The following is a 121,896-nucleotide window of genomic DNA, read 5'->3' as shown; positions in this document are numbered from 1 at the left end:
GGGCAAGACAAAAGCCTTTGAACGGGCAAGACAAAAGCCTTTGAACGAGGTATGGTAGTAGATGCCAGGCACACCGGTTTGAGTGTGTCAAGAACTGCATCACTGCTGGGTTTTTCACACTCAACAGTTTCCTGTGTGTATCAAGAATGGTCCACCACCCAAAGGACATCCAGCCAACTTGACACAACTGTGGAAAGCATTGAAATCAACATGGACCAACATCCCTGTGGAACGTTTCGACACCTTGAAGTCCAAGCCCCGACTAATTGAGGCTGTTCTGAGGGCAAAAGGGGGTTCAACTCAATATTAGGAAGGTGTTCCTAATGTTTTGTGCACTCAGTGTACAATATTTACCTATTTCATTGGTTGAGTATGAATAATATCATAGATCACACACACACACCTTTTTTCTGTAAAATGACTTATGTGAAAGTCCCCTTCCTCTCTTCACTGCTTCTTCCCCTTTATATATGTCATCAATCATAAACATTTGTCAGTAAGCGTAGGCATTTCTCAATACCGTAGAACTTGTTTTAGAAACTGCTCCCAAGTCCTGATAAAGTATTAACCTAAAAGAAAAATGGTGGTGGAAAGAAAGTACAGTATTGATGACATGTAGTCATTATAGTTACAACTTTCCTGCCACCACGTTAAAACTGGGTCTCGTTCTGTGGACATGGGAATGTTGGCTTTAAGTTTTATGAAGCAGACTGAACAAACAGTGACTGCCCTCACCTAGATTATTACTCAACACAACTCTGACTGCTGTAAGCTTAGTCAAGCAACAGAGTTTCTTTTTCAATAATGAAAATACTCTGTTTTTAACATTTGTGTGACTGTGATCACTCTCTCGCTCTCTCTCTCTCATAAAAAATACTATAGTATACTTTGTTATAAATACTTTAGATGTATTTTCTTTGACATAGCAGTGGGGGGGGGGGGGTTCCTTGAGAAAACCTACAGGACAAAATTTGAATGATGCGACGTATGATACCGGAGCTCTGATGCAGTGTACTGATGCTTGTTTCAACATAACATTATCATGTGATCAATGACGTCCAAAGACTTGTTAGATCAAGTGGTTTTTCACAGATTTTTTCCGTGGTTCCGGGGCTTTCCTCGATTCCAAGTTGCTTTCAAACACCGAGCTCTACTTGACACCGTACTTACAATGTAATTAGGATTTTTCTATGTAGCGTCACCGGAACGGTAGTTCAGCAGGTAGAGTCGAAGCAGAGATAGACAAATGAGCCAGATATTTCACAGTGTACATTTTCTCATCGATGAAACATTTGATCTCAATACAGTTTTCTGTTCCCAAAACAAAAATCCGAGTGGACTTAGTTTTGTAGATTTTACCCTTTGCCAAGGTAAAAAAAAAATTGCCGTTTAGAAGGAGTTCAAGGGCGAATTGGGTTATTTCACATGCACACTTCACAGAGTAGGAGGTCCCTAATGGAAATATGCAAATACATTCTAGAACGCCCCAATCAGATCTTGCTATAGCTCATGCTGGGCTCTGCCCCCCTCCTTGTTTGTTCTGCCCACTATGACTAATTTGTTCCAATTGGAAACGACAGGCTATGGTCGATCGTGGGTTAGTTAAAAAAAATCTTTGGTCAGGGTCTCGGGGACCAGAACACTCACAGATGGTAGGAAATAGGTTTGAATCCCGGTGGAAGCATATTCATTTGAAAATATTTGATGACACCACACTTTCTGCACATTGTTGTTCAAACAATTTGTTTTATTTAGTGAAGTATAAGCTTCTATCCTAAATAATGCCATAGATTCATAGTTCTTGACAGCAAAAAAAGAGAGATTCACAGCAAAAAAGGAAGCACGGTGGAAGGTGCGAACCTATAACAGTAACTGATAAGATGCTAAGACCCGCGATTAACCCCTGCGCCACGGATATTTGATATACAGTGCATTCGGAAAGTATTCAGACCACTAACCTTTTTCCGCATTTTGTTACGTTACAGCCTTATTCTAGAATTGATCAAATATTTTTGTTTGCCTCATCAATCTACACACAATACCCCACAATGACAAAGTGAAAACAGGTATTTAGAATTTTTTGCAAATATATTCAAAATAAAAAACGGAAATACCTTCACTACATACGTATTCAGACCCTTTGCTATGAGACTCAAAGTCGAGCTCAGGTGCATCCTATTTCCATTGATCATCCTTGCGATGTTTCTATAACTTGATTGGAGTCCACCTGTGGTAGATTCAATTGATTGGACATGGTTTGGAAAGGCACACACCTGTCTATATAAGGACCCACAGTTAACAGTGCATGTCAGAGCAAAAACCAAGTCATGAGGTTGAAGGAATTGTCGGTAGAGCTCCGAGACAGGATTGTGTCAAGACACAGATCTGGGGAAGGGCACCAAAACATATCTGCAGCATTGAAGGTCCCCTAAAACACAGTGGCCTCCATCATTCTTAAATGGGAGAAGTTTGGAACCTCCAAGACTCTTCCTAGAGCTGGCTGCCCGGCTAAACTGATCAATTGGGGAAGAAGGGCCTTGGTCAGGGAGTATACCAAGAACCTGATGGTCACTCTGACAGATCTCCAGAGTTCCTTTGTGGAGATGTGAGAACCTTCCAGAAGGACAACCATCTCTGCAGCACTCCACCAATCAGGCCTTAATGGTAGAGTGGCCAGACAGAAGACATTCCTCAGTAAAAGGCAAATGACAGCCAGCTGGGAGTTTGCCAAAAGGCACCTTAAGGACTCTCAGACAATGAGAAACAAGATTCTCTGGTCTGATGAAACCAAGATTGAACTCTTTGGCCTGAATGCAAAGGGTCACGTCTGGAGGAAACCTGGCACCATCCCTGCGGTGAAGTTGGGATCTCTGGAGAGACCTGAAAATAGCTGTGCAGTGACGCTCCCCATCCAACCTGACAGAGCTTGAGAGGATCTGCAGAGAAGAATGGGAGTAACTCCCCAAATACAGGTGTGCCAAGCTTGTAGCATCATACCCAAGAAGACTCAAGGCTGTAATCACTGCCAAAGGTGCTTCAACAAAGTATTGAGTAAATACTTATTTTTTTGCTAAAGAAAACACCTGTTTTTGCTTTCTCAGTATGGGGAATTGTGTGTAGATTGATGAGGAAAAAAATACAATTTGATAAATGTTAGAATAAGGCTGTAACGTAACAAAATGTGGAAAAAGTCAAGGGGTCGGAATACTTTCCGAATGTGGAATACATTTCTACATTTCTACATTTCTATTCATTGCTGACCAACAGTTGGCACTAATGTGCATTGTGTTAAAAGCTCCAAGTAATTAACAGTTTTTCAGCACAATTTGGTGAAAGCCCCAAAGTCTTCAGAAAGCCTCAGTTTCACATCACTACAAAAATGTTACATAATCTGTAGATAGGACTGGGGTGTGAATGGATAGTTGAGAGGTTCTGCTATGTTCTGTAATCTGTAGGGAACACAATATATGGTCTATACTTTGCATGTTTATGTAGGTTTCTTACTTCTGGAATATGGGGGCGCGGAAGAGGCAGGGTATATGCAAATTACTTTTTACTTTGCAAGACAATCTGTAAGCCATTGGGGTCCTAACACCAGTGTTGGGGCAAAACATAGCTGTCAAAGTAAGACTTTGTAATGTACTGTCATAAACATTCTTTTTCTGTCCATAGGACTAAAAATGAACGAATTCAACAACCATACCCATGTCACGAACAAATACAGTCATGGGTGGTAACTCTACAATTCATTCTAAAAGGCAAGGCACACTGGGTGTATTAATAAATAACCTGTTTTTCCTTTTTTTTGTACGATTTTATTAAGGAAATGTAAACAATGCAAAACATACACATACAAACGTCAACAATAATTTATTTTTCCACTTAGCTAAGAAAGCAGACCTGGCCCTGGTCATGAATGAGGGATCCTTCTGTACTAAAACAAGTGCTAATATGAAAAATATCCTCCCTCCTGCTGTTTGGCAATTAGTTCGATTTTTGTCTTGGTCTTTTGCAAGTCATTCTTTGTTTTCACTCAGTCTGCCTCCCCTCCAATTTCATGTGGGGTGTTGCTGTAGTTGGCTGGATGGCCTCACTATACTGTAGCTGTGACACCTCATTTCTGCAACAGTCATCAGAAAATATAGGAGGATAAATACGCAAATCAACAACACATGCATGTGATATACACATGTATGTACATTTATCATAGATCAAGACTCAAAGATAGAGGCAGCTCTCTCACATGCACAGACACACACTACCAGCATAGTATTGCAACACTGCATCTAATCATCCGCCAACAATATTAAAACCCCTCACAAGTATACAGTAAGTAGTAGGAAGTGAAGCATGCTAATTCCAGCAGAACGTTCCATCTCCATCTCTGACCTGGCTGTGTGTCGCCCACGTCCTCTGGCTTATAGCACAGCTAATGTTAGGAAAGACCTCCCTCTCAGATAGAAAATAAATGACACACCATTTACTCAAATCATTCAGAAAACAACAAATTAGCATTGTGTGGGCATGTGGATGGACTAGTGTATTTGGTTTAGATGTATCCTCAGATTGACTAAACTGACACACCAAATGCAACGTGTGTGTGTGTGTGAAATTGTATAGGCTTAGGTAGGGCTGTCGCGGTGACCGTATTACCGCCACACCGGCAGTCATGAGTCATGACCGCAGTAAAATTCCATGTGACCGCTGAGTCACGGTCATCTCTTCTTATGCACCCTGGACATGTGTTGGTAGTATCCAACTCCCGAACGACTGTCGGGTCGCTAATGGGCTGGTACTCGGGGCTCTCTTGTCCCTCTAACCTCTCTGACGTCAATGCAAATGCAATCGAAAATCACATCAAACACTTGTCATCAAAACAGTATCGTGCTTTTAAAACTCACCTCACTGTGATGATCAATTTGAAGAAAGAAGTTCCAATACAGGTTGAAACTGAGTTGAAAACATGATCGTTGGATGTTGCTTCAAAGCCAAACACAATGAGATGGACAGGTGATGATTCATTCAAAACACGCATATGCATATGCAGAGGCCTATATATGAGCCCAAGCCCCCCAAAAACGGAATTAAAATAAGGATTGTATCGTTATACAATACATAGACTAATAGCCTATTACGAACAGCAGACAAATATTAAAGAAAACATACAGTAGATTTAAGATATCTTTGGGACATAATTGGTCTAGCCTATACTCCAAAATTGCAACAAATTCTAGTAATCGTCTTTGAGTGTAGACTGTTATTATGCATACTGGATGGACTGGTTACCTTATGCTACTCTCCAAACTTTATATCCAGAGAACGTACACACACACACACGTACACTACCAGCATAGTATTACAACACTGCATCTGATCATCAGCCAACAATTTTAAAACTCCTCACACAAGTAGACGGTGAGTAGTAGAAAGTGAAGTATGCTAATTCCAGCAGAACATTCTGTCTCCATCTCTGACCTTTGTTGTGTGTCGCCCACATCCTCTGGCTTATAGCACAGCTAATGAGACCATGTTAGAAAATTCCTCCCTCTCAGATAGAAAAATGACATACCATTTACTCATATCATTCAGAAAACAACAATTTAGCATTGTATGGATGTGGATGGAATACTCATAGTGTATTTAGTTTAGATGTATCCTCAGATTGACTAAACTGACACATCCCAAATGCAATGTATGTGTGTGAAATTGTACAGCCTCTTAGGCTACAACATAGAAAAGTGGTTGTACATTAAACCTAAAATATTTCACTGTTTAAAATTCTCTCCATTCTCATCAGATTCTCTCACAATCTTTTGATCTACCTACATTACATTATATGCGCTTAAAAAAATCCACATGGCCACATGGAACCAATGAGACCAAAACTCATGTTTGAGTGATGCTTCACAGCTTTTTTAGTTGTGTGTGTGTAATTTGACCCACCGCTTTCAGTGTTCTCTGACTATGTTAAAACATGTCCTAACCACTGTAAAGGTAATACCAAAACTTCAGAGCGCAGTGTTAGCATGTAAACAAGGGGAACATTTCACAAGGGCCAGTGGATGCTATTTAATCCTCTTTAAAGCCCACAAGAACAGAAATATAAATGTTTTCAACTGAAAGACAACGTCCAGAGTAAATCATTTATAGCTGGGCTTGAAGTGGGAAATCCGAATTGGGGACTTCTGATTTTTTATGCGGCTCTGCTGTGTTTCCCCTACGATATGACATGCTAATACTTTTCAGTCTACTTTTATTTTCAGTGCTGGGTTTAATTTTAATGTTACCTCCCACAAGCATGATAAAGAAAATATTTAAAAAACACCTGCAAAGTTCTTCCTCTTCGCCAGTCACGACTGAGCTAAACAGCTTTTCGGCATAGCCCATACTTGTACGCCTGAGCCATGGAGCTAATTCAAATACGGGGTGCAAAGTTGCACCTCCACTTTTTTATCAGAAAATGTGATAATTTTAGGACATTTTTTAGCTTGTCTGTATTAAAAAAATATATATGACCATTTTATAAATGGTATAATTGCGTGATATGATTGCATTTTGCAACGCTGCTCCCCCCGTTTCCCCAAGATGAATGGTTTTTACCACTAAAGTCTTGCTTCACTACTTCCTTCACTGCTTTGATTGGTGCAGCTAAACCACAAGTGTCTATCCTATAATGAACAGGCACCCGCAAAAGAAAATTCAAGGAACTTGTTGAACTATTTTGTTGTGCTGTTGTTACATTTGTATTGGCATTTTCGATGTCGACCATGAGAAAAGTCATTGTAGCCTATCATTTAACTTACCCTGTGAGAAGTGAACCATGAGCACGGGCTGACTTGGCTTTGCCGCCAAAGCCTACCAGCAGCCAACCTACCAAAGGTCGCACTGTGTACATTATGATGTAGAAAAACACGTCTCTTTATGGAAAGGTGGTGGAAGACTACTATGCAGCCACTGGTGCCCTCATCAACAGGGTTAAGAGTGAACTGTACCTTTCACAGGACTGGCATGAGACTCTCACCACCTCTTTCCCTGTCAAAACAGAGACCAAAAAGCTGCTTGGGGTCAGAGGGAAGGAGATGGCTCCATCAGGTGGGAGGAGATCATCCACCACGTTCAACAGAAGATCTGCAAATTGAGCGCATGGTCCCTCACAATGACGGGTAAGATCCTGGTCCTGAAGGCAACCGTTCTCCCCATTCTACTGTACCTAGGCAGGTTGTTTCTCCCGGGAGAGAGAGACCAGCAAGAAGATCGAACGCATGATGCTCACCTTTGTCTGGGGGAGCCAGATGGAGCAACTCAAGCGCAGCACCCTGCACAAAGCAGGGTCCCAGACATCCTTAACATCATTAAGGCACAGGGACTGTCCAACTTGGTCACCAACATCCACAAGACCGACAGGAAAGCCGGGTACTTTGAACGGTACTTTGAACGGTACTTTGCCACTCCCATCCTCAGAACCCTCGGACTCAGCACCATCGACCCCACTGTACCCTATTGCTGGGACCCCCCACCAGTGTACAAGACGTGGAAAGATTTTGCCTTCAGGTCAGGTCTGCCCACGGTTGAGGCTGGCATCCTGGATGTACAAGGACATCATGGCCCACATCCGCTCCAAGGACACCATTTCCTACCTGAGAGCCAGCTCAGCCATAGAGCCGCAACAGGTATGGTTAAAGTTCAATCACCACGACATCACAAACAAACAGAAAGACATCTCATGGATGGCTGTTCATGGTTGCTTCTCCACTAGGTAATTCATGTAAAGACGGCACATAGCACGTGCAGAGAGCTGAAAACATCTACCACCTGTTTGTTGAGTGCTCCGTGGCCAGGCGGGTCTGGGCCCTGTTTGTTCCGTCTGTCTCCCCCAACAGGTTGCTCACCCTACCTCACTTGACAGCGGAGAACAGTCCTTCCAGCGGATGCACCACCGTCCACCACAAATTGACAGACTGATGATTATTAAATGTTATTTGATCAAATGCCTTTGAAATTTTTTGTTGTAGTTGTTTTGTGTTTGGTTTTCTTTTGATTAACTTAAGTTGATTGATTACTATTTTGAAGTTCAACAAAATGCTGATTAGAAATTTTGGAATAACCAAATAAATTGGCATTTATTAAAGATACCAAAATTTAGGAGACACTATTAAATGGTGAAGACAAAGACGACGTCTAGGGCAAAATGTTCCTTAGATGCGTATGACAAATACAGCTCCAGACTAGCCAGCTGGCTAGTCTTTTGAATACGGTGTAGTAAAAAAGAGATGCTAGTTCTAGGTCCCAAGAAACAAAGAGATCTGATGTTGGATCTGACAATTCATCTTGACGGTCGTATAGTCGTCTCAAATAAAACTGTGAAAAACCTTGGCGTTACTCTGGACCTCTTATCTCTCTTTTGACAAACTTATCAAGGATAAGAGCAGCTTTCTTCCATCTTTGTGATATTACAAAAATCTGAAACCTTTTGTCAAAAAAATTATGCAGAAAAGCTATTCCATGCTCCTGTTACTTCTAGATTAGATTACTGCAATGCTCTATTTTCCTGCTACCCGGATAAAGCACTAAATAAACTTCAGTTAGTGCTAAATACGGCTGCTGGAATGATAATATGTTATCATATTACTAGCTTCTCTACACTGGCTTCTTGTTAAGGCTAGGGCTGATTTCAAGGTTTTACTGCTAACCTACAAAGCATTACATGGACTTGTTCCAACCCATCTCTCTGATTTGGCTTTCTCATATAGAGCTCCATTTTTATGGAATGTTCTGCCTATCTATATGAGAGACGCAGACTCAGTCTCAACCTTTAAGTCTTTAATGAAGACTCATCTCTTCAGTAGGTCCTATGGTAGAGTGTAGTCTGGCTCAGGGGTGCGGTGAACAGCAAGGCACTGGAGTGACGAACCGCCCTTGCTGTTTCTATTACGGCTCCCCTATTACAGGGTCTGAGTCACTGGCTTACTAGTGCTCCTCCATGCCGTCCTTAGGATGGGTGCATCGTGTCTTGACAGGTTCTTTTTTTCACTCTACCCGACTTGAGTGGGTTGAGTCATGGACGTGATCTTGCTGTCAGGTTTTGCGCCCACTTGGGTTTGAGCGGTGGAGCAGATCGTCGTGGGATATACTCAACCTTGTTTCAGGGTAGTAAGCTGGAGGTCTGTTGAGATCCCTCTAGGGGTGTAGGGGCTGTGTAGGGGCTGTGTTTGGCAAAGTGGGTGGGGTTATGTCCTCCTGGTTGGCCCTGTCCAGGGGTATCGTCGGACATGGCCTCAGTGTCCCCTGACCCCCCGTCCCAGCCTCCAGTATCTATGCTGTAATAGTTTATGTGCCGGGGTCTAGGGTCAGTCTGTCCTATCTGGTGGAATTATGCTGCCTTATCTGGTGTCCTGTGTGAATTTGAGTATGATCCCTCTAATTCTCCCATCTATCTCTCACTCTGTCCCTCTCTCTTTCCCCTCCTGGAAAACCAGAACCCTAGGACCATGCCTCAGCTCTATCTGGCCTGATAACTCCTGGCTGTCCCCATCCCCGTCCAGTTTCTGCTGTTGTACCTGTGACTATGGAACCCTGGCCTGTTCACCAGACGTGCTGCCTTATCGTGCTGCTGCTCCAGTTTCAACTGTTCTGCCTGTGGCTATGGAACCGGCTGTTTTCGACCCTCTATCTCACTCTCCCCCCTCTCTCTCTCTCTCTCTCCATCTCTCTCTCTTTCCCCTCCCTCTCTACCAAACCTGCCCTGTTGCACCCTCTACAACCACTGTGATTATTATTTGAACCTGCTTGTCATCTATGAATGTCTGAACATCTTGAAGAACAATCTGACCTTAACGGTTCTCTTATAATCTCCACCTGGCACACCCTCAGAGCCTGGTCCCTCTCTAGGTTTCTTCCTAGGTTCCTGCCTTTCTAGGGAGTTTTTCCTAGCCACCTTGCTTCTACATCTGCATTGCTTGCTGTTTGGGGTTTTAAACTGAGTTTCTGTATAAGCATTTAGTGACATCTGCTGATGTAAAAAGGACTTTATATATTTTTTATGTTGAGATAACAACTTATTTACCTCATGATCACAACATAATAAAAGTGATTTTGTCGAGCTCAAGAGATAATCGAAAGTAGCATGCATTATCCATTCATTTGTTCAGAAGCATGATAACCACCTCATCAAGGAGCCCTGTGGCCACTTTGATCGCAATGTGCTCGTGGGGCATTTAACCCCTTAATGATGCCTGACAGGCAGCCCTGTCTCCCAGGCTACGTGGCGCCCCCAAGACCACAGCCAATCGCATGCAAGGAACAACGCAGCTAACTTGGCTAGTCTTGTGAGCGAGCTAGCTAGCTAGGTAGTCTTGTTAGTTAGGTAGCTAGCTAGATGGTTATCTATGCTGTTTGTAGCTATGGCTGTCACGGTGACCGTATTACCACCACACCGGCAGTCACAAGTAATGACCACAGTCAAATTCCCTGTGACCCTTTTTTCTCCCCAATTTCATCATATCCAATTGGTAGTTACAGTCTTGTCCCATCGCTGCAACTTCCGTACGGACTCGGGAGAGGCGAAGGTCGAGAGCCGTGCGTCCTCTGGAACACAACCCTGCCAAGCCGCACTGCTTCCTGACACAGTGCACGCTTAACCCGGAAGCCAGCCACACCAATGTGTCAGAGGAAACCCCGTACACCTGGCGACCGTGTCAACGTGCATGCGCCCAGCCCGCCACAGGAGTCGCTAGAGCGCGATGGGACAAGGACATCCCGGCCGGCCAAACCCTCCCCTAACCCTGACGACGCTGGGCCAATTGTACGTCACCCCATGGGTCTCCCAGTCGCGGCTGGTTCCGAAAGGACCTAAAGGACAACCGGTCCGATTCGTGTGAGGGAAGCAGCAGAAAAGCCAATAGTTATGCTACTTTATTAAACCGGACCCATGGAGAAAGTTAGCGAGAGAGAGAGAGGCAAAGAGCGAGCAGCTAAAGGCTATTAGGGAGCGGAAGCCGTGCAGTGTGTGTGAATGTGAACGTGTGAGTAAGATATGGGAGGCTCATAGCACCATGAGCCTCAGAGCAGGCATGGAGGGAGAGACTGCAAACACTGTTATCTCGCACTAGACTAACTTCTTGCTAGTTATTTAGCCTCACGTCCAATTACATAGTACGTGTCTTGACTACATCAAACTGAGAGAAGCTAGCTAACTAGGCTAATTGAGGCTAGCCATAACATTACTGCACTTCTTACATTTGCATGGCAATTACCAGCTGACAAAATGTCATGACCGCCACAGCCCTAGTTGTATCTTGCATAAATTATATGTGTATAATCATCAGGGATTCTTCATGTTTACAGTGGGTGAGCTCCATTCCTGACACACTGATCATATTCACTTTCAGCCCCAGTAGCTGATAAGTCAGGATGCTGCCTTGTAGGCTGTTTCAAAGGTAAAGCCCCTGCAGGCAGATTAGCTGTCAAAGTACTTTATAGGCAGATACATATCTGATCCAGGAAGTGAGCTCTATTCCTGGCAGGCTGATCAGATTCAATAGCAGACTCAGATCATATACATAATGCATTGACTGCTAATCTGCCTGCAAGGAGCTTTACGTATGAAGCACCCTGTCAATCTGATCAGCCTGTCAGTAATGGAGCTCTGATCCCACTCTGTAAACGTTTTTCCCACTCTGTAAATATTAATATTATCCATAAAATATGAAGTGTGCCTTACATTTATACACATATCAATTATGGAAGCTAACAACCAGCATAGAAAACTAGCTAGCTAGCTCGTACGCTCAGAAGACTAGCCAAGGCTGTGGTCTTGGAGGTGGCACACAGCCTGGGAGACAGGGCTGCTTGTCAGGCATTGTTCAGGTCTTAAATGCCCCATGAGGGCTTAAATGCCTAATGATAATGAGCTCCAAACACAAATGAAAGCATGATCTTAACATGAAATGTACCATCCCTTAGTGTAGCAATCAATAGAAACGTATATGCTGATCCACCATGAGCTCTGCCGCCTCAGCCATACCGTCACTCTATTATCAATACCGTTCCACCGATTTATAGAGTTTATCTCGTGATCTCAACAAAACAACTTCTGTTATGTCGTGATCATGAAATAAATAACAAGTTATGATCTCAACAGAACGAGGGAATTTACTTATTCATATGTCCTCTCTGGACTTCCATAGCATTGACCTCTAGTGGGCGCCTTTAAATTCTGAAAACCGAGGCACATAATGGCAAACATACTTAAAGATTCATGACATACAAATTAATATAAAGTGCCTTCGGAAAGTATTCAGTCAGACCCCTTGACTTTTTCCACATTTTGTTAAGTTACAGCCTTAATTCTAAAATTGATTACACCCCCACCCATCAATCTACACACAATACAACATAATGACAAAGCAAAAACAAGTTTTTAGAAATGTTTACTAAAAACTGAAATATGACATTTATATAAGTACTCAGACCCTTTACTCAGTACTTTGTTGAAGCACCATTGGCAGCGATTACAGCCTTGAGTCTTCTTGGGTATGATGCTATAAGCTTGGCACATCTGTATTTGGCAAATTTCTCCCATTCTTCTCTGCAGATCTTCTCAAGCTCTGTCAGGTTGGATGGGGAGCATTGCTGTACAGCTATTTTCAGGTCCCTCCAGAGATGTTCAATCAGGTTCTAGCCGGGCTCTGGCTGGGCCACTCAAGGACATTCAGAGAATTGTTCCGAAGCCAAGACGATGCAGGAGTGGCTTCGGAACAACTCTCTGAATGTCCTTGAGTGGCCCAGCCAGAGCCCGGCTAGAACCTGATTGAACATCTCTGGAGGGACCTGAAAATAGCTGTACAGCAATGCTCCCCATCCAACCTGACAGAGCTTGAGAAGATCTGCAGAGAAGAATGGGAGAAATTTGCCAAATACAGATGTGCCAAGCTTATAGCATCATACCCAAGAAGACTCAAGGCTGTAATCGCTGCCAATGGTGCTTCAACAAAGTACTGAGTAAAGGGTCTGAGTACTTATATAAATGTCATATTTCAGTTTTTAGTAAACATTTCTAAAAACTTGTTTTTGCTTTGTCATTATGTTGTATTGTGTGTAGATTGATGGGTGGGGGTGTAATCAATTTTCCTGCGTCGTCTTGGCTGTGTGCTTAGGGTCGTTGTCCTGTTGGAAGGTGAACCAGCGCCACAGTCTGAGGTCCTGAGCACTCTGGAACAGGTTTTCATCAATGGTCTCTCTGTACTTTGCTCTGATCATCTTTCCCTCAACCCTGACTAGGCTTCCAGTCCCTGCCGCTGAAAAACATCCCCACAGCATGATGCTGCCACCACCATGCTTCACCGTAGGGATGGTACTAGGTTTCCTCCAGAAGTGACGCTTGGCATTCATGCCAAAGAGTTCAATCTTGGTTACATTAGACCAGAGAATCTTGTTTCTCATGGTCTGATAGTCTTTAGGTACCTTTTGGCAAACTGCAAGCAGGATGTCATGTGCATTTTACTGAAGAGTGGCTTCGTCTGGCCACTCTATCATAAAGGCCTGATTTGGAACCTTTCTGGAAGGTTCTCCCATCTCCACAGAGGAACTCATGAGCTATCAGAGTGACCATCGGGCTCCCTGACCAAGGCCCTTCTCCCCCAATTGCTCAGTTTGGCCAGGCAGCTATCAGTAGGAAGAGTCTTGGTGGTTACAAACTTCTTCCATTTAAGAATGACAGAGGCCACTGTGCTCTTGGGGACCTTCACCACTGCAGAAATGTTTTGGTATCCTTCCCCAGATTTGTGCCTCGACACAATCCTGTCTCGGCGCTCTACGGACAATTTCTCTGACCTCATGGCTTGGTTTTTGCTCTGACATGCACTGTCAACTGTGGGACCTTATATAGACAAGTGTGTGCCTTTCCAAATCATGTCCAATCAATTGAATTTACCACAGGTGGACTACAATCAAGTTGTAGAAACATCTCAAGGATGATCAATTGAAACAGGATGCACCTGAGCTCAACTTCGAGTCTCATAGCAAAGGGTCTGAATACTTAAGGTATTTATATTTTTAATACATTTGCAAACATTTCTGACAACCTGTTTTTGCTTTGTCATTATGGGGTATTGTGTGTAGATTGCTAAGGATTCTTCCCCCCCCCCCCATCCATTTTAGAATAAGGTTGTAATGTAACAAAATACTTTACGAAGGCACTGTATGGTGAATGTAAAGAGTGTAGTATAGGTGATTTGTAGACTTTAAAAAGGTGGCTGTAATGCAGCAGGATAATTCCCACTGAGAAGGTAAGGCAAGCCATTTACTCTCTACAATACAATAATGCCCTCTTCTGGTAGGTCTATGGATTAAAAAGTGGCATCAACCATAGCTTTTGATCTATATTCTTTCTAAAGACTTAAATAGTTCTGTCTCTTTTATAAATCTTTTTTTTATCAAACAAACATGAAGTAAACCAATCATAGTACGCTATACCAGAAAATAGCCTAATATTCTGGATAGGAGTGGCACATTTATTTGTGATCAAACATTCAGACATATTGGTCCTTTAAACCTTGATAACTGAGTTTACTGTTTTTACATATAGAAAATCAATATTATGCAACCTTGTTGAACTTTCACCATCTCTTAGGTTTATATTGCACTCATCTTCAACTCACCCTTACCTATTCTAATTTCTCCTAGCTGACCAATGGTGTTAACAAGTGTTATATATCTATGCAAGGGAGACATAATTATTATATATATTTTTTAATCTAGTCAGATAAACACTGGCAGGTAGCCTAGTGGTTAGAGTGTTGGGCCAGTAACTGAAAGGTTGCTGGATCGAATCCCCAAGGTAAAAATCTGTTGTTCTACCCCTGTGCAAGGCAGTTCACCAACTGTTCCCTGCACATGGATGTCAATTAAGGCAGCCCCCTGCACCTTTCTGATTCAGAGGGGTTGGGTTAAATGTGCAATACACATTTCAGTTGAATGCATTCAGTTGTAAAACTGACTAGTATACCCCTTCTTTTTTTAATTTTTACTAAATTAGTGACAGGTGCCTTGTGACCGAAAACTGGACGGAAATGTAATTAATTAAAAAACAATTTATTTAAGTCTGCAAAAATAAATAACTGTACATTTTCACAGGAGGGGAACATTGAACATCAGCTCACACCACATGCCACACCTGTGCAAAATGTGGAAAACAACACTGGACACTGGACCATCGTTAGTCTGGTGTCTCAAGCAAGTCTGTGACGAATTACGCCCTCACCCAGGCTGGGGGCATGTCAGCGTAAATGCCTACATACAAAGGGGCATCCAGAGGAACAGTGGACATGCGAAGAAGGCGGTCGGGCAATCCACTGCTGGCCGCCAGTTCACACTGGACCAACGTTGGTCTGGTGTCTCTCAAGCAAGTCAGTGCTGAATTGGGAACTCCCCATGCTGCTCCTGGTCAACAGCGTCCAGCCAATCCACCCCTGCTGATGCTTGTTGAGAGAGGGAGAGAGTGTTAAACTACTAATTGTCGAACCAACATTAGCAAATATTAAATTACAATTTCTAAGCTTCTCGTTTATTATAGAAAAACTCACCCCAGCACTTTCTGAGGCATGTCTTGGAGCCAAGAAGGACATCACCATCTTCTGCTGGTCTTCACCCCACCGGGGGAAAGACAGAAGCCTGGGGTAGATCACACAGGGCAGGCCGACCGCGAGGCAGGAGCGAGCGCTGGTGGTACTTGTACGTCCAAGGGTTCATACATAATACATACAGAGAATATATAAGTGACAGCTACAGTATTAATCATTCTCAACACCATGAGAGCAAATCTACAGCCAAGCAGCAGCATAAATGGTAAGTGACAGCTACTAGATTTAGTTAGCTAGCTATAGGACAAAGAATGCATAGGCCTATATGACAGATACAGGACGGGAGTGTCACCATGGAAGGGTTTTCATCTTTGCAAAGTACACACTGCATTTATGGAAAGCATGTAGTAAAGTTGTTTAGCATTCAATGCATGTGAGATCTAACGGGCAAATAGTAAGACTAACGCAATGCATATCATCCCTTACTGTAAAGTATTCACGCTTGCAGAATGTCAAGGGAATTGAATAGCCTACCAAACAGCATTAAACTAGCTAACATAATACATGTATTAGCTAATACATGACTGATACTGCCACATACATGTTCAATATACCTGTGTCATACACTGGAACCGAAAATAAACTACTGTAGCATGATAACATTACTGTACTGTACTGTAGCCTGCGTCACGTGCACACGATCTCATAACTTCACAGACGTCTTATACCATAAATCAAAGCACGAATTTAAGCGATAGTGTGCATTAAAATAGCTACGATTGTAAAAAATATGATTGAAAATGCAGAAAAGCGGTGGCTGATTCAACCGGTAAAGTTAGCTACCGATGCCGAAACCAATGCTACTGTACGTGCATCATAGGTAGTTGACACCAGAGATCACACTGTATAATAATGTTTACAATTCGCTTTTCCATTCTTACAACTTCACAGATGTAGCAATAACATTACAATCGATTTCATGCAAGCTTATGCAATATACTTACTTTGTAACTATCTCTCCGTGTGATGTAAACAATGATAGGATGCGGGGAAAGTGTCATGGCCGCCGTTTGTTTTCTGAAAATTCGAGTTGGGGCGGTGGCTAAAGTCAAAGGGTGAATACGATTGGACCACACGTCAAACGGGCGATGGTGGTTGGATACAGTCATTTCTGGGGTTCCACTGTCTGTCTACAGATGATATAAATGCAGAGGGTGGCATAGTGGTTGAAGCTTAATTAAAAGTTTTTCAGTAAGAAAGAGGGGAAGAGAAGTTAAAGTCTGTCAGTATTATTAATGTTTGAGAAGGTTGTACCCAAGAAAGTACAGATGGGCTTCCTGGCTTTCACTGATAGAGAGTGTCCCACCTCCATTAAGGCGTTTTAAATGCCAAATGGGACATGTAGCGGATCTGTGCAAAAGAAAGAAAAGATATGCTAAGTGTGGAGGGGAACATGATTATGGTGAACGTGGGAACAATGTCAAAGTTAAATGTAGTAATTGTGGGGGGGGAACACAGTGCAGCATTTGGTGGATGCCAGGTGCAGATAGAGTCCAAAAAATATAAAATCACTCATAATGTCTCTTATGCAGAGGCTGCAAGGCAGAATGGTGGAACTATTAGGCAGAATGATGGAGATAACAGGGCTACTCCTGGAATAAGTGGACCTACTGTAGGAAATGTTGCTCATGTTGGTCCAGACACGGATACAAGACCTGTTCAGAAATCTAACCAACAAAATGGTATAGCCAAAACACCGCCTGAGCGAGCCACAACTCTGTGGTTCGAGCTTCTTCTATGATGTAATGGCGGTCCGTGCATGCCGCCACCTGCTTTTGAGAAAATACAAAAAAGCCCTACACATCTATCAAAATTACTCTGATCTTACATTTGCCCTCAACTCTACCCAGTGGAACATTAATATCAATTATATCTATTTTCAAAGCTTTTTTGGCTAACTGGTCTACAATTACATTCCCTTCCACACCCGGATGTGCTGGGACCTTGCAGAATCTCACTAATACACCCCTTCTCTCAATTCTCCTTAACATTAATATCTCCAATAGTAGGCCACTCCTATTAGATTTACCTGATGATAAACTATTCAACACAGACAGAGAATCTGAGCATACTGTAATGACCTGACTAGATCATAAAGGAACAATTGTCCAGACAGAGGCTTGAGTTTACGAATTGACGGTTTATTAACCCAACTTTACACAGGCTACTGTTTGGCTGTAGCCCACGCCAAATACATTAAAGATAACCCACAAGCCAACCGTGACCTTCTCTTGTGAAGGCCAGACGTAAGAGAGAGAACAAAGGCTAAACCTGGTCTTAACTTCCAATGCTCCATCCCCCCCCCCCCCCCCCCCCCCCCACTCCACCAACCGCCAGGATGCTCGGCATCAGAACATTCCAGGCATTCCCGTGATTGGCAGATAGCAGGTTGATTGGCATGTCGGACCCTGCGAAAACTGGGTACTGGTAAGTACAACACAACCACCTCCTAGCCTAACACATAACACACAGCTGTCTGTGCGGGTCGCTACAATACTATAATTCTAACAGGTTGTATGTCCTCCACCCACTGGAGGGCAACTATTATCGGCAACAGTTCAACTGAGTATACTGAAAGTTAATCTCTTAGTCTTCTACATACCCGTATCTGCACATCAAATTCAGGAATGTAAACGACTGCTCCTGTGCGCCCATTATCTGGGTCCTTGGATCCATCTGTGAAAATAAGTTTTAAAAAAGCCTAAAAACGTCTACCAATGTAATTATCAACCAGTTTCCCTATATCATTGACTTCTGACCAATCTTTCCTTTTCTCTACCAAGGTTAGATCAACAACAGGATCTGTGAGTAACAATGGAGGAACATCCCCTATCACCACAGAAGGGCCAACCTCCAACTCCCTCAAACCACTCTCATGAGCAAGCTTTCCAACTGTCCAACCAAAACCACTACTTTGTCTACTAGTGTATTCACAACAGTCATCTAAAACAGCTAATGACAATTTTGTACCCCGTATATCCAAAGGCATCTCACCTGCCTCCACTAGTAAGGCACATACAGACGTTGATTTAAATGCACCAATACATATCCTTAAAGCTATATACTGGATTCTTTCCAGCTTCTGAATCCAAATCTTCAGTGCTATTCCATAAACTATACACCTGTAATCAATTGTCCTGATCAGAGCTCTATAAATATCCATCAAATCAAAGTTTATTTGTCTCGTGCGTCGAAAACAACAGGTGTAGACCTTACAGTGAAATGCTTACTTACAGGCTCTAACCAAGAGTGCAAAAAAGGTACTAGGTGAAGAATAGGTAGGTAAAGAAATAAAACAACAGTAAAAAGACAGGCTATATACAGTAGCGAGGCTATAAAAGTAGCGAGGCTACATACAGACACCGGTTAGTCAGGCTGATTGAGGTAGATGTAGATATGGTTAAAGTGACTATGTATATATGATGAACAGAGAGTAGCAGTAGCGTAAAAGAGGGGTTGGCGGGTGGTGTGTGGGACACAATGCAGATAGCCCAGTTAGCCAATGTGTGGGAGCACTGGTTGGTCGGCCCAATTGAGGTAGTATGTACATGAATGTACAGTTAAAGTGACGATGCATACATGCTAAATAGAGAATAGTTCAACATGGACTATAGCTTGTAAAAATAAAAAATAAAAATGTTGAACATAATAGGACTGATAGCACTGCCTTGAGGAATACCATTGACAACTCCATAGGCATCAAATAAAATCTATCCTATTTTAACTCGAAAAGAGTGATTAAATAAGAAGGCCGTAACCCAGTTATATAATCTCACACCAATACCAAGTCTTTCCATCTTAATCAGTATGCCTTCTCTCCACATAGTGTCATAAGCCTTTTTAATGTAGAAAAAGACAGCCATTATTTCTTTCATGACCAGTTTTTTCAACTTCATTGTTCACCTTTACTAATGCATCCAAAGTAGACCTACCTTTACAGAATCCACTTTGACATTGACTCAATGTTCCTGGAAATATGACTCATCTTTTCCATCAGTTTACACAGGTTAGAGGTCAGTGCTATTGGTCTATAACTATCAGCACATGAAAGGTCCTTACCAGGCATGTTTCCAACCAGAAGGTATAACCCCCTCACTCCAAATCTTATTAAATAATCCCAGGAGAACATGTATGACCTTATCAGGTATGCTTAAACATTACATAGCACAACTGATCATGACCTGGGGCTGTATATCCACAGCCTTTTAAGGCTGAACCCATCTCATGTATGGTAAAGACAGCATCTAAAGAAGAGTCAAAGGTATCTCTTTTCTTATACACATTAACATGACCTTTTAAAATCTCACACCTGCGTTACTTATATACTTCATCCAAAGTAACCCCACTATGCACCCTAGCAAATGTGTTCCCCAACAAGTCAGCTTTTTCTTTATCAGTTACGGATGTTTGACCCACAAACAAAACTGGAATTCGAGAAGACTTGCTTCTTCCAGTCATCTTATTCAACATAGACCATACATCTGACAGCTCAATACCCCTGCCTATTGTAGAGCAGAACTGTCTCCATGCATTTCTCTTGACAGACTTAATGACCCTACGTACTAAAGCTCTCTTCCTTTGGAAATCAACTAGATTCTCAGGAGTCATATTCCTACGCAACACTCTGTAAGTCCTATTTTTTCTTGAATTGCCACAGTGCACTCTTCAGTCCACCAAGGAACCACCTTCATTTTCTCACCCACTTCACTCATTGGTACATATAGATTCGCAGCACTCAATATCTGTGGTCACAGAGGGAGCACATACATCAACCAGCCTCTCTAAAGACAACTGTCCAATAGACTTTAAGCAATGATCTCAACTTTTCTCAGTCTGCTTCATGAAAGCCCCATCTCCTGAATGGTACCCTATCTGGAATAGTAACAAAGTTTATGGTACACCGAATCTGGAAATGATCACGTCTAACAGTAAAATCATTCATTACATTCACACATAGATGCAATATAGTTAGAAGCTGTTATGAGGTCCAGGCAGGATGTAATCCCTCTAACAACATCAACTCTTGTACCACATCCATTGTTAAGACATACTAATGCTGTGGTTTCTATCATATCTTCCACAATGTACCATTACGCTGCATCGGCAAGATAGAACAGCTGCCTCCGGTAACGCTTCGAACACACCGACTGCGTCATTGCGTTTCGATACACCAGAAGTACATTCATTTCCAATGGAACGCTGCATTTGCCTTGCAGCATTGCGTTGCAGAGGCAGTTGCAGTGCGTTCTGTGTGGTGCATACGTTCGATAAATCGAACGTATGCATCAAATTGTATGAGTGGACTTGACAGAGAGTAGCAAAATATGAATGTAGATTTTTTTGTTGTTGCACACATTCAGTAAAAAATTGGGATTACATAAAAACAGTTTGATTGCATAATTTCTTTACATTTTTTATTTATTTATTTGCCAAGTATATTATTTATTCGACACACGGTAATTTGACCAAATTATCAGGGGTACAGTAGTATCTACCATTTCCATTACTATTTATCTAGCATTCACACTCTTTCAAACATGAACATTTGGTAAAGTTATTAGGGGTAGTAACTAGCATAATTTATTTGACTATTTCTTTCACACACACCTCATTGGCTAGGTTAGCAAGCTAGGTTAGCTAGCTAGCTAACGCTAACTAGCCACATCTAGCACAAGCTCACTACTAAACTGACCTGGCAATCCTACTATCGTGGACACTTGTCTCCAAGCAGCATTTTTTGTGTTTATGTCCCTGTAGCTGTCAGCAGTTGTGTCAAAAAGACACGGTTTTGAGGATACTGCGAAAATGATTCTCTCCTCCATGTGTCCAACCGCATGCGACCATTTGCAAAAGGTACCTGCATCACTATAGTTGCCTAGTTGCGCAAAATGTTATGCAGCAGTGATGCAATGACGCAGCCGGTGTGTTCGAAGCGTAAGACAAGGTGTGGCAGTCTGTGTATATTTGTAAACAACAGCTGGAGCACGAAATCTAATATTAAGAAAGTCTCAAGGTTTTGCTCGCCTGAGGTAGAGTATCTCATGATAAGCTGTATACCACACTATTTATCAAGTTTTAATTTATATTTTTCGTACCTGTCTATTTACCACCACAAACCGATGCTGGCACTAAATTTAACCTTTATTTAACTGGGCAAGCCAGTTAAGAACAAATTCTTATTTACAATGATGACCTACCCCGGTGAAACCCAGCATCATGCTGGTCCAATTATGCGTCACCCTATGGGACTCCCAATCACAGCCGGATGTGTATAAGGCCATAAACAGGAAAACGCTCATCCAGAGGCAGTGCTCATAGTGGTTGGGGACTTTAATGCAGGGAAACTTAAATCCATTTTACATCGTTTCTACCAGCATGTTAAATGTGCAAGCAGAGGGGGAAAAAACTCTAGAACACCTTTACTCCACCCACAGAGATGCATACAAAGCTCTCCCTCACCCTCCATTTGGCAAATCTGATCATAATTCTATTCTCCTGATTCCTGCTTACAAGCAAAAACTAAAGCAGGACGCACCAGTGACTCGTTCAATAAAGAAGTGGTCAGATGACACAGATGCTAAGCTACAGGACTGTTTTGCTAGCACAGACTGGAATATGTTCTGGGATTCTTCCGATGGCATTGAGGAGTACACCACATCAGTCACTGGCTTCATCAATAAGTGCATCGATGACGTCGTCCCCACAGTGACCGTACGTACAGAGGAATGCTAACTTGTGTCACTGTGCTCCGTGTTGGCCTCGGAGCCTCTGGGGACTGTGTGCCATGCTGTACCAGAGGGGCAGATTGGGAAAGAAAGGCAGACAGGTCAGGTCCATGTGGAGGGGTGGTCAGGTCAACTCCCTGTTCGTTCCTCTCCAGGAAGGATGAGACCATTCGTGCCTCCTCAAATTCCCTTCTTGCTTGACGGTGCCGTCGCTGCTGTGCCAGGTCCTTGGCAATAAATTCCCGTTACTGTAGAGCTCTACGGGCCTGCACATCCAATAGGTGATATCGTTCGTCAGCCTGTCGTTCCTCCTCAATCTGAAGCTCAATTTCCTCCAACGCTAGTAGGACAGCGGTATGTGAATTGCTGAGGGCTAGTGAATGGCGGCTTCCATGGCCACTTCGAAAGGAGTATCCACTGGTCGAACTGTCACTCCGTCTAGAGTGCCTCGTCGATTTCCCATTAGTTAAGGGGTGAGCGGAGCCTGCATCAAGAAGCTGGTTGACCTGTGCGGTGGGTGTTACCTCCTCCATAGGTTCTTCCTATAGACCACTTTCCCGTCCCAAAGCAGTTTCCGGTCCCTGGCTCAGAGGGGATGGTTGATGGCTGAAACGTACAGTTGATCCATCACCACTTTGAGCTCTGGTGGGCTTGCCCTTTGATGTGGGAAACTCGACCACATAATCCTTAAGATAACCAGGTGCTTGTCTGGTTCTTCTGGTGGTTGAGGATGAAACCAGGTGCTTGTCTGGTTCTTCTGGTGGTTGAGGATGAAGCCTTCCTTGTTGCTTTAGGCTTTGCTCCTGGATCTTTTATTTGTTCCAAGACTTTTCCCTCAGCTGCTTTCTTCCTCTCTCCTTCCTTCCAGTGGAGACAATTCTTCCTTCTCCATTTCCTTTTCACCTGTCTTTGGTTCACTCATGATCCTGCTCAAAGGACCATTGAAAGATTAGTGGAATCTGTGTGGGGAGGAATGGATGAGACTGAGGCAGGAATTCCTTTAACCATAAAGTGGTATATTTACTGGGTAGTCTGTGCTGCATAACAAAGGAAACAGAATAACATGTATCCAATCAAATTGATAACATGTATACAATCAAATTCATAATCACAAAGATCAAATCATAACAATCATTCATTATTAACATAATTAGGGAATTCAACAAACCAGTTCATTAAGAAGTCAATAGGAATCATCCTTGAGTCATTTATGCACGTAACTATTTATCATAATCATGAGAAGAATAATACAAACAGTGATCGGTTATTCAATCTATAATCCCCATTAGTTTCATATCAGAATCGATCAGTTCAGCAAATGATGACATTTCATATTTCACCCTTTCAAGTGTCTTCAGATGTACATGTCATTTCATTACATATTAACCATATATCGATGGCATAATTAGCCTGTGATGATCCGTAGGGCTGTGATCATTGACCATTCACATTACACAATAGGTTTGAAGTGTGCGCTCCAAGCCGCTCTCCGCAGTAATAACTATAAACAATAACTGATGGCCCACTCTCCCGATCGCAACAGATAGTTCAGATGAAAGGTAACAGATGAAAGGTAACAGATTTGGTGGACTTACGTGGATTCATGGACACACAGAACTTCTGGATTAGATGAAGTTAAGGAAGAGAAAGCAGCGAGATCGGGCGATGGAGACTTCCCCCTTTTATGGAGTTGAGATCTGTCGGACATTTCCACCTGACCTAATTAAAGCGCCCCTGGCCAAGCTGAGTAAGTGGCCATGAATGAAAGGATTCTTCCACCAACTCCATGGGCCTTTTCTACAGTATTTCAGATTGTAACTTTAAACCACATTTCTTTCCACATTTCTTTAAACCACACAACTAATTTTCACCTGCCACAGTTCATGTGCAGCAGAATTCCATGAAAAAGGAAATCATTATTTGGAGATAATCATTTACAGAATAAACAAATCAGGAACAAGCACCTTGATTGGTTAAAAAGAATAGTGTTTACCCTCAGTGTTTTAAATATATTTTTGTATCTCTTCTTAAATCCACCCTTAAATCCACCGGTGGGAAGCCTGAGGGGCGGGTCATCAGTCACGGACTTCCTCACTCCAACTGGCGGAGATGTTCTCATTAAGAAATAGCACACAGTAGAGTAAGAGGTAGATAGATACAGTAGCTGTTCCCTCTGAGATCGTCTACATTACCGTCAGCAACTGCAGACCGACTGATCAGACCTACAAACCACCTTTCATCCTAAATTACCACTCATTATGATTAGATCAGTCAGTCTGCAGCCGCCGGCAGCAACGTAGTTGGCTTCAAACACGCACTATGTGTAGTAATTTAGCCTTCTGTTGATGGTCTTGCAGCCATTGACGGAGAAGATCCTCTCGCTCTTTGGGAAATAGACCAAGTCTCTGGCCATCTGGTCGACCACGTCCTGGTTGGGCTCCAGGCCCTTGGCGGACATCTCTGCCATGCCACACAGCAGCACCTGTCTGTACTCCAGAGGCAGGAAGGGGACAAAGAAGTCAACTAGGTTCTTGTCTATGAGACTGGTGTGCCACAACCCACCTACACAGGGAAAGGGAGGGAGGGACACAGTCATGAGATGGGCAAGAAGAAGCTACCACCATTTGCTTTCCCAATCCTCTCAGATGTACACAAGTGCCTAGGGAGTAAGGATAGTCATAAGATGGGCAGGGGCAAGAAAGGCAGATGGACAGAATATAGATATCACAGGTAATCTTTGTATTGAAGGTCTGAAAAGACTCCAATAACATCCCCAGTCTTCTAACCCCAGGCTTAGTAGCATAAAGGAGAGAATCCTGACCTTAGAGAAACATGTGCATGATTTGTTAAATATAAAAAAAGATTTACCAAAGTGCATAAGTTAGGCTTCAGCCCTAAAGAAGGAAGGCAAAGAGGTGGCTTACTCTTGTTGTTGAACACGGACAGGGAGAGAGCTGGTTCTAAGTCATGCAATTTCATCTCCTCTCTGTCTTGACCTGCTTTCCAGAAGTCCAGGGCCACCTTATTGATTTGCTCTCCTCCAGCGTTGCTATGGAGATGAGAAAAACAAACTAGAAGATATTAAAGTTGCACTATGCATTTCCTGGTTGCTAAAACTAAGTTCGCCTAATTTCAGTTTCTGATAAAATAAGCTAGTATAGAGAATAATTGCACCATCTAAACCGCTGTAAAATATATTTTCTACAACTAATAATATTGTTGTTTCAGCTGTTTGAAGCTGGTGTACAAAACCGAAAGTAAAAGACAAAAACAAAACTTAAGAATGGGAAGCATAGAAATTGAGCACAAAACTGATCTACTGCTTCTTAGACTTGCTTTCAAGTAGAATGAAGAGACTTAAAACTCACATTTCTATGTGAATTTAGTCAGGTCGCCCATAAAAGTTGCATATTGCCACTTTAAGCTGGGTCCAACGTTCTGTTTCTTCCTCACTGGTCCGGACATGGGGTAGTTTCTAAATGCATTAGGTTCATGTGTGGTGATTTTATTAGCAAAATAAAAAATCAGAAGTAACAGAACTTTAGTTTTGGGGGCAGTATCTGATTGACAGCTGACGTTTAGGCAAGTAAAACCATGGTTACTACAACGAGTCATTAAGTTGTGGGAAAGATAGGATGATGTATGTCTAATATATTTGACTATAATTTTTTACAAAAACAACACATGAATTCTTATCACACACTGCTGGTCTGTCTGGCCTACCTGAGGAAGATGAAGATGGCTTGGCGGTACGAGACCCCGTCCAGATTTTCGTAGTAATCCAAGTAGGGCTTTATACAGTCGATCAGGCCAGGGTGCATCTTGTCCATCTCGTCAAAGATGAACATGGAACGTGGGCAGTTGGTGACGTTGCCTTTGATCCACTGCTGCAGCTGAGACTGGGGGATGGTCACAGCAGTAAAAACACAGACTTATCTACAGTCGTGACGATTGCTTACAGCATAGCCGCAAAATATACACTGCTCAAAAAAATAAAGGGAACACTTAAACAACACAATGTAACTCCAAGTCAATCACACTTCTGTGAAATCAAACTGTCCACTTAGGAAGCAACACTGATTGACAATAAATGTCACATACTGTTGTGCAAATGGAATAGACAACAGGTGGAAATTATAGGCAATTAGCAAGACACCCCCAATAAAGGAGTGGTTCTGCAGGTGGTGACCACAGACCACTTCTCAGTTCCTATGTTTCCTGGCTGATGTTTTGGTCACTTTTGAATGCTGGCGGTGCTCTCACTCTAGTGGTAGCATGAGACGGAGTCCACAACCCACGCAAGTGGCTCGGGTAGTGCAGTTCATCCAGGATGGCACATCAATGCGAGCTGTGGCAAAAAGGTTTGCTGTGTCTGTCAGCGTAGTGTCCAGAGCATGGATGCGCTACCAGGAGACAGGCCAGTACATCAGGAGACGTGGAGGAGGCGGTAGGAGGGCAAAGTAGATGTCCTAACCAACTTGCCAAAACTATAGCTTGTTAACAAGAAATGTGTGGAGTGGTTGAAAAACAAGTTTTAATGACTCCAACCTAAGTGTATGTAAACTTCCGACTTCAACTGTACAGCTACAGACTGTGAATGTGTAGTCTCGTCTTCACCTTCGTATACTGGTCTTTTAGTTTTAGTTTTCCCATCATTTTGGCATAATGTCTGTGCTCACGTGGGCGTGGTTACGGACTTGGCAAAGTTTATATGAAAAACGATTTTTGACTTCTCCATACCGCAGTGGAAGAGGGAGAGAGTTTACGACCGGTCGTTAAAGTCATACAACCGGCCCCACTCCCCCTCTTCTTCCACTCTGGTGGGGGGGTCTGCCACCTTTGATCCTCACCCATGAGGGAAAGTCATGACAGTCAGGTGGTTGTGCATGGGTTATTAGCAATTGCGGGCGGGTAAGAGTGAACAAACAGCTAACTCGTGCACCGCTAGCCTACTTAACAGCTGTGCCCTATATGCGTAACTAATCACGTTATCAAGATAACCACCTATAATTAGTATAGAAGTAATGGTGGTGTATTCTTAGCACGTCCTGTTCATTGACACTAATAATCAACTCCTTCCCTGTCATCAGGTTTGGAAGTGGCCCTAGATCAGAAGCTGTTTGGTCAACATGTTGCCTCCAGAGTCATCCAGAAAGCTGTAACGGGTTTCATGAACAATAAAAACCCTATAAAGCCCCTGGTGCTCTCTCTACATGGCTGGACTGGCACAGGGAAGAACTTAGTCAGCCAGTTGATAGCTGAAAACATCTACAAGGAGGGCATGGCCAGCAGTTGCGTCCATCAGTTTGTGTCTACAGTGCACTTTCCTCATTCGAGTCAGATTGAGAACTACAAGGTAAAACATGTATTTTGTTATATTGTAATCCCCAGTAACCGTGGCAGGGAAAATCTCAATGGAGAATTAGGCTGTAAAAAAAAATATCATTCTTATGCATGTTCATTATCAGTGATATTCAAATCTTACCCTACGAGGTCCGGAATACTACTGGTTTTCTGTTCTACTTGATAATTAATTGCACTACCTGGTGTCCCAGGTCTAAATCGATCCCTGGTTGAATGGGAAGAATGAAGAACAAAAAAGCAGTGGAACTGGCTTCCAGGTCAAAGATTTGAATTTGAGGGTTCTATATGATACAGGATGTATATCAGATTTTTATTTTATTTTTTTATGTCTTTTGCACCTATGCTGTAAGCGATCTTTACTGCTGTAGATAAGTCTGTGTTTTTACTGCTGTGACCATCCCTCAGTCTCAGCTGCAGCAGTGGATCAAAGGCAACGTCACCAACTGCCCACGTTCCATGTTCATCTTTGACGGGATGGACAAGATGCACCCTGGCCTAAACGACTGTATAAAGCCCTACCTCAGTTACTACGACAATCTGGATGGGGTCTCGTACCGCCAAGCCATCTTCATCTTCCTCAGGTAGGCCAGACAGACCAGCAGTGTGTGATAAGAATTCCTGTGTTGTTTTTGGATACTATATTTTACAGCGGTTTAGATAGTACAATGATTCTCTACACTATACTAGCTTATTTTGTCACAATCTGAAATTAGGCAAACTATTAGTTTTAGCAACCAGGAAATGGCCATTTCTGCATAGTGCAACTTTAATATCTACTAGTTTGTTTTTCTCATCTCCATAGCAATGCTGGAGGAGGGCAAATCACGCAGGTGGCCCTGGACTTCTGGAAAGCAGGTCGAGACCGAGAGGAGATAAAGTTGCATGACTTAGAACCAGCTCTCTCCCTGTCTGTGTTCAACAACAAGAAGAGTAAGCCACTTTGGTGTCCTTCTTTAGGGCTGAAGCCTAACTTATGCACTTTAGTAAATATTTTTCATATTTAACAAATCATGCACATGTTTCTCTAAGGTCAGGATTCTCTCCTTTATGTTACTAAGCCTGGTGTTAGAAGACTGGGGATGTTATTGGAGACTTTTCAGACCTTCAATACAAAGATTACCTGTGATATCTATATTCTGTCCATCTGCCTTTCTTGTCCCTGCCCATCTTTTGACTATCCTTACCCCCTAGGCACTTGTGTACATCTGAGAGGATTGGGTAAGCAATTGGTGGTAGCTTCTTCTTGACCCATCTTATGTGGTGTCCCTCCCTCCCTTTCTCTGTGTAGGTGGGTTGTGGCCCTCGAGTCTGATGGACAGGAACCTAGTTGACTTCGTTGTCCCCTTCCTGCCTCTGGAGTACAGACACGTGCTGCTGTGTGGCATGGCAGAAATGTCTGCCAAGGGCCTGGAGCCCAACCAGGATGTGGTCGACAAGATGGCCAGAGACATGGTCTATTTCCCCAAGAGCGATAAGATCTTCTCCGTCAATGGCTGCAAGACCATCGGCAGCAAGCTAGATTACTACACATAGTGCGTGTTTGAGATCGACTACGTTGCTGCCGGCGGCTGCAGACTGACTGATCTAATCATAATGAGTGGTAATTTAGGATGAAAGGTGGTTTGTAGGTCTGATCAGTCGGTCTGCAGTTGCTGACGGTAATGTAGACGATCTCAGAGGGAACAGCTACTGTATCTATCTACCTCCTACTCTACTGTGTGCTATTTCTTAATGAGAACATCTCCGCCAGTCGGAGTGAGGAAGTCCGTGACTGATGACCCGCCCCTCAGGCCTCTCACCGTCAACACAACCATGGAGAACATCAACGGTCTTGTTCTTATGGTGTCACTTCTCCCTGAAGATGGATTACTGAGAGGAGGGTGGATTTAAGAAGAGATACAAAAATATATTTAAAACACTGAGGGTAAACGCTATTCTTTTTAACCAATCAAGGTGCTTGTTCCTGATTTGTTTATTCTGTAAATGATTATCTCCAAATAATGATTTCCTTTTTCATGGAATTCTGCTGCACATGAACTGTGGCAGGTGAAAATTAGTTGTGTATTAGAAACAAATGTGGTTTAAAGTTACAATCTATAACACGTTAGAAAAGACCCATGGAGTTGGTGGAAGAATCCTTTAATTCATGGCCACTTACTCAGCTTGGCCAGGGGCGCTTTAATTAGGTCAGGTGGAAATGTCCGACAGATCTCAACTCCATAAAAGGAGGAAGTCTCCATCGCCCGATCTCGCTGCTTTCTCGTCCTTAACTTCATCTAATCCAGAAGTTCTGTGTGTCCATGAATCCACGTAAGTCCACCAAATCTGTTACCTTTCATCTGAAATATCTGTTGCGATCGGGAGAGTGGGCCATCAGTTATTGTTTATAGTTATTACTGCGGAGAGCGGCTTGGAGCGCACACTTCAAACCTAATGTCACGATCGTGTACTGGAGAGAATGAGGACCAAGGCGCAGCTGGATATGAATACATCTTCTCTTTTTTTATTTAAAAGACGAAGATGAACACGACACAAAACACTTTAACAAAACTATACAAAACAACAAAACGACCGTGAAGCTACAAACGTTGTGCACAAACATACAGGCTACTAACGTTCTTACATAGACAATTACCCACAACCAATGAGAGCCTATGGCTACCCTAAATAAGGCTCCCAATCAGAGACAACCGAAATCAGCTGTCTCTAATTGGGAACTCATTCAGGCAACCATAGACTCTCCTAGATAACTAACCAACATAGACAACGCTAGACATATACACTCAACACAAAACCATATACTACACCCATTAACCCCTTTACCAAATAAACACCCAAAACAACAAAACATAAACATTCCCCATGTCACACCCTGACCTAACTAAAATAATAAAGAAAACAAAGAATAATAAGGCCAGGGCGTGACACCTAAGGTCATTGATCACAGCCCTACGGATCATCACAGGCCAGTTATGCCATCGATATATGGTTAATATGTAATGAAATGACATGTACATCTGAAGACACTTGAAAGGGTGAAATATGAAATGTCATAATTTGCTGAACTGATCGATTCTGATATGAAACTAATGGGGATTATAGATTGAATAACCGATCACTGTTTGTATTATTCTTCTCATGATTATGATAAATAGTTACGTGCATAAATGACTCAAGGATGATTCCTATTGACTTCCTAATGAACTGGTTTGTTGAATTCCCTAATTATGTTAATAATGAATGATTGTTATGATTTGATCTTTGATTATGAATTTGATTGCATACATGTTATGAATTTGATTGGGTACATGTTATTCTGTTTCCTTTGTTATGCAGCACAGACTACCCAGTAAATATACCACTTTATGGTTAAAGGAATTCCTGCCTCAGTCTCATTAATTCCTCCCCACACAGATTCCACTGATCTTTCAATGGTCCTTTGAGCAGGATCATGACTGAACCAAAGACAGGTGAAAAGGAAATGGAGAAGGAAGAATTGTCTCCACTGGAAGGAAGGAGAGAGGAAGAAAGCAGCTGAGGGAAAAGTCTTGGAACAAATAAAAGATCCAGGAGCAAAGCCTAAAGCAACAAGGAAGGCTTCATCCTCAACCACCAGAAGAACCAGACAAGCACCTGGTTTCATCTTCAACCACCAGAAGAACCAGACAAGCACCTGGTTTCATTCTCAACCACCAGAAGGACCAGACAAGCACCTGGTTTCATCCTCAACCACCAGAAGAACCAGACAAGCACCTGGTTTCATCCTCAACCACCAGAAGAACCAGACAAGCACCTGGTTATCTTAAGGATTATGTGGTCGAGTTTCCCACATCAAAGGGCAAGCCCACCAGAGCTCAAAGTGGTGATGGATCAACTGTACGTTTCAGCCATCAACCATCCCCTCCGAGCCAGGGACCGGAAACTGCTTTGGGACGGGAAAGTGGTCTACAGGAAGAACCTATGGAGGAGGTAACACCCACCGCACAGGTCGACCAGCTTCCTGAGGCAGGCTCCGCTCACCCCTTAACTAATGGGAAATCGTCGAGGCACTCTAGACGGAGTGAGAGTTCGACCAGTGGATACCCCTTTCGAAGTGGCCATGGCAGCCGCCATTCACTAGCCCTCAGCGATTCACAGACCGCTGTCCTACTAGCGTTGGAGGAAATTGAGCTTCATATTGAGGAGGAATGACAGGCTGACGAACGATGTCACCTATTGGATGTGCAGGCCCGTAGAGCTCTACAGTAACGGGAATTCATTGCCAAGGACCTGGCATAGCAGCGACGGCACCGTCAAGCAAGAAGGGAATTTGAGGAGGCACGGATGGTTTCATCCTTCCTGGAGAGGAACAAACAGGGAGTTGACCTGACCACCCCTCCACATGGACCTGACCTGTCTGCCTTTCTTTCCCAATCTGCCCCTCTGGTACAGCATGGCACACAGTCCCCAGAGGCTCCGAGGCCAACACGGAGCACGGGGGACAGGCTGATCCGCCAACGCCCTCTATGCCAGTGACACAAGTTAGCATTCCTCTGTACGTACGGTCACTGTGGGGACGACATCATCGATGCACTTATTGATGAAGCCAGTGACTGATGTGGTGTACTCCTCAATGCCATCGGAAGAATCCCGGAACACATTCCAGTCGGTGCTAGCAAAACAGTCCTGTAGCTTAGCATCTGCGTCATCTGACCACTTCTTTATTGAACGAGTCACTGGTGCTTCCTGCTTTAGTTTTTGCTTGTAAGCAGGAATCAGGAGGATAGAATTATGATCAGATTTTTCAAATGGAGGTTGAGGGAGAGCTTTGTATGCATCTCTGTGGGTGGAGTAAAGGTGTTCTAGAGTTTTTTTCCCCTCTGCTTGCACATTTAACATGCTGGTAGAAACAATGTAAAATGGATTTAAGTTTCCCTGCATTAAAGTCCCCAACCACTATGAGCACTGCCTCTGGATGAGCGTTTTCCTGTTTATGGCCTTATACACATCCGGCTGTGATTGGGAGTCCCATTGGGTGAAGCATAATTGGACCAGCATGATGCTGGGTTTCACCGGGGTAGGTCATCATTGCAAATAAGAATTTGTTCTTAACTGGCTTGCCCAGTTAAATAAATGTTCAATTTAGTGCCAGCATCGGTTTGTGGTGGTAAATAGACAGGTACGAAAAATATAAATTAAAACTTGATAAATAGTGTGGTCTACAGCTTATCATGAGATACTCTACCTCAGGCGAGCAAAACCTTGAGACTTACTTAATATTAGATTTCGTGCTCCAGCTGGTGTTTACAAATATACACAGACTGCCACACCTTGTCTTACCGGAGGCAGCTGTTCTATCTTGCCGATGCAGCGTAATGGTACATTGTGGAAGATATGATAGAAACCACAGCATTAGTATGTCTTAACAATGGATGTGGTACAAGAGTTGATGTTGTTAGAGGGGTTACATCCTGCCTGGACCTCATAACAGCTTCTAACTATATTGCATCTATGTGTGAATGTAATGAATGATTTTACTGTTAGACGTGATCATTTCCAGATTTGGTGTACCATAAACTTTGATGTTACTATTCCAGATAGGGTACCATTCAGAAGATGGGGCTTTCATGAAGCAGACTGGGAAAAGTTTGGAGATCATTGCTTAAAGTCTATTGGACAGTTGTCTTTAGAGGCTGGTTGATGTATGTGCTGTGAATCTATATGTACCAATGAGTGAAGTGGGTGAGAAAATGAAGGTGGTTCCTTGGTGGACTGAAGAGTGCGCTGTGGCAATTCAATAAAAAAATAGGACTTACAGAGTGTTGCGTAGGAATATGACTCCTGAGAATCTAGTTGATTTCCAAAGGAAGAGAGCTTTAGTACGTAGGGTCATTAAGTCTGTCAAGAGAAATGCATGGAGACAGTTCTGCTCTACAATAGACAGGGGTATTGAGCTGTCAGATGTATGGTCTATGTTGAATAAGATGACTGGAAGAAGCAAGTCTTCTCGAATTCCAGTTTTGGTTGTGGGTCAAAAAATGTCCTTAACTGATAAAGAAAAAGCTGACTTGTTGGGGAACACATTTGCTAGGGTACATAGTGGGATTAATTGGATGAAGTATATAAGTAACGCAGGTGTGAGATTTTAAATGGTCATGTTAATGTGTATAAGAAAAGAGATACTGTTGACTCTTTGGATGCTGTCTTTACCATACATGAGATGCGTTCAGCCTTAAAAGGCTGTGGATATACAGCCCCAGGTCATGATCAGTTGCACTATGTAATGTTTAAGCATCTACCTGATAAGGTCATACATGTTCTCCTGGGATTATTTAAGAAGATTTGGAGTGAGGGGGTTATTTCTGGTTGGAAACATGCCTGGTAAGGACCTTTCATGTGCTGATAGGTATAGACCAATAGCACTGACCTCTAACCTGTGTAAACTGATTGAAAAGATGATAGTCATATTTCCAGTCTTATTTCCTGGAACATAGAGGTTTATTGAGTCAACGTCAAAGTGGATTCCGTAAAGGTAGATCTACTTTGAATGCATTAGTAAAGGTGAACAATGAAGTTGAAAAAACTGGTCATGAAAGAAGTAATGGCTACTGTCTTTTTTTTACATTGAAAATGTTTATGACACTATGTGGAGAGAAGGCCTACTGAATAAGATGGAAAGAATTGGTATTGGTGAGAGATTTATATAACTGGGTTACGGCCTTCTTATTTAAAATCGCTCTTTTCGAGTTAATTGGATCAATTTGATTTAATGCCTATGGAGTTGTCAATGAGCAACTGTTGTTCAATGAGCGATTTAAATGGAAAGATCATGTCATAAACAAAGTGTAAGAAGGTGGTGAATCTTATGCGCTCGGTCTCTGGTTATGGGGGAGCTGACAAACAATTGTTGATGGATATTTATAGAGCTCTGATCAGGACGATAATTGATTACAGGTGTATAGTTTATGGAATAGCGCTGAAGATTTGACTTCAGAAGCTGGACAAAATCCAGTGTATAGCTTTAAGGATATGTATTGGTGCATTTAGATCAACACCTGTATGTGCCTTACTAGTGGAGGCAGGTGAGATGCTTTTGGATGTACGGCGTACAAAATTGTCATTAGCTTATTGGGTTAAGTGAGGTTGAGCATCCCACTGCTACTGTTTTAGATGACTGTTGGGAATATACTAGTAGACAAGGTAGTGGTTTTGGTTGGAAAGCTTGCTCATCAGAGTGGTTTGAGGGAGTTGGAGGTTGGCCCTTCTGTGGTAATAGGGGATGTTCCTCCATGGTTACTCCCAAATCCTGTTGTTGATCTAACCTTGGTAGAGAAAAGGAAAGATTGGTCAGAAGTCAGTGATATAGGGAAACTGGTTGACAATTACATTGGCAGAAGTTCTTGTGCTTTTTTACCGCTTTTCACAGATGGATCCAAGGACCCAGATAGTGGGCAGGCGTTTACATTCCTGAATTTGATGTGCTGATATGTAGAAGACTAACACATCAACTTTCAGTGTACTCATTTGAACTGTAGCCAATAATAGTTGCCCTCCAGTGGGTGGAGAACGTACAACCTGTTAGAATTATAGTATGTTCAGATTCTGTGTTCAGTAGTTCATCATCAGGTAAATCTAATAGGAGTTGGAGGTATTCATGTTATTATGGAAAATTGAGAGAATGGGTGTATTAGTGAGATTCTGCTGGGTCCCAGCACATTCGGGTTTGGAAGGGAATAAAATCGAAGACCAATTAGCCAAAAAAGCTTTGAAACAAGATATAATTGTTATTAATGTTCCACTAGGTAGAGGTGAGGCCAAATGTAAAATCAGAGCCATTTTGATAGATGTGTGGCAGAAGAGATGGAACTCTGAACCCAAGGCCCGCCATTTATATACTGAGTTTGGAAGGGGGATTTAGAAATGTTGTAAACCGTGATTGACCACACACTAAAGCACAGTAGGTGGCAGCATGCACCTTTAATTCTGGTTTGCGGACCGCCATTATGTCATAGAAGAGTTAGAAGCTCAGACCACAGAGTTGAGGCTCGCTCAGGCGGTGTTTTGGCTATACTCTATAATACCATTTTGTATCTCATTTTATTTAACAGTCTGCAATCAAGTTTGTTTAGGTAAATATACACCGCTAGCTAGCTAGTAAACACTGCCAAAAATGCGACCGTTTTTTCTGTTGGGGCTTCTGTTGTCGAACATCACTGCGACGGCGGCGATTGAGCCCATCAGTACCAGCATAGCGGTTGGTATGGCTGCGGCTCTCACCGGCTTTCTCGCAACCTACCAGAACGTGTTTTACTATTTCCACGAATGTTGTAGACCAGAGTGGATCTCCTTCAACAGCTCAGGTACGTTGAACATTTAGTACCGGTGTGTTAACGTTTCTTTTGGGGGGCATTTCCAATTAACGGTGTTGCAACTTTAGGTTTTTTGAACATACCCTAATTTGTATTAAGTAAAGGTATTGTGGTCCTTAGCTACTTGCATATTTTTGGCTCAGTCGGAACACCTCTGGCCCTTAACATTGTAGGCTTTCTGAATATAATTTGCAGTTTTAACTTTAAAATTCTGAAATGCTGAATGACATCCATGTGAAAAACCATGGCCGAACGTAGCCGATTTTGAATGCGATCCCTTTTGTGGCTGTGGTAACGAGTGACAACCAGCAAAGTCAAAATGGGCTATATCGTAAAAATTTATGAACAAATGTAGCTTTTTGGTCTTCATTTCAGGTTGGTGGTGTACTTAGGGTTGTGTTTAAAATCAAATTGTAAGAATATAAATTGTATAAATATGCGGGGTTTAGCCATTTATTAGGCCGCGTTCATCTGCTATTCGGAACTCGGAAATGCCCGATTTTATGTTTCGTTGAACACTGCACGTGTATAACTAATACTAGTTAGCAAATCGGAAATGTCCGAGTTTCATAGTTGCGACTAGTATACCTGGTGACGACCCTTTTGCTACAGATTTGCGTTTCCTGTGTTGTCGCATAATGATTACGTAGGAGGAAATAGCTGACTTGGACTGTTTACGTCTTTGCGTTTCTAAATTATAAACTTGGTAGCTAAATGTTTATTTGAAGTTAAAATGAAAGCAACATACAAAACCTACTTCGTATATTATGTGTTGATATCGAGTGTTTTTGTGAATGCGTTCGAACCAATCTCAACCACATTTATGGTCGGTTTGGGAGTTGCAGCAGTGGGGCGGAAATTATACAATTATGTATATGAAAATTGCGATTCAAAATGGATTGCTTTTAATTCAACAGGTATGTGTACAGCTAAATATTAAATTGTTGATGTGTTAACGTGGTTTACTTAGGCTATTTGATCATGTAGACACAGTCAGTCCTTTTTCGTTTTAATTTTGCCATTGCTTATCGATCTCCACCAATATACCGTTGGCCTACTAAAACGAGGGTTGACTTGGGTCGTTTAAATATTGGGTGGGCGGCTTGAGAAAACGATACCTTAAACCCATAAATGTAGCAGCATTGTGCAGTTTATATCTATAGGCTACATAGAAGTTTGTCATTTATTTTAGGCTATTTGGTGTTGGTGCATAAACCCAAGCTTTAAGGCCTAATTGTACCCGCGCCAAATAGCCTACAACCTAATCGCCAAATGGGAACGCTCAGAAAAATTATTCGATGTAGCCAATAAGAACCAGTAGGCTACGTTTACATGGATGGAAATAATTTGATATTAAACGGATTACGGCAGTAGTCAGATTATGCAATAGTAATGTAAACACCTTACTCTTATCTTAATCGTCGTAAAACCGAAATAAACACTTCGTTTCCTGAACAATCTTTAGAATTATAAGGACAGCTAAACACCTAAATAGGCGTTCCAAATGTGTTTGATCTGCGCATGTATCCTCACCGTTAGCGCAAGCCTGCCAGTTTGGAACGAGTGAAGCAGGTAATTCTATAAATGTAACTTTTATTTAACTCGGCAAGTAATTTAGGAACTTAGTCTTATTTACAATGACGGCCTACACCGGCCAAACCCGGACAATGCTGTGCCAATTGTGCTCTGCCCTATGGGACTAACCGATCACGGCGGGTTGTGTAACAGCCTGGACAGTTATCTATGCCTCTCAGAAGTAGTTCACATCGGGGGACATAACCTGGCAGGGGGTCCTCCCTCAGTTTTTTGTGTGGATCTAAAGCTCATTCTACTAGGGCTGTCCCTGACAATAAAAATCTTGGTCAACCAAGAGTAGTCTTTTCTTTCAACCAATAGATTAATCAACATTTTAAAACTTTTTCCATAATCAACTGTATTTACTGAACTAGTCAGATGCTTTAAGCACACTGTTTGATTAAAAAAAGACACACAAATGACTCAAAGGGAGCTGGAGATCAATGTGCCAATTTCTTACCATTTCTTCCAATTTGCGTGCCAGCTTTGACTTACATATGCACATTTTTGTGGAACAGTTTAATTTAGTTTATAATAGTCTTTGTCTCATTCATTGTCTGTGGTTAATCTACATTCTATCTAATAAAAATTATACAAGTCTAAAAGTTACTTTTATTGCCATTTGCCAACTATATAATAATGACCTACATAAAGCCAATATAACATTGCAGCCTGCAGGTAGAAATTAAACATAAATATCATATAAATTGCATGGCCTGTCTGCAACGATCTTGAAACATTGTATCAACTATCAACTGGGTCGCCTCAACTTGTGCTAGCAAACTTGAGACATTGTATAAAATATTCTGGGCCCTCAGTTTCCAGTGCCAGTGATCTCGGGACAGACACATCTCTAGGCTTCTTGTGCAAGGGATAAGAAGTAATCAGGTATTTTATGATGTTTCCACTGGATCAGAGCATTACATTTTTTGCTTTGGTTATCTAAAGGGAGAGCTGGAAATACTGTTCAAATTCTTTAAGGACCTGTTGTCATTCACAATTGATTGTCAAAATAATTTGTTTACTTGCTGTTTGAAGGTGAAGAGAAATTACTTTGAGAAGCTCCACAGCTCATTAGTGGAGGTAAGCTAAGACAATCAGAAATACTAGCAGACATCCCCAAATGGGCACGTTACAAACAAAAGACGATTAATAAATTGACACAACTCATAAATGTAATGAAATCAACCAAACTTGTTTCTCACAAGTGTAGCATAGGTTGTGAGTTCTGCAAAACACATGTCCACTCCGACAATGAGAATTAATGGTAAATGACTAATAAAAATATATTGGATGCATTAACAGAAATTACCATAACCAAACAAACATTGCAGATTAGACATTTTGGGAATTAATGGTAAATGTGGGCTACTACTGGTGATGTATGTAATGGGGAATTGATAGGCACAGCAAACAATGCACACAATGAAGTTACGAAACAATGAATACCCACGAAATAGCGGAAGAGAGATCTGCATCTGAGCCACAATACCCATATTCTTGGACCGTCGCATCCCGCGGCCTCGTCAATGGATTAGTCCACTGAGACGGGCACAAATCACACGTGTCTCTTGTGCCATGAAAGAAAAATAAATCTATTTGTGACTGCTCGACTAAAATAAAAAATTCAATACAGACCCCTTTTGTCATACAGTAGGCTATACCAAAAACGCACCCGTCCCAAGTGAAAGTTGCGCCCCTGTTTCACATACAAACATATGTCCAAACTCCGTATCCAATATGCTTCCAAAAAAATAACATGGTAGAATATTTTTTTTTATTTTTCTGTATTTATCATGTACCCCAATTTCAGATGTCCATGTAAACAGGATTATTAGGGAAATCCTTGCAAAGCATGTAAACTTTTCAATCAATCTATTATATTAATCTAACTATCCACAATAATCCACAATTATTGCATGTATGTAACTGTACAATTGTCTGAGTTTAAGTCAATACGAGAAAATCTGTGAAATAATAAGGGAGGGCCTGAAAAGTCATGTTTGCTGAAGATTTGAATTGGTAAAAGAGGACGATTGATTTCTATTTTATTATTGTGAGGCAGTATACACATTTGACAGGTACAAGACATGGACTTCAAATAGGCCTATGCACGTCAAGGGAACTGTAGTCTAGGCTATTGTTCAGATGGGTAGAATGGCAACTAAAATCTGGACACTAAGTGTGTAACCTCTCACATAGCTTTAATAGTAACTCCTACAGAATTAAGCATTTTTTGCCTTAAAATGATACACCAAATGTAGGCACAATTTTGACTCAGGAACAGGAGTGGAGAAATATGATTTCTTTCATTCAGCATCTTGAGAGAATGCGCAGTTAGCACCTCTACAGACAGTATCTATCTTTATCAGCATCAGAAAAGCTAAAAGTATTTCAACCAAATAAAATATACATCCAAGCCGAACTGAAATCTTATCAGAAACATGTTGGGTCGTTTTCACAGCTTTCTATTTCCTTACAACGGTCAAACTGAAATTTGAAACATATAGTCTTACATTTTTTATTTTTTTATTATTACATCTTCTTCCCGGTCCCTAAACATATTTGCTCCAAGTAAGAATCAGAGATGATCGAGAACTTTACTGATGTCAACTAAATTTAAAGCATTCATTATGTCAATTTATGACATTATTCTGGTGAGCAAGGGTTTGTTTAGTCTTTCAGGGCAACATATAATGACAGAAGAGAAGAAGCTGCAAGTATCTAGTTATAGGCCCAGAAGTTGACTAACAGATCACCTACCAAAATGTTGGAAATCATAAGTAGAAACCGCCCATCTAAATCAGGCAAAAAAAATATCCTACAACACCTGACAAAAGATCGTTCCGTCATCTGACTGTAGCCTACAACAAGCAGCTGACCCGTGCACCACTAGCCTGCTTAGCAGCTGTGTCCTACATGTGTAACTAATCATGTTATTAAGATAACCACCACTATAATTTGTATAGAATTAATGGTAGTGTATTCGTAGCACGTCCCATTCATTGACACTTAATAATCAACTCCTTCCCTGTCATCAGGTTTGGAAGCGGCCCTAGATCAGAAGCTGTTTGGTCAACATGTTGCCTCAAAAGTCATCCAGAAAGCTGTAACGGGTTTCATGAACAATAAAAACCCTAAAAAGCCCCTGGTGCTCTCTCTACATGGCTGGACTGGCACAGGGAAGAACTTCGTCAGCCAGTTGATAGCTGAAAACGTCTACAAGGAGGGCATGGCCAGCAGTTTCATCCATCAGTTTGTTTCTACAGCTCATTTCCCTCATCTGAGTCAGATTGAGGACTACAAGGTAAGACAAGTATTTTGTTATATTGAAATGTAATCCCCAGTAACCGTGGCAGTGAAGTTATCAATGGAGAATTAGGCTGTAAAAAAAAAAAACGCTCTAATGCATATTCTATATCAGTGGTATTCAAATCTTACCCTACGAGGTCCGGAATACTACTGGTTTTCTGTTCTACCTGATAATTAATTGCACCCACCTGGTGTCCCAGGTCTAAATCGGTCCCTGGTTAGATGGGAAGAATGAAGGAGGGTTCTATATGATACAGGATGTACAGTACCATTCAAAAGTTGGGCTACCTACTCATTCAAGGGTTTTACTTTATTTTTTACTATTTTCTACGTTGTAGAATAATAGTAAAGACATAAAAACTATGAAATTACACATGGAATCATGTAGTAACCAAAAAAGTGTTAAGAAAATCTAAATATATTTTAGATTCTTCAAAGTAGCCACCATTTGCATTTGACAGCTTTGCACACTTGGCATGCTTTGCACACTTGGCATCCTCTCAACCAGCTTCACCTGGAATGATTTTTCAACAGTCTTGAAGGAGTTCCCACATATCCTGAGCACTTGTTGGCTACTTTTTCTTCACTCTGCAGTCTAACTCATCCCAAACCATCTCATTTGGGTTGAGGTCAGATTATTGTGGAGGCCAGGTCATCTAATGCATCATTTCATCACTCTCCTTGGTCAAATAGCCCTCACTGACAGTGTCACCAGAAAAGCACCCCCACACCACCACCTCCATGCTTCACGGTGGGAACCGCACATGCAGAGATCATCCGTTCACCCACTGCGTCTCACAAAGACACGGCGGTTGGAACCAAAAATCTCTAATTTCGATTCAGCAGACCAAAGGACAGATTTCGACCGGCCTAATGTCTATTGCTCGTGTTTCTTGGACCAAGCAAGTCTCTTATTATTATTGGTGTTCTTTAGTAGTGGTTTCTTTGCAGAAAATCGACCATGAAGGCCTGATTCACGCAGTGTCCTCTGAACTGTTGATGTGTCGGTTACTTGAAGTTTGATGCATTTATTTGGGCTGCAATTTCTGAGGCTGGTAACTATAATGAAATTATCCTCTGCAGCAGATAACTCTGGGTCTTCCTTTCCTGTGGCGGTCTTTATGAGAGCCAGTTCCATCATAGCGCTTGATGGTTTTTGCGACCGCACTTGAAGAAACTTTCAAAGTTCTTGACATTTTCCGGATTTACTGACCTTCATGTCTTTAACTAATGATGGACTGTTTCTCTTTTTGTATTTGAGCTGTTCTTGCCATAATATGGACTATTTGATAAAAATTTGATAAAAGACCATCTTCTGTATACCACCCCTACCTTGTCACAACACAACTGATTGGGTCAAACACATTAAGAAGGAAAGACATTTACTTTTAACAAGGCACACCTGTTAATTGAAATGCATTCCAGGTAACTATCTCAAGAAGCTGGTCGAGATAATTCCAAGAGTGTGCAAAGCTGCATCAAAGCGAAGGGTGGCTACTTTGAAGAATCTCAAATATAAACTATATTTTGACTTTTTTTAAAAAACACTTTTTTTTGGTTACTGCATGATTCCCTATCTGTTAATTCATAGTTTTGATGTCTTCACTATTATTCTACAATATAGGAAATAGTCAAAATAAAGAAAAGTCTTGAATGAGTAGGTGTGTCTAAACTTTTGACTGGTACTGCATGTCTGTGTTTAAAAAAAAATGTTTTAGAAATAGCTTACAGCAAAGCCGCAAAATATATCTTCACTGCTGTAGATAAGTCTGTTTAAACTGTTGTGACCATCCCCCAGTCTCAGCTGCAGCAGTGGGTCAAAGGCAATGTCACCAACTGCCCACGTTCCATGTTCATCTTTGACGAGATGGACAAGATGCACCCTGGCCTGATCGACTGTATAAAGCCCTACTTGGATTACTACGAAAATCTCGACGGGGTCTCCTACCGCCAAGCCATCTTCATCTTCCTCAGGTAGGCCAGACAGACCAGCAGTGTGTGATAAGAATTCATGTGTTGTTTTTGGAGACTTTTGTATTTTTTTAAACTGGATTTACAGTCCAAATATATTAGACATCCATCATCCTATCTTTCCCACAACTTAACGACTCGTTGTAGTAACCATGGTTTTACTTACCTAAACGTCAGCTGTCAATCAGATACGGCTCCCAAAACTAAACTTCAGTTACTTCAGATTTTTTTATTTTGCAAATAAAATCACCACACATGAACCTAATGCATTTATAAACTACCCCATGTCCGGACCAGTGAGGAAGAAAAAGAAAGTTGAACCCAGCTTAAAGTGGCAATATGCAACTTTTATGGGCGACCTGACCAAATTCATAGAAATGTGAGTTATAGACTTATAATTCTACTTGAAAGCGAGTCTAAGAAGTAGTAGATCTGTTATGTGATTACTTTCTATGCTTCCAATTCACAAGTTTTGTTTTTGTTTCTTACTTTCGGTTTTGTACACCAGCTTCGAGCAGCTGAAACTACAATATTGTTAGTTGTAGAAAATTTATTTCACAGCTGTTTAGAGGGTACAATGATTGCGACAAAATAAGCTAGTATAGTGTAGACCAACTGAAATTAGGCAAACTATTCGTTTTAGCAACCAGGAAATGGCAACTTTAATATCTACTAGTTTGTTTTGCTCATGTCCATAGCAACGCTGGAGGAGAGCACATCACGCAGGTGGCCCTGGACTTCTGGAAAGCAGGTCGAGACCGAGAGGAGATACAATTGCATGACTTAGAACCAGCTCTCTCCCTGTCCGTGTTCAACAACAAGAAGAGTAAGCCACCTCTTTGCCATCCTTCTTTAGGGCTGAAGTCTAACTTATGCACTTTGGTAACTCTATTCATGGTGTTTTTTACATTGGATAAAAGCAGAGACACAGAGCTACAAAACGGTATATCATACACTGCATTTTAGGAACAATGGGAAAGTAGTTCTGCTTTGAAAGTTGATAAACTTGTAACCTCACTTTTGAGAAAATGGCCTTGGAATGTTTTGGTACATACTGGAGAGTTCTTCTTTGTCTACACCCATTCAGCATTGTTCACACCCTCTTAAGCTTTAGCTCCACCAATCTCTTTAAGGTTTGATCTGAGCATTCTGTCCTAACAGCGGTCAAGCATCCAAGCTAACTGGCTAACAGTTGTGACATTTTATTAAAATGGGCACATGCATAGTGGAGTATTTTGTTAGGACATGTAGCTAGCTAGCTAAACAATGAACCATAATCCCAACTCATGACGTTACTATCCTGAATGAATCTGCAGGCAGCTAACCAACCAGGTTCAATGTTAGCTAGCTAACATTAGGCTATAGCTAACCAAGCAAATGGCTCTGAAATACGAAATAATAAGATCATACATGTTAGCTAGCGAGCCAGCCAGCCAGCTAACGTTGGCTAGCTAGCTAACAGTACACTAACTTGAAATGAAAACGACTTTGTCAAAATTAGAAACGTGCAATGTCTGAAAATGTAGCTAGCTAGACTATCTTACCTTTATACATCATGGTTGGACACTTCTCCCTGTTATGGATGCCATGGTTGCCCTTAGTTAGAAGATGTAATCCGGAGACAGGTGTTTTCTGCATCTCCTTAGCTATCATAATCTAATTCCATTGATTTCAAAACTCTGTCCTCCAGAGTGGAGAGCAACACAATCATGGCTAGTGGGAAGGTTGCCTCTTTTTCTGTGGCTAAACCAACTAGACTCGTAATTTAACAATTTTATTCATATTTACAGATGGCATAAAAAAATGTATTAAGGCACATGAAAGTTCACATGTTCCAGAAGGCATTTCTGCCCAAAAATGAATTTTGATAAATAAAAAAATAAAAATATTACTTTCAAATGGCTCATGTGAAGTAGTGACCTGCGACATACGCCTAGTTTCCTGAAACGGATCACATGTTTCTCTAAGGTCAGGATTTTCTACTTTGTTACTACAGCTGGGGTTTGAAGACTGGGGATGTTATTGGAGTCTTTTCAGACCTTCAATACAAAGATTACCTGTGATGTCTATATTCTGTCCATCTGCCTTTCTTGTCCCTGCCCATCTTATGACTATCCTTACCCCCTAGGCACTTGTGTACATCTGAGAGGATTGGGTAAGCAAATGGTGGTAGCTTCTTCTTGCCCATCTCATGACTGTGTCCCTCCCTCCCTTTCCCTGTGTAGGTGGGTTGTGGCACACCAGTCTCATAGACAAGAACCTAGTTGACTTCTTTGTCCCCTTCCTGCCTCTGGAGTTCAGACACGTGCTGCTGTGTGGCATGGCAGAGATGTCTGCCAAGGGCCTGAAGCCTGACCAGGACGTGGTCGACCAGATGGCCAGAGACTTGGTCTATTTCCCAAAGAGCGAGAAAATCTTCTCCGGCAAGGGCTGCAAGACCATCGGTGGCAAGCTAGATTACTACACGTAGTGCGTGTTTGAGATCGACTACGTTGCTGCCGGCGGCTGCAGACTGACTGATCTAATCATAATGAGTGGTAATTTAGGATGAAAGGTGGTTCGCAGGTCTGATCAGTTGGTTTGCATTGTTGACGGCAATGTAGACTATCTCAGAGGGAACAGCTACTTCGTCTAGCTACCTCCTGCTCTACTAGGTGCACTTTCTTAAGGAGAACATCTCTGCCAGTCGGAGTGAGGAAGTCAGTGACTGAACTCAAAGAGGATGATGACCCGCCCATCAGGTCTCCCAATGTCAACACAACCATGTGGAAGACATCAATGGTCTCTTTCTGTTGTCACTTCTCCCTGAAGATGGACTACTGAGAGAGAGGAGGGCAAATTTTAAAAGGAGAGAGAAAAAAACACTGAGGGGAAATGCAATTTTTAACCAATCAAGGTGCTTGGTCCTGACATGTATTCTGTGAATGAATATCTCCAAATAATGATTTCCTTTTTCATGGAATTCTGCTGCACATGAACTATGGCAAGTGAAAATGAGTTGTGTATTAGAAACAAATGTGGTTTAAAGTTACAATCTCTAAATCATTTTTCAGCCAAACGGCAGCCCTGACACTTGGTTTGCTTTCAATCTGAGGGGTGCTGGGGCCCGACAAATGTAACAACTCTCCAAACGGCAGATGGAGCTATGGATGCAAGGACTCTCATTCCATGATGAGATCAACGTGACGGTTATATTCTTCAAGAAACAATGAGTACATATTGTTAATGGAAATAAAAATTGGACGGCTGTAACTATTTCAGCTTGCCCCTTTAATTGTCATTGAAAATCTAGCACCTGAAATATTGTGTATGTGGTTCACTGGATACCCATTAATTGTTTATTTTGTTTCTGTTGTTAGTATCCAGTTTACCAATACCTAAACATAGAAAAATCTGCCTTAAAACTTGCATCTATTTTGCCTTTGTTTTTAATCCTAACTCATTCACCAGAAGAATTGTATACATTTCAAAATCTGTAAGTTTATCTTTGTGGGTATACAAGTATTTCGTTCAGTTCACCAATTTTATGACACATTTTTCAAGGTTGATCCAGATTTGTCCTAAATCATTTAATTGAGTAGTCCAACATTCCATCTTGATTAAATGCCTGCAACGAAGTAAATCCAATTGTAATTTGTTTTAATTTAACTTGATGTTTTATGTATAAATGTATACCGTGCCTTAGTTGGCATACTGTTCCCGGTCTAAACAATGCACAAAATAATTACAGGAAGGAAGTTTCACAATTTTTCATTAAAAAGTTTTTACATGGGAAAAAGCTGTTTCGTTTGAGTAAATGAAATATCAAACATTTTTGAAGGTAATGTAAGAACTACTACGTTTAAGTCAGGACATCATTGGAGGCATATTTGTACATTTTACACTCAAAGCATTCTAGCTTGCTCATTTAAGCCTTTTTTGGGGTGTTATATTCATGCGAGACCATAATTTAGCCGGGATTTTAGTCAATGGGACAGGTTGTAGGCTTATCTGATCTAGTCCAGAAGTGAAATATCTTTCTCATCTCTTCTCACCTCCCCGGATCCTGGCCTGCAGGGAGGTCAGCTCCACGCTCTTCACCCCTTATCTCTTCTGCCTCCTGGTGATCTTGATCAGATCGAGGGCTGTCATAACGTTGGTCATCACTAACATCAGCAGCACTACGACTAGTCTGATGGTGAAAGCTGTCAGGATTGGCTTCAATAGAAACACAAAATGAGGGGATTGATCATCAGCAAATCTGATCTAGGATCAGTTTTGCTTTTTTGACCGTGTTGAATAAGATTACATGGACAGTGGAGACCTAATCTTAGATTAGCAGTCTCCTACTCTTAGACACTAAGAAAACGGGCCCAAATCTAAGCGTCTGTGGAAAGCTGTCAATATTGACAAAGTCAAAAAGTTAGTTACATGTTCAGTTTACCTGTGTCAATGAGGGAGTGGAACTCACTCAGTGAAGTTGACAGGAAAAAGTACTTATGAACACAGGTGTAGTTCCTTTGGTGGAAGTAATCTATAGCAGGGAAGAGGAAGGCAGCAGAGTGATTGACAGCTGGCTGAGTGCGTTCTGTTGGAGCCGGTGAACGTGAGAAGGAAGGAGCCTCCTGGGTACTGTGATGGTGAAGCTGTAGCCCCATAACACCTCTGTCTCCTGGAGAGACCCCCCCTCCCGCCATTGGGGCAATCTACACAATACCCCACAATGACAAAGCGCAAACAGGTTTTTAGAAATTTTAACAAATCTATTAATATTAAAAAACAAATACCTTATTTACCTAAGTATTCAGACCCGTTGCTGTGAGACATGAAATTGAAGTCGAGTGCATTCTTTTTCCATTGATCATCCTTGAGATGTTTCTATAACTTGATTGGAGTCCACCTGATGTAAATTCAATTGACTGGACATGATTTGGAAAGGCACACATCTGTTTATATAAGGTTCCACAGTTGACAGTGCATGTCAGAGCAAAAACCAAGCCATGAGGTCGAAGGAATTGTCCGTAGATCTCCGAGACAGGATTGTGTCAGGCACAGATCTGGGGAAGGGTACCAGAAAATGTCTGCAGCATTAAAGGATCCCAAGAACACAGTGGCCTTCATCATTCTTAAATGGAAGACATTTGGAACCACCAAGACTCTTCCTAGAGCTGGCAGCCTGGTAAAACTGAGCAATTGGAGAAGGGCCTTGGTCAGGGAAGTGACCAAGAACCCAATGAGCTCCTGAGTTCCTCTGTGGAGATGGGAGAACCTTTCAGAAGGACAACCATCTCTGCAGCACTCCACCAATCAGGCCTTTATGGTAGAGCGGTCAGACAGAAGCCACTCCTCAGTAAAAGGCACAGGACAGCCTGTTTGGAGTTTGCCAAAAGGCACCTCAAGGATTCGTACCATGAGAAACAAAATTCTCTGGTCTGATGAAACTAAGATTTAATTTTCTTTGCAACAAAAAAAAGAACATTGACCAATACATTGTTTTCAAAGTAGCCCAATTTGGCAGGTACAGGTAACTGCATACTTGGAGTGTATCTGAAAGTGAGCATTGCAAAAGAAGTGGGTGGATCAACAGGGATGGGTGTAACATCAGTGCTTCATTACTTGACAGCCATAGCCGGGTGCCCCGCGGTCAGCTTAATGTTTATATAGCAGGTTAAGAGAACTAACATAGAAGAGAATTAACTAGGCAGGTTATGAGAACAAACGTAGCAGGAGATTAGGAGAATGAGTTTAAGGTTAGGAAATGCGTTATGGGTTAGGTTTAGGTTTAGCTAAAATGCTATGGTTGTCGACAATGGACTCATCGTGCAGCCCAATCAGCCACGCAAAATGATCTTGAGTGGATAAACCCCCTTGGCTCAGTTGGTAGAGCATGGCGTTTGCAACGCCAGGGTTGTGGGTTCATTTCCCACGGGGGGACCAGGGTTCAATTCCCACGGGGGGACCAGGATGAATATGTATGAACTTTCCAATTTGTAAGTCGCTCTGGATAAGAGCGTCTGCTAAATGACTTAAATGTAAATGATAAAAATCGGCCCAATTATCTGATTTGCTTTCCATACACCCACTTCTGTTGACACAACCACTTTCCGACACACTCCATGTATGCAGTTACCTCAGAGTTTCTAAACCCAGTGAAGAATTCTTCCTTACTTGTTAAATTTCTCGAAATCAAAAGGCACAACCTAGATTCGAGCCGATGTCTTCAGTAGTTCAACATGTTATTACTCCAACCTTGTGAAAGTGACAAGCTAACATGTTTTCATTTTTGTCAAAAACAACTTTATAATGAAGGGGTGCCTTTGATTTGATGACCTGCAAATGTGCAGTTCGGTGCAAGACAACCGTTAGACCCGATTATGTGTTTCTATACATGAACTTAGCTAGCCAACGTCGCCATAATATCGCCTACAAGTGTGATCTGGGATTTCTATTGGAGAAGCATTCCTTTTATTTTTTCATTTTTACCCCTTTTTCTCCATAATTTCGTGATATCCAATTGGTATACGGACTCAGGAGAGGCGAATGTCGAGAGCCATGCGTCCTCCGAAACACGACACTGCTTGGCAGATGATGAATCACACGTCACGATCTGGCGGTCCAACAGACGAATCTGGGTTTACAGAAATGGTTTGTCGAGATCGGTGTGGAAAAAGTTGACTGGCCTGCACAGAGCCTTGACCTCAACCCCATCGAGCACCTTTGGGATGAATTGGAACGCCGACTTTGAGCCAGGCCTAATCGCTCAACATCAATGCCAGACCTCACTAATGCTATTGTGGCTGAATGGAAGCAAGTCCCCTCAGCAATGTTCCAACGTCTAGTGGAAAGCCTTCCCAGAAGAGTGGGGGCTGTAATAGCAGCAAAGGGGTGACCAACTCCATTTTAATTACATTTAAATCATTTAGCAGACGCTCTTATCCAGAGCGACTTACAAATTGGAAAGTTCATACATATTCATCCTGGTCCCCCCGTGGGAATTGAACCCTGGTCCCCCCCGTGGGAATTGAACCCATAACCCTGGCGTTGCAAGCGCCATGCTCTACCAACTGAGCCACACAGGACCACGATGCCCATGATTTTGGAATTAAATGTTCGACGAGCAGGTGTCCGCATACCTTTGGTCGTGTAGTTTGCCTTTAGATTTCGAGAGAATGAACAACTAAGGAAGAATTTTTCACTTCTTTTATTGACTTCCCAAACCCCGGCCTGGTCTGTTTGGTCTGTTTCGCAAGTGTTCCTTAAAGTCTTGTGATGTTGCGCCTTTGGGTTTAGAAACCCTGTGGTTTTAGCCTAGTCTTGCTAACACCAGCCTCTCTAGCTTGCTGTGTAGTCACATGGGTCACAAGTCAGCCATGCTAGTTTTAGCTCATGTGGTGCTTTCAAGACAACAAGGAACTCTGGGAAAGGAGAAAATGGCAGTGAAGTTTCAATAAGATGGCATGTCAAGTGGAGATGAGAGTGAGAAGAATTGGATTACATTGGAGAATACAAAAGGACATAGAAGTAAAGTGGTAGTGGAATGTAGTAAATTCAAGCCTAGTTCTGATTCTTTTTTGGTCAGAGTAAGTGTTTTGGATAGATGTTAACTGGGAGATCCGATTGAAGTCTCTGTAAAAATTGAGGATGAGGTGGCGCCGATGAAAATAACGACAAATGGGTTTATTTAGTTGTGTATCTATGGCACATCTATGGAACGGAAAGAGCGTGTTATGTGCCAAAAGAATATATCGGAATGGAATGTGTTGTGGGTAGATCTTCGAAGCAGGGCACCTATCAAGGGTGTTATCTTTGGGGTGTCGCTAGAAGTAAAAGCAAAGGATTATTTTGACTATAACAAATACTCAGATGAAACATATTGTGCTATTTATCACAGACTACTTTCTCCTCTAATGCATCTTCACTGTCTGTTTCCTGGCCTCTCTTCCTCACCAGTGTCATGTTTAAAGGTATGATCAAGAGCCTCACAAACGCTATATCGTTTGGTCACTGTGCTGCCACAGAATGAAAAGGCCTCAAAAAAGCTTTATATACCAGCGCTGTGAGAAAAGTTCTATATTTTATTGAAACAACATTGTGATTGTTAATGAGAATGCCAACAGGTGTGGTTCCTGTGGGGGAAAGATTCTATAGGGGAAAAGTTCCCGTGGGGGTTAGCATGGAAGCCAAGAAGGGGAGTGAGGTGTGTGTGTGCACGCTCAAATACACATGCATGTGGGGGTCTGGGAGAGGAAGTGTGTCCTTCTGATGAATGTGCATGTGCCTGAACTCAATTTTATACACTAATTGTAGTCTCGCCCATTCATTTCTAATGACCAGTCATTTTTGACCGGGAACACCACAGGTGTACAAAAGTGAAATAAAACACCCAAAATGTAAAGAAAATCATCAAAATGTATTTTTTGTGTTCAGATGCCCTGTGTGGACAAAGTCATGGAACCTTATGACAATCAGATTAAATGAACTACATTTTTCAGAGAGAGAACTTGTAAATCGGTCCAATTCGACCGGAACAGAGCAGGAGTGTTAAAATGTACTTAAGTAGTGGTGGAAAAAGCCTTCCTGCAGTGTGATAAATGCAAAATATTTGGTCATGTGTCAAGTGTATGACGGGAGGGGTATCTATGCCAGCTGAGCCTAAATTCTGCAATTGTGGTGGTGAACATGCACCCGAACTTCTGAAGTGTCCTGTTTGGGCGAAGGAGACCGAGGCAGTAAGAATAAGGGCTGTCCAGCACGTCTCCTATGCAGAGGCATTGAGAAGAGAGGAATAAAGGAGTGAAGTTGAAGAAATAATGGTAGTAGGAATAGAGACACATAGAGACACCAGATAATATTTTTTGTCAACAGAGGGTTGCATGTTAAGAAGGTGGACTTTGTAGCATTTATTGCATTGGTTATCAACTGCACTGCGCAAACAGAGGGGAAATCAGAGAAAATAGGCATCATTGTGAGTGCGGCTGAGCGTTATTTGGGACTCAAGGATTTTACAGCAGAGACATTACAAGGAATCCTGTCTGTTTAGGGATCGCGCAATGGAATATTTTTTGTTTCAATGACCCATGCAGTAGGTGGCGTCAATACACCAATAGGTGTAGCCATAAAACTTTAAAGAAAAAGGGGAACAAACGACGTCAAATCATGACGTCATTGAGCTTCAGGTCGGGAAGTCGTTGCCTGTTCAAAACAACTGGGAACTAGGGAAAATACGAGGTCAAATCATGACGGCATTGATCTTCAGGTCGGAGCTCAAGAAAGAGGCCCGAATTCCAGAGTTGGATGACCGTCCTCGACTAACCTGTACCCCCTGTATATAGCCTCGTTATTGTTATTTCATTGTGTTACTTTTTTTTTTTTTTTTTTCACTTTAGTTAATTTAGTAAATGTTTTCTTAACTCTATTTCTTCAACTGAATTGTTGGTTAAGTGCTTGTAAGTAAGCATTTCACGGTTAAGTCTACACCTGTTGTATTCGGCGCATGCGACAAATAGAATTTGATTTGATTCAAATATATTTTTTCCAGTCTGAGTTTGTTTTTTCCCACGAGTTCCCAGTTATCTTGAACGTAATGAAGTCTCAAGTCGTAGATGTTCGAGTGTTTCTTGTGTTTTGCATGTTACTGTTTAATAAAAAATAATAAACAAAAAATAAAGTTGTTTGAACGCGACTTTTGCTGTCGCATAATGATTACGTAGGAGGAAGGACCGTAGCTGATTTGCACTCCCGTTTTAACACTCCTAAATGATAAGCTAGGTAGCTACATTTTCATTTTAAGAGAACATGAGAGTAACATACATCTTGTTCGGATATTATGTTTTGATATCGAGTGTTCTTGTGAATGCGTTCGAACCAATCTCAACCACAATTGTCGGTGCGGGAGTAACGTTAGGCCTAGCAGCAGTGGGGCAGAAAATGTACAATCATTTACATGAAAGTTGCGAGCCAAAATGGGTTGCTTTTAATTCAACAGGTATGTGTACACTACAGCTACATATTAAATGGTTGTGTTAACGTGGTTTACTTAGGCTATTTGATCATGTAGACACAGTCAGTCCTTTTTCGTTTTAGTCTTCCAATTGCTTATTGATCTCCACCAATATACCATTGGCCTACTTTAGTGGGTCATGAAATATTGTGTGGATAAAGGGCGGAAAGGTGACGGGCAGCTTAAAAAAAGAAAACAATACCTAAAATCTATAAATGTATAATTCTTGTGAAATGTACAGTACCAGTCAACATTTTGGACACACCTAGTCATTCAAGGGTTTTTCTTTATTTTACTATTTTCTCCATTGTAAAATAATAGTGAAGACATCAAAACTATGAAATAACGCATATGGAATCATTCAGTAACCGAAAAAGTGTTAAACAAATAAAAATGTATTTTATATTTGAGATTCTTCAAAGTAGCCACCCTTTGCCTTGATGACAGCTTTGCACCCTCTTGGCATTTTCTCAACCAGCTTCTTGAGGTAGTCACCTGGAATGCATTTCAATTCACAGGTGTGCCTTGTTAAAAGTTCATTTGTGGAATTTCTTGTGTTGTGTTACGACAAGGTAGTGGTGGTATACAGAAGATAGCCCTATTTGGTAAAAGACCAAGGCCATATTATGGCAAGAACAGCTCAAATAAGCAAAGAGATACGACAGTCCATCATTACTTTGACATTAAGTTCAGTCAATCCTTAAAATTTCAAAAACTTTTAACATTTCTTCAAGTGCAGTCTAAAAAAACCATCACTCACTATGATGAAACTGGCTCTCATAAGGACCGCCACAGGAAAGGAAGACCTAGTGTTACCTCTGCAGAAGATAAGTTCATTAGAGTTACCAGCCTCAGAAATTGCAGGCCATATAAATGCATCAGAGTTCAAGTAACAGAGACATCTGAACAACTGTTCAGAGGGCGGTACTTCAGGTAATATGTACATGTAGGTAGAGTTATTAAAGTGACTATGCATAGATAATAAAAGATTAGCAGCAGTGTAAAAGAGGGCGGGGGGGGGGGGAGCAATGCAAATAGTCTGGGTAGCCATTTGATTAGATTTCAGGAGTCTTATGGCTTGGGGGTAGAAGCTGTTTAGAAGCCTCTTGGACCTAGACTTGGCGTGCAGGTACCACTTGCTGTGCGCTAGCAGAGAGAACAGTCTATGACTAGGGTGGCTGGAGTCTTTGACTATTTTTAGGGCCTTCCTCTGACATCGCCTGGTATACAGGTCCAGGATGGCAGGAAGCTTGGCCTCAGTGATGTACTGGGCCGTACACACTACCCTCTAGTGCCTTGCGGTCAGAGGCCGAGCAGTTGCCATACCAGGCAGTGATGCAACCAGTCAGCTGTAGAACCTTTTGAGGATCTGAGGACCCATGTCAAATCTTTTCAGTGTCCTGAGGGGAAATAGGTTTGGTCCTCATGACTGTCTTGGTGTACTTGGACCATGTTAGTTTGTTGGTGATGTGGACACCAAGGAACTTGAAGCTCTCACTACAGCCCCGTCCATGAGAATGGGGGCGTGCTCGGTCCTCCTCTTCCTGTAGTCGGTAGATAAGTAACCGGTGCACTTGTTCAATACAACTATTTTCCTTAGATCATTAAAACTATCCATAATACATATCAAGACTAGTATAAGTGATTAGGCAAACGTGTCAAAATACACATTTTAAACATTTTCATGCACAGAACACAGCAAATATTAACAAAACCCTACAACTTGATCTACGTGTTAGTCCGATCCGCTACTTTAGAGCATAAAAACGTCATGTCATCATCTTTGTCTTGATCACATTGAGAGAGAGGTTGTTGTCCTGGCACCACACTGCCAAGTCTCTGACCTCCTTCCTATAGGCATTCTTGTCATTGTCGGTGATCAGGCCTACCACTATTGTGTCATCGGTAAACTTAACGATGATGTTTTAGTCGTGCTTGGCCGTGAGTGAACAGGGAGTACAGGAGGGGACTGAGCACGCACCCCTGAGGGGCCCCTTGTTGAGGTTCAGCGTGGCGGATGTGTTGTTACCTGGGGTGGCTCGTTAGGAAGTCCAGAATCCAGTTGCAGAGGGAGGTGTTTAGTCCCAGGGTCCTTAGCTTAGTGATGAGCTTTGAGGGCACTATGGTGTTGAACGCTGAGCTGTAATCAATGAATAGCATTCTCACATAGGTGTTCCTTTTGTCCAGGTGGGAAAGGGCACTGTGGAGTTCAATAGAGATTGCATCATCTGTGGATCTGTTCGGGTGGTTTCTGGGATAATAGTGTTGTGAGCCATGACCAGCCTTTCAAAGCACTTCATGGCTACAGATGTGAGTGCTACGGATCGGTGGTCATTTTGGCAGATTACCTTAGTGTTCTTGGGTACAGGGACTATTGTTGTCTGCTTGAAACATTTTGGTATTACAGACTCAGACAGGGAGAGGTTGATAATGTCAGTGAAGACACATGCCAGATGGTCAGCGCATGTTCGGAGTACACGTTCTGGTAATCCGTCTGGTCCTGCGGCCTTATGAATGTTGCCCTGTTTAAAGGTCTTACATTAGCAAGATCACACGGTCGTCTGGAACAGCTGATGCTCTCATGCAGGTTTCAGTGTTACTTGCCTCGAAGCGAGCATAGAAGTAATTTAGCTCATCTGGTAGGCTTGTGTCACTGGGCAGTTCTCAGGCTGTGCTTCCCTTTGTAGTCTGTAATAGTTTGCAAGCCCTGCTATATCCGACGAGCGTCGGAGCCGGTGTAGTACGATTCGATCTTAGTCCTGTATTGATGCTTTGCCTGTTTGATGGTTTGTCGGAGGACATAGCGGGAATTCTTATAAGCTTCCAGGTTAGAGTCCCGCTCCTTGAAACTGGCAGCTCTACCCTTTAGCTCAGTGCAGATGTTGCCTGTAATCCATGGTTTCTGGTTGGGGTATGTACGTACAGTCACTGTGGGGATGACGTCATCGATGCACTTGTTGATGAAGCCAGTGACTGATGTGGTGTACTCCTCAAAGCCATCGGAATAATCCTGGAACATATTCCAGTCTGTGCTAGCAAAACAGTCCTGTAGCTTCGCATCTGCTTCATCTTACCACTTTTTTATTGAACGAGTCACTGGTGTTTCCTGCTTTAGTTTTTGTTTGTAAGCAGGAATCAGGAGGATAGTATTATGGTCAGATTTGCCAAATGGATGGAGAGCTTTGTACACATCTCTGTGTTTGGAGTAAAGGTGGTGTAGACTTTTTCCCTTCTGGTTGCACAATTAACATGCAGGTAGATATTAGGTCAAATGGATTTAAGTTCCCCTGCATTAAAGTCCCCGGCCACTATGAGCGCTGCCTCTGGATGAGCGTCTTCCTGTTTGCTTATGACCGTATACAGCTCATTGAGTGCGGTCTTAGTGCCAGCATCGGTGTGTGGTGGTAAATAGATAGCTACGAAGAATATAGATATAAATTCTCTAGGTAGATAGTGTGGTCTACAGCTTATCATGAGATACTCTACCTCAGGCGACTTGCTTACTTGGGCCAAGAAACATGAGCAATGGACATTAGACCAGTGGAAATCTGTCCTTTGGTCTGATGAGTCCAAATTTGAGATTTTTGGTTGCAACCGCCGTGTCTTTGAGACGCTGAGTAGGTGAACGGATGATCTCCGCATGTATAGTTCTCACCGTGAAACACGGAGGAGGAGGTGGTGATGGTGTGGGGGTGCTTTGCTGGTGACACTGTCAGCGATTTATTTAGAATTCAAGGCACACTTAACCAGCATGGCTACCACAGCATTCTTTCCATTGATACGCCATCCCATCTGGTTTGCGCTTAGTGGGACACCTCCAGGCTGTATAATGGCTATTTGACCAAGAAGGAGAGTGATGGAGTGCTGCGTCAGATTACCTGGCCTCCACAATCACCCGACCTCAACCCAATTGAGATGGTTTGGGATGAGTTGGACCGCAGAGCGAAGGAAAAGCAGCCAACAAGTGCTCAGCATATGTGGGAACTACTTTAAGACAGTTGGAAAAGCATTCCAGGTGAAGCTGGTTGAGAGAATGCCAAAAGTGTGCAAAGCTGTCATCAAGGCAAAGGGTGGCTACTTTGAAGAATCTCAAATATACAATATATTTAGATTTATTTAACATTGTTTTGGTTACTACATGATTCCATATGTGTTATTTCATAGTTTTGATGTCTTCACTATTGTTCTACAATGTAGAAAATAATAAAAAATAAAGAAAAACCCTTGAATGAGTAGGTTTGCCCAAAGTTTTGACTAGTACTGTATATCTATAGGCTATTTTGATGTTTGTATTTAATTTGTTTAGGCTCTGACGTCAGTGTGTAAGCTTTTGGGTCTAATGCCGCATTCAAAACAACTGGGAACTCGGAAATCTCCAACTTCAGTACGTTTAAAACAACTGGGAACTCAGGGGGAAAAAACTAGCTCAGACTGGGAAAAATCAATTTTAATGGTCATCCAATTCGGAATTCCAACTCGGGCCTATTTCTAGAACTTCGACTTTCCCACCTGAAGTCACCGACGTCATGATTTGACCTCGTACTTTTCAGAGTTCCCAGTTGTTTTGAACGCACCATTACATGATGACCAGACCGTTTGAAGCCACTGCGCATGTTGATTTTGCCATCCACACCAGATGCGATCAGGACACAGGTTGAAATATCAAACCGAACTCTGAACCAACTATATTAATTTGGGGACAGGTCGAAAAGCATTAAACATTTATTGCAATTTAGCTATCTAGCTTGCTGTTGCTATAAACATTGGGTTGTTATTTTGCCTGAAATGCACAAGGTCCTCTACTCGACAATTAATTCCAAAGATAAAATGGTAAACAGAGTTTGTTTCTAGTAATCTCTCCTTCAGGCTTCTTTGGACGTTATATGCCGCTTGGCAACTACAGTGGCAGTGGTAAGGCACCTTAAAGTTGGTTGCCAACTGCCATATAAAGTCCAAAGAAGAGGCCTGAAGGAGGAGAGATTACTAGAAACACATTTTTACCCTTTTATCTGTGGATTAATTGTCGGGATAGAGGACCTTGTGCATTTCCGGTAATATAACAACCCAATGTTTATATCCCAGGACAAATTAGCTAGCAACCGCTAGCTAATTTGCCATTTAATGTTTTAATGCTTGGCAAAATCAACATGCGCACGAGCGGTCTGGTCAGCATGTAACTGTACACGCTCTAAATAAGAGCCCCAAAGTGGAGGTGTCATAATACCCACAAGTCACCTTGTCCTAGAGAGATTTACATGGTTATCAAAACGTCACGCCAGGGTAAGCCTTCACTGAAACACAAGCCCTTATTTTACACACTTATTCTACTATAGCCTACACGCCAATCGCCAAATGGTAACAGGCAGAAAAATCGATCCACTGAGGCAAGAAGGACAACGTCGAAGTTTAATTCACTTAAGAGAAAAACGGTGAAATGGGAAGGGAGGGCCTGAAGTAATATTTGGGAAATATTTGGTGAAGTGGTAAAAAAGGATGATAGTAGTGCCGGCTATGTTATGTGTGATGATTGTGAGGCGCTATACAAATTTGACAGTTACAAGAAAGGGACTTCAAATGGGCCTATGCACGTGAAGGGAACTGTAACCTAGGCTACTGTTCAGATGGGTTGAATGGAAACTGAAATCTGGACACTGACTGTAAGTCTATAACCACTGACATAGCCTTAATAGTAACTCCTGCAGAATTAAGCATTGCTTGCAGTAAAATTATACACCAAATGTAGGCACAGTTTTGACTCGGGAACAGGAGTGGAGAAAAATGATTTCTTTCAGCATCTTGAGAGAATGCGAATGCATAGTTAGCACCTCTACAGACGGTATCTATCTTTATTAGCCATCATAAGCTATTTCAACCACACAAAATATGCATCCAAGCCCAACTGAAATCGTATCAGAAACATTTTGGGTCATTTTCACAGCTAAACGCCTTTCCTTCGCGAAAGAGGCAGAGATGACAGAGAGAACTTAGCTGATGTCAACTAGATTGAAGCATTCATTCTGGTGAGCAAGGGTTTGTTAATTCTTCCAGGGCAACATATGACAGAAGAGAAGCTGCATCTATCTAATTGTAGGAGTTTATCAACAAATCGCCTACCAAAATGTCTGAAATTATAAGCAGAAATTAAGCCTAAATCAGTCAAAAGATCCTTCCACCATCTCTCGGATTTTCAATATTAGCAGGTTAGGATCGGGTGCTGGCCACAGATTTTCACTTTATCACATATAGTCTGGCGGTTTCTGATCGTTTATTAGCAATTGCGGGCGGGTGGGGGTGAACAAACAGCTGACCCGTGCACCACTAGACTACTTAGCAGTTGTACCCTACATGCATAACTAATCACATGTTATGAAGATAACCACCTATAATTAGTATGGAAGTAATGGTGGTGTATTCGTAGCACGTCCCATTCATTGACACTTAATAATCAACTCCTTCCCTGTCATCAGGTTTGGAAGTGGCCCTAAATCAGAAGCTGTTTGGTCAACATGTTGCCTCCAGAGTCATCCAGAAAGCTGTAACGGGTTTCATGAACAATAAAAATCCTAAAAAGCCCCTGGTGCTCTCTCTACATGGCTGGACTGGCACAGGGAAGAACTTAGTCAGCCAGTTGATAGCTGAAAACATCTACAAGGAGGGCATGGCCAGCAGTTTCGTCCATCAGTTTGTGTCTACAGCTCACTTCCTTCATCCGAGTCAGATTGAGAACTACAAGGTAAAACAAGTATTTTGTTATATTGAAATACAATATAATACCTTATAACCGTGGCAGGGAAATTTTCAATGGAGAATTAGGCTGTTAAAAAATAAAATCACTATTATGCATATTCTATATTGGGGTATTCAAATCTTACCCTACGAGTTCCAGAGTACTGATGGTTTTCTGTTCTACCTGATAATGAATTGCACCCACCTGGTGTCCCAGGTCTAAATCAGTCCCTGGTTAGATGGGAAGAATGGAAAAAGACATTTGAACTGGCTTCAAGGTCCAGATTTGAATTATATATGATACAGAATGTATAGCTGAAAATAATTTTTCAATGTATTTTGCGGCTATGCTGTAAACTGTCTTCACTGCTGTAGATAAGTATGTTTTTAAACTGTTGTGACCATCCCCCAGTCTCAGCTGCAGCAGTGGGTCAAAGGCAACGTCACCAACTGCCCACGTTCCATGTTCATCTTTGACGAGATGGACAAGATGCACCCTGGCCTAATCGACTGTATAAAGCCCTACCTGGATTTCTACGAAAATCTGGACGGGGTCTCGTACCGCCAAGCCATCTTCATCTTCCTCAGGTAGGCCAGACAGACCAGCAGTGTGTGATAAGAATTCATGTGTTGTTTTTGGAGACTTTTGTATTTTTTAAAACTGGATTTACATTCAAATACAATATAGTAGTCATCCATCATCTTTCCCACAACTTAACGACTCGTTGTAGTAACCATGGTTTTACTTACCTAAACGTCAGCTGTCAATCAGATACTGCCCCCCAAAACTAAAGTTCAGTTACTTCAGATTTTGCAAATAAAAGCCTATTGGGGTACCCTGACCTAGGCCCGACATGACCCTAATGCATTTATAAACTACCCAATATCCGGACCAGTGAAAATTCTGTTCGGGCTAGTAGATATTTGGCCAACAGGTCCGACCGGGCCAGTGAGAAGAAGAGAAACCCCCACTTTGGACCACGTTTAATATCTATTAGTTTGTTTTGCTCATCTCCATAGCAACGCTGGAGGAGAGCACATCACGCAGGTGGCCCTGGACTTCTGGAAAGCAGGTCGAGACCGAGAGGAGATCAAGCTGCAACACTTAGAACAAGCTCTCTCCCTGTCCGTGTTCAACAGCAAGCAGAGTAAGCCACCTCTTTGCCGTCCTTTAGGGCTGAAGCCGAACTTATGCCTTTTGGTAACCCTTTTCCATATTTAACAAATCATACACTATATGTACAAAAGTATGTAGACACCCCTTTAAATTAGTGGATTTGGACATTTCAGCCACACCCGTTGCTGACCAGAGTATACAATCGAGCACACAGCCATGCAATCTCCATAGACAAACATTGACAGGAAAATGGCCTTACTGAAGAGCTCAGTGACTTTCAACCTGGCATTGTCATAGGATGCCACCTTTTCAACAAGTCAGTTCGTCAAATTTCTCCCCTGCAAGAGATGCCCTGTTCAACTGTAAGTGCTGTTATTGTGAAGTGGAAACGCTTAGGAGCAAGAACGGCTCAGCCGCGAAGTGGTAGGCCACACAGGCTCACAGAACGGGACCGCCGAATGCTGAAGTGCATAGCGCGTAAAAATAGTTTGTCCTCGGTTGCAACACTCACTACCGAGTTCCAAACTACCTCTGGAAGCAACATCAGCACAAGAACACTTCGTCGGAAGCTTCATGAAATGGGTTTCCATGGCCGAGCAGCCGCACACAAGCCTAAGATCACCATGCGCAATGCCAAGTATCGGCTGGAGGGGTGTAAAGCTCACCGCCATTGGACACTGGAGCAGTGTTCTCTGGAGTGATGAATCACGCTTCACCATCTGGCAGTGCGACGGACGAATCTGGTTTTGGCGGATGCCAGGAGAACGCTACCTGGCCGAATGCATAGTGCCAACTGTAAAGTTTTGTGGAGGAGGAATAATTGTCTGGGGCTGTTTTTCATGGTTCGGACTAGGCCCCTTAGTTCCACTATAGGGAAATCTTAACGTTACAGCATACAATGACATTCTAGACGATTGTGTGCTTCCAACTTTGTGGCATCAGTTTGGGGAAGGCCCTTTCCTGTTTCAGCATGACACTGCCCCCGTGCACAAAGTGATGTCCATACAGAAATGGTTTGTCGAGATTGGTGTGGAAGAACTTGACTGGGCTGCACAGAGCCCTGACCTCAACTCCATCGAACACATTTGGGATGAATTGGAACGCCGGCTGCGAGCCAGGCCTAATCTCCCAACATCAGTGCCCGACCTCACTAATGCTCATGGCTGACTGGAAGCAAGTCCCCGCTGCAAGGTTCCAACATCTAATGGAACGCCTTCCCAGAAGAGTGGAGGCTCTTATAGCAGCAAAGGGAGGATCAACTCCATATTAATGCCCATATTTTTGGAATGAGATGTTTGACGAGCAGGTGTCCACATACTCTTGGTCATGTAGTGTATGTTTCTCTTAGGTTCGGATTTTTCTCTTTGTTACTAAGCCTGGGGTTAGAAGACTTGGAATGTTATTGGAGAATTTTCAGTCCTTCAGTACAAAGATGATCTGTGTTGCATCTCTCTATTCTGTCCATCTGCCTTTCTTGCCCCTGCCTATCTTATGACTATCCTTACCCCCGAGGCACTTGTGTACATCTGAGAGGAATTGGTGGTAGCGTCTTCTTGCTCATCTTATGAGTGTGTCCCTCCCTCCCTTTCTGTGCAGGTGGGTTGTGGCACACCAGTCTGATAGACAAGAACCTAGTTGACTTCTTCATCCCTTTCCTGCCTCTGGAGTTCAGACACGTGCTGCTGTGTGGCATGGCAGAGATGTCCGCCAAGGGCCTGGAGCCTGACCAGGACGTGGTCGACCAGATGGCCAGAGAATTGGTCTATTTCCCCAAGAGCGATAAGATCTTCTCCGTCAATGGCTGCAAGACCATCGGCAGCAAGCTAGATTACTACACATAGTGCGTGTTTGAGATCGACTACGTTGCTGCCGGCGGCTGCAGACTGACTGATCTAATCATAATGAGTAGTAATTTAGGAAGAAAGGTGGTTTGTAGGTCTGATCAGTCGGTCTGCAGTTGCTGACGGTAATGTAGACGATCTCAGAGGGAACAGCTACTGTATCTATCTACCTCCTACTCTACTGTGTGCTCTTTCTTAATGAGAACATCTCCTCCAGTCGGAGTGAGGAAGTCAGTGACTGAACCCAGAAAGGGAATGATGACCTGCCCCTCAGGTCCCCCAATGTCAACACAGCCATGTGGAGGACATCAACGGTCTCTCTCTGATGGCACTCCCTGAAGATGAACCAATGGACTACTGAGAGAGAGGAGGTTGAATTGAAGGAGATAAAAAATAAAATAAAAAATAACACAGGGAAGTGTTAAAGTTAACATTTTTATCCAATCAAGGTGTTTGATTCTAATTTATTTATTCTATAAATGAGAATCTCCAAAAACTATATATATTTTTTTCAGGGAATTCTGCTGCACATGAACTTAGTGGCAATTGAAAACTAGTTGTATATTAGAAACAAATGTGGTTTAAGGCTACAATCTGTAATAAATTGTGAAACCAAACGGCAGCCCTGCCACTTGGTTTGCTGTTAATCTTAGGGATGCCAGGGCCAGAGAAGTGTAGCCTCTCTCTCCAAATGAGAGGGTGCTATGGATGCAAGAGCTCACACAGTCCATGAGATCAACGTGATAGTTATATTCTTCAAGAATCAATGTGTAAATATTGTTAATTGAAATAAGAATTGAACAGCTGTAACTTGCAGATTGCACCTTTTTTAATAATTGTCATTAAAAACGTAGCACTGAAATATTGTGCATTTGTGGTGCACGGGATACCCATAAATTGTGTATTTTATATCTGTCGTCAATACAGATATATCTAGACAAAGAAAATCCACCTTAAAACGTACATCTACTTTGCCTTTGTTTTTAATCCTTACTCATTCACCAGAAGCATTATGTACATTTCAACATCTGTTGTCAGTTTAGCTTTGTGGGTATACAAGTATTTAGTGTGCAGTCCACACATTTTTTCATTTTTCACTTATTTTAAGATTGATCCAGATTTGTCCTAAATAGTTTAATTGAGTAGCCCAACTGCCCCGTGTCTGTAAATCTAATGTATTTTTATATATATGTAGCTTAATCACAATGAAACAATTAGGTTTTTTTTGTACAATTGTATACTGTGCCTTACAGTTACTGTTCTCGATCTAAACAATGCACAAAAAATTATTACAGGAAGGAAGGTTCACTATTTGTCAGTCAAATGTTTTTATATAGGAAAAATGTGTGTTTGTTTTACTTTTGTTTGAGTACATGCAGTGTTGTAAAGTACTTAAGTAAAAATACTTTAGAGTACTACCTAAGACGTTTTCTTTGGTATCTGTTCTTTACTATTTGTATTTTTCTCATTTTTTACTTCACTACATTCCTAATGAAAATAATGTACTTTTTACTCCATACATTTTCCCTGACACCCAAAAGTACTCTTAACATTTTGAATGCATAGCAGGACAGGAGAATTGTCAAATTCACACACTTATCAAAAGAGAACATGTCATCCCTGCTGCCTCTGATCTATTTGACTCACTAAACACAAATACATATTTTGTCAATTATGTCTGAGAATTGGAGTCTGCACCTGGTTATCAGTAAATTTATCAGAAAATGATGCCATCTGCTTTGCTTAATATAAGGAATTTTAAAAGATTTTTTACTTTTGATACTTACGTATATTTATTTAGAACTAAATACTTTTAGACTTTTACTCAAGTAGTATTTTACTGGATGACTCTCACTTTTACTTGAGTAACTTTCTATTTAGGTATCTATACTTTTACTCAAGTATGACAAATGGATACTTTTTTAAATTACCACCGAGTACATGAAATATCAAAAAGGTTAAAGGAAATGTAAGAACTCCTACTCTCTTCTTCCACCTGGTGGTCTTGAAGAACGGGACTGTAATGATGTTGGTCATCACTAACATCAGCAGCACTACTACCAGTCTGATGGTAAAAGATGTCAGAGGATTGGTTGCAATAGAAACACAAAATGAGGGGATTGATCATCAGAAAAACTGATCCTAGGTCAGCACTCATTATCAGCAAAACATCCTATTTCATAATTAAAGCGTCTCTTGAGTAGGAGTGCATATTGAATAAGATTACATGGGCCGTGGGGACCTAATCTTAGATAAGTCTCCTACTCTTAGACTCGATGAAAATGGGCCCAGATCTAAGCATCTGTGGAAATCTGGCAATGTTGACAAAGTCAAAAGTTAGTTCCATGTTCAGTTTACCTGTGACAATGAGGGAGTGAAAGTCACTGTGAGAGAAGTTATGACGGAAAAAGTAATTCTTATTAACACAGGTGTAGTTCCTTTGGTGGAAGTAATCTGTAGCAGGGAAGAGGAAGGCAGCAGAGTGATTGACAGCTAGCTGGGTCTGGGTTCTGTTGTAGCCGGGGAATGTGAGGAGGAAGGCGACTCCTGGGTAATGTGGAGCAGGTGATGTTGAAGCTGTGGCCCCATAACGCCGTTGGCCCCTGGAGCCCCCTCCCACTGGGGCAGTCAGGGCGTTATTAGGCTGTAGCAGTAGATCTGAGCAGATCACCTCAGCATAGGATGCTACTGAACCAAAATCAATTACTTGGCGTCCTTTCTACATATGTGGACAATACTCTATTGCCAATTTAGAGGGTGCTGAGGAATATTTTTTGCTCTGCTCAGCCTAGGATTTATTTTCTCCACTCATACAGAAGTAATAAAGGCATAGTTCACATGAGAGAGATTTATCAGGGGGTCCTGCAACACCCTCAGCACCCCGAATTCCAGAGGCTATGTGCTTGTGTAAAGTACAAAACAATTAACTAGTTTTGTCACATACACATTATAGGTGCAGTAAAATGTGTTGTTTTACAGGGTCACCCATAGAAGTACAGTGCCCCTGGATCAAATTAGGGTTAAGTGCCTTGCCCAAAGGCACATTGACAGATTTTTCACCTTGTCAGCTCGGGTATTCGAACCAGCAACCTTTCGGTTACTGTCAGAACACTCACGCTCCTTTAACTGTTAGCTCCGAGGGTATTGTCTGTAATAATCATATGCACATAGAATTGAATTCCATTGTTTGCACTGAAACTGTCTGCCTTAGAAAGAAGCCCACTGTGGGCAGCCCACTCAGTACCACTGACTCAAATGTAAATGTCACTGACATGTCTACCTAGGATTAGCCTCACAGAATAGCACTAAAAACAAATGAGCAACCCAGAAAAGGACTAAAAATAGCCCATGTGAACATATGTAGCCTGAGAAACAAGGTTAATGAAATTGAAAAGTTATTAACATCAGAAAACATTCATATTCTCTCTGAAACACACTTAGATAATTGCTTTGATGATGCAGTAGTAGCTATACATGGTTATAGAATATATACATCATGCGCCGAATACAACCGCGAAATGCTTACTTAGGAAAGATATAAATGCAAATGGGGGAGGTGTTGCCATGTATGTCTAGAGTCATATTGCTGTTAGGCTGAGAGAGGATCTCATGTCAGATGATGTGGAAGTAATATGGATACAGGTTCATCTGCCTCACCTAAAGCCTATTCTCGTATGAAGTTGCTATATAACACCAAGTGCTAAAAGTCAGTATTTGGACTATATGTGTGAAATGTTGGATATTATACAACAGGTGGGTCTAATCCTGAATGCTGATTGGTTAAAAGCGCATTCCAGCCGGTGTCTATTCCACAAGTTACCACCGGCTAAATCTATGACGTTATAATGCCCATTCACTCTGTTCCATCTGACTGCGCAATCCACTGTCAGCCCAGCCAGGTAAATTATAAACTTGACCTCCACTATAAAAAGTGTCTAGACATTCTCACATTTCTTTTAGACTAACATTTAGTTTTCAACAGCAGAGATTTGTATAAACCTCAATCTCCAACTGTCCCATAGTAGTGAACGTGTAGGGGTCGGGACGAGACAGGTAGGAAGCGTTTCTTATCCAGTCGAAATCATGAATCGGCTGGCATAATTTTTATGGATACAGTGCCTTGCAAAAGTATTCATCCCCTTTGTGTTTTTCCTATTTTGTTGCATTACAACCTGTAATTTAAATGGATTTTTATTCTAAGTTCATGTAATTGACATAAACAAAATAGTCCAAATTGGTGAAGTGAAATGAAAAAAATAACTTGTTTCAAAAAAATTCTCAAAAATAAAACACTGAAAAGTGGTGTGTGCATATGTATTCACCCCCTTTGATATGAAGCCCCTAAATAAGATCTGGTGCAACCAATTACCTTCAGAAGTCACATAATTAGTTAAATAAAGTCCACCTGTGTGCAATCTAAGTGTCACATGATCTCAGTATATATACACCTGTTCTGAAAGTTCCCAAAGTCTGCAACACCACCAAGCAAGCGGCACCATGAAGACCAAGGAGCTCTCCAAACAGGTCAGGGACAAAGTTGTGGAGAAGTACAGATCAGGGTTGGGTTATAAAAAAATATCAGAAACTTTGAACATCTCACGGAGAGCCATTAAATCCATTATTAAAACTTTTAAAGAATATGGCACCAGAACAAACCTGCCAAGAAAGGGCTGCCCACCAAAACTCACAGACCAGGCAAGGAGGGCATTAATCAGAGGCAACAAAGAGACCAAAGGTCACCCTGAAGGAGCTGCAAAGCTCCACAGCGGAGATTGGAGTATCTGTCCATAGGACCACTTTAAGCCGTAGAGCTGGGTTTTACGGAAGAGTGGCCTGAAAGAGCCATTGCTTAAAGGGGAAAAAAAAGAACAAGTTTGGTGTTCGCCAAAAGGCACGTGGGAGTCTCCCCAAACATATGGAAGAAAGTACTCTGGTCAGATGAGACTACAATTGAGCTTTTTGGCCATCAAGGAGAACACCCTCCCCACAGTGAAGCATGGTGGTGGCAGCATCATGCTGTGGGGATGTTTTTCCATCGGCAGGGCATGGGAAACGGGTCAGAATTGAAGGAATGATGGATGGTGCGAAATACAGGGAAATTCTTGAGGGAAACCTGTTTCAGTTTTCCAGAGGTTTGAGACTGGGACAGAGGTTCACCTTCCAACAGGACAATGACACTAAGCATACTAGTCAAAGCCCAGACCTCAATCCAATTGAGAATCTGTGGTATGACTTAAAGATTGCTGTACACCAGCAGAACCCATCCAACTTGAAGGAGCTGGAGCAGTTTTGCCTTGAAGAATGGGCAAAAATCCCAGTGGCTAGATGTGCCAAGCTTATAGAGACATACCCCAAGAGACTTGCAGCTGTAATTGCTGCAAAAGGTGTCTCTACAAAGTATTGACTTTGTGGGGGGTGAATAGTTACGCATGTGCAAGTTTTGTTTTTTTTGGTCTTATTTCTTGACAATAAAAAATATTTTGCATCTTCAAAGTGGTAGGCATGCTGTGTAAATCAAATGATACAAACCCCCCAAAAAATGAATTTTAATTCCAGGTTAAGGCAAAAAAATAGGAAAAAATGCCAAGGGGGATGAATACTTTCATAAGCCACTGTAGGCCACTAAGGAACATTCAATGTTGTCTTGGTAAGCAACTCCAGTGTATATGTGGCCTTGTGTATTCAGTTATTGATCTGCTGAAAGGTGAATTTGTCTCCCAGTGTCTGTTGAAAACCAGACTAAACCATGTTTTCCTCTAGGATTTTGCCTGTGCTTAGCTCTATTCTATTTCCCTAGTCCTCGCCGATGACAAGCATACACATAACATGATGTAGCCAGCACCATGCTTGAATATATGAAAAGTGGTACTTGGTGATGTGTTTTGTTGGATCTGCCCCAAACATAACACTTTGTATTCAGGACAAAGTTAATTCACATTTTCAGTTTTACTTTAGTGCCTTGTTGCAAACAGGATGCATGTTTTGTCATATTTTAATTCTGTATGGGATTTCTTCTTTTCACTCTGTTATTTAGGTTAGTATTGTGGAGTAACTACAATGTTGTTGTTCCATCCTCAGTTTTCTCCTATCACAGCCATTACACTCTAACTGTTTTAAACTCACCCCATAGGCCTCATGGTTAAATCCATGAGCTGTTTCCTTCCTCTTCGACAACTGAGTTAGGAAGAAAGCCTGTATCTTTGTAGTGACTGGGTGTATTGATACACCATCTACGTGTCATTTCACCATGGGATATTCAATGTCTGCTTATTTAATTTTTACCTAACTACCAATAGGTTCTTGGCAAGGCATTGGAAAACCTCCCTGGTCTTTGTGGTTGAATCAGTATTTTAAATTCACTGCTTGACTGAGGGACCTTACAGATCATTTTATTTGTGGGGTACAGAGATGAGGTAGTCATTCTAAAAATCATGTCAAAGACTATTATTGCATACATAGAGTGAGTCCATGAAACTTGTGACTTAAGCACATTTTTACTCCTGAACTAATTTAGGCTTGCCGTAACAAAGGGTTCAAAAACTTGACTCGCGACATTTCAGCTTTTCATTTTTATTAATTTGTCAAAAAAATCTAAAAACATAATACCACTTTGACGTTATGGGGTATTGTGTGTAGGCCAGTGACATCTCAATTTAATCAATTTTAAATTCAGGCTGTAACTACAAAATGTGGAAAAAGTGTATCTGGGGAAGGGTACAAAACCATTTCTAGAGTGCAGTTTCCAAGAGCACAGTCGTCTCCTTCATTGGGACATTGAAAATATTGAAAAAGCATGGAACTACCCAGACTCTGCCTACAGCTGGCCGTCCGACCCAACTGAGAAACTGGGCAAGGACCTTGGTCAGGGAGGTGGCAAAAAACCCAACAGTCTCTACAGCACTTCACCAATCTGGGCTTTATGGGAGAGTGGCCAGATGGAAGCCACTCATGAGAAACATGACAGCAAACCTGGAATTTGCAAAAAAGCACGTGAAAGATGGAGAAAAAAAGCTAAAGATTCTGTTGTCCGAAGAGACAAAAATTGAACTCTTTGGACTGAATGCAAATCACTATGTCTGGCGAAAACCAGGCACAGCTCATCACCCGTCTAACACTATCTCTTACATGAAGCATGGTGGTGGCAGCATCATGCTATGGGGGTGCTTTTCAGCCGCAGGGACTGATAGACTGGCAAGGATAGAGGGAACAATGAAGAGAGCCAAATACAGGCAAATCCTGGATGAGACACAGCTTCAGAATGCAAACGACCTTGGACTGGGGGCGAAAATGTACGTTCCAACAGGATAATGACCACAGGCATACAGCCAAAGCAACGCTGGAATGGCTTCAGAACAAGAATGTGAACGTATTGAGTGGCCCAGCCAAAGCCCAGACTTGAATCCCATTGAAAATCTTGAATGTAATGTAAATGTAAAATCTGTGGAAAGACTTGTAGATTGCTGTTGACCACCGCTCCCCATCTAATTTAAAAGAGCGTAAGAAAATATGCAAGGAAGAAAATACTCAAATCCTGAAGTGCAAAGCTGATACAGACATACCAAAAACAACAAAGCTGTAATCGCCACCAAAGGCGCTTCTACAAAGTATTGACAGCACGCCTGTGAATACTTATGTAAATGAGATATTTCTGTATATCATTTTCAATACATTTGCAAAAATAATTTTTTCACTTTGTCATTATGGGGTAGTGTGTGTAGATGGGTCTGGGGAAATAAAGAATTTAGACTGCAACAAAATGTGGAATAAGTCGAGGGGTATGAATACTTTCTGAAGGCACCAACACAGTCCCACATGCAGTAACACAGCTATATATCAGTTTAACACTGTACATTTCAGCACAAATACATGTGTATATAAGTGTAAAAGAGCCCTACATGCACTAAAAACAGCTGTATTACATTTAAGTAATTTAGCAGACGCTCTTATGGTAAAGTGCCTTGCTCAACAGCAGGTACCTAGTTGGCTCGGGGATTTGAACCAGCAACCTCTTGGTAACTGGCCCAACGCTCTTAAACGCTAGGCTACCTGCCGCCCTGTATATTAGCGTAGCACAGCCCTACATACAATACAGGTGTATAAGACCTGTACTCCAGTAGATGAGCATCAGTATCACTGCAGGTATCACATCTGTCTCAAACTGTGGCTCCACTGTGTTGGCCTGCTCTGAGTTGTGGAGGGGACCCCTTTCTCACATTAATAGCGCCATAATTTTTCATGTTTACTGCTCTTTCAAGTAATCTGATCAGTTTTGACCCCTCCCCCCTAAAAAACACTGGAAACTTCTCAGAGCAGTCAAAAACAATCAGAAAACTATTTATATAACAAATTTATGACAAAAGCACAACCCCCTTATATTTAGAGCATGTTTTAGTATTTAGTTACAAGACACCTTGTTGCAAAATACTGCATCTGATCTTTTCTGTGTTTTCTTGATTTTCTCCACGGCTGAACACACATGGTTTATACCCAGAGGTTTCAGTGTTCCTGGTCTGGTCTGTTATACCATGGCAGCCATAGCTCTGGCTGTATGTTACAGGCACAGTCTGTATTGATGGGGTCGTTTCCCGGACACAGATTAAGTCTAGTCCCGGACTATAAAAACACTGGAAAATCTCCATGAAATTATTTTTAGTCCAGGATTTGGCTTCATCTGTGTCCAGGGAACCGTCCCATAAAGTTCTTAATTTACACCAGCAGTACAGCATTAATGCAGCCATCGTTCTCTGGGTTATTCGTCACCTGGGCGTATTTACCTGAAGAGAAGAGAAATAAATGAGACATTTTAAATCACTACACTTCAGAAGGTGAATAAGGCTGTGTCTACACTTGACACTTACATGTGACTTCTGCTATCAAAATACAAAGATCACATTGAAAAGACATGTCTAGACACACAAAAGTCGCTTTGTGGTCTGACTGTGTTCAGATCGAGCTGACCACTTCAGAAGGTGGTCAGAGATGCATTGTGTGTGGATTTCTCCTCAGTCTGGATGCAATCAGGCTTCCGAAAAAGCATACCGTGGGCAATGTCATCAGCACTCCTCCCACAAGTCTCCAGAAAACGTGTGTTTTGGGACCGACAGGCACCCTTTTAATATAACGTTTTAGGAAATACGTTCCTAGCGTGTAAGGAACGAGTTTGCTGGCCTCGTAAATGCTAGGAAAAGCAGCCAAAAAATGCTCAGCATGTGGGAACTCCTTCAAGACTGTTGGAAAATCATGCATCATAATATGCCAAGAGTGTGCGAAGCTGTCATCAAGGCAAAGGGTGTCTACTTTGAAGAATCTCAAATATAATATATTTTGTTTAACACTTTTTTGGTTACTACATGTTTCCATGTGTTCTTTCATAGTTTTTATGTCTTCCCTATTATTCTACAATGTAGAAAATAGTAAAAATAAAGAAAAACCCTGGAATGAGTAGGTGTGTCCAAATGTTTGACTGGTACTGTGTACACAGATGTAGCCTAGTAGTGTACTAATTTGTATTTATTTTTAACCTTTATTTAACTATGCAAGTCAGTTAAGAACAAATTCTTATTTACAATGACATCCTACTAAGAAGCATGTTTAATGGAGAATCTCCACAGAAAGTGCTTTTTAGTCTAGGACTAGGCTTAATCTGTGGCCGGGAAACTGTCCCATACTGATCCAGATGACTATCAATAGACATAGACATTTGAGAGGATAGGAGATATCTCACCCCAGATGACCTTTCCCCCCTGCGTGACCAGGCCGAGCTCGCTGACGTTGACCTCTACCACGGTTCCCTTGGTGATGACCCCCAGAGTGGTGTAAAGGGGTGACGAGGGATTCTTCTTCACCCCCAGAATAGGCAGACAGAACGTGGCCTTCAGCTCCGGGTGGGTCACATGGGCCTTCTTGAACCGTAGACCCTGGAGAGAGGGAAGGGCAGACGATGGTGGGACATTTATTTCAGGTAATTTAGGTTGTTTACCTCCTCAAACCCGCAGGAGGAAGTTTGTGAATGACCTATGCTCCCCAAAGAGCAAGTAAGCCAATTTAGGTTGTTTTACCTAATTTAGTTGATTGCACTGGTTGTAACTAAGTCTCTCTAGATAGTCTGCTAAATGACAAAAATGAAGTCAAAGTTAAACTGATGTTCACAGCAATAACGAGGGTGTTTACATATCCGAAGTTTCAATCCAACACTGCTATATACACTGTATGCTAGTGAGTCGTGTTTCTTTCCTCCTTACCATGGGTCTGATGAAGCGTTCGTATTTGGGAGGCTTGCGGGTGAAGTTGTCGCCTACGAAGCACACTTTGGTGACCATCCTCTTCCAGGCCTTCTTCTGCCTCTTGCCCGTACGGATGACTTTGAGCACCTCCGTCTCCCCTTGGGCTCGAACCTTGGGCAGGGGCACCTCCCATTTACCCTACAGGGAGAAACACAAGATTAGATCAGAGAATATAGCAGGACACCTGTTTTTAACTAAACTGGCTTGGTGCTTTGCACACTTAGGGCCGATTTCATTGAAAGTGCATGTTAATCCAGGACTAGTTTTAATGGGAGTGCGGGAAAACAGTCTACAGTATTACATTGACATTTGAAACAATTCATCTGACAATAGCAGACACGCCAACCTTGAATCATTTTTATGAGTACAATTTCAACGCCGCAGTGGCAATCCCGGCCCTGCGGACCTCACGCGTGCAACACTGCTCAAATCATAGGCAAATGCACCTTTGTTTTGCCTAATAATGACGTTGGCAGAAGACTGGCTCAGTAGGAATGGCAGGCTATAGACTGTTATAGGTCCGGATGGGGTCAGTCAACTCCCCCCTCAGGAAGTTGGAGCAATTGGCTGTATTTTTTAAATTTATTTTAACTGTAACTGCCATTTCCTGAAACCTAGAGATCAAGAACGGATGGATTAACGTAGGTCTACAAATCTGTAACAGTCTAACATAACTCTGTGAAAGACGGCATCGGCGGAACAACTCTCTCTGCCATGTCTGCTTACATCCACGCAGCGACGCGCACTGAACTACCGCAACACTGCACATTTCGCGGCACGTCAATGCGCTCGCACCTACTACCGTTGCGGAGATCATAGCATGTGCAGGCAAGAAAGTGTTCTCGCTTAGTTGACTAAATGCTGTAGCTAACTACCTTAGTCACAATGATGCCTTAGCTAAGGAGCTAACTACGAAATAATAGTGCTTGACTAATACACCATTTTCCCTACCCTTTTTCCTCACACATCAGTGGCACCAACGGAAAAAGTGGAGATCTGCCATCCACCTCGAGGGAGGAAAATAGTACTACGACTACGGGGGACGGGTCGGAGCAGAGAACTAGAGATGTCCCCCCTCCTAGCCCAAGTTCTCTTGATTGGCTCAGTTTTTCATACCAGAGTACTTTGACCTCAAATTGTTTGCATGGTGCGCAAAACGCATGCAGGTTGGCAATAGATGAACCTAGGTGTTGTTCCCTTTTATATGTGATCATATGGCCAGACACTATTACCTGTCTTCAGTGAGACATGGTGGCGAAAACACAAAACAAGTAAAAGAAAGGCATTGAATACTCACAGCCTTCTCCTTCCTCTTCTGTTTGATCATGTTGGAGAGGATCTTGGCGCGGGACTGTCCCTCTCTGTCGAGCAGGTAGGCTGGTACTGCTCCCTCAGGAGTCTTGTCGTCGTTCTTCTGCTTGGTCTTCCTCTGCTCGTGCATCTTGAGGCTGTGGTAAGACAAGTGGTGTTGGCACCAATAGGTCAACAAACATTTTGGATTGGTGGCAATGGCATATGCCGTTTCAATCAACATTTTGACAATAGCAGTTACTAGACGATGTCTTAATTACAATGTCATAACCAAGGAGTTCATTTAAAAATAGGGCATTAAACCTGTTATATCTATCATGTCCCTGAACCTAAATCCTAAGAGTCAATACTCTGCACTCTATAAAAGGAGACCATTGGTTGATCTACTGTAGTGTGCTACACTACTATACTACTGTAGTGTGTACTACTCATCTATGTTTATACTGTACTTACGTCTTTTTCATCTGGATCTTCTCAGAGTGCCTCTGTTTGTGGTAGAGTTTGGCCTTCAGACCAATCATCTTACGGGCTTTGTGTGAGCGCTCGTGGGCCTCACGGCTCTCCTTCTTCCTCTTCCTCTCCTGGTGGTCCAGGCGTTGGCCATGGCGCTTGCGATGTAACTCAATGTGCTCGTTCTGGGGCTGAGGTAGGAGGCACATTTTAATAGTTTCTTTAAGGCTTTCTGAACGTATTAAGTCAACAAACATCAGAAATAATGAATGATTTCTGAACATTCATTTCCAAGGTGGGCTTGAAATCTAATGTATCAAACATCCTTAAAATATGTTTGGCATGACAGGGCGAACATACGTGGGACCAATCAAATATATAGCTGACAGATTAGCCAGCTACGTAAACTAAGGTAATATCAAAACAATTCAGACCAGCGGGCGTATTCTTAATAATTTCGGTCAAATAAATGAACTATAACGTTAATTTATTGGCAATTATGTACTTGAAACAATTCCGTGGTTTTAAATCCAGAGCAGTTTGACCAACATAACGAATTCTAGACACTGCATGTGGTCGGATAGATGCAATTCAACCAATAATTGTCTTTTGACAGGTCTCCCATCACAATGTCAAAAGACAATTCTTGGTTGAATAGCAGCTAGTAGTCGGATGTCTGCCACATGTTGCTAGCCAACTTCGTATGCTAGAATGTTTCCATATCAAATTATGTGTTATAAAGAACGTGAAATATGTGGATATCTTACCATTTTGTGTATTGAATGTTACGTATTCAGATACAATACTTATTTGATCGAATTTGTTGTTTCAAATTTGGATTATTTTCGTTGTTTTTGCTAGAGGCTTGGGTCGTTGGTGTTGTTTTCCGAAGCCAATATTTTAGAGGAAGTATGTAATAGAAGTGTCCGCTTAAACAAATTCCGGAATGAAACCAGGTACGAGAGTTCCTGAGCAGTCCCGGTGCATATTTATTAGTAATTCGTAGTAAGTTGATCAAATCATTATCAAAACAAATCAGCACGGTTTTACTATTTTTTTAAATAGTCAGAACTATTAAACTATAAATACACATTTATTTTAAAAGTCAAAGCCGGAACTTAAATTCAGATAGGACTGCTGCTTGGGGTGTATTTTAAAGATGCACTTTATAAGGAAAGCGTGAATCGATGTGGATACATGTTATTATAATTTTCTGTTGATAATTTGAGATAATTAATACGTTATACTGATTTTGATTAATGTTCTCGGGAGGCACGGCATTTAGAGAATGTGTTTACCTTATTTGACAGGCAGTTCAATGCCAACAGGGTTTATGGTTGATGAATGACATTCACACAGAGCAGTCGACATTGCCCTGTCCATGTCAAGACTGTCTACAATATTTTTACTGGAATACGTTTGTAAGCCCGAAGCAGGTTGAAGATGCGACTTCGGGCTGTCCTGGGAATAGGCATTGGGACGTTCAGTGTCCTGGTTGGGGGGGTAAGATTTACATTTCAGGGACAAACGTGGTTAAAAGGCTGTGTACTGTTGGCTATTTGTCACTAGTCGCTACTGTTGTCTATGGATAATGTGTATTGCTCTGTGTTGGGTTGCGTAGGGTAAAAGTATACTGAGGAATGGACCACAGACGTGCAAGTGGAGATTACAAGGAAGAAGACAGTACAGCTTTTTGCCAGGTATATCACATGTCCCATTCCCATATTAGACTGAACTTTGATGATCTCTCAGTGCTTTTGTAATACAAATTCGTAAGTTCTTATTTAATATCCCATAGATGATGTCAAATCCCCACGAGCTGTGGTCAATCCAGATATATCGAAGTAAGTGTTAAAACTAGCTCTAACCAAGGTGTATTACTACTCTATAGCCTACTTCATGGTCCTTGGTAGCCCCTTTAATATCAGATGTAATAATCACTATTGTTTGTCCCCAGAATCCGGAACATTGGCATCATGGCACACATAGATGCAGGGAAGACCACCACCACCGAGAGAATGCTGTATTACTCTGGATACACCAGGGCCTTGGGAGGTGTGTAGGAGGGGATTGGGATAGACATGGGGGATGTGTGGGTTGGGGTCAGTAATTCCATTTCAATTCCACCTCCTCTGTTAAACAATGCAGGAAAAAGCTAGCAGAGTCCCAAGCTAGCAACTCAATGTATCTCTCTTTTCTTGTTTCCCAGATGTTGATGACGGGGACACTGTGACAGACTTCATGGTTCAGGAGAGGGAGCGGGGAATCACCATACAGTCTGCTGCAGTCACCTTCGACTGGAAAAAGCACAGGATCAACCTCATAGATACGCCAGGTACAGAGCCAGTCCCATTCAACAAATCGTGCAAAAACACAAACACGAATCCTATAGACAGGCAACCCTGACGCAAAATCAACCCATAGACCCTCCATAGTACAACACTGTGTGTGTGGGTGGGTGTTTCAGGACATGTTGACTTTACTCTGGAGGTGGAGCGAGCCCTGCGTGTGTTGGATGGGGCGGTGGCTGTGTTTGATGCCTCTGCTGGCGTTGAGGTGAGTCAAGCCCTGATACCATGCCATGTTCCCACCCTGTACTGAAATAGGCCTATGCATCTCTGTTTTTCTGTCTATTGTCTGTAGAAAAAGATAGTAATTGAACTGACCTAGAATTCGAGGTGTTGATTGTATTGTAAATGTGTGTGTGTGTTAGTGACTCAGTATGGCTGTGTGTTCTGTGTTGTGTCTTGCGATATCACCAGGCTCAGACTCTGACAGTGTGGCGGCAGGCTGAGAAACATCATGTACCCTGTATCTGTTTCCTGAACAAGATGGACAAGCCTGGGGCCAGGTAAAACAACCAGCATCACATAGTGACTCCCTTCTGTTGTAACCAGACATATATCTTCATGCTTGCTGTTAGGATGTGGGACTACAGTGTTCATTTTGATAAAATTGTATTTTCTTTTGTTCTATATAGTTTACACTTTTCCATTGAGAGCATAAAGAAGAAACTGAAAGCCAATCCTGTGCTCCTCCAGGTAGACAACATTCTCAATAGGCCTTCTATGTATTTTACATTGTTCAGCTTCCCTGCTGTGATAATGCCTCCATATCAAATGACATACATTGCAGTATAAATGAGAAACAACCGGTTACACAGATTCCAATTGGCAGCGGGAAGAGCTTCACAGGATTGATTGACTTGATTACCAACCAGCAAATGACGTGGCGGGTGAAATCCAGAGCAGAGGATGGCCGTGTCTTTGAGACCAAATCCCTCAGCCAATCAGATGACCCGGAACTTCTTCAGGACGCTATGGAGGCCAGAGCAGCTCTGATAGAACAGGTAAAGGAAATTACATCATCATGGCAACTGTCATCGAGTGCTTATTTTTATGCTATTGCTGATAGCTTAGATCGCTATAAAAACACAAGTATAGTAAAAACATGTGTAAATGCTATGTGTCATAGTTGGCGTTTGCATTTTTTCCTTGACAGGTTGCTGATCTGGATGATGAGTTTGCGGAGCTGTTACTTGGAGGTTACGGTGAAAATTTTGATGCGGTACCTCCTGCCAAAGTAAGCAAGATTTATCTGAGGAAAATATCATTATACCACACAAGGGCCAACATCTTACCAGAAACCACTCTATGGAAAGAGGAAGCGCAGCAGGAGGAAGTGGTATTTGACCCAGGCTTGTGTTCACAATTTGATCTTTGTGTTTTAGCAGTAGGACTGGGTTCTGCATGTGGTATTGTGTGTGTATCTGGTGTATTGTGTATTCTCCAGCTCCAGGAGGCAGTGCGGAGGGTGACTCTGGCACGTAAAGGAGTCCCTGTGCTTTGTGGGAGCTCTCTGAGGAACAAAGGTGTTCAGCCTCTCATGGACGCCATCACAGCCTACCTCCCTGCCCCCAACGAGAGGCACCACGACCTAGTGTGAGTACATCCCCCAACCTCTACCCCTAACCAGAACTCCATCACAGCCTATCTCCTCGCCCCAAACAGGAGGCACCATGGTGTGAGTAACATTTAACCTTTACCTTGTAGAGTCAACAATATGTGTTATCCGTAATAGCCCACTCTGCTCTAACCCCAATAGGACTTTTCTATAACATTATTTTGTGGGATACCTAACCAAGATGTAATTCAATCTGATCCATATCATTGGGCTGAAGCCACTACTCTTTTCTACCACATATATCAGTCAGGGATTTATTCTTGAATCAGACCCAGTTTGATTCGGTTTGGTCTATTCCCTTCACACAGGCGTTGGTACCAGGATGACCTGTGTGCCCTGGCCTTCAAGGTGGTGCATGACAAGCAGCGAGGTCCTCTGGTGTTTGTGAGGATCTACTCTGGGACCATGAAGCCCCAGTCTGCTGTCCTCAACATCAACAGGAACAACACGTACGTAGGTCCATCACCATCCCACTACTACCCAATACCTGCTTACTGCTACAGCAGCTTGCTGAATGGGATTGAATTAATGCTAATCAATGAATTAACTCTGTATCTCTTAAGGTTTTGTTGCATTGGGTATAACTCAGTCGGAGCCCTCTAAAATGGTGCATCTTACAAATTCTCAGGCTGTGCCAATAAACTCAAGTACTGTTAGTTTTCTAATTACTGTGCTTGTCACTTTGAATTCCACTGTTCTCCACTGTAGAGAGAGGATGAGTCGGCTGCTGCTGCCATTTGCTGACCAGCATGTGGAGATACCTTCTCTGACTGCAGGAAACATTGCACTCTGTGTGGGCCTCAAGCAGGTAGGCCTCTTTGAGAGAATACCTGTTTTGGATTTTTTTAACCTTTATTTAACTTGGCAAGTCAGTTAAGAACAAATTCTTATTTACAATGACGGCCTAGGAACAGTGGGTTAACTGCCTTGTTCAGGGGCAGAATGACAGATTTTTACCTTGTCAGCTCGGGGATTCAATCTAGCAACTTTCCGGTTACTAGTTCAACGCTCTAACCACTAGGCTACCTGCCGCACCATAAATTGGAATTGAAAACACATCCATTCTCAGTAAAGAGCAATATGTTTTTGAAACTGAAACATTGTTTTGAATCTGTTGGGTGACAGTGGCTTGACAATTAAACCAAACACTTTCACTTCCAAGCAATCTTTCATTATGTTTACAAAAAATCCCTCTCTCACTCCCTCTCTCTCTCAGACAGTGACAGGGGACACTATTGTGTCCTCCAAGGCCTCGGCAGCGGCCGCGGTCCGGCGGGCCCAGAAGGAGGGGGAGGGGAAGAGGGGTGGAGAGCAGGCCAGTCTGGTGCTGGCTGGAGTGGAGGTCCCCGAGCCTGTCTTCTTCTGCTCCATAGAACCCCCCACTATGTCTAAACAGGCAGGTCAGTGTCCCTGCAGCCATTACTAAGCATGGGATCCCTGCTCAAATCCCCTCATACCATGCACTGTTCTACAGGCTTGTTTGAGCCACCTGGCCTAAAACTCTTGTAACACTGTTATAACAACCTATGAATGTTATTATCCTCTGTTTTCTATTAGATCTGGAGAATGCCCTGACCTGCCTCCAGAGAGAAGACCCTAGCCTGAAGGTCAGGGTAGATTCAGACTCTGGACAGGTAATACCACCTGTACAGGAGGAACATGTATGATTGATTAATTGCTTGGTTGAAAGTGTTGATTGATTGAATGAATGTTAGCTAGCTAGCATATAATATTAGACTAATAAAATATGCAACATCTGTTTTAATGGTCTGTGTACCGTCTCCTCCGCCAGACCATTCTGTGCGGAATGGGAGAGCTGCACATTGAGATCCTCCATGATCGGATCAGGAGAGAGTACGGCATCGAGACCCACCTGGGACCTCTACAGGTGGCCTACAGGGAGACCATCCTCCAATCAGTGGCCACCACAGGTATAGTATGCCAATCAGTACGGAGGAGGAAACCATATTTTCCAATCAGTGTAGATCGTACTGATTCTCCTTATTCTGATTCCTGATTGTGCTTCCTGCTTGTGTGTGTTTCAGACACGCTGGACCGTACAGTTGGGGAGAGGAGACACATGGTGACTGTGAGCGTGGCGGTCTGCCCCATCATGGACTCCTCCTCCTCCTCGCTCACTTCCTGTGAAATCACCTACGATGAGGAAGTGGAGGAGCAGCTGTCCCCTGACGTCAGGGACGCCGTGGAGAACGGAGTAAACAGCTCTTATCTCCAAGGTAACGACATCACACCGACCAGATTATGGAAGAAGACCCCCATTTCCGATGAGTCTTGTACTGTTACAGCCCCTATTCTGCTACTCAATAAGTGCATTATGTGCTCACTCTCCCAGGTCCGTTGCTTGGTTACCCGGTCCAGGGCGTGTCCACTATGATCCAGAGTGTGAGCATGGAGCCGGGGACGTCTCTGGCTATGTTGTCTGCCTGCGTGTCCCGCTGTATGCTCAAGGTACATCAACACCTGCACGTGATAGTGTTGTGTACACAATGTGAGATGATCTCTGCCTATGTACTGTAGTCTTGTGATGGCTCTGTGAGTTTCGATAGAAGGAGAAAGGCATTAGCGATATGGGTTTCTTTACGCTGCTGCTACTCGCTCTATGCATAGTCTCTTTACCCCTACTTACATGTACATATTACCTCGACTAACCTGTACCCCCCGCACATTGACTCGGCACCAGTATACCCTGTATATAGCCTCGTTATTGTTATTTTATTGTTACTATTTTATTTTTGTATTTGTTATTTATTCAATATTTTCTTAACTGCACTGTTGGTTAAGGACTTTTAAATAAGCATTTCACGGTAAGTTCTACACCTGTTGTATTCGGCGGATGTGACAAATAACATTTGATTTAATTTTATAGTAATACTACACTAGTAACAGTGACCCTATTACTCTTACTATTACTAATACTGTGCTAGTAACATTGTCCCTATTACTCTTACTATTACTAATACTATGCTCGTAACATTGTCCCTATTACTAATACTATGCTAGTAACAGTGTCCCTATTACTCTTACTATAACTAATACTATGCTAGTAACATTGTCCCTATTACTCTTACTATTACTAAGCTAGTAACTTTGTCCCTATTACTCTTACTATAACTAATACTATGCTAGTAACATTGTCCCTATTACTCTTACTAATACTACACTAGTAACAGTGTCCCTATTTCTCATATTATTACTAATACTACGCTAGTAACAGTGACCCTATTTCTCATATTATTACTTATACTACGCTAGTAACAGTGTCCCTATTTCTCATATTATTACTAATACTACGCTAGTAACAGTGACCCTATTTCTCATATTATTACTTATACTACGCTAGTAACAGTGACCCTATTTCTCATATTATTACTTATACTACGCCAGTAACAGTGACCCTATTTCTCATATTATTACTAATACTACGCTAGTAACAGTGTTGTCTCTGTCCCCTGTAGGCTCTGAGGCAGGCGGGGGGGCAGGTGCTGGAGCCTGTGATGTCACTGGAGGTGACGGTGGGGGAGGAGCACCTGAGCTCTGTGCTGGGTGACCTGGCTCAGAGACGAGGGGCAATCCGTGACATCCAGAGTCGCCATGACAGCAAGGTGCTGCTGGCAACCGCGCCCCTGGCTGAGATGATGGTAGGTTGGTTCAATGTTGCCGTGGAAACCTCCTGTAGTGACAGGGCAGACAACACCACCAATATAGTATAAAAGTGCATTTAATTTTTTTTTTTTTTCGCTATTTCTGTCTTGTACATTTCTCATCGTCTTGTTGCTAGCGAATCAAGTCCGCTGCTAGCGAATGGCGCATAATTTTCAGCTTATTCTAAATGCATCTTAGCTGAATAATATACTGTATCAGAGTCAAAAAGTGACACTACAGTATCCCTCCTTTACCAGATTGTAATGGATCTAATCTTTCCTCCTGTTTCAGGGCTACTCCACCGCCCTGCGAACTCTGACCTCTGGCAACGCCACCTTCTCCCTCCAGCTGGACATCTATGAGGCCATGAACCCCCAACACCAGAATGCCCTGCTCAACAAGATGGCTGGCCTTGCCTGATGACATCACGCAGAGACGGAAGAGGAATTCTGGGAAATGTAAGCCAGCAGGAATGTCCATTTACAGTGTCTTCAGAAACTATTCATGTTGTAACAGACTGAATTCAAAATGGATTAAATATATTTTCCTCTCACCCATCTACATACAATACACCATAATGACAAAGTGAAAACATGTTTTTAGAAATTTTAGTTAATTTATTGAAAAATAAATACAGGAATATCTGATTTACATAAGTATTCACACCTGTAAGTCAATACTTTGTAGAATTACCTTTGGCAGCGATTACAGCTGTGAGTCTTTCTGGGTAAGTCTCTTAAGAGCTTTCCAAAGCTGGATTGTGCAACATTTGCCACTTTATTCTATTCAAAATTCTTCAAGCTCTGTCAAATTGGTTGTTCATCATTGCTAAACAACCATTTTCAGGTCTTGCCATAGATTTTGAGGTAGATTTAAGTCAAACCCGTAACTCGGCCACTCAGGAACATTCACTGTCTTCTTGGTAAGCAACCCCAGCGTCGATTTGGACTTTGGACTTGTTTTTTAGGTTATTGTCCTGCTGAAAGGTGAATTCATCTCCCAGTGTCTGCTGGAAAGCAGACGGAACCAAGTTTTCCTCTATGCTTGAAGAAAATGGACAGTGGTACTCAGTATGTGTTGTATTGGACTTGCTGCAAACATAACACGTTGTATTCAGGACAAAAGCCGTGCCACATTTTTTGCAGTATTACTTTAGTGAGTGTTTCTTAAAAATATTTATATATAACGTGCACCCAGGGGGGGCCCCAGGACCGAGTTTGGGAAACCCTAATTTCGAGCCTTGTTGCAAATGTTTCCTTCTTTTCACTTTTGTCAGTTAGGTTAGTATTGTGGTTTAACAACAATGATGTTGAGCCGTCCTCAGTTTTCTCCCATCAAACGCTTAACTGTTTTTATGTCACCATTGGCCTTAATGGTGAAATTAGTGGTTTCCTTCTCCGGCAACCGAGTTAGGAAGGACGCCTGTATCTTTGTAGTGACTGGGTGTATTGATACACCATCCAAAGTCTAATTAATAACTTGCTCAGAGGGAGCAAAGGGATATTTGTCTGCTTTTGAAAAAATACATGTCCTACTCTGCAAGGCATTGGAAAACCTCCCTGGTCTTTGTGGTTAAATCTGTTTGAAATTCCCTGCTTGACTGAGGAATTACAGATAATTATATGTGTGGGGTATAGAGATGGGGTAGTCATTCAAAAACTGTTAAACGGGCTCCCGAGTGACACAGTGCAAGAGGCGTCACTACAGTCCCTGGTTTGAATCCAGGTTGTATCACATCCGGTCGCGATTGGGAGTCCCATAGGGCGGTGCACAATTCGCCCAGCATCATCCGGGTTTAGCAGTCATTGTAAATAAGAATTGGTTCTTAACCGACTTGCCTACTTCAAGGTTAAATGAAAACACTATTGCACACGGAGTCCATGCAACATATGAAAATCTTTCCTCCTGAACTTTAAGCTTGCCATAACAAATGGGGTTGAATCAAGACATTTCATATTTTAATTTCAAAAAACATAATTCCACTTTGACATTATGGGCCAGTGACATCTCAATTTAATCAATTCTAAATGCAGGCTGTGATACAATGTTGAAAAAGTCTATGAATACTTTCTGAAGGCACTATATATATATATATACACACTCCTGTGAGGGTGTTTGCTGTGCAAACATGAAAATCGGGTCAAGAACATGCATGTGAGCATTCAGTACTTCTGTTGAACATATTGTAGAAGTGGCGGTATCAGTCATTAAATGTATATCAATTGTATAAAAGATGATATTGTGATGAAATGTGTAATTTCCATGAATCGGTAAACTGCGTCGCACTTCGGGTGTCCATCACTAGTGTTTACACACACAATTCTGCAAGTTTATTTTAATTCATACAAACATTAATATAAAAAGGTGTTCCTACACACAATCAATTTGTGCCATTGATTGGAATGAGGATTGTTCTGAGAAACAATTTTTAAAAAGGCAGAATTTGGCTCATATCAGTGCATCAATAAAGTCATGAAGACAATCAAGTTTGATTTGTGTTCAAATTGAGATTATTTCTCTCTCCCCCATTGCTGTTAACGCTGCTTCTCAGGTTGTAGCCCCACAGTGGCTGTCAGCTCATACCCCTTTGTACTCATGTGCACAGTAACCTGTAAACAGAGGCTCAGCTGGTATACCACGCCTAGTAGAGCAAGAGAAGACAGAGATGGAGTGAGGGGAGAGAAAAGACAGGAAGAAAGAGGGTGTTACCATATTATAGTCATGGCCAAAAGCTTTGAGAATGACACAAATAAACTTTCAAAGTCTGCTGCCTCAGTTTGTATGATGGCAATTTGGAATGTTATGAGGAGTGATCATATGAATTACAATTAATTGTGAAGTCCCTCTTTGCCATGCAAATGAACTGAATCCCCCCAAAAACATTTCCGCTGCATTTCAGCCCTGCCACAAAAGGACCAGCTGACATGTCAGTGATTCTCTCATTAACACAAGTGTGAATATTGACAAGGACAAGGCTGGAGATCACTCTTATGCTGATTGAGTTCAAATAACAGACTGGAAGCTTCAAAAGGAGGGTGGTGCTTGGAATCATTGTTCTTACTCTGTCAAACATGGTTACCTGCAAGGAAACACGTGCCGTCATCATTGCTTTGCACAAAAAGGGCTTCACAGGCAAGGATATTTCTGCCAGCAAGAATGCACCTAAATCAACCATTTATCGGATCATCAAGAACTTCAAGGTGAGCAGTTCAATTGTTGTGAAGAAGGCTTCAGGGCGCCCAAGAAAGTCCAGTAAGCGCCAGAACCGTCTCCTGAAGTTGATTCAGCTGCAGGCTCGGGGCACCACCAGTACAGAGCTTGCTCAGGAATGTCAGCAGGCAGGTGTGAGTGCATCTGCACGCACAGTGAGGCGAAGACTTTTGGAGGATGGCCTGGTGTCAAGAAGGGCAGCAAAGAAGCCACATTCTCTCCAGGAAAAACATCAGTGACAGACTGATATTCTGCAAAAGGTACAGGGATTGGACTGCTGAGGATTGGGGTAAAGTCATTTTCTCTGATGAATCCCCTTTCCGATTGTTTGGGGCATCCGAGGGAAAAAAAGCTTGTCCGGAGAAGACAAGGGGAGCGCTACCATCAGTCCTGTGTCATGCCAACAGTAAAGCATCCTGAGACCATTCATGTGTGGGGTTGCTTCTCAGCCAAGGGAGTGGGCTCACTCACAATTTTGCCCAAAGAACACAGCCATGAATAAAGAATGGTATCAACACATCCTTCGAGAGCAACTTTTTCCAACCATCCAGGAACAGTTTGGTGATGAACAATGCCTTTTCCAGCATGATGGAGCACCTTGCCATAAGGCAAAAGTGAGAACTAAGCGGCTCGGGGAACAAAACATCGATATTTTGGGTCCATGGCCAGGAAACTCCCTAGACCTTAATCCCATTGAGAACTTGTGGTCAATCCTCAAGAGGCGGGTGGACAAACAAAAACCCACAAATTCTGACAAACTCCAAGCATTGATTCTGCAAGAATAAGCTGCCATCAGTCAGGATGTGGCCCAGAAGTTAATTGACAGCCTGCCAGGGCGGATTGCAGAGGTTTTTGAAAAAGAAGGGTATTATTGACTCTTTGTCAATAAAAGCCTTTGACACTTATGAAATCCTTGTAATTATACTTCAGTATTCCATAGTAACATCTGCCAAAAATATCTAAAGACACTGAAGCAGACAACTTTGTGGAAATTAATATTTGTGTCATTCTCAAAACTTTTGGCCACGACTGTATACTTGAGTGAAGAGATTTTTTGCACCAATTCTTATAAGGGGGGCGCACCACAGAATGAAATAGAACAGTACGTTTCTCTATGGGGGCGACTTACTGGACCATGCGACAGCGGTGCTGGATCAGACGACTATAAGCATCGTTTATGTCTTTCACATCCTTGCCACTCCACAACCGCTCCCCCACAGCACTGGCACGGGGCCTGGGGATAGGAGAGAAACATCTTCACAGACTAACATTACAGACAGTGCAGTGTAAAATGGATGGAGAGGAAAGGCATCTTCTAATAGATTTTTTTTTAACATTTGGGTTTGTCTGCAGCGTACCAGAGTCTGGGGGTCAGGTTGGTAGCGTCCACGTATTCCCCCCACAGACAGGCCTCTCCTCCGACCACCAGCTTCTTCTGAGCATCTGTGCCTGGGTTCACAAGGTCAAATGTAATTCAGGGGTCAGGAGGCAAAGTTTCTGTATGCGCATTTAATCTTTAAAATGATGGGAATGGAGTTATTCTGTGGTATTCATTCTACTACTTCAGTCAACAGGGTTGCACTTATAGTAAGTTGCACAGAAATAAAAAAAAACGCATGACCATCGGATCACAAGACAGAAGTGGATGGCTTTTGGCACGGAAGGCGTTTTCCCTGTTCGGGCTCAGAGCAGGTGGGTTGGACCTTAGACCTGTGTCATACGAGTCAGCTATCAATTTAGAACAGCATGGGTAGGGCAAAGTCTTCCTTTATCACAAACAATAAAAGTCAATGTATTGGTCCTTGCTGCTCTAATGTAAATATACAGTGAGGTATCGCGATAAGCGTCGCGACCAGTCGATGTAAAATATTAAACATGAAACTCCAACCGTAAAAAAAAAAAAAAAAAAAAACACAGCAAAGAGTAGTATTTTTTTCTGAAATAAAGCATCTGTCTAAAGTGGCCAGATAGAGACACACACCATTAAAGTCCTGTGGGTCTGCCTTGTAAGCGGCCTGCCAGTCTTGGCCGTAGGAGATGCGGTTCAGGTACCAGGGTGTGGAGAGCAGGGCCTGGTAGCCTGATGCTGTGACCCTTGCCATCTCAGCCTGGTACTGCTGCTGGTTGCCTTTCCACACGTGGATTAGCGTGTCAGCCTTCAGCTACATACAGTAGACACACATCACATACTGTAGATACACATGCAACATGTGATTGAGGAGTATCCTTAGTATTTAGGTGTATTAGTACTACTTAGTGTAGAGTAGTATTTTTGGGGGGAGGGGAGGGGGGGGGGGTGAAGAAACTTAAAAAGAAGAAAGAATATGCCACAGGAGAGCCCTCCGTGGATAAGCGTGCCTCCGGGTACATTCAAGACGCAAAACGTTGTAGAGAAGAAATTAAAGTTGTCCCCTTGCAAGATGCTTCCAGCGAGGTGGTTTTCAACGCATGGGTGTTTCTCTCTTCATGGTGGGGCATCACAAAACAAAATGGAGTAAAGTTCTGAAGTTGGCTGCATATGTAAGGTTTCACGTCAACTTCTTGCTTACAAATGTTCAACATGTTACAGTGTTGCTGATCTTGAATGTACCCCGAAATAAGAGCAGCGCTGTGAAGCCATGAAGCATGGACGCCAAGTGAACATGCAAGAGTTGTCAGGGCTAGCATCTGGAAGGCCTAACGCGCCGCAGCAAGCAACAATAATCAAATCAAGAAGTTCAATGTTACAGTACAAACGAGACAGACATAGGCCTCAACCTAGACCAGAACCAAAATGAATACCAAGCAAAAAGGCAATCGACAGCCCTAACTGGTTTACCCAACAACAACAATCTCTATCTCTACCATGAACCAAAGCTGGATACAAAAAAGTAGTTTGTCAGGTTTCCCGTGTGTTGGTCAAAAAAAAAAAAAAAACACCTTCCAACAAGAACCATGTCTCTGTACACTACGACTTTGGTCCAGAGAGCAGATGTTTCAATATGATACAGCGGTGCAATATTCAAGTGCAGACCTGTTGAATGAAGTCATTCAAATTTGAAAGGACAATTTTTGCATTTTCAACCGTGGCATGTTAGGCCAAAACTCAGAGCTATTCCAGATCTCCTAGAACCCGGTCCTCTTTTTTATTTTAACACGATGTGATTATTAAAACACTATTTGATGATTACATATTTTTTTATTAAGATCCCCATTAGCCGACGCCATAACGTCAGCTAATCTTACTGGGGCCCAACAAAAGGGAGGTGTCTGATGAAGACAACTGACCATTGAAGCTGAGCGGCTCGACCTTGTAGTACTTCTGCCAGTCCTGTCCGTAACTAATGTAATCTAGGTACCAGGGGGCGGAGAGGATGGTGGTGAAGCCCGCCTCTGTCACCTTCTGAAGCTCCTCTTCAAACTGGTTCCCCATCCACACATGCACTACTGTGTTTGACTTCAGCTGCAAGTATTACACTGATTTGTTACTCAGAAAACATGTTTATTATTTGCGGATGTGGTGGTCAGACATTGGTTAGAAATAATTGATTCCAATACTTTGAGCGCTTGCTTGAGTCTGCCTGGAGTGCCATATGGGCGGGATTTGCAGTTCTGGGACTTTTCTATTGGTTTATTAAGCCAGGCAAGCTCAAACAGGCACAGATAAATACATTTTTTCAGTATTTGAAACCCAGGTCTGGTGGTGGTTAGGAGATAGAGTAACAAAGTAAAAGCTAATACTAACATTATATATATATATATATATATATATATATATATAGATAGGAGCCAAGCCATGAAGCCACATGCACTACTATGCAAATAGCAGGTAAGAAGTGAATAAGGTACAGTTGCAGTCGGAAGTTCACATACACCCTAGCCAAATACATTTAAACTCAGTTTTTCACAATTCCTGACTTTTAATCCTAGTTAAAATTCCCTGTCTTAGGTCAGTTAGGATCACCACTTTATTTTAAGAATGTGAAGTGTCAGAATAATAGTAGAGAGAACGATTTATTTCAGCTTTTATTTCTTTCATCACATTCCCAGTGGGTCAGAAGTTTACATACACTTAATTAGTATTTCGTAGTGTTGCCTTTAAATTGTTTAACTTGGGTCAAACGTTTCGGATAGCCTTCCACAAGCTTCCCACAATAAGTTGGGTGAATTTTGTCCCATTCTTCCTGACAGAGCTGGTGTAACCAAGTCAGGTTTGTAGGCCTCCTTGCTCGCACATGCTTTTTCAGTTCTGCCCACAAATTTTCTATAGGATTGAGGTCAGGGCTTTGTGATGGCCATTCCAATACCTTGACTTTGTTGTCCTTAAGCCAATTTGTCATTGTTCATTTGGAAGACCCATTTGCGACTAAGCTTTAACTTCCTGACTGATGTCTTGAGATGTTGCTTCAATATATCCACAATTTTACTTCTTCATGATGCCATCTATTTTGTGAAGTACAGCAGTCCCTCCTGCAGCAAAGAACCCCCACAACATGATTCTGCCAGCAACGTGCTTCACGGTTGGGATGGTGTTCTTGGGCTTGCAAGCTTCCCCCTTTTTCCTCCAAACATAACAATGGTCATTATGGCCAAACAGTTCTATTTTTATTTCATCAGACCAGAGGACATTTCTCCAAAAAGTACAATATTTGTCCCCATTTAAAGTGGCAAACCGTAGTCTGGCTTTTTTATGGTGGTTTTGGAGCAGTGGCTTCTTCCTTGCTGAGCGGCCTTTCAGGTTATGTCGATATAGGACTCGTTTTACTGTGGATATAGATACTTTTGTACCTGTTTCCTCCAGCATCTGCACAAGGTCCTTTGCTGTTCTGGGATTGATTTGCACTTTTCGCACCAAAGTGCGTTCATCACTAGGAGACAGAACGCAACTCCTTCCAGAGCGGTATGACGGCTGCGTGGTCCCATGGTGTTTATACTTGCGTACTATTGTTTGTACAGATGAACGTGGTACCTTCAGGCATTTGGAAATTGCTCCCAAGGATGAACCAGACTTGTGGAGGTCTACAATTTTTTGCCTGAAGTCTTGGCTGATTTCTTTTGATTTTCCCATAATGTCAAGCAAAGAAGCACTGAGTTTGAAGGTAAGGCCTTGAAATACATCCACACCTCCAATTGACTCAAATTATGTCAATTAGCGTATCAGAAGCTTCTAAAGCCATGACATCATTTTCTGGAATTTTCCAAGCTGTTTAAAGGCACATTCAACTTACTTTATGTAAACTTCTGACCCACTGGAATTGTGATACAGTGAATTATAAGAGAAATAATCTGTCTTTAAACAATTGTTGGAAAAATGACTTGTGTCATGCACAAAGTAGATGTCCTAACCAACTTGCCAAAACTTGTGGTGTGGAAATTTGTGGTGTGGAAATTTAGGAAATTTGTGGTGTGGTTGAAAAACGAGTTTTAATGACTCCAACCTAAGTGTATGTAACCTTCGACTTAAACTATAACTGAAGATATTTTGAACATAGAAATATTAGAATTTCACTTCAGAAAATGTCTGATTTCTAAATATCAGAGAGGCTGCTTTTCTCTCTGCCTGTGCGAATAAATGCTGCAGCTCTGTTACCTTAACTCCATTGTCAATCACCTCCTGCCAGATCATGTAGCCCTTGTTAGTAGTGGTGACAATATCCAAGAGCCTATCATGTGACAAAGTAACCACATGAAAATATGAATAATTAATCTTCGGACAATGGGGTGGGCCATTTGTAGAATATGCGGAAGTTACTGTGTTTTTTTAGGTTGGCCGAATGACTTAAATTTTTTTTCACTTTAAGGCCATGTCTAACTGAAGCCACACACCTCTGAATGTAGAAAGACTCCAGCTTGCTGTAGTCGGTCCCAAAGCCTTGCTGCGCCATGAACTTCTGGATGTCTGGGTTGGACTTCCTGTAGATCACAGAGGCATAAAGTAGAGTGTTTTTATGGATGTGCTTGATGTTGGCGGAGACAGCCTACAGTACTATTTTGATTTCATTTCCATTAACTGTCAAACAAGCCAGAGTCACATGGCTGTTGACAATTGTGGTCATATACTGTACCTTTGTAGTGGATAAGGAGTCTGTGGGTCAGTTGGTACTGAATATTTAGACTTTGATTAAGTCACTTTTGAAAGAAATATCTGCTAGGGTCTACTAGCAATGACTTACATGTGGTTGTTTCTCCCTGCTAAACGTAGTTGTTATATGCACCGATTGCCAGTCACCCTGGATAAGAGTGTCTGCTAAATGACAAATATAAAATGTCCATAAGCCTCTCACCAGCAGCTGAAGTCAACCTCGTCTCCTCCTAGATGGATGTAGGCATCAGGGAACACTGTGCTGACCTCCTTGAAGAACATGGCCATGAAGTCATAGGTGGTGTTGAGGATAGGGTTGACCGGTCCAAACGAGCCAGAGGGGCTGGCTCCAGAGTAACAGGGGGTCAGTAGGTCCTTCTGGCCTGGAAAGGGGGCATGAGAGAGGAGCAGATAAAACCAAGGCAATATCAGGTAGCTGCATATTTCACTTCAATTCCTACAAAAAAATATGATGAAAATGTGCATGTCTCAAAGGACAGAAGACTACCCTGACCCCCTAGAAATGAACCCCTTGATACAGCCAGACGACTTTCATCTGAAATACCCCTAAGTGACCCCACACTCACCTTTGCCCCATGACTGAGTGTGTCCAGGGGTGTCGAACTCAGAGACGACACGAATGCCCCTGAGGCGAGCAAACTCAATGATCATCTTCACGTCAGAGGGCGTGTACACATGCGTGTACGGGTGGTATGCTCCCTGCAGAACAACGATACATCAAAACAAAAGCTGTCATACACAAAGGGAATCATTATATACATATGGATATGCATTGAGTAGTTTGAGCCTTTACACTGGCCCTTACACGTTTACAACTTTGAAATGACTGATTTGGTGTAAGCAATACGGTGATAGATCCACCAAGACTACAAGGCTTGTGATGCTCCCACCATATACTTTTCAGCATATCATTTCTGCCATGTCACCTTTGCCCATCTGGTCTTTTCAGGTGTGTGAAAGCTGTAGGTATAGCAGCTGAAATGGGACCAGGCTATTGATAACAACGTCTGCCTGCCTGCCTACCCACTCACCTGCTGGCTCAGCTGGGGGAAGGTACGGCTCATGTAGGGGAAGGATTGGTCATCTACTATGTGCCAGTGGAACACATTGAATTTGTTCCACGCCATTGCTTCCTGCGTGTGGGTAAGGGGAGAATGAGGTTATGATGACATTATGTTATGTAATGTTATGCCATTAATATACAAATTATTTTATCATATGGCCAAAGCAAACATTTAACCATAACAACAAAGTGAACTGAAATCAGAAATCGCATGTATCGTCCTCTCTAACCAGATTGGCTAAGATGACTTTGATGGGCAGGAAGTGACGAGAGCTGTCCAATAAGAGGCCTCGATGTGCAAACCGTGGAAAGTCCTGAATCTCTGTCCTATTGATGCTTTTCTGTGAAAATAAAACAAAGAAATTGAAAATGATCCATTAAAAAAAAAAATAGAAGTATCATTGAATTATTTCTACAATTGAATCAATTTGATGAATACGGAGTCACTGAGGCAAAAACCACAATGTGGAATTGAAAATAGCTTGCTAAGTTGCTGGGAACTGAATTGCCAAATGCATTAGAATGACTTGGAATAGAGCTACAGTGAGTAAGTAAGGTAGGCTACTTCCTCAATCATGTGACTGGTGTTCAGACATGGGTCGAGGCCTCCTTGTTTAACAAACTCTATTCATATGGCACTCATGTCAACTTACTGCTCCATATTCATCCTCATACACCAACTGGCTAAAAGTCTCCAGACCTGGTAATAAAAAGTGAGACACATAGACAATGATTAATCAACAGAATCACAACAGGATTGTAAACACATGCTTTACAACACACTGTCAACCTCTTGGATATGTATATAGTCTCAAATCTAATCAAATCAAAGCTTATTGTAATCTGCATAGGATACAGTGTAGTGTTGTACACAGCACAATGAAATGCTTGCAAGCTTTCCTCTCAGTACGTAGGTATGAATTACAATATTTCCTGTAGCTTTCAAGATCTAGACACAAGATGCTATGCAACGCAACCACAGAAGTTGCACAAGCGTTATGAAAACAAGTGAAACGTTATAACAATATAGGTATGTAAATAGAGGAAGGCCTCACAGGTGTGACCAAACTTCTTTCACCAATATAAACATAGCAAAAAAAGTGTGTGTGTGTATAGCATAAAAGCCATGACCCCTACCTCTCAGCGCGCCCCACACCTTTGGTGCTTTCAGCACAGCAACAGGAGAGTCCACAGAGAGTTCGTCTGTGGACAGGCAGAAGAAAGAAGACTGTCAATCCTATGTTGTTCTTTAAAAAAAAAAAAAATTGTACATCCGATAATGCCCACTAATTTAAAATGCATGCATATGTCACTGTCACCCATCTAGGTAAGTGGCTGTTTCTTCTTTGATGAGTAAGTAAATGCATGTTAGTTTCTCCTTTTTTTTTTTTTAGTTTGGGGCCTTAAGACACAGCTAAGACCAAACTTGCATGTGTACTACTGGTGTGCATTCATGAAACAGTAGCTTAGTGTCTTTACAACAATGATCCGGTGGTTTTATGCCTACGGACCTATTATCTTCCAAGACATTCTAGGTAATCTTTCTCTCTACTACTGACGTAAACTATACTGGCTGAATACCTTAATACCTTCCTAAACACTGATGTAGGATGATGAGACCCGGGCCTCAATCCCACTGGGAAGGCCCCTCGACTATACTTGTGAAGACTCTGCTATTTGTGTTTACCCTGCTAGAGTCCCAACCTTGCAAACTTGGGTCTGAATTCAGAGAAAAAGCACTGATCTCAGAGCAGGTCTCCCTGTACATATAATCGTATTCATCTAAAAGGGAATGATCTAAAAGGGAAATCTGATCCTATATCAGCATACTCCGAGATGCTTTGTGAATACAGAACCTGGCGTAGAGCACCAACAAGGAAGACAAACATCATGTCAGGGCACTCACATGATTCGTCAGATGTCACACTGGGGTAGCTGTCACACTCCGAGTCAGCTGATGTGATCCACACCTGTAACTCAGACACATCAGAGGCAAATGCCTTCTTTTTGTTTTGCCCTTGCATTCTGGAAATGGGGAATATGTATTCGTCATACCTGCAGGACAAGGAAGAAGGAACAAACCAGTTCATGTGACTATGTGGGGGAAAAATGGGTGAATTTCTATGCATAAAACACATTCAACAGTCACAGCTCTATTCAGCACATAGCCTACTTATGAAAAACGTTTTGACTTTTAAACTGTATTCAAATAAAGATGAACTAAAACGTGAATGATTTCAAATCTAACAGAGTCAACGCTAAACGAACATTGACATTGCAGAATGCTGATGTAGGCTTGTCTTTGAAAATACGTAGGCGGCTATTCATTCACAATCACATATTACCTTCGATATGCATTTTGAAGAAGGCTGCAGCTCGCACCGGAAGACGATTCTTTCGCGTCAACTATCTGGAAACTAGCACCGCTGAGTTTGAATGCTACCGTTGACATTTTGACTTTCTGAGGCAACGGCCAGAGAGATCCATACTGAGAATCGCCCAGAGTAGGCTCCTCGACATCATTATAACCATAATCTTGCGTTGCCCGGCAGACAACAACAGCAAGTAATAATGTTGTACACTTCAGCGTCGCGATCATGATGTACTACTGTATTGCCAACTACCAGTCAGCTGACAACTGGCGAGACAGTGGGGGTGTTTTGGTAATATAGCCTGGAGGGGGCGGGGCTTAAATCAATGCGGAAATGTTATCTAACAAATCAGAACATCTCATATTTCTTTTTTATTGAGCCTAAACGGTAAAACAATATATCATGTGATGTATTCTTAAACGCATGTGTAATTGTTTGTTAAATTCATATATGCATAAAGCAATTTATTCGTGTTATTTCGGAGAGTTAATAATGTGCTCAGTCAGATACCGAGGCTATTTATTGTAAATACTTACTAATGTCGAGAATATCTGCAGAAACACACCACTTTTTTAAAACTAGGCAAGTCAGTTAAGACCAAAATCTTATTTTCAATGACGGCCTAGAAACAGTGGGTTAACTGCCTGTTCAGGGGCAGAAAGACAGCTCGGGGATTTGAACTTGCAATCTTTCGGTTTCTAGTCCAACGCTCTAACCACTAGGATTCCCTGCCTAGGCGATGTTAATTTTCATAATTCTCTCATTCTCACCAGATGGACCGAAGACTTAGTGCCACAGAAATAAATTAGGGAACAACAACAATAAGCAAATGGACAAAATACACAAGAAGCAGGTTGAAAGGTAATCTTATGACGGTTCTTATGGTCACATATTACCGGCTGCCTAAACAAACGAATGCTCGATTTTCAGCTATAAAGACGTTTGACTCCTTGCTCTTTGAACTTTGTAGGATCAACCCTCAAGCGTGAATTTTGGCCAACAAGTGGCGCTGTTGTCATTTAAATAAGTGATTCACAAAATCATTGGCGATGATGAAGTTTCAAAGTTGTTTCCGTCTCATTTAGTTTTTCATTCATCATCGATATCTCTTCATTCAAAGACTCAATCATGGACACTCCTAATGACAGTTGTGGTTGCTTTGCGTGATGTACAAGTCTCTACCTTCTTGCCCTTTGTGCTGTTGTCTGTGCCCAATAATTGTTGTACCATGTTTGGTGCTGGTGCTGTTTCTACCATGTTGTTCTCATGTGTTGCTGCCTTGCTATGTTGTTGTCTTAGGTCTCTCTTTATGTAGTGTTGTGTTGTCTCTCTTGTCGTGATGTGTGTTTTGTCCTATATTATTATCTAATATATCCCAACCCCCGTTCCCCAGGAGGCCATTTGAATTTTGGTAGGCCGTCATTGTAAATAATAATTTGTTCTTAACTGACTTGCTTAGTTAAATAAAAGGTTCAATAATAAATAAATGAAAAAAAAATCTCCACATTTCACCATTTCTAACTTGATTAGTGATTTAGGAGAATTTGATCAGACAAGATCTTTCTACAGTTAAGCTTTATAAATGTTGCCAATGTTGCATGGCAAATAATGTACAGTATATACATCTAAATCATATTGTGCTGTGGTGTCTGTACAATTTCACAAATATGAACTAATTTATGTTGTAAGGCCCAGGCATGCAAAATGTATATTCCACTTAAAGTAGCTGTCCAGTGTTTCCAGATTTCTATGAAATATGATCTATAACTAATTACAATATGAGTGAAATGGTTTTCCTTCCCCAAAAATGTAATTATTCTACAAGAGCCAACGCTAAACAAACATTATTTACAAATGAACAATTCTGATATATTTCATATTTTCAATGATATGTACGATATTTAACTTGTCTTAAACTTCTATTTTGTGTGTCTACGATATTGAAGTGCATCAACATCAACCTCTCGCAATATAATATGTTTGGAATATTACATTACTCCTGGATGCATACGCAGGTGTTTGTACTTTGATACTGATTATAAGATGTCTTCCATTTTGCTTACAGGAAGAACTCTGATGGCCATGAACATAGTCTAACATGTATTTGTTAGGACACTGCAGAATATTGCATCACCTCATATTTGAATTTCCGATGCAAGGACATGTTCTCGTTTTCATGCTTTTGAGGGTTGATTCTACAAAGTTCAAAGAGGAAGGTGTCAAAAGCAGTTTTTCTGTGTTTGAATGGTGTTGGCATACCTCAACAACAGAATGGTGTGGGTGTATACTGGTCCATAAAAAATATAAACGACAAGTAAACAGGTGATTGGCCAGCTCAGCCAATGAGATGTCTCGACAAAAAAAACATGATGTTCATTATTTATGAGGAAATAGCAGCATTTTTTTTAAACATCTGTTTGAGATGCAAGTTTGAGGTGGGGTTTTTGAAGAGTTTCTTTTCTAATTTATACTTTGGCCACAAATGCAAATATAGAACGAGTCAACAACATTAGTTGGGAGTTAACAGATTATAAGCTTTTAAGAGTGAGATTTTCACGGGACACTTACCCACCCCCCACCCCAAAACAACCTTCTGCGGCTATGCACAGGTATGGAGTGCATTCAGTCAAAGAGAGGACTATATGAAAAAAAAAACGTTATTCTTATCGTCCTCACCGTGTACACCTTTGATATGTGCCTACGGTAATTACATTTATCTGTATGGAAATCTTGCCATTATTTTATATTTGCTGCTATGGGCAAAGGACCCCACCAAAGATCGACATATGAAAAGTGCAGGTGAACATTTGCAATCCCACACCTGTGCTAATCTTTCATGGACAGATTCAGTGTGTTAATTGAGGAGCTGACCAATTACACAAGACTTAAATTCTGGGTTAACCCGAGATTACACCTGTGCTAGAGTGGCTATTAGGAATTTATGATGGCAAGCCACTAGGCCCTGCATACAAAATGTTGATGATGAAACGCATCAATACTCCATGAGGAAGTTATAAAAAATGTATGGAAATGGACTTCCTGGAATTCAAATGAAGCCTCATGTAAATAATATCTGGTGCATTTTATCCAGTAGTATACGATGCAAAAAATATGAACACATAAAAGCCTACATTACAGAGTGTATAGGCCTGTCCCAATAATGTACTGTTAAGGAGTTAACCTTACGTGTTATGTTCAGAGACAAACTGGCTCTGGAAGCCAAAACAGCCAAATACTCCATCTAAACGTGAATTGATTCTAAGTTGTGGTATGGTTCTAGAAACATAAAGCCCTCTTCTTTCATATCACATCAAAATAATTTCACAAATGCTTAATATACACACTGTACACTGTTTTAACTTGCTTTAACAGCAACCAAAAGTATTTTTCAGTTACAATACGTTTTGTTTTTTGAAAATTCTTTCTTGCTGATATGAAAGTTAAGTTCCAAATGTTTCTAAAAACGTATCTCAAACAAGTCATGTAAAGGTTTAGAAAGAGCTTCGGTTCAGCGTTGGATGTGGAATGAGCCAATGCTTACGATTGGAGTCATGAGAAGTGCTAGTATAGGCCTACTGATGGACCATGATCCAATTTGTCTGTCAAACTTCCGTTTGTAATAAAGTTCTGCAGGTGAGTAAATATTCACACTCTTGGATGTGAGTCGGCAGTTGGGCTCTCTCCCTGGCTTTCACACTAGTTTACTGTTTTATTACCTCCCCCTTGCCTTCTGATCAACAGAGGGCCCGACCTCCAGGTCTTGCGTTCTCATTCCATCGCCTCTACCTCTGCTGCTGCTTGGTTCCCACCACAACACAAAGCTATTTTGCATACCCCTCCCACTCGCTTCCTCGACACGAGGACGGTCCTCCCCCTTTCTCACTATAAACACACCCCATTGACTTTACCTAGGGAAGACCCGACTCACCGAGCGCACGACACGCACTAGCTGGCGACATAGAACTGCTATAGGATCAGACGCAAGTCTGGAGTCAGTCCGCTAGCGCAAATCCTTTTCCTTATTTTGTATTTATTGGTCCTTATTTTAACCTGGACAGAACGATGAAGTTAGAACTGGAGATCTAATCACTGAACTAAACATTTGGATGATTCGAGTCCATTGACATTTCTATAGGGATAGAAATAGTGTTCAGGTCCTCCCCAAATATAGCTATTCCTTACTGAGGAACCCAAGACGCGCATTCTCACAAGCACAAGTGGCTTGCTTGAACCAGCATCGTGGCTACTCTTCCAGCAGTGGCATGTTCGAGGGATAAAGCGGACACAATTGAACTCCCACCTAAGGAGGTATGTATGGCACACAGCCTACTTGTATTTTCCAGATTAGAGAATTGTTAACTGTCATTATTGTAATGATATAGGTCCATGCATGAAGTAGCTGAGCAATCTCATTCTCTCACTATCCATTGAGATGTGGCGTCGTGGACTACAGAATTCATGGAGAAGCTCAATCATTCTTGTGCCATATTTTGGGGACACGCGTAATTTATGAACATAGCCCGAAGACACATTGTTTTAATGCATTTTGCAACATGATATTTAAAGCAATTCATCATACATCGCTCTATATGAGATCAGATGTCAAATTATAACAGTTTAGAGGACAATATTCATAGGGAGCTTTATTTTGTTTAACGTTTGAATTATCATGTTATTATTCTAGGCTGCATGTATTCTAGCCTGACTCAAGGAGAGAAGCAAGACAAAGCAAGGATTGTGATCATATAAAATGTGCTATTTTTAGGGCATGTAGGTAGGCTATGAGGAGTTTTAGCCTATGCAGGCTATGTCGTTTAAATAAAATATTTGATTGCTCGACTTCAAGCCCATCTAGACAACACACCAAATGAGGCTATTGGCTAGTTGTAAACCGAAGAAATCATCCCTTGCAAATGTTACTCTTGCATTTTAGGATACCCTTTATATTGTGTTCTCTTATCATTGATTGCACCCGGTCTGTTCTAAGTGGTCTCCCCGCGTTCCCTTTTACAGCTGCTCCCGGTGTAACCGTATTAAAAGGGGCATCAGGTGCGATATGGCTCCAACATAGCTGCTGATGTGTCATTTATGTTTCTAATTTGGTTAAATTCGGCAAGGACCACAATTTTAGTCCCATTGAGCGTTGGGCTTAAACACAATTAACCTCTCGTGCAGAGATGGTGACACCCGGTTGGGGACCGCGCTGCTTATATCGGTTACATGACAATTAGGACAGATTATGTTAAATATACACTGCAGATGAGCATATGGTGGCAGTTTACACTGACGGGTTTTGTTGACATCTTGCCCGGTGACAGGGTTAATTTTTCCTGCAGCGATTGAACAGTTATAAGATATAGCCTGCACTCTTAGAAGTAAAGGTGCCTGGAAGAACCTTTTGTGTTGTCACACTGGCAGAATCTTTGAGAAACCCTTCTGAAAAGGGTGTTTGAGGAACCCCTGTGTAAAGGTTCAAACTGGGATCTTTTTTGTGAGGGAGGGGTTCAATTTTGAACCTTTTTAATAATATATTGTAGATTGGATAACAGATTGGAGGCGCAGTTTATTGGAGGTGTGGCTTTCAGATAGTTCATTTTGGCCACCGGTTGGCATTAATGTCATTCTGTTCATCGTGTTAAGTTTGTACACTGCAAATAAAAATGTCCTTGAATAGTTATGCATATGACATATTCTTAAATATAATATTAACATTGCTAATATTTTATTTCACCTTTATTTAACTAGGCAAGTCAGTTAAGAACAAATTCTTATTTACAATGACGGCCTACCCCGGTCAAACCCAGACGACGCTGGGCCAATTGTGCGCCGCACCATGGGACTCCCAATAACAGCCGGATGTGATACAGCCTGGATTCAAACCAGGGACTGTAGTGACACCTCTTGCACTGAGGTGCAGTGCCTTAGACCGCTGCACCACTCGTAATAAAGTGGTAATTTTTCCAACTTTGAGATTAGCACAGGCTTTTGAGGAACTCATACACCTCTTTAAGCTTTGTTGAAGCTACAAAACTGTCTGTGTTTAACTTTAATGGGGAAGAAGTGAAAACAGTAGCCTAGCATGACAGATAAGTTATACGAAGTAAACAGCAACCTACAAACATGTCTGACAACAAAATACTTGCAAGTGAGGAAGAAAACTACCGGAGGGCCACAGATGTTAATAATCTGTCATATATTTTCCATGGCAATGGGGCTAAAAGTAATTATATTGTTAGGATACTCATGGCCACTATCGACAGGGGGAGGTGGGGGTTACAAATACACAATAGACCAGACTACATGCAACCAAATAGGCCTACCCCAGGTGGTTCCTAAGACCATGTATTTCCCGCAATGCTATACAGTTGTTAAAAGCATGAAATGTTGTCAGACATTGGTGATTATTATTATGAAAAAAATTAGTAGACCTGATACTAAGTCAATTGCCCTGTCCTGCAGTCAATGACCAAAGGTGCCCTCTTTGGCCTCATGGCTGGAATGTTATTAAATGTTTTACAATTTCATAATTAATATTTATGTAAGAAAAAAAAATAAAATGAAAATCCGCATTTTTTATGTCGAACAATTTTTTAAATAATATTTTATACATTTAAAAAAAGTGTATTTTCAAATATTTTGGGGGGATTATTTTAATTATTTTCACAAAAAAAAAAAAAAAAAAACTTTTTCTCCGCAATTTTGTGGTATCCAATTGGTAGTTACAGTCTTGTCTCATCGCTGCAACTCCCGTACGGACCCGGGAGAGGCGAAGGTCGAGAGCCGTGCGTCCTCCGAACACACAACCCAACCAAGTCTTGACACAATGCCCACTTAACCCGGAAGCCAGCCGCACCAATGTGTCGGAGGAAACACCGTACACCTGGCGACCGTGTCAGCGTGCACTGCACCCGGCCCACCACAGGAGTCCCTAGTGTGCGATGGGACAACGACATCCCTGCCGGCCAAACCCTCCCCTAACCCGCACGACGCTGGGCCAATTGTGCGCCGCCCCATGTGTCTCCCAGTCGCGGCCGGCTGCGATCTATGTCAAACAGTTTTGTTATATTTCACATATTACATCTTCTGTGATGTATATAAAGTGTAATATTGGGATGCAAGTTCTCAGTGTAATACATTTCAACTATATATCTGACACGATGCAGGTGGGGGTTTTTTAAGGCCACAATCATGTGTGTGAGGTGTATACTTTTGTTTCAAGGTAGATTTGTTTAAGACTACCAATAAACACTGTAAGCCCACTGTAGTAAAAGGTTTTAAAATGCAGCAACACCTTTCATTTTTATTCTGTCCATTCTGCAATATGACATGACACAATTTACTGTCTATTGCGATGTAAGGTGACACAATTACTGTGTATTATCTCCTCAACGTATGCTAACCAGTACAGCGCCTATGCTACAACACTATAAGATCAACTCGAACTGCGATGACCAGACTACATACTTCCGCACGCTCGCTTTGACGATTTCTCTTCTCAAAAGCGCCTCTGTATTTTGGCACGGCGCCAGATCCAATCCATGGGGATACAGAAGGTACAGCTCTGTCTTTGCGTTTTCTTCTGTGTTTTGTTACCATCGTTTCTGATTGTATATCGCTTTCATAGTCATCATCAATTAAGTGCTTACTAAACACATAGATTTGCAAGATTGGCTGTAGTGGTGTTTTGTTCATATTTCCAGTCTTTTATCGCTACTGGCCATCTTCTGCACCTGTCTGTATCTTTCAACGGAAGACAGTGACATTTTGTGCCTTCTTCCATAAAACTCACATCTGTGACGTCAAACTCCAAATAAGGGCATATAGTGATTCAGTAAGTATTCAGACCCCTTTACTTTTTCCAAATGTTGTTACGTTACAGCCTTATTCTGAAATGGATTCAATCGTTTTTTTCTACACACACAATACCCCAAAATGACGAAGCAAAAACAGATTTTTAGAAATGTGCGCGCAAAAAAAAATCACATTACGTAAGTATTCAGACCCTTTACTCAGTACTTTGTTAAAGCACCTTTGGCAGTGATAACCGCCTCGAGTCTTCTTGGAATTTGACGCTACAAGCTTAGTACACCTGTATTTGGGGAGTTTCTCCCATTCTTCTCTGCAGATCATCTCAAGCTCTATCAGGTTGGATGGGGAGCGTCACTGCACAGCTATTTTCAAGTCTCCAGCGATGTTGAATAGAATTCAATTCTGGACTCTGACTGGGTCTCTCAAGGACATTCAGAGACTTGTCCCGAAGTCAATCCTGCGTTGTCTTGGCTGTGTGCTTAGGGTCGTTGTTGGAAGGTGAACCTTCACCACAGTCTGAGGTCCTGAGCACTCTGGAGCAGATTTTCATTAAGGATCTCTCTGTACTTTGCTCCGTTAATCTTTCCCTCGATCCTGACTGGTCTCCTAGTCCTTGCTGCTGAAAAACATGCCCACAGCATGATGCTGCCATCACGTGCTTCACCGTAAAGATGGTGCCAGGTTTCCTCCAGACGTGACGCTTGGCATCCATGCCAAAGAGTTCAATCTTGGTTTCATCAGACCAGAGAATCTTGCTTCTCATGGTCTGAGAGTCCTTTAGGTGCCTTTAGGAAAACTCCAAGCAGGCTGATTGGTGGAGTGCTGCAGAGATGGTTGTCGTTCTGGAAGGTTCTCCCATTTCCACATAGGAGATAGAGCTCTGTCAGAGTGACGATCGGGTTCTTGGTCACCTCCCTGACCAAGGCCCTTCTCCCCCAATTTCTCAGTTTGGCTTGGGTGGCCAGCTTTAGGAAGAGTCTTGGTGGTTCCAAACTTATTCAATTTAAGAATGATGGAGGCCACTGTGTGAGGCCACTCGACACAATCCTCTCTCAGAGCTCTACGGACAATTTCTTCAACCTCATGGCTTGGTTTTTGCTCTGACATACACTGTCAACTGTGGGACCTTATATCGACAGGTATGTGCCTTTCCAAATCATGTCCAATCAATTGAATTTACCACAGGTGGACTCCAATCAAGTTGTAGAAACATCTCAAGGATGATCAATTTAAACAGGATGCACCTGAGCTCAATTTTGAGTCTCATGCATACGTTTTCGGGTCTGAAAACTTATGTAAGTAAGGTATTTTATTTTTATACATTTGCAAACATGTCTAAAAACCTGTGTTTGCTTTGTCATTATGGGGTAGTGTGTGCAGGTGAAGAATACGGATGTGGAGGTACTGGGCTGGCATGGTTACACGTGGTCTGCGGTTGTGAGGCCAGTTGGACATACTTCCAAATTCTCCAAAACGACATTGGATGAATCTTATGGTAGAGAAATTAACATTAAATTCTCTGGCAACAGCTCTGGTAGACATTCCTGCAGTCAGCATGCCAGTTGCATGCTCCCTCAACTTGAGACATCTGTGGCATTGTGTTGTGTGACAAAACTGCACATTTTAAAGTGGACCTTTCATTGTCCCCATCACAAGGTGCACCTGTGTAAAGATCATGCTGTTTAATTAGCTTCTATGCTACACCTGTCAGGTGGATGGATTATCTTGGCAAAGGAGAAATGGGATATAAACAAATTTAGTGCTCACACATTTTAGAGAAGTAAGCTTTTTGTGCGTATGGAACATTTCTGGGATTTATTTTATTTCAGAATATGAAACACGGGACCAAAACTTTACATGTTGCGTTTACATTTTTGTTCAGTATAGTTGGAATCACTTGTGAAATTTTAGATTTTAGATCAACTTTAACGTGTGATGACAATTCAACAGAACAGATGAACAGGACTGACATTTACTCTTAACGGGGCACCAAAAAAAGCCACACTCCTACTAAACCACGCTTCCACTCCAGTGTTCCTCCAGGAACCCAGTGCTACATTGAACCAAAAAGGTTCCTCCAAGAACCCCTCAACTAACCAAAGGTGCAAATATGAACCATTGGCTAGCATTGGTTCCTTACGGAACTCTAGCGGTGTACATGCCTTGCTGTTTACTTTTGAACGTTTTCTCCCCCTAGCCAACCCTTACAAGGTATCTAAAAAGTAGTAAGTCGCTGCAACGTTGCTGAAGTTGTCAGTAACGAAATTCGAACACGCAACATTTCGGGTTGCTAGATGTTCACTTTATACAGCTACCCATCCACCCTGACCCGCCACCCTCATTTCATTTTCCCCTTAAGTAACCTTCTGTCTTATGTAACGACACCAAATGTAGCATATCATACTAATTTGAGTGTTCTGAATTTTCGTTTACTATGTTAAGTCTTGTCTATGAGACCAGCCTGTCCTAGCCCAGTGAGCGACCCTGCTGATATTGATCATATCAGACACCCCTCCCTGGAATCAAAATGTGACTGAGGCTGCATCCCAAATGGCATTCTATTCCCTATATAGTGCACTACTTTTGACAAGGGCCCATATGGTTATATAAGGAATAGGGTGCCAATTGGGAAGCAGCCTGAGACTGAGATGGTGACTCAGTACCCTTCCCTAGGACTGTGTGGAGATGAGTTATGCACTCTAACAGGGTTTTAGCTTGGACTAGCTTTCATTTATATTCAGGTTTTCTGGTCAGAAAAGGTACTTTGAACTGTAGGCTATGTCCCCATGCTTTGAATTTCTTATCATGCATTTTTCTGTTTCCTTATATATATGGGTATATATGGGCTACTGGTTTTCATTTTGTGAATCACTCATGCCAACGGCTGTGTGTTTTACTTTGTTATGATACGTTATGTATTCTAAATCCCATTTCTGGTTTTGTTCTCTTTCCCAGGATTCAATGAAAATGTCTGTCTGCGTCCACGAGAACCGCAAGTCGCGTGCCAGCACCGGCTCCATGAACATCTACCTGTTCCACAAGTCATCGTATGCCGACAGCGTCCTCATGCACCTGAACACACTGCGGCAGCAGCGTCTCTTCACCGACGTCCTCCTCCATGCCGGGAGTCGCTCCTTCCCCTGCCACCGTGCTGTGCTGGCTGCCTGCAGCCGCTACTTTGAGGTAAAGACACTTATTACCAAGAGAGGGAACCGTTAGCATTTCCCATAAGAAAACCTGCATGTTTAGCCACCATGCTAACACTAGCTGGGCTAAAAGTTTTACGAGCTAATTAGCTAACTCTCTTGGTTTCCCATACTCTTTGTTCTCTGACAGGCCATGTTCTCTGGCGGGCTGAAGGAGAGCCAGGCCAGCGAGGTGGACTTCAGGGACTCCATCCACCCGGAGGTCCTGGAGCTCTTATTAGACTATGCTTACACGTCCCGGGTTGTCATCAACGAGGAGAATGCCGAGTCCCTCCTTGAGGCAGGGGACATGCTGGAGTTCCAGGACATCCGGGACGCCTGCGCCGAGTTCCTGGAGAGGAACCTGCACCCGTCCAACTGCCTGGGCATGCTGCTGCTGTCCGACGCCCACCAGTGTACGAAGCTGTCTGAGCTCTCCTGGGGCATGTGCCTCAGCAACTTCCCCACCATCTGCAAGACAGAGGATTTCCTCCAGCTTCCCAAAGACATGGTGGTGCAGTTCCTGTCCCACGAGGAGCTGGAGACAGAGGATGAGAGGCTGGTCTACGAGGCTGCCCTCAACTGGGTCAACTACGACTTGGAGAGGAGGCACTGCAACCTGCCTGAGCTGCTGCAGACCGTCCGCCTGGCTCTACTCCCTGCCATCTTCCTCATGGAGAATGTGTCCACAGAGGAGCTGATCAATGACCAGTTGAAGAGCAAAGAGCTGGTGGACGAGGCTATCCACTGCAAGCTGAAGATCCTTCAGAACGATGGTGTGGTGAAAAGCCCCTGCGCCCGACCCAGGAAGACCAGCCACGCCCTGTTCCTGCTGGGAGGACAGACCTTTATGTGTGACAAGCTGTACCTGGTGGACCAGAAGGCCAAGGAGATCATCCCCAAGGCAGACATCCCCAGCCCCAGGAAGGAGTTCAGCGCCTGCGCCATCGGCTGTAATGTCTATGTGACTGGCGGGAGAGGCTCAGAGAACGGCGTGTCCAAAGACGTGTGGGTCTACGACACCTTGCACGAGGAGTGGTCCAAGGCGGCGCCCATGCTCATCGCTCGCTTCGGCCACGGCTCGGCCGAGCTGAAACACTGCCTCTACGTAGTTGGAGGACACACGGCCGGCACCGGCTGCCTCCCTGCCTCGCCCTCAGTGTCCCTGAAACAGGTGGAGCAGTTCGACCCGGTGGCCAATAAATGGACCATGGTGGCGCCGCTGAGGGAGGGCGTGAGCAACGCAGCGGTGGTCAGCGTCAAGCTGAAACTCTTTGCCTTCGGAGGCACAAGCGTCACCCACGACAAACTACCCAAGGTGCAGTGCTATGACCCGCAGGAGAACCGCTGGACGGTGCCCGCCTCCTGCCCACAGCCCTGGCGCTACACTGCCGCTGCTGTCCTTGGAAACCAGATATTTGTGATGGGTGGGGACACGGAGTTCTCAGCGTGCTCAGCCTATAAGTTCAGCAGCGACACGTACCAGTGGACTAAAGTGGGAGACGTGACAGCCAAGAGAATGAGCTGCCAGGCCGTGGCGTCAGGTAACAAACTGTACGTGGTGGGGGGCTACTTTGGCACGCAGCGGTGTAAGACTCTGGACTGTTATGATCCGACACTGGACGCGTGGAACAGCATAACTACCGTACCCTACTCCCTCATCCCAACGGCCTTCGTCAGCACCTGGAAACATCTCCCTGCCTGAGCTGCAAGGGATCCTGGGATAGCCTGACACCTCCATCCCAACCCTCCTCCCATGAGGTACGGAGATAAGTCTCTCTGTCTCTGTCTCTGTCTCTCTCGCTCTCTGTGTTGCTGTCTGTTTGTTACTGTGGGGGAGAGAGATGGAAAGCATAACGTATAAGTGATATTCTGGAGAGTCCAAACTGGAGAGTTTCACAGCCGAGCTGAGTGCATGAGTTTCTTGTTGTCAGTTTTTCTTATTCAGTCACTCAGTCATATATCTATTAGGGCTGTGTTTTGGAACATTCACATACTGTAACTTCAATTCCCAGCTCATAGCTTAAACACAGCTGTCTTCATTCAGTAGCCGTCTCTCTTTTACAAGGACAAGGACAAATATCCCGATTGAATCGAGGACAAATTGACTATTGATAGACTAATTATATTGCCACGAGAATTTGGCCAAGGCTGAACTGCAGGTTTTGAATACTAACCAAGCAGCCGCTGCTATTTGACTTCTTTATTTATTTCCTAGTCTTGTCGTCTGGTTTTCAGCCCCGAGCAGACAGTATGTGTGGCTTGCTGACTGTCTGTCTGGCACTACTAAAATAATGTGTAGGCAGAGCCAACAGCAATACAGCATGTAATGGATAGACATATTTTCCACATACAGTATGTATGTTTGACATGATATGTATGTACAGTTACATTTCAGGAGAATCGACTCCTTGACAGACACAGATCTCTCCCACGATGACGCTATAGCCAGTAGGTGATTGCTCAGTGATTCAGCAGCAGAGCTGGCTTTGCTATGTCTGGCTACTGAGGAGATGGAGAGAGAGAAGGAGATGCCCATTGGGAAAGGAGAGAAGAGGAGGATGGTAGACTAAAGCGTATTGTTTTTGAATAAGCAACATCTTCACACAGCCTCCATTGTCTGAGTACTGAGTGGGTTTTGAGTGGTTGTGTCTGTCGACACCAGGGAAAACCACAGATACAGGGATAAACAAAATGCATCCCACCACATGTTTCACCATAGCTGGACATCCCTTTGTGTTTGAGCGTGTGTGTGGGGGACCATGTAGAGAGAGGGGTGGGAGGGCTAGGATAGAGGATAGGGGATCGTATGGGTAGGTTAAGTGAGTTTTGAGGCCGCAGGGTTGGGGTGAGGGAGGAGGGACAGAGGGGTAATTGAAACAGAATAGAATACTTTTATTGTCCCTGTGGGGGAAATTTGTCTGAGAGGAGTGAGCGGAGGGGAGGCCAATTAAACAATCTACATGCAGGCAGGCAGGCTACCACAGCCTGGTGAGGCTAATCCACTCTCAATCGCCTCCTTTTTATGGGTTTATGGTGTGTTGCTGGGCGGGAGAGAGGGAGGGAGGAAGGAAGGAAGGAAGGAAGGAAGGAAGGAAGGAAGGAAGGAAGGAGAGGGAGATAGGGGTAAGGGAGAGAGGGAGGGAGGCAGACTAGCGACTCAGGGAGGCAGACTGCTGCTCGTCAGTTGCTGTCTGGGGTGGTCGTAGGGAGGAGTGGGGAGGAGTAAGGCTTTGGCGCCTGTCTTTTCGAGAAAACACGGCTGCACAGCCATACAGATGAGAAAAACACACAGCCCGCACGCACACACATAGACATACACATATACCATGCCCTGACAAATAACAGTGCCTAGCCTGGAGGTGAGTGTTCACTGTTGGCCTGAGCAGCCTCAGTCTTCCCCACTTCTCCCCTATGCCCTGTGTCAATTTGTACGCCCATATAGTAGCCTCTCTCGGCCTCAGTGACGATAAGCAGGCCAGACGGATGTAGAGCACAGACCATTGGCAACCCTGCTCATTCTGAACACTGGAGACCCTGGTGTCATAATCCGACTTTCACACTCATACACGAATGCATAAAGGCAGACATACACACACGCAAACAGGCAGTCGTGCACACACGTGCATGCACACACACATTTGGCGGACCTTATTTCGCAGACCTGGGTGAAATGGCTGCATGCTCTCAGCTCATAAGAGATGGGAGCCAAAGAGAGGGCGAGAGAAAAAGGAAAGAGTGAGAGAGACAGAGAGAGAGAGAGAGAGAGAGAGAGAGTGAGAGACCAAGAGAGAGGGACAGAGAAAGAGAGAGAAATAAATAGCGAGAGAGACACAGAGAGCAAAAGAGAGAGAGAGAGAGAGAGTGAGAGACCAAGAGAGAGGGACAGAGAAAGAGAGAGAGATAGATAGCGAGAGAGACAGAGAGAGCAAAAGAGAGATAGAGAAGAGATGTATGATTGGCTGCAACTGTCCAGCATGCTCCAGTCTCCTTTTTGGTAATGCCAGGGAGTGGCTAGGAGCAGCCTCACTGCTCTGTCTGGGATGCTGATATGCCTCTCCTCTCTGCTCTGCTCTCCTTGGATGAAATGCTCCCTGACTTAGAAGGGGCCCTTTTTCTTCAGTGACTCATCTCTGAAACAGAGTCTGCAGTGACGGCTTTAAACCTCTCTAGACCAATGCAAAACTACTGATTTTGGTTGTACAATTATTTCAGATGGAAGTCAGTCACTGAGTTAGTGTAAGTGTTGACTGCACAGAGACACAGTGACAGGGATATATTACTGTCTACCAAATAGTGGGAGGGGAGGAGAGGGGGAAGAAGAGAGGAGAGAAGGGTCTCTACTCAACACTTTTCACAGGGACTCTACTCTACTTTCCCCTCTCTCTTCCTCCCTTCCCTTTCTTAGGTATGTTCCTTCCTGATGGTTAAAGCCACAAAGGAATCTGGTTTCGAGCAAATCCATGTTTTTATTCAGAGATCTCCTTTAGTCTCGCAAGAGTGCCAATACTGATAAAATCAAATGTGTTATCGTTCCATTTCGTAACTTCCAAGGTTGGTAAAGACTAGCAAACTCCAGTTTATAGAACCCCCCCAAAAAATCTCAAATGAGGTTTATTTTATCAGTCAGATTGCTCACTCCACTGATGCGTTGGAGAGGATACAGACGTTTGCTTATTGTTATTCCTCCTTCGCTATGCTATGACCTCCCGGCGGATCTGCCCATCGCTAGGCGAGTATACCTAGAGCTTCTCAAAGCCAAAATGAGAAACCTCTTCTGGGAGGAAGAGTTGGCTGCTTGCACTGGATGTACGGGGGCTACCATTACGTGTGTGCCTGGGTGTGCCTGTGTGTGCACGTGTGTGTGCTTGTGTGTGCCTGTGCGCCTGTGTGTGTGTGTGTGTGTGTGTGTGTCCTCTAGATACCACAGCCATTTGTAAGATCGGCTTCCCCCCCCCGGCCCTCTAGTTAGGGCCACAGGGAAGAAGGCGAGACAGATGGAGGGGGTGGATATCTTTAAAATTGATATGGGGTGTTCCCTAGGCTATAAATCATCGGTGGCGTAATGCTGGAAAAATAAAGATATGCGCTTTTAAAAGGAAAAGGTCCGAATGAGATCCAGAGCCAGAGCTGGTCAGATGTGAAATATCCAGCTGGATTTAGAGTTGGGGGAATGATACAAAAAATAAAAGTCTAACTGTTTTGGGGGATGGAATGGGAGGAAAGTGGATAACGTTCACAGAGGAGGGAATTAGCCTTTTAGCTCTAATACTTGATATCGCTGACACACGTCTGCAGAGAAACAGGTGCAAATGCCAGGCCAGGGCAGGCAGTGGCTGTTTTGTTTTTACCGAGGGGAGAAAAAAAATGAATGAGGGGGTATGGTAAAATAGTGAAGATAGGATCCGGAGCCTATCTGAGTGATTTTTCCATCCCTGAACTAGTGACTCTTACATTATTTTGAGCATGTTTTTGCAGGCGTGAAAGGAGAGAAACTTCCCATGACCTCTTAAACACCGTTTGCCTTCCTGCTTTCATTCACACCTCTGTCCGTGTTCTTTGTCTAATGCTCTCTCTCTCTCTCTTATTTTTCCTCAGATTTCCCTGTTTTGCATCATCCACTGGATTGGAACTTCCTGTCTGTGCAAAAAACAAAAACAAAAAAAAAAAACAATCCATAAATAGACCTCAACCATGGGGTGAGTGTGAAAACACACCTTGATCCCATCCTGATGACGCTGTGAGTACACCGACGTTTAAAGAGCGATCAACGCTCCTGGGAGGACCTTGTACACAGAACGACGTCACCATGTCAATGATGTCATATCGTTTCTGAGAGGGAGGTTTGGATGTTGTCCATGCGATCACGCTCAACAAACTGCTGCTTGCGCTGTAAGATAACAGCGACCCCTTCATCCCAGTGTACTATCGGCAAATGGCGCCGTTGCTTCGCAGCCTTTCATAAAATAACCATCAACATACCGGTCAGTCACACAGCCTCTTCATTTCTTTCCGTTCAATCGTGAAAGACTCGTATCGCTATGTCGTTGCGCTTCTCACTCTGATAATTCTGTGAAAAGAAACAACAAAAAAAATCGAATAAAAAACAAGCCCTCTGCACACGGACTTTAATATAATGGCATGAAGAATACCTGGCTGGACATAGGATACATATGAAGAGAGAGGAGAGTGGAGAGTCAGTGATCAGCATGTGTGTGACCAGACCAGAGAACGGGACAAAGACAAAACCCTTCAGCTTGTTTATAACCAGCTGATCCACAAACTGATCCAGGATATGCACAGTGAAGGAACAACACCATCCCCTCTCTCTCCTCTCCTCCACTCTTTACTCTTCCGTTCTGTTAGTTGCCTCCGTTGTGTATCTGATACATTAGACTCTTTGCGTTCCATCTGGGAGAGATTATATTGCTCTATTGGCCACCAGTCCTTCTGCACTAGCCAAAGAGAGAGAGAGAAAAAGAGAGAGAACCTCCTCCCTTCCTCTTCCCGTCCCCATCACCTAGTGGGCGTTTGGGGTTTAAAACATTATAATGGGCGTTGGGAGTTCCTGTTTGGAAGTTTTGTGTGAGACCTGGCTCTAGCTGTCACTACGTGTCCTGGGGACTTTAGGTGCCGGCACCAGCTGAGCCTGAGAGGGGGGTTGGCGAAGGAGGTGACATGACTACTGAAGTGAAGAACCCCAAAGGAAAACCATTTTGGCTGTAGGCTACTACACTCTCCCCATGCAAAATAACACACATCCAAGAACAGTAAAGGACAATGCAATGTAGAACTGAAGAAAATGCTCATTCAAGCTCAGTAGTACTACACAAAATACTGTTTAGTCTTGGACACGATTTACTGATCGTTCTGATGTTATTCCAATGAGAAGTATTGTTTTGTTGGAGTACTGATGGATTGATCTTCCGCTTTGCCTAAACGGTGATACTGAATTCTTCTGAACATCTATGGTCACGGGGACTCGATACAGTTGGCATGAACTTCTCTGGTCAAGAGAATCTTGTCAATTTGCTTACCCAAACTGAAACGTAAAATATTCATTTTCTGATCTTGCTGCAATGTATTATGTTTCAGAAGTCTTCATTTATAAGAAAATGACTTTACTTTATTCGTTTATGTAAAATAATGCTTAATCCTATGTATTGTTTCTCTGCCTGCATTCATACATGAATAAGTGAATGAATGTTTATCGTTTAACGGGGTATATCATGCATGGCCCAAGTTAAAGCTGCTCTATTTTTTATTTCATTTGGGCTGCTTTTTTTTGCACAGTTCAGTTTCTCCCAATGTGGAACCTTATCTTTGTAAAGTGGGGTGTACAGATCAGAGGTTAGAGGTCAGGGGTTAAGGGTCAGAGTCGGGATGGACATGGGGAGGATGGACGTCGCTCAGATTACCCAGAGTGCAGGTGGCCGGGTCAGAGGATCAATAAGGCCTTGCGTAGAGAATATTTTGTTTTAGCGGTGGACTCTGGGTAGTGTAATATCTCACATTTTAATGTTGACTTCTATGAGGCATATCTGCTTAGTTTGATGGAATTTAACTAACAGACTCTGGTCAAACTGGGGCCTAAAGCGCTACACCAAATGGCCTTGGTGTTGTGTCAACAGAGACACTGCTAGAGGAAAACAACAACAACAATGTTAACGATAAGAACAAGCAGGCTGTGAGAATTTGTATGTGTTAGAAGCTAGCGGCAGAGGCACGCAGTAACTGTCTGGAAAATCAGCACAGTGACACACGCGCACACACGCACGCACACACGCACACACACACACACACCCTGTGACCCTGACACCGCTAGCCAGGCCCTGTGTAGTTATGTGAGGAATGTGAAGGGGCAGCTGTCCTTGGAACAGCTGGGGGACTGACTGTGTCACATCTACCCTGGACTCAACCCCTTCAGGCGTTACTCTAGGTCCCCTCACTAGGTCCCCTCTGAGTCCCTCTTGAGTCCCTGGGCCCTTTAAGTCCCACACTCAAATATGAAATATTCTGACTTGAGATGAGTGTATGTAAATCAGACTTTCTTGTAAATAATTTATTAATATCAACGGGAGACTTGCATGACAATTTGAGCATGTAGATCTCAAGTCAGAATACTTCCCGTTTAGTGTAGTGTGAGAGTGAAAATGAGGGGGATGAGGAAGAGGATGGGTTAGTTGAATCCTGTAATCTTGGTGTGTTGGTGTTGATAAGGGCAGGCGGACACCGCTGTGCTTTTCACAATAGTGTCACTGATGTACGGGAGGAAATATGACAGGGGAGAGTTCCTAAGACCAAAAAATAAAATTCTGGACTTTTTGTCTGTTTGTCTGTCTAGGTGGCCAAAACATTGACATATAGAGTTTAGCATCAATGAAATCATTATGTATGTCAACAAAAAAGCTAACAGTTGTATAGATTTTCCCAGGATGTATAATGGTTGTATTCAGTGAATCGCCTCAACCCCTAAGAACTAAATGGGCATTCCACATTCCAGTTTGATTGTGTGAGCCACCCACTTCCTAGCCCACCTCGCAGGCCTACAAAAGCAGGAATCGTTTGAGGAATTCTATGGAGACTCATTAGCACCTTGATCTCAACCCCCTAACCAACCCGTTCACAGAACACTGCCCAACTGGCCTCACAAATCAGACAAGCGGGTTACTTAAGTGATAATGCCCGAGAAGTCGGGGTTTGGAGGATAAATTGGCATGGGTGTTGTTAGGCACTTGTTGTTAGGCCCTTGATATTGGCAAACCGGGCCAATATATCCTCCAAACACCGGCTTGGAGGGCATTATCTATTTTATACAGGTTACAGGTTTCCAACATATTCAAATAATGATTGACATATTTTCATTAAAAACTTTATTTTGATTAATTTATTCATACTATTTAATCCTTCCACAAGATATAGTCCCGACACAAATCTATGGTTGCTAGAGACGCGACCCCATCGTTGCTTGCTAGCTAGCCAAATATGGGTAATTTACAGTCATGTCAAAAAATGCAGCCAGAATAACAGCAAAGTAGCTGCATTTCCATTTGTTTAAGCTGTTTTCTAGTGACATTTATTTGGATACATCCATAACAATAAGTTAATGAGGCACGATTTCGCCTGGCATAGAAAATGTGCTCACTCATCAGAGTAGCTAGCCAACAATACAGCTACAGTAACACAATCACTTCAACCTGAAGCTGGAAAGACTGCAAATTAGCTGAGTTTCATTTGACCTTTTTTCAATTGAATTATTTTTGTATATATGCCAAAAATTATGCCAGCTGATTCATGATTTTGACTGGCTGAGAAACGCTGCCTTCCTGTCTGTCTCGTCCCGACTCATTCATTACTTTGAATATTGAAACAATGTTGCAAATGTCGGAGAGACAGACAGCAAGGTTTATATCTCCAATGTTGAAATCAATATGTTAGTCTAAAATAAATGTGAGATAATGTCCAGATGCTTTTTATAGTGGAGATCAAGCTTAATAAGTGCCTGGCTGGGCTGATGAGACAGTGGATTGCACAGTCAGATGGAACAGGCATTTTAACGTCATAGATTTAGCCGGTGGTAATTTGTGGAATAGACTGTCTGGAATGCAGTTTTAACCAATCAGCATTCAGGATTAGACCTGCCCGTAGGATAATCCCTTTTCGAACACAAATGACCCTGGCAACGGTCAACAATGACTGCTCCTCCAATTTAGACGTAATTGTTGAGTGGCATTTTTTCCACCTCTCTCATTTCTCTCTTTGCCCCCTCTCTCTTCCTCCTTTATTGAGATTCAGCTCGGTCACGTGAGAGTGTCTTCTCCCCGGCAGGCTTGCTGTAGGCATTCACCAAAAATGATGTAAAATTCAGACAGGATGCATCTTTAAAAGCACTGTCATCAATGTCATTTCTTTTTCATGTCAAAGTAACATTTTATTTCAATTTTTTTTATAACATTGTTTTGTACATGTGACAGATTTTTTTCACAGTGTGAAATTCATAGCAAAATAAACATAAGAGTTTTTCCTCTTGACTGTAATCACTTGCCTTGCCTGTCTTTATTTGCAGTTGAGCTTTTATACAAAATATTACAAACACCTGCTCTTTCCATGGCATACTGACACATTTAATCTAGGTGAAAGCTATGATTCCTTATTGATATCACATTTTAAATCCACTTCAATCACTGTAGATGAAGGGGAGGATACAGGTTAAAGAAAGATTTTAAGCCTTGAGACATTGAGACATTGTGTATGTGGGCCATTCAGAGGGTGAATGGGCAAGACAACAGATTTAAGTGCCTTTGAACGCGGGATGGTAGTTGTTGGCAGGTGCACCGGTTTGTGTCAACAACTGCAACGCTGCTGGGTTTTTCACGCTCAACAGTTTCCCGTGTGTATCAAGAATGGTCCACCACCCAAAGCACATCCAGCCAACTTGACACAACTGTGGGAAGCATTGGAGTCAACATGGGCCAGCATCCCTGTGGAACGCTTTCGACACCTTCTATAGCCCATGCCCCGACAAATTGAGGCTGTTTTGGGGGTAAAATGGGGTGCAACTCAATATTAGTGTTCCTAATGTTTGGTATATGTACTGTGTAACTATTTGGTGCACACACACAATAGCCTCTTTAAGATTGGTTTTAACACTACGGTTTTTGCTTAAACCAAAATCCAACATCTTTCCTAGGCTACACACTCAAAGCATATAAAGGTTTTGCATATAGGCTATCTATCATTCCTGAGGCAAAGTTCCCCCATGAACCTGCTGCAAATATTTTGGCATGAGGAAATGGTGTGAGGAAAAATACAACACACTCATTCCATCAGCAGCACCATAGCGTTGGGTCGTGAAGGCCTAGCGAGCTCATTACCGCATTTTCATACATTTAGGCAGCGTTACAGGGAATGTAGTTCACTTTAGTTGTCCCGTGGTATTAAAGCCCAGTGTATTATCCATCCAAACAGCCTTTTGTTCTGTTGGAGGAGAGACTGAAATCATCCTATCTGTGCCTCTGGCTTTCCGCTCTGCTCTTCTCTGCTCTCTCTCTCTCTGAGCTGGGCTCCCTGCAGCGCCGGGGCTGGATTGATGAGGTTAAAGAAGCAGGTCTCGGCACCGCTGCTCCTCTGTGATCGCAGCTGGTCACAGTGACGGAGAGGGAGAGAGAGGGTGGATAGGGAAAGGGGAGGAACAAGGAAACGAAACACAACCCAGACACTTTCCCTTTTTCTGACGAGTCAGCTAGGCAACAGTAACCTTTATCCGATGAAAACAATGGGGGCTGAGATAGAAGGAGATCATGATTATTTTTTTATTTATTTAAAGCCTCTATATCGCTTTCTTATTATCTCTTTCTCTCCGCTTTCTCCCTCCCTCATCTCTCACTTCCTACTCCCTCCACTCAATCTTTCCACACGAGACAGAGAATACAGTGCAGAACTGCTTAGCAACTGCCGACTCCATGTGTATGACGTCTCTCTCTAACACGTTTAGCATCCCATTAGTTTGCATACTGCAGAGCAGAGAGCACACAGCACAGCCCAGCTACCAAATGCCACTATTCCCTATTTAGTGCACTACATTTGAGCAGAGCCCTATGGGGTTAGGGTTCTATTTGAGACTCAGCCTATCACTGCATTTCTCAAGCACTGTGGAGTCCAGCTTCTATGCTCTCCTTTCCTCTTCGCTCCACTTGGTGTTTCTGTTTACATTCATTGTTTGAAACAACTCCTAATCGATGATGGCAGGTTGAGAAAAAACTGTTTAACTAGCTCCAGTCCTGACCCTAAATGTAGACAAACGCAACACATGCCTTTCAAAGGAAAGCGACTGAAAGAAGCATCAACGTTTATAGGTTGGACATTCAGCTTCAAAACAACAGTTTGTGATGCACAGCCATTTTTGCAGTGAATGCGTGAGATGATATGAATTTTCCTCCCTCTTTCCTTTCCTCCTCATGGGACAGGGCACAGGCTGTTGCCAAAGACCGACTCAAGATTGTTGCGGCCTTATGTCCCATCCAGGATGACGAGGACGAAGTAAGTACGCTTCTTCTCCCCCAGCGGCAATACTGCATAATAAGGATACACTGACTAGCACATGAGTTGATGTGTGGGTCTGTGTGTGTGGGACTGGGAGGCCCCTCTAGTGCCCCTCTGTGAGTTAATATTCCCTTATTAATCAAGACAGGAAGTTGAATATCATTTCTAGCAGTAAATGGCTCCTATTTCCCTAAACATAACATACCAACGATGACTTGACCTCCAGTGATTACTACAGTAGGAAGTTTGTCCTCACCAAGTTCACTTCAAACCTCTGGTGTGTGTTGCAGATGGATGGATGAATGGATGGATGGGGGGAGGAAGAGAGAGTGAGAGAGAGAGCAATGAAATATATTCAGACTAAGGAAGACGGCATCTAAGCTATAACAGGGACAGAATGATTGCCTACCCAGGTACCCACTTACACACTATCGCCTGGCAACACGTATAGCAGCTCTCTGATTCAGCCTTTACAGTTCACACACACACACACGCCCACCAGTATACACACACGCACGCACGCACGCACGCACGCACGCACGCACGCACGCACGCACACACACACACACACACACACACACACACACACACACACACACACACACACACACACACACACACACACACACACACACACACACACACACACACACACACACACACACACACACACACACACACACCTTTCCTCTGTGAAAGTAGAGTTGAAAAGAGAGAGAGATGTCTTTGAGTTGTGTCAGCTCTAACTTCTGTGTTACACAGCGTGGTCTCAGGGAAATTCGTATTAACCTGTACGTAAATCTGTGACACTCCATTTAGTATTAGTGAAATGGGTTAAGTTTAGACTACAGGTTAGCTAAAAGGCCTCAGTTGTCCCTGACACGACTCGAACAAGCACATTTTGGATTGCTAGGCGGTGGCGGATTACACCCGACCAATCTACTTTTGTTTCTCTCTAAAGTAACTAGACCATCTGTAGGTATTATCCCACTGGGTGCAGATGTCAGTTTAACGTCTAGTTTTGATTTACATTTGGTTTGTCACGTCCTGACCATAGTTCTTATGTATGTTGCTTGTTTTAGTGTTGGTCAGGACGTGAGCATTCTATGTTGTGTGTCTAGTTTGTCTGTTTCTGTGTTCAGCCTAATATAGTTCTCAATCAGAGGCAGCTGTCAATCGTTGTCCATGATTGAGAATCATATATAGGTGGCTTGTTTTACGTTGGGGATTGTGGGTGGTTGTTTCCTGTCTCTGTGTTTGTGTTCTGCACCAGATAGGTCTGTCTCGGTTTTCACATTTGTTATTTTGTATTTTGTACAGTGTTCACGTATTCGTCTCTTTGTTTATTAAATATGTTGAACACTAGCCGCGCTGCATTTTGGTCCTCTCCTTCACCAATGGAAGAAAACCGTTACAGAACCACCCACCTAACCCGGACCAAGCAGCGTGGAAACGGGCAGCAGCGACAGCAGCAGCGGTACCAGGAGGAATGGACATGGGAGGAAATCCTAGACGGTAAAGGACACTGGGCAGAGCCAGAGGAGTGTCGCCGCCCCAAAGCGGAGCTGGAGGCAGCGAAAGCGGAGAGGCGGCATTATGAGGCGCTAGCAAGGCAGAGCGGCTGGAAGCCCGAGAGGCTCACCCAAAAATGTCTTGGGAGGGGGATAAAGGGTAGTGTGGCGAAGGCAGGTAAGAAACCTGCGCCCACTTCCCATGCTTACCGTGGAGAACGGGAGTACGGGCAGACACCGTGTTATGCGGAAGAGCGCACAGTGTCTCCTGTACGTGTGCATAGCCCGGTGTGGGTTATTCCACCTCCCCGCACTGGGCGGGCTAGATTGAGCATTGAGCCAAGTGCCATGAAGCCGGCTCAACATGTCTGGCCTCCAGTACGTCTCCTCGGGCCGGTGTACATGGCACCAGCCTTATGAATGGTGTCCCCGGTTCGCCAACACAGCCCAGTGCGGGTTATTCCACCTCCCCGCATTGGTCGGGCTACGGGGAGCATTCAACCAGGTAAGGTTGGGCAGGCTCAGTGCTCAAGGGAGCCAGTACGCCTGCACGGTCCGATATATCCGGCGCCACCTTTCCGCCACAGCCCAGTACCACCAGTGCCTACACCATGCAGCAGGCTTCCAGTGCGTCTCCAGAGCCCTGTTCCTCCTCCACGCACTCTTCCTGTGGTGCGTGTCTCCAGCCCAGTACCTCCAGTTCCGGCACCACGCACCAAGCCTCCTGTGCGTATCCAGAGCCCTGTACGCACTGTTCCTTCTCCCGCACTCGCCCTGAGGTGCGTGCCCTCAGCCCGGTACCACCAGTGCCGGCACCACGCACCAGGCCTATAGTGCGCTTTGAGAGTCCAGTGTGCCCTGTTCCTGCTCCCCGCACTAGCCTTGAGGTGCGTGTCTCCAGTCCGGTACCACCAGTTCCGGCACCACGCACCAGGCCTACTGTGCACCTCAGCAGGTCAGAGTCGGCGGTCTGCCCAACGCCGCCTGCACTGTCCGTCTGCCCAGCGCCATCTGAGCCATCCGTCTGCCCAGCGCCGTCTGAGCCATCGGTCTGCCCAGCGCCGTCTGAACCACCCGTCTGCCCAGCGCCATCTGAGCCATCCGTCTGCCCAGTGCCGTCTGAGCCGTCCGTCTGTCCCGAGCCATTAGAGCTGTCCGTCTGTCCCGAGCCATTAGAGCCGTCCGTCAGTCAGGAGCCGCTAGAGCCGTCCGTCAGTCAGGAGCCGCCAGAGCCGCCAGCCAGTCAGGAGCCGCCAGAGCCGCCAGCCAGTCAGGAGCCGCCAGAGCCCCCAGCCAGTCAGGAGCTGCCAGAGCCCCCAGCCAGTCAGGAGCTGCCAGAGCCGCCAGCCAGTCAGGAGCTGCCAGAGCCTCCAGCCAGTCAGGAGCTGCCAGAGCCGCCAGCCAGTCAGGAGCTGCCAGAGCCGCCAGCCAGTCAGGAGCTGCCAGAGCCGCCAGCCAGTCAGGAGCTGCCAGAGCCGCCAGCCATGAGCTGCCCGCCAGTCATGAGCTGCCCTCCAGTCATGAGCTGTTCGCCAGTCATGAGCTGCCCTCCAGTCTTGAGCTGCCTTCCAGTCATGAGCTGCCCTCCAGTCATGAGCTGCCCTCCAGTCATGAGCTGCCCTCCAGTCATGAGCTGCCCTCCAGTTATGAGCTGTCCTCCAGTCATGAGCTGCCCTCCAGTCATGAGCTGCCCGCCAGTCATGAGCTGCCCGCCAGTCATGAGCTGCCCTCCAGTCATGAGCTGCCCTCCAGTCATGAGCTGCCCTCCAGTCATGAGCTGCCCCTCAGCCCGGAGCTGCCCCTCAGTCCGGAGCTGCCCTTCAGTCCAGAGCTGCCTCTCTGTCCGGAGCTGCCCTTCAGTCCGGAGTTGCCCCTCTGTCCTGAGCTACCCCTCTGTCCTGAGCTACCTCTCTGTCCTGAGCTGTCTCTACAATTATGTGGGGACCTTGGTGAGGATTCCTAGGTCAAGGTCGGGGGCGAGGGTCGCCACTCAAAGGACGCTAAGGAGGGGGACAAAGACAATGGTGGAGTGGTGTCCTCGTCCTGCGCCGGAGCCGCCACCGCGGACAGATGCCCACCCAGACCCTCCCCTTGAGGTTTAGGGGTGCGTTCGGAGTCCGCACCTCAGGAGGGGGGTACTGTCACGTCCTGACCATAGTTCTTATGTATGTTGCTTGTTTTAGTGTTGGTCAGGACGTGAGCTGGGTGGGCATTCTATGTTGTGTGTCTAGTTTGTCTGTTTCTGTGTTCAGCCTAATATGTTCTCAATCAGAGGCAGCTGTCAATCGTTGTCCCTGATTGAGAATCATATATAGGTGGCTTGTTTTGTGTTGGGGATTGTGGGTGGTTGTTTCCT

At 42.9% G+C, this 121,896-nt stretch overlaps 7 protein-coding genes and 1 long non-coding RNA gene across 14 annotated transcripts; 4 read left to right on the top strand and 4 right to left on the bottom strand.

Annotated features, from left to right (window-relative positions):
- Nucleotides 1-15,074: 15,074 nt before the first annotated feature.
- On the bottom strand, nt 15,075-16,684 carry LOC129863716 (uncharacterized). Its single transcript, XR_008761009.1, has 3 exons — nt 16,583-16,684; nt 15,582-15,726; nt 15,075-15,476 (listed from the first exon to the last, which is right to left on the bottom strand). It is a non-coding gene; the product is annotated as an uncharacterized LOC129863716 (long non-coding RNA).
- A 7,736-nt stretch (nt 16,685-24,420) lies between these two features.
- On the bottom strand, nt 24,421-27,217 carry LOC129863194 (torsin-1B-like). The gene is made up of 4 exons (XM_055935114.1): nt 27,214-27,217; nt 26,087-26,294; nt 25,288-25,412; nt 24,421-24,925 (listed from the first exon to the last, which is right to left on the bottom strand). The coding sequence occupies exons 1-4, from the start codon at nt 27,215-27,217 to the stop codon at nt 24,681-24,683; spliced, it is 582 nt and encodes a 193-aa protein (XP_055791089.1). The 3' UTR covers nt 24,421-24,680.
- LOC129863715 (torsin-1A-like) lies at nt 27,016-33,338 on the top strand. Its single transcript, XM_055935909.1, has 4 exons — nt 27,016-27,719; nt 28,133-28,308; nt 28,530-28,657; nt 29,016-33,338. The coding sequence occupies exons 1-4, from the start codon at nt 27,534-27,536 to the stop codon at nt 29,258-29,260; spliced, it is 735 nt and encodes a 244-aa protein (XP_055791884.1). The 5' UTR covers nt 27,016-27,533; the 3' UTR covers nt 29,261-33,338.
- Nucleotides 33,339-35,692: 2,354 nt separating this feature from the next.
- Nucleotides 35,693-64,019, top strand: LOC129863713 (torsin-1A-like). Of its 5 annotated transcripts, none has more exons than XM_055935905.1 (5): nt 35,694-36,066; nt 40,692-40,957; nt 42,761-42,936; nt 43,632-43,759; nt 62,352-64,019. In XM_055935905.1, exons 1-5 carry the CDS (start codon nt 35,877-35,879, stop codon nt 62,594-62,596), a joined length of 1,005 nt encoding a protein of 334 aa, XP_055791880.1. In that variant the 5' UTR covers nt 35,694-35,876; the 3' UTR covers nt 62,597-64,019. The 5 variants fall into 5 exon arrangements, with proteins under 5 accessions (XP_055791882.1, XP_055791880.1, XP_055791878.1 ...); XM_055935903.1 differs by lacking the exon at nt 62,352-64,019 and adding an exon at nt 45,159-46,711 and having other exon boundaries at nt 35,697-36,066; XM_055935906.1 differs by lacking the exons at nt 35,694-36,066; nt 62,352-64,019 and adding exons at nt 36,612-36,992; nt 45,159-46,711.
- A 6,895-nt stretch (nt 64,020-70,914) lies between these two features.
- On the bottom strand, nt 70,915-75,555 carry LOC129863714 (ribosome biogenesis protein NSA2 homolog). Its single transcript, XM_055935908.1, has 6 exons — nt 75,408-75,555; nt 74,644-74,831; nt 74,177-74,327; nt 72,838-73,017; nt 72,321-72,513; nt 70,915-71,370 (listed from the first exon to the last, which is right to left on the bottom strand). The coding sequence occupies exons 1-6, from the start codon at nt 75,408-75,410 to the stop codon at nt 71,303-71,305; spliced, it is 783 nt and encodes a 260-aa protein (XP_055791883.1). The 5' UTR covers nt 75,411-75,555; the 3' UTR covers nt 70,915-71,302.
- A 237-nt stretch (nt 75,556-75,792) lies between these two features.
- gfm2 (GTP dependent ribosome recycling factor mitochondrial 2) lies at nt 75,793-92,707 on the top strand. Of its 2 annotated transcripts, XM_055935899.1 has the most exons (21): nt 75,793-76,143; nt 76,262-76,340; nt 76,439-76,484; nt 76,598-76,695; nt 76,850-76,975; nt 77,108-77,196; nt 77,403-77,491; nt 77,621-77,681; nt 77,804-77,989; nt 78,142-78,222; nt 78,433-78,581; nt 78,912-79,052; nt 79,312-79,411; nt 79,820-80,003; nt 80,161-80,237; nt 80,396-80,534; nt 80,649-80,840; nt 80,957-81,072; nt 82,080-82,262; nt 82,558-82,724; nt 92,508-92,707. In XM_055935899.1, exons 1-20 carry the CDS (start codon nt 76,084-76,086, stop codon nt 82,684-82,686), a joined length of 2,325 nt encoding a protein of 774 aa, XP_055791874.1. In that variant the 5' UTR covers nt 75,793-76,083; the 3' UTR covers nt 82,687-82,724; nt 92,508-92,707. The 2 variants fall into 2 exon arrangements, with proteins under 2 accessions (XP_055791874.1, XP_055791873.1); XM_055935898.1 differs by lacking the exon at nt 92,508-92,707 and having other exon boundaries at nt 82,558-84,758.
- LOC129863712 (beta-hexosaminidase subunit beta-like) lies at nt 84,203-95,277 on the bottom strand. 2 transcript variants are annotated; one of them, XM_055935900.1, is made up of 14 exons: nt 94,967-95,277; nt 94,528-94,676; nt 93,759-93,824; nt 93,275-93,321; nt 92,852-92,962; nt 92,590-92,691; nt 92,125-92,257; nt 91,740-91,920; nt 91,282-91,368; nt 91,046-91,118; nt 87,458-87,638; nt 86,835-86,925; nt 86,606-86,710; nt 84,203-84,907 (listed from the first exon to the last, which is right to left on the bottom strand). In XM_055935900.1, exons 1-14 carry the CDS (start codon nt 95,218-95,220, stop codon nt 84,844-84,846), a joined length of 1,644 nt encoding a protein of 547 aa, XP_055791875.1. In that variant the 5' UTR covers nt 95,221-95,277; the 3' UTR covers nt 84,203-84,843. The 2 variants fall into 2 exon arrangements, with proteins under 2 accessions (XP_055791875.1, XP_055791876.1); XM_055935901.1 differs by lacking the exon at nt 87,458-87,638 and adding an exon at nt 88,744-88,918 and having other exon boundaries at nt 94,967-95,275.
- A 3,620-nt stretch (nt 95,278-98,897) lies between these two features.
- Nucleotides 98,898-116,024, top strand: LOC129863709 (ectoderm-neural cortex protein 1). Its single transcript, XM_055935897.1, has 4 exons — nt 98,898-99,301; nt 105,758-105,985; nt 106,139-107,748; nt 111,586-116,024. The coding sequence occupies exons 2-3, from the start codon at nt 105,764-105,766 to the stop codon at nt 107,690-107,692; spliced, it is 1,776 nt and encodes a 591-aa protein (XP_055791872.1). The 5' UTR covers nt 98,898-99,301; nt 105,758-105,763; the 3' UTR covers nt 107,693-107,748; nt 111,586-116,024.
- The last annotated feature ends 5,872 nt before the right edge of the window (nt 116,025-121,896 follow it).

The sequence above is a fragment of the Salvelinus fontinalis genome, chromosome 10 (genome assembly GCF_029448725.1).
Source record: "Salvelinus fontinalis isolate EN_2023a chromosome 10, ASM2944872v1, whole genome shotgun sequence".
Classification (NCBI taxonomy): domain Eukaryota; kingdom Metazoa; phylum Chordata; class Actinopteri; order Salmoniformes; family Salmonidae; genus Salvelinus; species Salvelinus fontinalis.
This window is presented reverse-complemented; position numbering and strand designations above follow the sequence as displayed.

What these genes read in the sequence shown, in the direction of transcription:
- LOC129863194 (XM_055935114.1), bottom strand. An exon ending in GCCATCTTCATCTTCCTCAG is followed by an intron (nt 25,413 to 26,086) that starts GTAGGCCAGACA and finishes TCATCTCCATAG; the next exon opens with CAACGCTGGAGGAGAGCAAA. An exon ending in GTCCGTGTTCAACAACAAGA is followed by an intron (nt 24,926 to 25,287) that starts GTAAGCCACCTC and finishes TTCCCTGTGTAG; the next exon opens with GTGGGTTGTGGCACACCAGT.
- LOC129863715 (XM_055935909.1), top strand. Translation starts at nt 27,534, where the DNA reads ATGAACAATAAAAACCCTATAAAGCCCCTGGTGCTCTCTCTACATGGC. An exon ending in GTCAGATTGAGAACTACAAG is followed by an intron (nt 27,720 to 28,132) that starts GTAAAACATGTA and finishes ACCATCCCTCAG; the next exon opens with TCTCAGCTGCAGCAGTGGAT. An exon ending in TGTGTTCAACAACAAGAAGA is followed by an intron (nt 28,658 to 29,015) that starts GTAAGCCACTTT and finishes TTCTCTGTGTAG; the next exon opens with GTGGGTTGTGGCCCTCGAGT.
- LOC129863713 (XM_055935905.1), top strand. Translation starts at nt 35,877, where the DNA reads ATGCGACCGTTTTTTCTGTTGGGGCTTCTGTTGTCGAACATCACTGCG. An exon ending in GTCAGATTGAGGACTACAAG is followed by an intron (nt 40,958 to 42,760) that starts GTAAGACAAGTA and finishes ACCATCCCCCAG; the next exon opens with TCTCAGCTGCAGCAGTGGGT. An exon ending in GCCATCTTCATCTTCCTCAG is followed by an intron (nt 42,937 to 43,631) that starts GTAGGCCAGACA and finishes TCATGTCCATAG; the next exon opens with CAACGCTGGAGGAGAGCACA.
- LOC129863714 (XM_055935908.1), bottom strand. An exon ending in AAGATCCAGATGAAAAAGAC is followed by an intron (nt 74,328 to 74,643) that starts GTAAGTACAGTA and finishes GTCTTACCACAG; the next exon opens with CCTCAAGATGCACGAGCAGA. An exon ending in GGGGGGAAAGGTCATCTGGG is followed by an intron (nt 71,371 to 72,320) that starts GTGAGATATCTC and finishes TCTTCTCTTCAG; the next exon opens with GTAAATACGCCCAGGTGACG.
- gfm2 (XM_055935899.1), top strand. Translation starts at nt 76,084, where the DNA reads ATGCGACTTCGGGCTGTCCTGGGAATAGGCATTGGGACGTTCAGTGTC. An exon ending in TAGATTCAGACTCTGGACAG is followed by an intron (nt 80,238 to 80,395) that starts GTAATACCACCT and finishes CTCCTCCGCCAG; the next exon opens with ACCATTCTGTGCGGAATGGG. An exon ending in TGTCCCGCTGTATGCTCAAG is followed by an intron (nt 81,073 to 82,079) that starts GTACATCAACAC and finishes TGTCCCCTGTAG; the next exon opens with GCTCTGAGGCAGGCGGGGGG.
- LOC129863712 (XM_055935900.1), bottom strand. Translation starts at nt 95,220, where the DNA reads ATGATCGCGACGCTGAAGTGTACAACATTATTACTTGCTGTTGTTGTC. An exon ending in GAGGTTGACTTCAGCTGCTG is followed by an intron (nt 91,369 to 91,739) that starts GTGAGAGGCTTA and finishes TGTGATCTACAG; the next exon opens with GAAGTCCAACCCAGACATCC. An exon ending in GAGTCTTTCTACATTCAGAG is followed by an intron (nt 91,119 to 91,281) that starts GTGTGTGGCTTC and finishes GTCACATGATAG; the next exon opens with GCTCTTGGATATTGTCACCA.
- LOC129863709 (XM_055935897.1), top strand. Translation starts at nt 105,764, where the DNA reads ATGAAAATGTCTGTCTGCGTCCACGAGAACCGCAAGTCGCGTGCCAGC. An exon ending in CCTGCAGCCGCTACTTTGAG is followed by an intron (nt 105,986 to 106,138) that starts GTAAAGACACTT and finishes GTTCTCTGACAG; the next exon opens with GCCATGTTCTCTGGCGGGCT.